Genomic DNA, 144,179 nt, shown 5'->3' on the forward strand with positions numbered 1-144,179 from the left:
CTTAAGGCTTCAGTAAGTGAGTCTGCATCCATCCCTGTGCAAATCACTGATTTTATTCATGCAGGAAACTGAACACCACAGATTAGATTTCATAATTTGAGTTGTGAAATTGCACCTGGGGAGTAGCGATGAGAATTTTAAAAGTGTCCGTAAATTTAAATAGAAAGGTAATAACAACATAACATAATATAATATTATATAATATTATATTATATTAATTATATTATATTATAATATAATATATAATATATTATATTATATTATATTATATTATATTATATTATATTATATTATATTATATTATATTATATTATATTATATTATATTCCTCCAGAGAGGCGCGTGGTATGAGATTAGTTCTTGATATGTATGAACCGGTTCAAATGTACGATTCACTTGCGAAGGATCGATTCACTAGGACCGATTCAATCACACCAATTTGAATCATTCATTTACAAGATCCGACTCAAAATAACTAGCAGCTATTTGGGGATTCAAGCTTCAGCAACAAATCCAACGGTGGAAAGTTATTCTGCGGTCTGAAACGAGTGGAGGGTAAATATAAAGTAACTTACATGTAGAAAATTTATTCAGTCTTCGAATCAGAATAATAACGAGGCCTTTATTTTGGAGCCTCTAGTAACGTTAACTAAGTTAACGTTAGAAGTTTTTAAGTTAGCTAGCGCGAGATTTACGTTAGGTCACATTAGTGAGGACAGGTAAATATTTGTAACATACAGCCCTTGTAAATGAGTAAATATACATATATTTAAATTAAAAATAGTTATTTGTTACTTCACAGTGCTTAACAAACGAAGCCCTATTGAAACGAAGCCGACCGAAAGAGAGCGCGAGTGCCCGTATCACTGATTCTTGCCAGTGACGTTAACGTTACTTTTAGTGAACCGTACATGAATACTGAAGTAACACCTGCTTTGCTCTTTCGTCAGCTTTCTCATCAGCACTATCTGCTGCTCATCTCAGGGCAGTGAGTCTTTGGAGCTGTTTTTAGAGCAGACAAAGTGCCTTTTGTCGCCTGTGTCGTGCTTAAGCGGCGGGAAAGGCCCGAGGCTCAGCATTAGTGCGCTCAAAGAACTCTCTTGTCAAGTGGGATAGCATTGATGAGTTCTTAGATTGCAGAGAGCTGCTGCCTTATTTAACCAATTTGCCCCATCTGCCCTGCTATGGTTAACAATATCACTCTTTGTGTTTTACTGCTTTGGAAAAAAAAAACTTATAAGGAGTCTCTTTTTTTACAGTCTTTCTTCTTTTCTCAGAAGAACATTAATGAACGTGATTAAGCCTAATGTTCCCTCTTAAGTTATTGCGGTGACATTACCGGACATTTTGTTCTGTTGAAGTAGACTATTCATTTTGTGTTCCAGCATGAAATGTGACTTTGTATTAGACGAGGTATCAGTCACTTTTTTCCCACATTGAGAAATTAAAGGGATAGTTCACTCAAAAAATAAAATTGTCATAATTTCCTTACCCTAATATGTTCTGAAACCTGTATGGGTTTCTTCTGTTGAGCAAAACAATATTTTGAAGAATGTTGGTAATCAAGCAGTTGACGGTAGCCATTGACTTATGACTTAAAAAAATACTACGGAAGTCAATATCTACTGTCAACTACTGGTTACCTAGATTTTGCTAAATATATTCGTTTGTGTTCAACGGAAGAAAGTAACTCATACAGGCTTGGAACAACATGAGACTGAGAGTGAGCAAATGATGACAATATTTAGATTTTTTTGGGTGAAGTGTCCCTTTAATGAAAGATTTCCTAACACTTCCTTAATTACATTTTTAGATCTCAGGTGTTACAAGTGGAAGTGGGTTTTGATTAACAAAGTTAGTCTGCTCTTATTTAGGTTTCTACCTATGCATGTGGGGAAAGATGAATCACCCAAATAAAGCAAAACACCCACATTCATCACTGACAATTGACATGGAAAACTTGTAAATTAGGCAATCAGTATAATACATGCCTATTTCATTTTTTTTGTGATATTTCTAGATTTGATTTCAGTTCAGTATAATTACATCAATATTCATGTTCCTGTGTAGGAGAACCATGAGTGCCAGAAACAGATCCTGCTCTTCCTCTAACCTCCAAGCATGCAGTTCATCATCCTTTACCAGACAGCCTTCTCGTGTGTTGATCGTAGATGCATCGCCGCCCTGGTGGTCAGAGACATGCACTGTTCTGTGTCAGGCCCTGGAAGATTTCTTTTTTCTGGCCAGTAGTCTTGCAGGACCTGTTCGTGTGCCACTGCTTAGCGTGTTTGCCATCAGTATACAGCTGGAGTGCCTTCTACCCTTTGTGGTGAGGATGAGTATGTGTGTATTTGTATCCATGTTTGACTAGGTGCGATACAGTAGGTACTATGTGTTTAATAGACAAATAAAAGTATCTGTGTTCTAATGTCTTCCAACCTGTTCATTCTTTCATCTCATTCTTTTCTCCAGCAAGTTAAGGGAAATTTGACACGTCTGCTGTCCTGTGTAGAGGAGCTGCGTTCTCTGCCTCAGGAGGGCTGTGTTCGGCAACGGGGGGCACTCCTTAAACAGGCAGTGCTGGACAGTCTGCAGCAGTTTAAACAATACATGTGCCATACAGCTCATGGGGACATCAATAGCAACTGTGTGGAGGTGAGAACTTCCACCGCTAAAACTTAAATTGCTTTCAATTGGAAAGCAATTTTTTTTATTTCTTATTAAATATGGGGGGATCTCATGAAGAGGTCAATTTGGTCACATTTAACCCAAAAATCAGTAGATAAAAATAAATGTTTAAAGATAATAAAATCTACAAATAGGACCTCTACATTTTTGCATTGTAAGAGAGATTTTAAGGATAGTTAAGCTATTGTTATCTCATAGTTTTTAGCACTGTAATGTAACATTGAAAAGACCCAATTTTAAGTAAAAGTATTTAAAAATATATATATTGCAATCATTGAATTTATTTAATACACAAATATACATATTCCGAAGGGCCCTGTGTATTACAGTAATGAAACCCATTAAAAAATTATACAATACTAATGCATGACAGACACTAATGAAAGTTGGGGGGTGAAATGTGCTTAAAATAATCTCACAATAATGAGTTCTTCTGATTTTCACCCATAAATGCGTTAGGGTGTATTCACACCGGACGCGAATAGCGTGTCAAATTCGCACCTGCCGCGTCTAGTTATACACTTGAACATTTTCAATGCATTCGCATTGAAAGCGGAATGGACACGTGTCCGAGTTACTACTGTTATAGTGTCACGAAATGTAGTTTTAAGAGTTGTTCAGTCGAGAATGTAGTTGTTTAAAGCTCAAATCTTTGGTTTATTTATAAAGATAGCGCCCATTTAAAAATTTGTATCTGACGTTATGTGAGTTATGTGATCCATAGTTCATAGTTAACATCTGAACAATGTCATTCCTTCTTTCACGCGGGCATTTAGTCATTACAAAATAATTTATTGAGGCCAAACATTTAAAATTACATTATAATCTGAAAAGCGGGCCTGCCCCCGTTTATCACGTCACTTCACCACGTGACAGCAGCAAGCAGGCTCCGATTGGTTAACGCGGCGCGAATTGACGCAGAAGTTCAGATTTTTCATCTCAGGCGGCAGACGCAAATTCGCGTCAAACGCGTGAATGCACAAAAAGCACTATCTAAAATCATTTGCATGTAACACGCGTAACGCGCCAGACGCACAATTCGCGTCTACCGCGCCGCAGGAATTTTTTACGCACGTAACGGGTCTTTGCATTGACTTAACATTGAAATCATTCGTGCCTGACGCACTATTCGCGTCCGGTGTGAACGCACCATTAGGGTGTATTCACACCAGGATAGTCCAGTTCACTTGCTTTGGTCCAGACCAAATACAATGTTGATTTTGTTTTGTTTGGTGTGGTTCGCTTTCACACTGCCCTTTTTGCATAAAAACAAAACCACATGTGTGCTAAAGTCATTAATTCATTGTACAGACATTCTCAAGCAGGGAAAAGCAGGAGGTGCAAAAACAGGCAATTTATGGAGATCTTTCGTAGTGCAATTTTTATTCTTTTACTGATTTGGTGTTATCAGCTAGCTACTAACGCAATATGAAGAAACTTATGAGCATTATATGATACAATGTCATCTATACGATGTTGTAATTAGGTTTTTGCGAAGACAAAGATGTGCTGAAAGACGGTTGCAGCGGAGAAAACATGCTCTTCACTGATAAGCGCTCAAACGTGCGGCTTCTGTCACAGATATCGTGCGAGTCACAATTTTCGCCTGGTTAAATTTAGTCGTTAATCCGCGAATTACATGCATGACTACCACTAATGCCACTAATGTATAGGCATTTCATCACCCCAAATTACATAGTAAAAATCTGACCCTGTCAAAAAAGGTGCAGTGCTTTCTGCAATTGGGTTGGGTCATGTTCACACCTTAAACGAACTGTACCAGAGTTCGTTTGGAACCGGACCGAGACCACCTCTTCAGCTGGGTCTCGTTACGGTTGTTTGGTCCGCACCCGAGTGCGATTGCTGTATTCATACCTGCCCAAAAGATCCGCACCAAGGGGGGAAATGAACTTGAGTTCAATTCAATCGAACCAAACAAGTCAGGTGTGAATACACCCTTAATCCCCTATATAGTAATCAGTCTTGCTGCCCTGGTTACTTAAAAAATCAACATTCACTGCCCTTCGATCTATGGATCTGCTTCTTGGCTTTATTTTAGAGTAATTCACCCCGCTGCTTTGTTTAAACCTCATATAACAAGTAAAACAATTGTCTCGTCTGTATTGGGCCTCTTCAAAGCACAGGCATTCACATTCAGATTTCCTACCAATGAATCCAAAGCTCATTTACCCTCTACTATTAGCCTTGAATGAAGATGTTGGCGCACTGACACAGACCACATGGCCCTCAGCAGCCACTCTCCTCTCAGCAGGCTCCATTAAAACCCAGCACTAATGCCCCACCACAGGAAGCACAGCAGAGGACAAGTGCATTTAATCAGATTATACAGAATATTTTTTGTGCCCTAAATGGGATTATATGGTGTATATGGATTTGGTCTCACTTTGCTGTGACACAAAAGAGCTATTTATAATTATGCTAGAGATGTTTATCATAAGATGAGAGAAATGACAGTAGCTTTGATGTATGCGATTGTAGCAGTCTCTTTGCGACTCTCTCTGTTCAAATATGCAACAGATCATGTAGCAATGATTTGTACAAGTTATTTATGTGGCACAGGGCACAGCTTTGATGATGGATTTACTTGTATCCTAAAATATGTTCTATGGTCTCATATTCTACACACAATTAAACCTCAGGGAAGATGTTTTGTGCTGTGTAGTTTGTGAGTTATTTCCCTCACATTCTGAGTTGGAATGTATATCAACAAGAGAGACAGCTAATGACCACAATCAGCTTTCATCCGTGCAATCATAAAAACAGGGCCATTGGCTTCGTAGCCTTTTGGGTACACTGTGTGAGTATTGTTTGGAAATGTCAGCAAAAATTTGGCATTACTTACGATTTACAGGGAAACAAATGTAGCATATTTTCTCAAAATTGCTTTCTGTTGGCTATTTAAATCTTGAATCCATTTACCAAAAATTGGGTTGATAAAGTGAATTATTACAAACAGACATACCTGATTATTTGATGCTGAGTTTTGACTTATCAACTGCATTCTAACTGCAGAATTTACATTTTTCTAGGTGACTGTATTAACCTGTCAGTCAGGACAGATAGTCCTCAAACAGCTGGAGCAGGGTTTGAAAAACTCTGATCTGATGAGTCTGCGCAGGCTTCTGGTGGTCCACATCACATTACAGCAGAGTCTCTCAGACAGATCTCTAGCCTGTAGCCTTGAGACACCATCTTCAGAAGATGACCAGGAAGGTAGGAGGACATATTTAGTCATAACATATTCTTAGTCAGTGAGAAAGTAGGTGAGCATTGGCCATAATACTCATCAAATATGGTCATTGTGTTCTACAACATCTGCCAACCATTGGATTAACGAAGAGGTCAACAGGCAAACAGACATTTTAATACTTTCAGTATTAAGAAGAAAAAAAAAGCAGTTACATAAAACAACAAATCTCAATTCAAAAGGGGTTATGGGTGATGCTTTGTACTGTGTGCACATTTCTGCCAAATCTCTGAGCCCTCTCTTGTTTTCTGCATAATTACTTTAATTAAGGTTTTGCGGTTGACGGTCTCAGGATTTCATACCACAGACTGCGTTAAATGAGATTCCCAGGGTGAAAGAGCAAACCATACATCAATTCAAAAAACAGTGCCAAACATTCAAATCTCTGTGTGATCTGATAGGTAGTAATTTAGAAATCAAGGGAGGGCCTGGTAAGATGATTCAAATATAGGGCAAGTTTATGTCTGCACATTTATAAACAACATGGAATTATATCTTTGCTTAAAATTAAGGAATCTCTCCTCTCCTCTTCTTTAAAGTAAATCGACTAGTACGGTAAGTGAGTTGCCTGAACGACTTGTTGACCAGTTGGTTTTAAAGAACGATTGTGTCCTTATCCGCAATCTCATTTACATTTAGTTTTTCCAAATAGTACTTTATAATGTATTGGTTTCATTTAATGACTTCTAAAATCTGGGTGGCACATACTTAACACAATAATTTATAGACTGCCGTCATAGTGAGGCATAGTGAGGAATGTAAGATAGTTAATTTAAATTCTAGTTGGTGTGTGGCAGCTTTGGAATTCAGAAGGCCTGTTTAGTTTAAATGTATCAGTTTTCCTCTTCTCTAAGCTGGATACTTAAAGGACAATTCCGGCGCAAAATGAACCTAGGGGTAATTAACACATGGTTACCGAGTCGACCGTTCTCTGGGATGTGTATTCATGATAATCGAATGTAAAGAGTTTTATCTCTAAAAACAGATTAGCTTATAACGCTAGTATATGGGTCATAGAATAAGTAAAAATAAATCGCTAGTTAATACCACTAACAAGGCTGAAAATAGCCTCACACTAACACGGTAGCATAATGAGGGTCCCTACATGCAAACCGAAGCATTGAGAACTGTTACACTTAACATTGAAATGAAATAAAAATGAACAGGAATGCTTTATCACAGCTTAATCCATCTGAATCTCATCTCATTTTAAGCTCTTATTTTAGCCTTCTGACAAATTTTTTGCTGTATGGTAATAGCCCTACCAGTTCATTTGTGTGTGTATAATTGTAAATGTGCGTGAGTGGGTGTGTCTGTTTTGCACTCTTGATGTTTTAAAGTTTCATCTCTTCACACCTGTGCACTTTTTTTCTGCATTGTGGATCCATCCTGCAATTGTAGATTGTACACACAAACATTTTCTGTGTTTTCATATTTTTGGCCATTTCCCATTAATTTCCTATGGCGGTGATTTTTTTTGAAAAGGCTATTAGACTATTTATTTTGTGTTCATATACCAAGTGCCATAAAAGTGTCATAAAAATCCATGCTTACAAATGTATCCTCTTGTGCAGTTTATCACTGTGCCATAACCCCACCCCAATATGTATAAATACACATACACATATTTTAAATATTCACAATGGCTAACAGTAATAGTGAACAGAAGTTCCAGCGTGCCAGTGTTGGCTAGCGTGCCATAGGTTGCTGACCCCTGCTCTAGTGCATTTCCTAATCGACATCAGCTGAGTCGGACGACGTCTTGCCCCCTATGAACACTATCACTTGGGAATAAGGTCTCTAGTGTTCCACTAACCTGTGTTAAACAGACAACAAAACAATGCATTTGAAATGCTTTAATCACGGCAAGGAGGACCTCATGTCAATCACATAGAATCCCCACAACAAAAAGAGTACAACATGGTGCATAGCAAAGGTCACATTATTCATTGCATCATTTTTTTCTAATATGATTCTTCATATGTAATTCGGCAAACCCTTCTCTGTTACTAGGTTAAAGCAAATATGGATATCTTAATTACTTCAGCTTGTTACTCAAGTCATGAGGTTATATATTTAGACAGACATCTAGTCTTGTCCATCTGCATCCGTTATTTTAACACACTCTAACTAATTGTTTTAGTTTTCAAAAGCATATAAATGTTAATCCTGCAAGAAAAAGGAATGTTAGTTCATTAAATGATCAGCTGTTTTCCACACAAAAGCAGTTTATTCAGTGTAGTGAAGCCTCTCCTCCATTGACATCCATAAAAAAAAAAAAAAAAAAAAAAAAAACGGCCTCTGGTCTCCTTCCCTGCGTACTACAGATTTATGTTTTTTTTTTTTTTGCTAACCTTGGAGATGTCAGGGATCAGCCAGGCTCCACCACCACACAATCACTGAGATCACTATCACCTGAGTATTAATCACCAGCACCTGCACGCCATCTGCTCATCACCACAAACACTTATAAGCACACACCTCACTATGGCACGTTGTCTGGTCTCGTAAATGAGTAAAGACTTCCTATGCATCCTTGCTTACATTCAACACTTCGTTGGCAAAGTATCTTCGTCTCCCAGAGTGTGTCTTTTAGTCTCCAGTTTCTCCCAGTTCGTTGTTGTCTTCCGCTTCTTCGTCATGCCTACAAATACTCACCTCTCTTCCAACTCCGGTTTGTGCTTCATCATCCACGGTCTCATTTACCATCTTTACAGAAAGGACAGTCAATATCTCCGGTTATTCATCCTTCATAGACATTCATTCACAACAGTTCCCACCACTGCTATTCACTTTATATTTAATAAACCTGTTTCTCACCTCAACCATCTTGTTTGGAGTATCTGTTTTGTTACAGAAGACCAGACCAACACCGTTGAGAATTAGTTCTCCCGATCCATTCCAGGATCTTGTGGATGCGCTCAAACGAGCACTCACTGTACCCACTTCCGCATCGCCCGTCACCGCCTCTCCTTCACCACCAGTGGCCTCCAGTCCCGTGGCCAACCCGGCGCCCTACTCTGGTTTGGCGGGGGATTGCGACGGATTTCTCCTTCAGTTTTTGCTGGCCATGGAGATCCAGTCGTCCCGCTTCCCCACCGAGAGATCTAAGGTGGCGTTTATTATTTCCCTGCTGACGGGGCGAGCGCTCAATTGGGCCCGGACCCTCTGGAATCAAAATATCCACCGAAACCCACTACCAGGTACACTCTATAATTGGTAAACCTCTCAATAAAAAGAAGGCCCGTTTCTCTGTAGGACCTCTCCATCTGTAAGTTGGACTTCTACATTCTGAATCCATCACTCTACTGGTTCTGGAGAATTCCACCGCTGGTATTATCCTAGGGCGTCTTTGTTAGTTTCCTGAAGTGGGCCGATAGCTGCTTTCCCGAATGCTTCCCACATCTTCCTCAACCGGTGATTCCCCTTCCGATCAACTTCACTTCCATCGAGAGCCCCCTAGAACAGCAGTCTATCGACATTCCAACCTGCTACGCCCCCTTCAGTGATGTCTTCTGTCCCAAACGGACTTCATCGTTGCCACCACACCGGCCATGGGACTGTGCCATCGACCTCCTTCCGGATGCGCCAGTGCCCCATGGTAAAATTTATCCACTGTCTCTTCCTGAACAGAAGGCCATGGAGGAGTACGTGGAAGTGGCTCTACAGCAAGGTTACATATGCCCTTCCACCTCCCCTGCTGCTTCGAGTTTTTTCTTCGTGGCGAAGAAGGACGGAGGTTTGCAGTCCTGCATCGATTATCGAGCAAGTTCTGATACCCACTTCTTCTCGTCCCAGCAGCCCTGGAACAACTTCGTGGAGCAGCCGTGTTCACTAAGTTGGACCTCTGCAGCACGTATAGCCTCATCCGGATATGTGAGGGGGACGAGTGGAAGACAGCCTTTGTGACCCCAACTGGACACTATGAATACTTGGTCATGCCGTACGGCCTGGTAAATGCCCCCTCCATATTCCAGGACTTTATGCATAAGGTGCTCTGGGAATTCCTCCATCGTAGGTGATCATCTACATCGATGACATTCTGATATATTCCCGGAGCTTGGCTGAACATCGCCACCACGTTGTGGAGGTACTCCAACGCCTCCGTGAACATCAGCTCTTCCTTAAAGCCGAGAAATGCTCGTTCCATCAGTCCACCATCCAATTTCTCGGCTACAACATTAGTGAACAAGGCATCCAGATGGACGAGAGGAAGGTGCAAGCTGTTTAAAACTGGCCAAACCCTTCTACCATCAAATAACCAGCGTTTAAAGTTTAAAAAACCTAGGATTTTTAAACTTCTACCGCCGTTTCATTCACAACTACTGCTCCATCACTTCTTCACTCACCAATCTCTTCAAGAATAAGCCCAAGTCTCTGTCCTGGACACCTGTCGCCAGTCAAGCTTTCCAGAGTCTCAAGGATTAATTCACTAATGCTGCGCTCCTAGTCCAACCAGATCCCAATAAAGCGTTCATCGTTGAAGTTGACGCCTCGACCACCGGAGAAGGAGCGGTGCTATCTCAGCAACAGGGGAATCCATCTCGTCTCCATCCATGCGCCGCCTTCTCCAAGAAGTTATCCCCGGCGGAGATTAATTATGACATCGGTAACCGAGAGCTACTGGCAATAAAGCTTGCATTAGAGGAGTGAAGACACTGCTTGGAGAGTGTGTCGGAAAGATTCACGGTACTCACCAACCACAAGAATCTCCAATACCTCCGCGAAGCCAAATGACTCAACCCCAGACAGGCAAGATAGGCTTTATTTTTCACCCGGTTCCACTTCACAATCTCATATCGTCCTGGTACAAATAATTGTAAAGCAGATGCTCTATCCCGTATCCATACTCCTGAAGAGAGACCCGGAGAACCTGAGACCAGACCTACCTCCATCTGAAGGTAATACCTGCATACTTGTAATTATTGACAGATTCTCTAAATCCTACCGTTTGATCCCTCTAAAAGGTTTACCAACGGCCATGATTGACCACTGCGGAGCTCCTCTTCAACCATGTATTTTGGTACTATGGAATTCCAGAAGAAATAGTATCTGATCGAGGTCCCCAGTTTATCTCAAATGGAGAGGATGATCCAAGAGTTTGGTCGCTTTCTACAAACCTTCTGCCACTGCCAACAGATCTCTTTGAACCAATTCTTAGGCTGGGCCGAGTACGCGCAAAACTCCCTCCGTCAGCCTGCCACTGGAATCACTCCCTTCCAGTGCGTGCTCGGCTACCAGCCTCCATTGTTCCCGTGGTCCGGGGAACCCTCCGGTGGCCTCAAGTCTAAATGAGTAAAGACTTCCTATGCATCCTCGCTTACCTTCCACTCCTCGTTGGCAAAGTATCTTCGTCTTCAAGAGAGTGTGTCTCCTAGTCTCCAGTGTCTCCCAATTCGTCCTTGTCCTTGTCTTCGTCTTCTTCGTTGTACCTACAAAGACTTACCTCTCTTCCAACTCCGGTGTGTGCTTCATCATCCACGGTCTCATCTACCATCTTTACAGAAAGGACAGTCAGTATTTCCGGTTCTTCATCCTTCATAGACATTCATCCACAACAGTTCCCGCCACTGCTATTCACTTTATATTTAATAAACCTGTTTCTCACCTCAACCATCTTCTTTCGAGTATCTGTTTCGTTACAGGAGGCTTGTCTTAAGGCGGGCATACACTGTGCGATGTCTGTGTGATTTCAGCAAGGTTACCTACTCACACTGAACGAGTAGATTGCATGCGATGTAAAGCCAAAGCTCAGGATTTATGTGCTCGCACTATACGGTCCGAATGTTGAGGTGTGACTTGACTGCTCACACTATACGTGTGAAATATGCACGATAAACCCCTGTGCCGGGTTGCGCCTATAGACGATATCATGTATCCGGAGATATTGTCAAAACAAGCATCAGCTATCAATATGAAGATGCTTTAGCATTTCCAATTTATGTATTAATCTATTATTATTTTATTATTATTATTATTACTAGGGAAGGCCTAGGCTACTTTTATTATTAAATTGATAGGCTATTATAATTAATTTGCCACGCAATAATTTCATAGCGCATCACCGCATAACCAATGTGCTGTATTAAATATTACATACTGTAGAAGCTTAGGCTATGTTCACACTTAGCGTCTTTTTTGACAAAAAAAAGTTAACAACGGCGTTTTTTTTAGCAAAAAAATAAAAAACGCTGCGCGTTCGGTTACAAATAGCAGCCGAGCGCGTCTTTTGTTGCTATAACAACAGCTGCAACAGTAGTGTGCCCACACAGCCTCTTTGTGATGTATGTTATGATAGAGTTGTGTACTCATATCAAACAGCTCCTTGTGCTCCGAAACAAGGACGATTAGTTTTTCTACCGGCACCGTGTCCATTTTTGTTGTTGTTATGGAAACGACAGGTCTCGCTACTCGCTTGTCATTGGTCAGCTGTCAAAAAGGCGCTTGACGTAGGGCGTTCTTTTCAGAAAAGTTTAACTTTTTTCAACTTTAAAAGACGCTCTGAGCTGCAGAAAAAGACGCCGGCGGTGGCGTTTAAAAAAGCGCTCAGGACTTTTTTGAAAAAACGGTTTACTCCATAGGGTTCTAATGTAGAACAGACGCTGGCAGTTTGAAAAAAGACGCTAAGTGTGAACATAGCCTTACTCCTCCTCATTGAAAATTGTCTAAAACATTTAGGTCGATTACAATGAATTATAGGCATATAATTAATTATTAACAATCTATAATATGCCCGAACACTGCAATAATTAGTCATCAATGAAAATTAAAAACAGCTTTATTTCAAAAACATTGTTTAACAAATTAATAAATGAGGCACGGTGTAGATACATTGCAGGTGGCTTGGAAGACATGGGTAATGGATAATCCATTTTGCAACTGATAATAAAAATCATTTTGAAAATAATAAAGAACTGGAGGTAAGCAACAGTAATTTGTAGCTAGTTTGAACTACAGAACTCAAAGGGCCCCTATTACATTTATAGAGTGCACTCATTATATCCCACATTGCACTGCAATAACAAGTCTACAGCCGATATACACTCAACGGCTGTTCGAACGGCTCGTTTTCATTCACTCCTTCAAGTGAACCATATTAGTGGACTAACATAGGGAATAGTGATTGCGGGTTTAGGAGGCGATTTCGGGATTCAGCCTGGATCTCGAGGGCCAGAGTTGCCCACCCCTGTTCTATATAGTCACAGACGGTTCAGTAATCTGACTGGGCTGTTGTAGTCTGACAGATATGTCTAGTAAAGGGAAGTTCATGTAGTCCATTGTGTTTTGTTGGATCAAGTCCATACCAGCTTTATTATTGATTGAGAGCAGCTAATGGGATAATAACCTTATGTCAGTTCAGCCATACACACACATGCTGAAACACTGACTCTGTTTTGATATAGCTGCCCCACAAAATTAGGTGTGAGCAGCTAGACCGACACTGAGGTCTAGCGTCCCTCCCTGTCTGACATCCTGTTTTTAACTATCAACAGACAAACTCCAGTGTGAGGAGGAGCTCAGAATTAACATTTTGACACTGTGTGCCTGCGGAAGGAAATAAGACTGTGTTTTTGTGTGTGAGAGAGAAAGATAATGTACAGTTGGCTGAGATTGTTTCTGTTTGTATCTTGGTCATGTTCTGTATAAAGTGAACTTATTCAGACTAATTTATTGGAATTTATTTGATTGCTTGGAATTAAATTGATTTGCCATTTTTTTGTCAATGTTGACAGGAAAGGGGCATTTGAACTCAAATAGATTTTCGGTCCTGTTTAATCGCTGTCAGTGTGAACACTTGCGATCATCTTTTCTTCCCTATTGTGAATTTGTGACACATCAAAGTAAAATATTGTTTGATTGGATCGTTGGATCATTGTCTTTTTCTAATTTCTGTGTCTCGTGAGCAGTGTTGTGGGTAACGCGTTATAAAGTAACGCGTTAGAGTACTCTAATTACCTTTTTCGTGAAATGTGTAGCTTAACGCGTTAGTTTTGTGCGTTAAGTAATCAGTAACTTCGTTATTTTTTAAAAAAAGTAATCCGTTATTTTAAGGAAAGAAAAATCCCGAATAAAAAAAATTCCCCAGGATCAAGACAGTGTTTCTGCGCTTCAATACCCCACCACCCTCCAGCTTCATTAAGGCACACGCGCGCAGTCTCTTGCTCTCTCTCTCTCCCGCTCTGCCATGCACGCGCTGCGCGGTTTGGAGCACTGTCTCTGTCTCGCGGGCGCGCTCGCTCTAGATTCCGGGAGATTTTAACTAATTCGCGGGCATCAGTGAGCCGCTATCAATATGCGGGAGACTCCCGGAACTTCCGATAGACTTGGGATGTCTGCATTTCTATACTGAAATAATATCGCCATTATAATTATTGATTTTTTTATTGAAATAATAGCCCATCCGCGCATCTCTACTACCCGGGCTGGGAAGGTGTGGATTTTGATTAATATGTTCTGTGATAATAAATAAATAAAACGCTATGTGGAATAGCCTATGACTGTCTTTCCTGTTATTGTTATCCTGCAGTGTTAATTTAGTCGGATGACTGACGTTATTCATTGCCAGGAGTCACGACTTCTAGGTGCATTTTAAAGGGGGCCGTGTCTGTCAATTAAGCTGCAGTATGTGTGAGGCGCTGCAAACGGCTTTTAATTTTTGGTAACGCATGAGTACTCTAACGCGTTACTTTTATGAATAGATAACGCAGTAACGTTACTGATTACTTTTAATTGATGGTAACGTTGTAACCTAATTAACTACTTTTCAAAGTAACTATACCCAACACTGCTCGTGAGTGACTGACAGGTTTCTGGAGGGGATGGATTATTGCCCAGTTTTTATGATAGTGTTATCAAGAAAGAGATGTCATTGCGAGGGGGAGGGGAAGTCAATGTTTTTGATTCTCCTGCCCATTTAGTTTTAATAGTTAATGGTAAACAAACTTGACTTGCTGTCATTGAAGGAGGCTCAAACCCAAGTTTCGGCTTGAGATCCGAGCCAAACCCCCCATAACAGTACTGTGCAGAGGAAGAATAATAGAAATAGAGAGATGCCTGAAGAATTGTTGCTGGGACAATGCAGTGACTGCTGCTTACTCGTACTGCTTACGCTCATAATGATGATTGACAGGACTGAATGTTTAGGCGAGTTCAGACACTTATTAGACACTGAGACGCTTTGGATGTGACGCATAAAGATCTTTGTTTCACTCAAGCATATATTAATTTTGTCTTATATATTTGTGCCTGTTTTTCTTTATTGTGACAGAATAACCTCTCAGGTTCATGGTTGTTTGTCATGTTTGATTTATGTGTTCATACTTTATAATTATTCAATTTAGAAGCCTAAACTCCTCTGCACCATTTCCATATTGAATTATGGTTAAAGGAATAGATAAAAATGAGAGCAGTTTCTTTCTCAATTCACTCTCACTGCATGGACAAGAATTTCATGAACATTCTGCCCAGCATGTCTTTACGGGTTTGGAACATCAGGTTGAATAAATTATGACAGGATTTTTCATTTCCAATATATAGATGGAAAAATTTGAGGGATGAAAAACCATCTGTGCAGCACTCCATCAAATAAATCTCAGTAGCTAAATGGAGGCCACTCCTGTGTAAAATTCATATGAAAACCCTTTTCTTTTGATAGAAAAAAAAACAGCTACTGTACCTCTCATCACCAGGCTAACACATAAAGTAGGACACCATAATAACCATACTTATAGTAAAGCATCATCATATATTATTATTTATTTAGGTAAAACTTACCGTATGCATATATTACTTGTATGCATACACTCCTTAAAGGGATAGTTCACTCAAAAATTTAAATTCTGTAATAATTTACTTACCCGTATGTTGTTCCAAAACTGAATGAATTTCTTTCTTCCGTTGAACACAAATTAATATATTTTAAAGAATCTAGGCAACCAGATAGTTGACGGTAGTCATTGACTTCCATAGTATTTTTTTCCTACTATGGAAGTCGATGGCTACCGTCAACTGTTTGATTACTAACATTTTTCAAAATATCCTCTTTTTAGTTCAACAGAAGAAAAAAAGGTTTGGAACAAAATAAGGGTGAGTAAATTGCAGAATTAAAATTTTTGGGTGAACTAACCTTTTAAGACCCCATTAAATATTTTGACGAGCATAGTGTTGACATTACCTAGAAGTTAGGGTGGGCCATGCCAAAGGACTTGGAAGAGAATTACTCTGGAAGTTTGGATAACAATACTTGCATTTTTCCCATGACAGATGCTGCATATAAATCTCAGTTCATCAACCCTGAGTAAATCAACCCTGTTTTTTTTAAACCCTGTGCCGGAGAACTGTAGCTATTGTTGCTGTTATCATGACGAATGCTCTCGTAACCACAATCTGGAGTCTTTTTGCAGTATGTGGTTAAACTCTTGAGCTGAAGAGATTTCAATTGCTCTCTCAAGTGACTACATTACCATAACATTAAAGTTTATGTATATTCAATGAACACACTCTGTGACTGTTGGAGCCACTGGATACTTGACCTCTGATTTTATGGTACAGTAGTTTAAGTGAATAATCTGCAAAAAGAGGAATGCATCTTTAATGCATAACAGATATGCTACAGTATGGCTATTGCATTGCTTTATCTTCTTCCAATTTTAAAAAGAAACAAAATAGATAAGGGAGTCTTAGAAATGCCCTTTCTGTTACATCACTACAAAGCACGTCTTTCAGAGCTGTGGTGCAGTGGACTCAGATTTATCTTGTGCAAATATTTTCTGATGGTCTTTTTCCCAGCTGCCATATTAATCTTTAGCAGGCCAGGTAGGCATTTATTTCTGTGGTATATTCTCCCGATATAACCAGAAAATGCAGGATTATTATCAGAATATATATTATTATCAACTTCTCACTAGGTAAAAATAGGTTCAGTGCAGCATTGCAGGATTTCTCGTTTGTAAGTATGTATGGTTTGATTGATACCAATATTTAATTTTTGGTAGGCTATGTTACTAAGCTCTAGTACTGTACCTTTTATTGTAGGCAACAAATAAACCGCCTTAGATGACTGTTGACATTAAACTGAAAATTGTATTAAAGGTCCCATGACATGAAATTTTCACTTTCTGAGTTTTTTTAACATTAATATGAGTTCCCCTAGCCTGTATATGGTCCCCAAGTTTCTAGAAATTTTAATCGGTGTAAATCAAGCTTTTGCTATCTTTCTCTGCCTTTGAGAAAGTGGAAGCTCAATCGGGCTGATCTTGAATCTCCTCCTTATGATGTCATAAGGAGGAAATGTTACCTCCCCTTTCTCTGCTTTGCCCGCCAAGAGAATATTTCCCGTCCATGAGAAAATGAGCTAGGGAGTAGGAACGCGTGCGCGCGATTTTAGTTTGTCCACGAGAGATATCATGGCTTTTGAGCGAGCGAAGCATAATAATTGCTCAATAATTGGATGTACAAATGAACACCAAAGCCTTTTTTTAGTTCCTTCATCCAAGCCCCAGGTGAACCAGTGGATTAATTTCATTTTCTCTGGAAATGCGCCGACACAACTCCCCAAAGTTTTACATGTCTGCGGCAAACATTTCACCGACGACTGTTTCCTCAACTTGGGTCAATACAGAGCTGGCCTCGACGAACGTCTGAAAATAAATCGATCGAGCTAACGTTACCAAGCAACACTTTCTGATGTGTAATTGTTCAAGTTCAGACAGGTAATCTTTCTCTCAAATTGTTCAATACTGTTTATGCATCAGTAAATCAAGCCAGTGACTAAAATATCAACTTCACATTGTATCTTTTAGTAGGATGAAAATAATCTTATTTAAATTGTGAATAAATTATATACAGAAAGTGATCAAAGAACAATCTTTCCACACAGCGCGATCAAGTTTATCTGGACACTTGCCAAACTCGTTATGAAATCAATGGCGCACGTTACACTGCACATGAAGCTCTTACTGTATCCATCATCGTGTTTGCATTGGTGAAAGCATTAGAGAGAGTGCAGAAACTGCGTTGCCATGATAAGATCTTCATTCTCGCGATCAACAACAGACTCATCTGCTTGCGCAATGCTCATCACGGCAACATTTTATGTGATGGGAATAGATCTAAATACTTCATAAACTTCTGACGATTCGTTAATCTCGATAGCTGTAATAGTAAAACGTATAATAGCTGTAGTAAAAGTATTCGAGAGAGTTTCACATGTAATACGTAGCTATTTCATATGCAAGCATGTCAGCCAATAACAGCAGTGGCCGGTTACACTGAAGTTTCACACAGACACGCCCCTTCAAACAGAGCTTTCAAATCATAGGCTAAAAATAGGCTAGGAAAAATGCCTTTTATTTCTTAAATTATGACTATTTTTGATCTAAAAAACATACTAACATTATAAGGGCAACACAGGAAACATTATAAAATAATATGAATAATATAATAAAATAATATACAGTGAGTTGAAGGCAAGATATTGTTTATGTTTTCTGCCATTTCTATCACTTACTTGGCTTGTTGCATGTCATACTGGCTAAATGCTGAACTGTCATCCGATACCAAAATGTGTTCAGTTCCGGTATTAAACTGTTTACTTATTGTGCAAACCTAGTTAAAAAAAAATAAGATTGTATATTTCTTTTACATATGGAAAAGACAATGTCTTTCACTTTGTTGAAGTCATGGTTTCACCACTGGCTAGCTAGAAGACACAACATGTCTAGACTGTCTCGGTGTCTGTCTCTGTCTCCCCATAAACTTTTTCATCTCATCTACTCTTTTTCTCATATATTCCATGCCTTTTTTTCTCCCCCTCTCAGTCTGCAACCCTGTTTTTATTCATTTCAGAAGTGACAGATTTAGCTATGTGGTTTGGGAGAGTCATGGGAGGCAGAAGGGTCCTGCCGTACCACCCATGCCCATCTCTCTTTCTCCAACTCACCCCTCCTTTGGGTCTGTAGTGTTGCCATGGTAATTTCATGGCGTGATTAGGGTAACATGCTGATGTGAAAAGCAGGACTTATGTTAATGTCACTCGGGCTGTTGTTTGGTAAGATAAAGTGTGAGTGGGTGTGAGTGTGTGGAATTTTGGGATATATTGCCAGTTGTTAGGAAGCTCACAGCAAAATAGGTCTGTAGATTAGCCCCATGTGGCTGGACTGGCCTCGACAACAGACATAATTTTTTTTCCATATATTTGTGAATAGTGCTGAGAGGCTTAGCTCTCTGTGTGTGCACCAACCATCTGTTGCCATTGCACATTTTCTCATTTTCAGTTTCAACTTGTACATTTTCAATTATGCTAACTCATTCATCACACCGCAGCTAAATATTCATAGCCTAGCAATTCATAATCTCTTTTCTTACACTTACATTTATTCATTTAGGAGATACTTTTATCCAAAGTGACTGCAAATGAGCAATACAACAAAGCGATTCATCCTAAGGAGGCAGTAACTTGAGAGGTACATCAGGATTCATAAGTTCCTCTTGGAAAAAATAGGTAGGAAAAATCTGTATCGTTTATTGAAATTGCAAGTGATTTAGGGAAGATAATTCCACCAGCACAGAACAGTGAAAGTGAAATTCCCCTTAACTGATTGTGTGCCCCTCTCTGATCGTACCACTAGGTTCTAAAACACACAAGAAAGTAGTATATTCAGCATGGATGCATTAAATTGATCAAAAGTGACAGTAAAGACATTCATATTAAACAATGTGTCTATTTAAAAAAAAAAAGATTCCTGAAAAAAATGTATCATGGTTTCCACAAAAATATTAAGCAGCACAATTGTTTCAACATTGATTATAATCAGAGATGTTTCTTTGTCCTTCATGTGACACTGAATACTGGAGTAATGCCTGCTGAAAATGTATCTTTGCCATCACAGGAATATATTACATTTCAATATATATATATAAAAAAATATATATTTTTTTTAAAGGTGCAATGTGTTAGCCTGGGAAAACCCAGACCACTTCCGGCAAATTTAGATTTGCTCTGCAAGTGGGTCTGGCAAAGAGCCCATTGAAACCCATTTCCAATCCGTCGAAATCGTGGCACCAATCAGAAACGTTGGGGCGGGCTTTACACGATGACGACAGAGACAAAGATACATTACAAAGATGGATGTCGCCGTGGATCATCACAACATCACTCGTTCGAATCAGCTATCGCGTCTGTTTCAAGCGATTTAAAATGGTCATTTTCGTTAACACAAACAGAGAATTGCTGAGAGTCTCGAGATGTTTCTCCGTCGCTCTGCATACGTCATGTCATTCATCGCTCTGATTGGTTTTAGATCTATCCGACGTCCGTTGGTGACGCCCCTGTGGAAATGAATTGTCTATGGAGCTTTGCCAGACCCTTACTCAGTTACAACTGAGAGTGGTCTGGGTTTTCCCAGGCTAGCAATGTGTATTATTTCTGTGGATCTATTGACAGAAATGCAATATAAGATCCATAACTATGTTTTAAGTGGTGTATAAATACCTTACTTAATAAACCGTTATGTTTTTATTACCTTAGAATAAGTCATTTATATCTCAGTGTTTCCGCTACATTCATTCAGCCGTGGTGGGCCGCCACACCAAAAATCCTCCCGCCACGGCTGCAGCTTCTCAGTGAGGTCCGATAATTGTGCATACTATTGTGTTATTGTTAAGCCCCACTAAAAGCATAAAAAACATTGTAAAGCTCCAAAAAGTTTTCCTGCACTATATTCCAACACTTCGATAGCATAATGTAAGGTACAAATGAATATTTAAGTCGTTAAGTTAAAGTTAATGAAAACTCATCTCTCCTCAGTCATTCTCCATTCACAATTCAAACAGAGCGTCGCGTTCGGTAACAAGTAACACGATGGCACTCTCCAAGATCAATGTTCACATTATTATACTTTATTTGTAGATAAAGGTCTACTATGGTTTGCATAAAATTACTTTATCTGGCTGGAGTTTATTGCGTTAGTTCTGTTAGATTACAGCACTGGAGTAGAGAGCACTATGAATTGTTCTTCATGCGCACTGTAACTGAAATTTTAAACTGTTAAAAGAAAAGGCTCAATAAACTGTTGCATAGATATAATACAGTAAGCATCAAATATCTCTTCGCTTTGTGCTTTTTCTTTTTCAATGCGAAGCGCTGGCTGCGCTGCACGCTGTGACTTAGAGTTGCTTCAAGTGCATCATTCGGCGCACGGGATGCGCATAATCGCTTTGCCGCTGTAAATTTGGAACCTTTCATATTGTAACTAGAAAAACTATTTTTCGATTAATCGTTTTTTAAAATGTAGTCAATTCAACATCGATTCTCAAAGGCTATGAATCGATTTTTTCCCCATATTTATGTATATATCACCCAAAAGCCAGTATTAGTTTTCCTACACTAAAACTTCATAGGCTTGCAGCCTCCATGTTACTCTAATGCAGTGATATTTTATGTTTGTTTTATCTTAAACATAAAATAACCTGATCCTGTTTGATCAAGGCATGAGACTGTTCTGACTTTTTCAAGAATCGATTTTTCATCTTGCATCAAAATCCCGTCTATTCATTGTATGCTTTTGATATATATGGTTGGGTTCTGTTTTAATGTACCCAAGTGTACCTAAAATAATAAGAGTTTAATATACTGTTTTGTGGCTCTTAATTTCTTTTTATTAATTAACCACTCGTAAACTTATGTTCACTGTTCTTTTTTATAAATATAGGTTTTGTGTTAAATCTATATTCATTGAGTCGAATCAAGAATTGAGAGCTTGCGAACTGAAATCGAATTGGAACATCTGAATCGATACCCATCCCTAATTATAATACTTAGGGGAGGTTTAAACACCTGGGGCAAGGGGGCTTGGCCCATGGGAATATCACTCATGGGCGGCGCCCCCTCCCCCTGGGGAAATGGGCCTGCCACCACAGCTGGAAAAAATCCTAGAGGAAACACTGTATCTACATAAGCGCGGGCACCCCCTTAAATGAAGGTCGACATATTGTTACGTCATGTTTCTACCGTAGCCGACAGCGAACAAACAGCGCTACAGAGTTTGCTATGTGGGGAGAAATGTGCTGCTGGTTATGTCGCCCACCATAGCTTCTCAATCGAGTTTGAAAAGGGAGGGATAGGCCGCAAGTGACTTTCTGTTTGCAATTCGCAAAACTCACCACTAGATGCCGCTAAAAATCACACACTGCACCTTTAAATGGTAATACTATTTCACAATATTATAATATTTATTTTTGATCAAATAAATGCAGCGTTAATGAGTATAAGGGACTTCTTTCAAAAACATTACCAACAGTAGTGAAATTAAGGCTGCCTACATTTTCTTAGTGTGCATGTACACCTAACATCTCTAGATCTTGTGTATACTACATGCTACATATTTTACTATCTGGCTGTTTGTAGCGGTTAGTGAGTTTTGTGAGTCATCACTATGGAGTGTTTGGTGTCACTTTTGAGTCTAAATACGAGTGGCTTAAGTTATGTCAGGTGAAACAGTCTTTCCCATACACATTTTCTCTAACGCACACATGCACACTGAATCCTGACAGAACTTGCCATCAGTGCAGAGCAATGAAGACAGCCTTGTAATCTTTTAGAGGCCATGTAAACACTTTATCCAAGTTCTGGAAACACACCATGTTGTTTCATCAATCAAATATAATTTCATCAATCCATAGGGATTCGATGTTGTTTTCATTGCTCAGTCAGGGCTGGTCTCAGATATACTTCTTAGAGATATCCTCATCTGACTTCATTAGTGGTTAGTTTCATGTTGTAGAAACAAGTTCTCAGTAAGGTCTGATTTGCTTGTTTGAATCCGCAGCATTTTGCTTACTTAACTGGTCCATAGTTTCTCAATCTGAGCCTTTCCTTATCTACCTTATTTTGAAAGCTTTTTTCTGTGAATGTGTGAGACTTCTGATTCATTAGAGGCACTATAGCTAAATTACTAGAAGAATAACAAAGTGCAGTATATGGTAAAACTGTTTGCACGAAAAAAAAAAATACTGTGTGTTCATGAATATGATAATACATGAAAATAACAAATACCAGTTTGCAATATTAAGCAGCATAATGGACTGTTTTGGTAAATAACTGGAAGCGGACGACACTGGAAGCATTGCACATTCAAGTTACAAATGGCTGCACCTGCTCTTAAGTTCAAAATAAGGTGGATAAGCCCAGGTTTCAGACGGCTAGTTAATTCATGTATTATTCAGTTTCGCAAACCTGAATATGTTCCTTTGTTCCTAGAGCTCAAAAGCCAAGGTCAAGGGTTTGATTCACAGAGAATACACATACAGTAATTTGTGTGAATGCACTATATATAAGCCGGTTTGAATAATGTAAATGTTCATGCGGGATTAATAGGTAAGACAAATTAGATTATTAGAGGTCAAAATCCATAGAGCAGAAACACTTTAAGGTGAGAAAGAAACAATGGAGGCAGTGGAGACAAAGGAGAGATGAAACTGGGAAAAGGGGAACTTGAGGAAAAATTGGGGATTAAAGATGTAGGGCTGAAAAACAATAAGGTCCACAATAAAATAATTAAAAAATCGGAGAAAGGAAGATGTCAGACACAGAAAAACAAGATTCTAAGTGTGAGCATGAAGGATGGTGCTCTAAGTTAAGCCTGCGATATAAGGAAACATAATGTGGTAAGGAGGATGATGTCCAAAACAATCTTTGCCTGCAGCGAATGTGCAGAACAAAGAATATCCATAAATTCCCATTCATCCATGACAGATTAACTGTGACTCATCAGTAGGAGTCTTTTTCTGTCTCTTCTCTTAAGTCATGTAGAATCGGTGTCCTCTGCCCACATGCCAAAACATCAGAAGGACATTTCATATGAAACTTACTACAAGCATGTCTGTAAATCATTTGTAGTCAAAGGATGGAGGTTTTGTTCTTGCATTGCCCTGAGAGACAGATTAAAAAGACACATGCCCTTGAAACTAATTGGGGTTTTCTCTTGCATGTTGTTTATGTGCTAGTATAACATTTGAAGAGAATTTCTCATATTGTCCTTGTATGATTCAAGGCTCTCATTTTAGTTTTTTGAAAAGCAACAGAACCATTTCTAACATTTAGATTTGCCTCCCTCTCTGTTTTGTAATGTAGCTCATTGAAATGAGATGATGGATGTGTGTAGGAGTGTGTGGGTGTGTGTGTGTGTACGGGAGTGTCTGGCTGGCACGGTGGTCTGTCCTCACACTCAGTTTCATCACTTAGTGTGCATTTCCCATGAGAATGTGACTATGGTGATGATTCTGTTTGTAGATGATTTAAAAGTAAAATGTTCTCTCCCTTTCTGTGCTTTTGATCTTGGTCTGTCTTTGACTCTCTCTCTTCTTATAAACTGGAGAGCTATTTTGAGTTTGCAGTCTTTCATTTTGCGTCTTACCTGTTTAATGCAGCGATGAAAGAGCGAGGGGCTTTATGCTTGGCTCCGTTTGTTGACTTTCATTTGTTTGATGTGTCTGTACCTGTAATGTAAATGACAATTGATGAAATTGTTACACAACAAAGAGACATCTTTGTTAAATTTGGTACAGTAAATGCCATGCTTCCCCCGAGCAGGCATTTTATGCCAGTTACTGATTTGACTCAAATTTCTGATTTCTGAGTACGGTATCTGTCAGTATTGTCATATATTTTATACAAACTGTACACTATCGTTCAGAAGTTTGGGGTCAGTACGATTTTAAATGTTTTAATAGAAGTCTTTTATGCTCACCAAAGCTGCATTTATTTCTATCAAAAATAAAGTAAAAACAGTAATATTGTGACGTTTTATTAGAATTTGAAGTAACCAGTTTCTTTAATATATTTTAAAATGTAATTTATTTCTGTGATGTAAAAGCTGAATTTTCAGCAGCCATTACTCCCTTCTTTATTGTTAAATGATCCTTTAGAAATGATTTGTGATAAAAAAAAAAACTGGATTTTAAGTTAAAAAGTAGAGCATTTATTTCAAAATTAAATCTACATTCTAAATGTACTGTCACTTTTGATCAATATAATGAATCCATGCTGCATAAAAGTATTAAATTCTTAAAAATAAGATCTTACTAAAGCTTACCAGGGCTTGAATTTAGGAGCGAGATTGTGGGTATTGCGCATCATTTTACTAATTCCTGCAGTCATTTTTGGTTATTTTACATATGCCAAGACTGTGAGCAACAGAAATCTGGCTATTAATCACCCGGCTGATAGTCCTTAGAGGGTTAGTTCACCTAAAAGATTCTGTCATCATTTACTCACCTTCATGACTTTCAAAACCCTTATAACTTTGGAACATTGAGAAGATGTTCTAAAAATGCACACACACACACACACACACACACACACACACGCACACGCGCACGCACGCTCGCATGCACGCACGCACGCACGCACGCACACACACACACACACACACACACACACACACACACACACACACACACACACACACACACACACACACACACACACAGGGGGGGTTTTATACTGTACAAACTGTTATATTCTGTCTTCTTACACTAACCAGACCCAGCCTCTAGGTACTTAGCCCCCTCAGGGGCCAGGTCCAAATTTCCCACAGGCCTGGTCTAGGGTGAATATTGAGCCTGCGGCCTGTGGAAGCAGGTCCCTCCTTAGAGGGATCTGCCAAGACTGGCCTGCCAGGAGTGCTATGATGTCTGAAAACCATACTCAGGCCAGCCAGTACGGGGCTACTAGAAGTAGGCTGATCCCATCTCGACGGACCCTCTCCAGAACTCTTGAAATGTCTTTGTACAGACGTGGCCGAGGCGTCTGTACCATGGCATCCAACCCCAATGGGGCTGGATGGGTGAGAGAAAACCACAGTGGACAGTGGGACGTCCCTTGAGATGCAAACAAATCCACTTCCACTGGGCCGAACCTCTCGCATAGCGGCCTCACCACCTTGGTGGGAAGTCTCCATTCCCCAGGCCTCAGCCCCTGCCTCAACAGGATGTCTGCTTTCTGATTCTGGTCCCCTGGGACGTGCATTGCTCTGAGAGATAACAGTTTTCTAAGGGACCACAGGAGGATCTGATGCACCAATCTGGATAGAGGGCGCGATCTCAGAACCCCCTGATGAATCAAGTAAGAGACCACTGACACATTGTCTGTGTGGTGACCCCTGAGGTCTGGGAGGAAGCTCCTCAGAGCTCTGCCATCCATGACCGCGCCCCAGCCCGTGAAGGAGGCGTCTGTCGAAGTGGCTTTCCGACGACATGACGCTCCGAGCATGGGGCCTTGGGACAGAAACCAAGCTTTTTTCCACATAGATAGGGAACGAAGGCATCTGCGCATGACCCTGATAATTAGGGATGGGAACCGAGAACCAATTCTTCTTCAGAACCGGTGCCCAGTGAATCAATTCCTTGGAACCGTTAGCATGCCGTATCGATTCCGCGTATCGGTTCCGCTCGTTGCAAATGTGTCATGACGTCACACACGCGCTGCGTTGTTTTGATTAAGAACGCAGCAAACATGGCAGAGGCAGAAGTTCGACGCAGAAGTATAATGAGGCCTTTAACGGGACGCCATGTTGCTTTCCGACCAACCATCGCGTGCCGTCTCACACACATACATACACACTCACTGCACACACACACACACTCGCGCTCACTCACTCACACAAACGCACACATGTTCACTCACACACACGTGCGCGCACATATACACTCACACGCATTCTCTCACACACACACGCGCGTGCACACTCTCGATCACTCACTAGCGCACACACACACTCTCTCGCGCTCACACACGCACTCTCTCGCGCTCACTCACTCACACACACAAACGCACACATGCTCACTCACACACTATCTCGCGCTCACTCACACACACACACGCGCGCACACACACTCGCGCACACACACTCTCGCTCACTCACTAGCGCACACACGTTTTGTTTCAGGTTGAATCCAAATGAGCACTGTTAATATTCCAAAAGGCACAAGCACTTCCTTGACTGTTTTCAGTCTGTGTTTTTAGTTTTTATGGCACATAAATGCCAGTTTTTTGTTGTTGTTTTTTTTGGACCAATGAATGTGAAGGCACTTTTCTTAATAATCTTTCAAGGCACACACTAGCGTGCCATGGCATACTGGTTGAGAAACATAGGTCTATAGGCTATAGGTCCCTGGACTTTCTTTTGAGAAGTAGCTCACCTACTTTTAGGTTTGTTCTGAGGTTGCTACACATAATTTGTGTATATGTGCTCTGTGCTGTGTCTTCTGATCAGATATTAAAGCGAGTTAATACAAACAAACAAAGTTGTACTTATTCCCTCACCCAATGAGAATCGATAAGGAATCGGATCGATAAGCAATATCGATAATGGAATCGGAATCGTTAAATTCTTATCAATTCCCATCTCTACTGTTAATGCAGAACGAGGGAAAACCCCTTGGTTTTCAACCACCACTGCAGAACCCTGATGTGCAGTAGGCCAAATGAAATGACGTTGGATGCTGCTGCCATGAGCCCTAACACTCTCTGAAAATGTTTTACAGTGATGGCTTGGCCTAGCTTTATACTGGTCAAAGTGGGCAGGATGGACTTGATCCATGCAGGAGACAATTGTGCCCACATCGTGACCAAGTCCCACACCACTCTCAGGAACGTGGTTCTCTGGGCTGGTGTCAACACGCTTTTTTTTTCGTGTTGAGTCTCAACCCCAGGCTCTGGATGTGGGCAAGGACGACATCTCGATGCCGAACTGCCAGCTCTTGTGACTGGGCCATAATAAGCCAGTCGTCGATATAGTTTAGCACCCTGATACCTAAAGCCTCAGCGGAGCTAGAGCTGCATCCATGCATTTGGTAAACGTGCAAGGGGAGAGAGTTAGGCCGAACAGAAGAACCCAATATTGGAACGCTTCGCCCCCAAAAGCGAACCTCAGGAACTTCCTGTGAGATGGAAGGATGGATATGTGGAAGTATGCGTCCCTTAGATCTATCGTGACAAACCAATCCTCAGATTTGATCTGACTCACGATGATGGGAATAGTGAGTATTTTAAACCTGAATCTCCTCAGAGACCGATTAAAATGCCTTAGATAAAATATTCATTTTAATTTCTTAGAATTAAATGCAGCCATAATCACTAGACAATACTGTTTTAATATTTATTTATACGGTCTCATAAACTACACGATGCCTCGGCAAACTCGAGATTCGAGCCACTGTAGATTCTGTATTGCAATACAGACCTTAAATCTGCCCCGGGCAACGCGGGATCGCCAGCCACAGAATCTTTATTGCAGAGTAGACTCGTAATCTACACGCTGCCTCGGCAGACGCGAGATCCGAGCCACTATAGCAAAAAGAGCAAAAAGCTAACTCTGTTGTGTGCCAGCATCCCTTTGTGGCAATGAAAATTACCTATTAATTGTCATTAAAGTGAAATCACTGAACTTAAATATATGAGCTTGATAAAAATGCTAATTTTAAAAGAAAATGGCACTTAGAGGCTTTTGCATCTGAAGTCTTCATATATATATATATATATATATATATATATATATATATATATATATATATATATATATATATTGTGTGTGTGTGTGTGTGATTATATCTGTGTTTATATTTATACTAATATATATTTATATATATATATATAGTTTTTCTCCTCAATGGAGTGTCAAATGTCTGAGGTGTTACTTTTCTTGATAAGAGTAGCTTCAACTGAAATCTTCCATATTGTTGTTTTTCCATGCGTGCTAAGCTGGAAGAGTATCCATCCTGTACAGAGGCTGAACTCAGCAGTCTATATTTCAGGAAATTACCCTCAGTGCTGACAGTGGAAAAGGTCACAGCGAGTCATAACTGGTATGGCAATGATTCCATCAAAATATTAACAGGTGTGTGTACAGGTGAAGGCTACTCATCACCCTTTAATAATAATTTTGTACATTGTCATCATTTATTGTGATAATGGACACACAGAGAAATAATCTTTTCAGAAAGAAAGCCAACACTTTAATTGTTTTCACATCATAGAATAAGGTTATTTGTTCAATTATCACAAAGACTAATTAACTCTGTTCTTAGTTAGGGCATGTTGCATGTTAAGTCACAACTTGCCTGATCTCACTTAGCTTTAAAATGATAAATTACCTCCCATTAGTATTTACCAATGAATGAGGTGTGCAGTCCATGGTCTGACAGATTGTTATCTTCACTGAAAGCTATTATTTAAATTGATTAAAATATATATATATATATATATATATATATATATATATATATATACGGTACCGGTATATATATAAAAAAAAGACTGTCTGAATTACATTGATGATTTTTTAAATCATGTTTCTACTTTACAGAGCAAAATATACTTTGTAAAGCCTTCAAGCTTGTTTTTTAAACTTGTGATCCTAACACGTCTGTCAAAATAATTAAAGGGATACCTCATCGATTAGCATTAAGCGTTGTATCAGTAGAAACCCGGTAGTATTTTCCAATGACCGTGCCTCCCTCCCTCATGTCCTCCTGACGAGAGATTTATGTATTTTTTGTCTGGAAAAAATCCTCAGATGACGCAAAAATCGCCATTTTGCGTCATCTGAGGCTTTCCTGGCCAGAGGCTCCTGACCTCGCTAGTTCCTCATGTTTTCAACCCGCCCATAGTGGGTGGGATCTCACTCACAGAATGTAGAAATAGTGTCAGGCATCTTTTTTTTAAGCTAAGCTAACAGGCTCTTGCTCTGTGGAGAAAGCTGAGTAGTAGGGGTGACCATACATCCTCTTTTTCCCGGACATGTCCTGCAGGGACTCTTCCTCCTGACCGCCAAGCAGGTCTCGCTGCTCCGGCCGCCTCCCGCTCCCCCACCATCCGCAACTGCTCCCCGCTGCACTGATAAGTCCGGGACAAAATGTCCGGGACTCGGCTCCTGCTTTCCACAGTCACCATTCACTACGCCTACATTATTTGATGCTCGTGGCCACCTGCACGAGCCGCAACACAGCGAGGAACAGCCGCAAACGATGGAGGAACAAGAGGCGGCCGGAGCAGACGCTGCAGAGGAGCGAGACCCGCCCGGTGGTCAGGAGGAAGAGCCCGGGCAAACTCGAGCTGGAGCGGACTAACTCGTCACAGAGATTTACGATAAAACGTTGTCTTTTCAGTTTTGAGTCAATTAGTAGCCTAGTTGTATAATTTCTTCAGATACTGCCCTCTGTAACCGGTAGGCGTGGCTTGGGAGTGGCCTCGTAGGGCAGCGAAGCAAGTGCATTCTGGGAGTTGTTGTCTTTCATCCAAATGAGCCAAAAATAAATTTTCTGGCTTTTCTCAGTCTAGAAGGCACCAACTTCTAAAATAATTTCACATTTATACTACATACATGACCCAATTTAAATAGCTACACATTCATCTTTCCAGCGGTGAAGTATCCATTTAAGTAAACTAAGCCTCTAAAATGTAATGAGGCTGTAGTTTCAGATTTTCATTTCAGATTTTATTTCCAAAGCTGCAAACTGGTTTTATTGTACCATTATTTTGCCTCATTTATACAGATGGCAAGGGTTTGTCGGGCCATATACACTAAGCTATCAGTACAACAGCACCCCCTAGAACAGAACTGGTAAAGGCATAGCTTATAGGCACAGCAGCACTTCTCAAAAACATTGATTTAAGCTGAGCTCTTTCAACCACATGAATCAGTTTATAAACTTGTGAATGAAAGGATCTGAAAAGAGGAACAGTAAAGCAGCAATCACATTTGAATAGGACTGTAATGAAATTGAAAAAGGCATAGTTGTATATGAAGAAAAAAAAAGGATTTTGACAAGTGGCATCAGGAGATCCAATCCAATCGTATGTGTCAAAAGGAAGTGATACGGGGGATGTGTGTCATTTGCCTTTTACTCTAGGCCTTTTACACTCTCCATTCACACTTGTGTTTTTCTCACCCTCTCCATCTGGCCCACATCTACTGCATATGAGCACTGAGATGCACAGTAATAGGATGTATTTATTCAGTACTTCAATTTAAGGACTGCTGACCTAAACTGTTCTGCACCTCATTAGTGCACATTTAACTCAATGATACATAGAAGATGATTCCAATGTAGGCTGACAGTTTGTTTGGAGGCATAGGAATGAGCAATTACTTTTTATAGACTGTATCTAATTGATTTAAATGGTGCTATTTGACCCAGAGAGTTTAAGTTTAACCTGCTGTGCAGATTGTATGTTCACCAGAACTGTACAATTGTGCTCCATTGATTGTCACGGTTGATATGGATTTAATTTTCTCCTTCTCTTACTCCAGCTATCAGGGTTTGCTCCCAGTTGAGTTTGTTTGGGAATGAAAGATTAAAAATGTACTGTGAAACCCCATTACCCTCTTAAGACCCTATAGCACTCTAGAGAACACATAAATAATTTAGATAGACACGGAGTCCAGAGAGAGTGGTCATGATTGTTCACATACATTTCAGTTTCCACTTTAACGGTTGCAGCGCATTACATGTAAAGTCAGCATGAAATAAAATGTCTTTCTCAATGCATGTTATAGATTTTGTTGTGAACAATTCATCTATGCATATGTTTAATAATACTATATATATATTATTATTATTATTATTATTATTTTACCTTGTAATGTTTACCTTGGAAACATTAAGTGGAACATGTAAGTGGAACTTCCAGTGAAAAAGACAGACTTCTCTTCTCTCACGTCCATCTGCCTCTGCTTTGGAGTGCAATGCCCACATTTCAAAATCCAATTAATAACCAATGCATAGAACCAAGTCACAACCACAATACAGAAGAAAAGATCTGTCGCTACTTCAATTTCATTGCAACTATGGACATACAGCACAGACATGATCGTTTTACAATATCACTAGTGCAGTGCCCGTGCTAAATCAGTTTTTGTGTGTGTTTTAGTAATTGTTGGTTTGGTGTGTTTGAGTGCTCATTGTTACAATTAAGGCCATTGCACACTGAGTCCGAAATTCGCATCCGAAATTTTCGCACGTTAAAAAATAAATACGACCGCACGTTATGTCAATCACACTTGCACACTGCCTCCGAAACTTTCGTCCGTCATAAAAAAAATCGAAACGGGTTCGATTTTCTGCGTTTTTCGCATCCGTAACAAGCAGTTTGAATGGTGTTTGAATGGTGCTATGACAATTCAGAGCCACCGAATCACGAATACGAAAAAACGCATACGAAAATTTCGGACTCAGTTGTGCAATGGCCTTTACACTGCAAAGGCTCAGTGACATTTTTATTTGTGCATGGTAGAAAGCAAATACTGATACTGACATAATGACATACAATACATATGGAAAATTACCTACATGGTTGCATAACAATTTATAATGGTGGTATTAGGTGACATATATTTGGGTATCTGTGTACAGGTAGCAGGAGTTTAGATTAGATTAGATTAGATTAGATTAGATTTATTTTTTGTTTTAACTTTGTTGTCATTGTGCAGATTACAATTATAGAGACAATTTAGCGTCTAACCAGAAGTGCAAAAATGCAGAAAAGTGCAATGTTGTGAACAGTATATACAGGTAGTGCAGTAAACAATATACGACATACAGTATAGTGCATTGTAGACAGTAGTATACAGTTAATGAAGTGGTATGGTGTACAGTAAGGATATGTGCAGTGACATTAACAGTAACATTATAAGAGCAGAATAAATATGGATATAGAGTATGAACAATATACTTTTACTTACTTTATTTTATTTATAAACCACTTTACAACTGCACCTGCAGAGCAAAGTATAATCAGCAGCATAAAAACAAACAACACATAAAACAACAAAAACAAAAAACAACACATAAAAACAACATTCTACTAATTAATACAGTACAGATACTAGCCCAACCTCTCAAAAGCAAAAGACAAGAAATAATTTTTAACACAAGCTTTAAATACATTTAAAGAAGTGATCTCTCTTTGTTCAAGAGGCAGACTATTCCAAAGCATCGGACCCGCAACAGCAAAGCCCTGATTAACTTTTAACTTTAAATGAGATCGAGGGACAGAAAGCCATGACTTATTTGATCTTAAAGACCTAGGTGCCTGATGAAGAGCAAAAAGCTCAGATACATAAGCAGGAGCTATCCCATGCACTGCTTTAAAAACATACAGCAGAGTTTGATTATTTTATCCTGAAATCTACTGGTGCCACCGCATTCTGAACTAATTGCAAGCGTGATATAGTGGTCTGACAAGACCCCACATACAAAACATTGCAAAAATCAAGGCGGGACAGAACAAAGGATATCCTAGGAAAGAATAACCTTTTCTAAATATTTTCTCAACAGAATAGGCTTTAAACATGCAATAGTCCTAATCTGGAAAAAGCAACTCTTAACCACGGCATAAATCTGCTTATCAAATTTCAGCTCTGGGTCCAACACAACACCTACATTTTTTACTTGGTCATGGCAATACTCTGAACATGTGCCAAAATATGTTGTAATATCGAAGCATCCTCTGGCAGGGCCAAAAAGCATAATCTCATTTTTACTTTGGTTTAACTGAACCAAATTATGGGTCACCCTGCTCTGAACCTCCTCCAGACATGCCACCAGTGAGTTAGAACCACAATTCTCTCCTCATTTCAAAGGGAGATAAATTTGTGTATCGTCGGCGTACAAATGGTAAGACATGTCATATTTTTTAAAAAATCTAACCCAGGGGCCACAATGTACAAAGAAAATTAAATTGGGCCAATAACAGAACCCTGCAGGAACCCCACAAGTGACAGGCACTGTTGTTGAAACAAAGTTACCATACTTCACTGAGAATGCTCTATCCGCAAGATAAGACTTGAACCACTTTAAAACTGTCCCACATATTCCAACCAATTGGGATAACCGCTTTATGAGAATCATATGGTCTATTGTATCAAAAGCCGCACTCAAGTCCAATAAAATCAGAGCTGCAGCACTACCTGCATCTCGGATTAAATGAAGGTCATTAACAACTCTCAAGAGTGCATATTCTGTACTATAACCTGTCCTAAAACTGGACTGAAATTTATCTAAAATCTCATGTTTACTTAAAAATGACATCAGCTGTGCATAAACCACCTTCTCTAAAACCTTTGATAGGCATGGAAGTTTAGAGATGGGCCGATAATTCTTTAATTCAAATGGGTCTAAGTTATGCTTTCTTAAGAAGCGGCTGAATAACCGCTTACTTAAGGGGATGTTGGAACAATCCCATTATGAAGACTGCTGTTAATAATAGAGGCAATACTTGGCCCCACAACATCCACCAATTCCTTGAGACATTACAATCATCAGATGTAGGCTTCAAACGAATAATGATGTCCTTAACTTGCTCAAAAGAGGTCAAAACTCTTGACACTAGCTGTCAACAACACAGTCTCAACCGGCAATATACGTAGGAAGACTAGATCTAATCCTCTCCACTTTTTCCATAAAAAATATCTGAAACATTTCTCATGTTTCCAACAAGGGAGTCAAAGCAGAACAGCCAATTGGTTTTAGAAGTCTATTAATCGTTGCGAAAAGGGCTGTAGGGGCATTACATTTCTGTGCAATAACACTGGATAAATAACTTTGCCTCGCAGTTCTCACAGCAGCCTGATAGTCTGAAAAACTCTGCCTATAGAATATAGACAGATATGTGCAGTGTAGTAACAATAACATTTTAAGAGTAGGAAAAATAAGCGTATGTGCAGTATGAACAGTATAAAGAGCAGTAGAAATATGGGTATGCATAAATCATTTTGTGAATAGGCTACTACAAATGATGGCCGTGAAAGAGACGGTGAACTCATTGAATAGGATATGTTTAGTTGCTGAAACAGGCTAGCGCGCATTGAATAGGAATAGCATAGGCTACTATTTCACAGTAGCGATAGCGTTAAGCGCACCATAAAAAAATATAATATTCAGAATTAAACAGTGTAGCTGACTTACAGATTCAGTTAACATCCACAAATGAATAAGCGTGACGATTCAGGCAGCAGGCTACACAGTGAACTCCAAGAAAACGCTACTTAAGCTCCGCTGCTTTCTTTTAGAAAACGCCACTTAAGCTCCGCTGCTCTCTTTTAGAAAACACTACTTAAGCTCCGCTGCTTTCTTTGAGAAAACGCTACTTAAGCTCCACTGCTTTCTTTTAGAAAACACTACTTAAGCTCCGCTGCTTTCTTTGAGAAAACGCTACTTAAGCTCCGCTGCTTTCTTTGAGAAAACAATACTTAAGCTCCGCTGCTTTCTTCGACCCTCTCTGTCTCTGGTCCTGCACTGTGCTCACTCAGGGCCAGATGTATGTACATTTGCGAATGCAGCGTTAATAGCGCCAAGGCGCAGAAAGCGCTTGATGTGAAACCGCAGTGTGCGTGTTATGTACCAAACCTGCAGTTCATCAGGTAATTACCACCTGTCCCCACCCACTATACCGTAAATTGCCCGCATTTAAACACACAATTGAATGGGCCTCCTATGCTATGACTGTTTGAAATGATCCTGATGCCAATAATTGTAATGTAGTTAGGAGTTTAACAACTGCAGGAATGCAATCTGAACGCTGAGTTGGAGATTCGATATCATCTTTTTTTCTTCCAGTAACTGTAATATTGCGTAGCTGCTTAATCTGTAAAGCTTAATGATTTTGTTTTCACTCAACTGAAAAAGTGTGATTCTTGTGGCAAAAATCTTTTCAGCTCGTCTCCTTAGCCTATGTCTTCGTCTTACTCGGATTACTGCAGACACCAGGAGGCATATGCCAGGAAACCCGCTTCCCAAGTTACACCTCCTTTTAAGGGGCGGAGAATTTTCAGCGCAAAATAGAGGCACGCTTTCACCGGCTTTTTCTGTACGTAACGCGGAATACATAATTAGGTGCAGTTTACGCTTCTCCTCCCATCTCTTTATGTGACACTCCCACTTTCCCCTTGACCATCCCATGAATGCATATGCGTGACACGAAAAGCGTATTTTGCCATTTTCAGTTTCCGCGACAGGCAGTCTGCGCTTTCATCTCGGTGTGTCCCATTCGTACATACCTCGCTATGGTTTTATGCGCACTTTGCGAAACAAATACGCCTGAAGTAGGCGCAAAAGCGTTAGTACATCTGGCCCTCAGTGTTGAGTGTGAGACAATGTTGTTTTCGTCAACGATGACGATAACGCAATTATTCCGTTGACGCACCTTTTTTATGACGATAATGTTACGATGACTAGCTAAAAATGGCTCTAAGGTGACTAAAATATGACGAGACGTTTTCGAGTTTTCGTTGACGAGACGAGATGGAACGAAAATGATTATAAGTCTGACGTTCACAATGCATGTCATTTCTGCCTATTTTGCTTGAAATCGGTGTGTTTTGAGCTAAAAAAAGTATCAGCAATGCCGCATTCTAATCGTTGTTTTGGGTACGCCCACCACCTGGCTGCCGCGCACCAGATTCCACACAACAACAACCAGTGTTGCCAGACGTACGATATGTATCGTATTTGTACGATAATTTTGACCTCTGTACGATCAATAATGAAAAAAGTCCCATAATGTATGATAATTTCAGAATTGCCCGCAAATTAGTTAAAATCTCCCGGAATCTAGATAGAGCGAGCAAGAGCGCGCATGTGTAGCGCGCGCACAGCAGAGAAAGGGAGCGAGAGACCTTGCGTGTGTGCTAGTGTGCGTGTGTGCCTCACGAAGCGCATGTAAGGACCCAACCAATCGAATTATTCAGAAAGTCTAGTTTATTATGCAAAGGTTTTAAGGTTAACTGTTGTTTTATGAATTGCAACACTTGCTGCAACCTGTCAAACCTAAGCCCATCTCCAATACTTTTTAACCTAAATTAATTTGTTAAAGACTACTTACTTTTTTTTTCTTTTACTTTTACTAAAATTTACTAAAACCTTTTTGTGTTTTCGTAGGCAAGGCAAGGCAAGGCAAGTTTATTTATATAGCACATTTCATACACAATGGTAATTCAAAGTGCTTTACATAGAAGAAATTAAAATAATCAAAAGAAATAAGAATAATTAAAACAGTTTAGAGTAAAAAAATAAAAATAAAATAAAATAAAATACAGTGCAAACAGTCGGACGAACAGTGGCACAGTGCTCATTCAGTAAATGCAATGTTAAACAGAAGTGTTTTGAGTCTGGATTTGAATGTGGCTACTGTAGGAGCACACCTGATCTCTTCTGGAAGCTGGTTCCAGCTGCGGCTGGCATAATAGCTAAAAGCGGACTCTCCTTGCTTTGAGTGAACCCTTGGTATTTCTAGTTGATGTGATCCTAATGATCTCAGTGATCTGTTGGGTTTATATTCAGTGAGCATATCTGCAATGTATTGAGGTCCTAGGCCATTAAATGATTTATATACCAGTAATAATACTTTAAAATCAATCCTAAATGTGACTGGGAGCCAGTGTAAAGACCTGAGGACTGGTGTGATATGTTCATATTTTCTGGTTCTGCTCAGGATCCTGGCGGCAGCGTTCTGTACGAGCTGCAACTGTCTTATGGTCTTTTTGGGAAGGCCAGTGAGGAGTCCATTACAATAATCCACCCTGCTGGTGATGAAAGCATGCACAATTTTGCACAAATGCACAAAAGTCTTGACTGGAAACAAAGCATCTAATTCTTGCAATATTTTTTAGATGATAGTATGCTGATTTAGTTATTGCTTTGACATGACTACTGAAGCTAAGGTCTGACTCTAGAGACACCCCAAGATTCCTGACTTGATTTTTAGTTGTTTGACCTCTAGAGTGAAGGTATGCGTTCACCTTGAGAACTTCATCTTTGTTTCCAAACGCAATGACTTCAGTTTTGTCTTTGTTTAACTGAAGAAAGTTTTGGCACATCCAGCTGTTTACTTCATCAATGCATTGGAACAGGGAGTCAATGGGGCTGTAATCGTTTGGCGATAGGGCTAAATAGATCTGTGTGTCGTCTGCATAGCTGTGGTAAGAGATTTGGTTCTTTCTCATTATTTGGCTCATTGGAAGCATGTACAGGTTGAATAGGAGTGGCGCAAGAATTGAGCCTTGAGGAACTCCGCATGTCATGGATGTCCACTCAGACTTATGGTCTCCTATACTCACATAATAACCTCTCGCTTCTAAGTATGACCTGAACACTTTTAGGACTATCCCAGAAAGACCCACCCAGTTTTCCAGCCTGTCAAGAAGTATGTTGTGATCAACAGTGTCAAATGCAGCACTGAGGTCGAGCAGTACCAACACTGATAATTTGCCTGTATCAGTATTTAAGCGAATATCGTTAATTATCTTTATGAGCGCTGTCTCTGTGCTGTGATGCGATCGGAAACCAGATTGAAAATTGTCAAAGTATCCATTCGAGCTTAAGAATTTGTTCAGCTGATTGAAAACAACTTTTTCAATGATCTTGCCAATGAAAGGAAGATTTGAGATCGGTCTATAATTGCTTAATATAGTCTTATCAAGATTACTCTTTTTTAGGAGGGGTTTGACAACTGCAGTTTTCAGGGAGTTTGGAAAACTTCCAGAGAGAAGTGAGGCATTTACCACTTCTAGGAGATCTGCTTCTAAGCTGTTTAACACACTTTTGAAGAAAGATGTGGGAAGAGCGTCAAGGGCGCAGGTTGATGTTTTAAGGTGCTGTACAGTTTCTTCCAAAATTTTGCCATCAATTTCTTTGAAATCAGACATAGTAACTACTTTCTCAGGTTGTGGTCTGATCTGTCTGACCCCAGTGCAACTCAGGGATGTGCTGATCACCTTTCTGATATTATTGATTTTCTCAGAGAAGAAAGAAGCGAACTCACTGCACTTGCTGTCTGAGAGCATTTCACTGGGAATCTGGCTCGGGGGGTTCGTTAATCTTTCTACAGTAGCAAAAAGAGTGCGTGTGTTGTTTAAGTTGCTGTTAATAATATTTGAGAAGAAAGTCTGTCTAGCTTTGCCTAGTTCCATATTGAAAGCATGGATGGTGTCTTTGTAGATGTTATAATGGACTACAAGTTTTGTCTTCCGCCACATGCGCTCTGCTTTTCTGCATTGTCTTTTCATATTTTGCACTGCTGTTGAGTTTCTCCATGGTGCCTTTTGTCTACCACTCTTCCTGACCTTCACAGGAGCAATATCATCAATTACACTTTTAACTTTTGAGTTAAAAGAATCAAGGAGAAAATCAACAGAGTCAGCAGATATGCTTGGTGTTAAAGATATAGCCTTCATAAATAGTACACTAGTGTTCTCATTTAAGCATCTCTTCTTGACAGACACAGATCTAGCTTCAATGGCAGGAGAGATCAATATATCAAAGAAAATACAGAAATGATCAGACAGTGCTACATCCTTAATAACAATCGATGAAATGTTTAGACCCTTACTGATAAGTAAATCTAGAGTGTGTCCACGATTGTGTGTCGGTCCATGTACATGCTGAGTCAGATCAAAAGTTTTTAAAACAGTTTTGATTTCTTTTGCCATATTGTTTTCTGCATTGTCTATGTGGATGTTGAAATCTCCGGCAATAGCAAAACAGTCAAACTCTGAGGAAATGGTTGATAACAGTTCTGTAAAATCCTCAGCAAAGGCTGAAGAGTATTTTGGAGGCCTGTAAACAATGATTAGTAAAATGCGTGGAGCACCTTTTAACACAATACCCAGATATTCAAAAGACGGGTAATTACCAAATGATATTTGCTTACATTGATAGACATCTTTAAAAAGAGCAGCTACTCCCCCACCTCTCCTACCCGTTCTGCAGACACTCATAAAAGTGAAGTTAGGAGGGGATGTTTCATTGAGGACAGTTGCACTGCAGTTGTCTTCTAGCCAAGTTTCATTTAGAAACATAAAATCCAGGTTGTATGTGGTTATTAAGTCATTGACTAGAAGTGATTTATTTTTAAGTGAGCAGATGTTTAAGAGTGCTAACTTTACAGTCTTACTTTTTGTCCGCACAGCAGTCTTAGTTTGGCGTGTAATAGGCACCAGATTAGATGGGTTTGCTGTACGGCTTTTGAAGGCCTTAGACTTTCTATCATGTAATCGAACAGCAATAGAGAAAGATACAGGCACACAGGGTTCCCGCTTGTTCTGTAAACATTTGAGAAAGTTACTGTTATCATAGCGGGGACCCGGCACATATCAATGAGAGCTGGTATCAGTTGTTTTTGGTTCACCTCGAGCAGAAGGAGGAGGGTGTGACCCCTGTCGTTGTGGCAGAGCCCGAAGAACTCTTGCAGGAGGAGGGGGAGGGCGAGCGGGGCCCGCAGGCTTTGGTGGTTTTGGGGCCTGCCGTTTTTTGGTTGATATCTGAGGGCTTGCAAAAGAGTGGGATAGTTTGGTTCCAGCATAGACTTCCAGCGTAGACTAAAACTTGACTAAAACTATCAAGTTTATAAGTGACTAAAACTAAAAAGCATTTTCGTCAAAAAGACTAAGACTAAAAGGGCTGCCAAAAACAACACTGGTGTGAGAGGGGGAGTGGCCAGCAGGCTAGAGCGGCAAAAGGCAATGTGTGCTTCTTTTACCGATACATATTTAACGATATATTTTGCATTTCTAATCCAAACAACGTCAAACTTGGCACTGCACTTACTCGTGCCTGTAGCAAGACACCTGTCAAGTTTGAAATCCATCGGACTTACGGTTCAAGAGATATACGAATAACAGACACACAGACAGACAGAAAGACATTTATCTAATTTATAGATAGATAGATGTGGCTTCAGAGGACTTGCAATATAGTGCCCAAGTCACTTGGATCATTTTTATGATACACCTAACTTTTACGGAGTGTCTATTTACACTAAGTGCAAATAGTCAGCTTTGTTTGCAGATTATATTTACCATAACTCCGCCCACAATTGTTTAATTGATCCAGACAATATTGCTAAATAAATTCTGTTGATAACAGGATCAGTTGCTGCTTTTCTAACGCCGGGCCGAATGGTTCTAAGAACGGTAATGAACGGTTCCAGTTAAATTTCCACTTGAGCCTGGTACAGAATGGCATGATTACAAACTGTTTTTGGCCCGAAATTCTCAGCACGGTTGGCTTGACCGTCGCAACTCAGGATTGGTCACTTGTCTGTTGCCTGGCTTCCAGTTTTTCTGTATGGCTAAGTGCACTATGTAAGCGACGTAAACTTAATAAAAATAAAAATTACAAGAAATATCTGATCATCCTCCATAATGCGGTTGCATATCGTCTCTAAACTCTTGCGTTACCAGGGTATTGTAACATTGTATTTGTATTTGTTCCATATATTTGTTGCCCCACAGTGGAAAATAAAACCATATACGTACTGGCTGCGCCGGATCGGCACCCAAATAGAACGGTTAAGCAGAGAGAACTGTTTTGCCCGATGGTGAAAAAGTGGCGAGTGGCGTAGAGAATAAGGTGGTGGCATTAGCTTGTTTACTGTATGATTATTGACATTGTAAAAAAAGTTGTTAATTTATCTATAAAGCCGCTCAGGAAAAAACAGTGATGTCATCGTCCAGCTCAGTTCAGTTTTCATATAATGGTGTCAATGCAGGCAGATCAATAAAATAGTTGAATATTAAGTGTCCCCAACTAAGCAAGCCAAAAAGCCAAAGGTCGACAGTGGCAAGGAACAAAAACTCCATCAGGTGACAGAATGGAGAAAGAAAGAAAAACCTTGGGAGAAACCAGTCTCAGTCGGGAGGCCAGTTCTCCTCTGGCTATCTAACGAACAGTGTATGATTATGATGCAGGCAGCATTACAGGTCAGAAGTCAAATTAGATCGGAACATTCGGATTATTATCCAGTTCCATCTGGTTGAAGATCGGAGTCATCACGCGGTATAAAGACAAGTTTGTTGAGAATCAGTGCCACTGGCTTTGGTGTCGATTAAGCCTTCACAGGGGAGAGTCTAGTTGACCAATCTCTGCTGACACTTTAGGTATGTGTTGTGGTCGTGTCTAGGCGCAGGTCCTTCATCTGGTCTAGATACCTCCCGGATACGGCTGACTACAGCAAACCTCAGGATAAACAGAGAGACTATTAGCCTAGATGCCATTCTTCTTATGATGTAACGAGAACATCGGATGTTATAGGAAGTGTTTTCAGTTCCGGCTGACCCAGTTTATGCAGCCTAACAATCCTTTAACTGATTTGAATTATAGAAATTGATAATGTTCAATGTTTATGCCAGGTTTAAGTTTAAGTGCTAAATGAGAAAAGGATCTACTGCTTGGAGTTGATTTTGATATTCTAGGTATTATCAACTGGCCAGAATTTTGAGATTGCAATAGACGTGAAGTGCTATAATGCGTTAAGAGCTTGTTTAAGTACTGAGGAGCTAAACCATTTAGTGCCAGCAACCAGCAAGATTTTAAAGGTGACCTATAGGGGTGTCACCAGCTAAGGATTTTCAGTCGAATCAGAATATAGTCAACTAATAGTCGAATCATGTGTGTGGGGTTGGGGAAGGGGGAGTGGCTTTAACATTTTAAAGCCGCTATGTACAGAACATCACACAAAGATATAGAAGAAAATGTATGAGCGAAACGCAATAATTGACGCTTTTAATAAAATAAAAGAGTAAAGTCAATAATGTGTGGTACAGTGTTCTTATTTTTGTCATTTAAATTCGTCCCTGCTATCTACCTGCACCTACCAGGCTGTGCATGGACCTTGGGTTGAATTGGAATAAATGTCAAAGACTTTAAATACTATATATACAATAATTTTAACTAGAAATGAGAGTTTTAGCTAGGGGAAACTGGATTCTGGTTTACATCACAAATGTACTCAGCATAAAACAGCTAACATAGCAAGAATGTATTATGTAAATATTTTCAAGATTAAATATCACACAGCACATGCACATTTTGAGACATTTCAAGCTGTCTTTGGAATGTTTATTCTTGATGAGATACAGAATTGGCTTAACAGCATCCTCTACTGGTTGTATTGAATACTCCAACATTTGTCTCACAGGACATAGGGTGCTTCTCAAATGGAAGGCTGTGTCCTAGTAAGGATGCATTTCTCGGCTACTACATCATCAAGTGCAGCCGAAGGCCGTCTCAATTTGAAGGTTCCTTGGAAGGCAGTCTTTGTTTCACATTCTTTATTCGGCTCATTTTCAAGAATGCATTCTTTGCGACCGTCCTTCATTCACCCACAATCTTTTGAACAAATTCTAATTCACGAAAAAAGACTGATGGTCAAGTCAGCACTGAGCTTGTCTGTAAGACATAAATAATGATTTATGAGATGATGGCATACATGTTATTTTATGTTTTGGTGTAAATTAATCACTTAACACTAAACTGCCAATATAACCCCTTAAGCAGCACCCCCCTTTTTTTAATAGACATGAAAATGCACATTCTGGACTTAAATGGTTGTAATTCAAGAATGCTTTGGAAAATAGATGTAAGATTGGTCTTGTTTTAAAGAAGACATTTGGTAGATTTTTGTAGAAGTGAAATACATTAAAAAAGTTAAACAGAAATTTTTTTTTATAGAAGTTTGAGTTTATGAAAATGTACAATCTTAAAAATTGTATTATTCATATTTTATATAAAATATATTTTTTCAATACCTGGTGGACTCTAAAAATGCAAAGCCAAAAATCTGAACAAGTTGTTTTTCGAATTTTAGGTTGATATCTCTTAAAATAAGCTTTCAATAAGATTTTGTTTGGGCGCAGTACCAAACTTTTTCACTAGTTGACATTTCTGCCCATATAAGGGCGCCTCCATTTCCATATGTTGTTTGAGTGATCTGAACCATTATTTGTACAATTTTCATACAATTTATATAAGTAGACTCCTATTCAGGAGTAGTATTGGACGTTTGGCAGATTTTGAAATGAATTCAACCTCTAAGAAACAAAAAGAACATGTATGTGCATTATAGCTCGCTGTAGCTCGCTGCCACATCACAAATGGTGAATCTATTATTTTTTTCTTTATATTCAAAATTTTTTAGACCTTTTTTCTAAAAGAATTGAATGGATGCTATCTTTTGAACTCTTGGCATGAAAACAAACTGAGGTTTCTACCATTCTTTCATGATTTTTCATGTTCATCACTATTTCAAAATAAAGGTCTGAACACGCCTTAGGAGTATGAAAACATTCTTGTTGCAAATTGATAAATTACGGCTCCTCTGTAATTTATTTTGGAAATCAGTCACCAAATATGTAAACTAGAGATTGTAAGCTTTCAAATGATATAGTTTGTCAATATTAGTTTAGGTATATTACTGTTTTAAATATGTAATGGCTGTGCCAATATAAGGGGATATATATATATATATATATATATATATATATATATATATATATATATATATACAGGGTGCTTAGTTAAGGGGATAACTAAGCCATTGGGAGACCTCAGGCAGTTGTCATTCACCGTATTACATTAATAGAAAGCCAGTGAATACAAAGATTTTCAATACAAAGTATTTTTCCAAAAGTAAACCTGTTCCAGAAACATGTGACGTAGCCATGCGCAATTACTACACATTTAGTTGAGGAAGACTCTAGCCTACAAGTCTCCGAAGGACTGGATTAGGAAGGACACAACCTCATGAGGCAGACTTCCATTTGAGAATCCCCCATATTTGCTATTTGCCAGATGTTGTTTTATCTAAAGAATAAAGTTCAGGGGTCAAACGTCATAACAGGGCCCTGACAATTAAGAAAAAGGAGAAAGGTCATGAATTAACACTGGTTTGATTCGAACAGCCTTTTTATTACGAACCCCTGAACAAATATTGCAAACTGATATTTGTTATTATATTATTTTAATTTATTATTGTAATCATAAACAAATAGTTTCACTGTTTACTGCACTACCAATAGAGGCTACTGAATCAGAAGTCTTGCACATTCACAGGAAATAGATTCATTCTGTTTTGAAAACGAAGGTGGATTACTTGATCTTAGTTCTTTTTTTCTCATAAATTCAATGGTGTGTAATGTATTTCTCTTCCTTCTGTAGAAAGTCTGATGCTGGGGACAGAGATGGATCTCCAGCTGGTGGAGGGTACAGTTGTGGCCTTGGAGAGTGCTCTGAAAATGTGGCTTCATGACCAGGGCGGAGACAGAGAACAACTGCACTTGTTGTTACCCGCTTCTCTCACAGCACAGGGTTCTACACCACATCCTGCCAACAACAGGCCAAGCCCAGGTATACAGTTTATAAACACATTTTTATCATTTATTTCAGACTTATATGTAGGTTTATCTGCTAAAATATTTCTTGCTGTACGCATCTCCAAAATGAATATTTTTGCAAAGCTTGTGTTGTGTATTGTATGTCTGCTTGTTATGTAGGTGTATGTGATGTTGCTTTTGCTCATGTCCCCCTCTGCAGTCTGTTTGAAGTGCGACATGCAGGAGAGATTTCTCAGTCCAGCCCTGCTTCCCAGCAATCCTGACCTTGGAGTGAAGACTGAGAGCACGCAAGATTTCAAGCACCCAAACAAGAGTCTGGCCAACCCCTCGCCACACCGCCTGCGAGTTGTCAAGTACAGTCTCATCTGTTGTTAGATTTTGTTTTAGGAGCTAAACTGTAAGCAGATGACAATAGATTAGCCATTAGCGTGACTTGTAAGATTTTATTTAATTTTTATGAATAGGGTTTTGCCACAGAGATTTATATCATAATATAAAACATCACATACCTGGGAAAGTCCATAATAGTCGTTTTGATGGCTATTAATGTTCAGATATATTCAATAGGAACACAAAAACTCAGTATGTATGTGGCCTCTGAAACATAGTTAATGTACAAGTATGACTGTGTGAGGGAGAAGAGGATAAAAAAATCTATGCAAAAGTCAGTGTGACGGAGACTGCTCTGTTTGAGTCCTCTGTTTCCAACACACAGTCACACATTGTGTTCCACTTGAGTGTTTTGCATATGATTTTCATGCACATGAGGTCATTCTTCCGGGCACTGTGATACAATCATACCACTTGTCCCCACCTAGCCATTATGGGCCAATTTGACGTACACTTGCATAATTCCCTTTCCGCTTACACTTTTGAAGAAATGGATACTTTTTATCAGCAAGGATCCATTAAATTGGTCAAAAGTGACAGTAAAACATTTATAATGTTATAAGATTTGTTTCAAATAATTGCTGTTCTTTTCTGAACTTTATATTCATCAAATAATCTTAAAAAAAATGTTTTTAACATTGACAATAAAACGTTTAGCACCAGATCAGCACATTAGAATGATTTCTGAAGGATCATGTGACACTAGAGAGATGGCTGCTGAAAAGTCTCAAATTAAATTTCAAAATAAATTAAAATATAAAATATTTATTTTAAATTGTAATATGATTACTGTTTAACTGTATTTCTGATAAAATAAATATGTAATTTCTGTAATTCTGATAAAAAAATTTGATATATATACATTTTTAAAAATAAGAGGAATCATAAATATTGCATTTTTATTTAAATGTTTAAATGTTACTCTGATTAACTATTTCACACAACATAACAGGTGTTTACATATATTCCACAAGATAAACGAATAATAACTGAATTTATACCAATAACATACAGCAATATCTTTAATAATTATCAATAATTAAGAATTAATTTTAAAATATACACCTTTAGATCTAGCTGTTGTGTGGGTGTGTGTGACAGAGTTCTTCATGCCGATGGAGTTTGTCAGTCTGTGCTGTATGGACTACCGCTCGTCATCAGACCAACCTCATGCTGGCAGCTGGACTGGGATGAAATGGAAACAAACCACCAGACATTTCATGCTCTCTGCCACATCCTTAAAGTCAGTGCTTGCAGTGTGTGTGTGTGTGTGTGTGTGTTTGCAGAGCACAGCTGTGTGATAATCTGTTATGTAGCCTAAGGATGTAAAAATGTTGTAAAAGAAAAGAAAAGCTACACTATATATAAATCTGTTTGTCAGACCCGGGACTGGTTCCTGTTGGTACGCTCAGAGCCAGGGTCAGGATCAGGATCAGGTTCTGGTGTGTTCTCCTACTATGTACTTCAGTCCTCTGGTTCTCTCTCTCTGCTGTTGAAACCTGTGCTGACACGAGAACTGATGCTCCCCTGCTGTCTGCCTGTCTCAATGGAGGACCCACCACTTCCTGCACTCGCCACTGTGGAGGTGCCGTTACATAAAGACAGACATCTAAAGCATAGCCCTGACATAATGAACAATCATTGTTTGAAAAACACATCTCACATTCAACTTGAGTCATTTAGAATCAACAACTGGTTATGTGAATTATGTTATTCAGAATTATGAGTGCAATTACTAGTATTAAAGGGATAGTTAATCCAAAAATTACAATTCTGTCATCATTTACTCAAAATATCTGTGAATTGTTTTTCTTTAAAAGAAGAAATTTTGAAGAATGTTGGGGTCCAAACAACATTGGACACCACTGACTTTTATTGTATACAATGTCCAAAAGACAAACAAAATATCTTATTTTGTGCTCCACAAAAGGTTTGAAATAAATTGAAGAGTAAATGATAATAGAATTGTTTCCCTTTAAGAGAGTTTACTAACCCTTTACAAAATAATCATGTTACACCTCCATGATGATCATGTGATCACTGTGTCCAGAGCTCCCTAGAGCAGCTTGAAAAGGACCCTGTTTTTAACCCTCTCTGCCTGGACTCCAACCTTTACCTGCACCTGAGAATTAGAGGTTTGCTCACCCGCACATCACAACCATTTGGAGCACAAGGCCAGGGCCGAGGCCATCGCAGGGGCGCCAGTCGACCACCAGAGGGCTCCACACAGCGTCAGGTTAGATGAGTAGAATGGGACAAAATGTCTGAGATACAGTATGTGCAACACAGAAACAAGTAGAAAATAAATAAATGTTGTTTAGAATTTGAATGATTTGCAGTTTGCCATAACTAATCAGTTTTGGACAGTAAGTTAGAGTTGATAGCTGTATAATTATTGGTATTATAATTATAAGTATTGAGTAACATGTTAATGTTCTAGGGAAATAGAGGAAATAGTCTTGTCATACCTCCATTATAAAACCATGACAAAATATGGCATAAAACCTGATATTGTGCCAGTAGTGTTGGCTTAAAGGGATAGTTCACCCAAAAATGAAAATTCTGTCATCATTTACTCACCCTCAAGTTGTTTCAAACCTGTATGAGTTTCTTTCTTCTGTTGAACACAAAAGAAGATATTTTGAAGAATGTTGGTGACCAGACAGTTAGTGGACCCCATTGACTTCCATAGTATCTTTTTTTCCTACTATGGAAGTCAATGGGGTCCAGCAACTGTCTGGTCACCAACATTCTTCAAAATATCTTCTTTTGTGTTCAACAGAAGAAAGAAACTCATACAGGTTTGAAACAACTTGAGGGTGAGTAAATGATGACAGAATTTTCATTTTTGGGTGAACTATCCCTTTAAGTTGACCTAAATAGATTAGATGTAATCAGGTTAAAGTGAAGAAGAGGCGTGTGTCGAACTTCAGCAACTTTTAAACTAAAATGTCAAGCTCTAAATCTGACATTTAAAAAAATATATATATAATGCAAATAAATGGAGAGGAAATATTCTATTCTAATTATATTAACCATCTATCAACAAAGACACCAACTATGGCAAATGGTTGAATTGAGAAATTCTTTGCGTGTGTGTGATGTTAGAAGGGGAAATTTATTGCCCCAGAGAGCAAAAACGAAACCAAGCCCTGGCCTAATATTGAAACACCCACACAAAAGGGGAAATAAAAAAAAGAGTAAAGGGAGAATGAGATATAAAGAGCAATACAAATAAATGGGTTCCTATTTTGAATCTGGCCACAATTCGACTCAACATGACCAATTTTCCAACCTCAAGCCCTTGGTGATGTAACACATTATAAATAGAAGAAAGATATTTAGCAAATTCCAAACAAAAATATAGTCATTCTTCTAGTGCACCGAAAAACAGATGTAACAAGCGGATCTTATACTCTTAATAAAGCATGTTAGTTCCATCAGTTGATAGGGAGTTTTGTGTCAAGCTTGATGAATTATATTCTGCAGCATGATTTGAGATGAGCATGCAAGAGCATTTTGAGCTTCAGTGGAAAAGGAACATCCGACTGTTAGTACAAAGTCACATGATCAATGTCGCAAATTTTACTTATTTGATTAGTGACTTAGAAACATTTCCTATGCATTTCTTAATCATTTTTACATCATACTGTTCTTTGTTTCAAAATAATTTCAATTAGATTTGAACCAATCTTCTGTGCAATACAGGACATTTTTTGCCTAAAAGGGCTAAAGCAGTGTATACAGAGAAGTGTTAGAAGTCACAATGACACTTAAAGCTCGGCTTGGAGGAGGTGAATTACATTTTCCATTCTTCCAGTCTTAGCTAACAGTTTTTTGTTTTTTTTTGTTTTTTATGTGCAGCCAAATTTTAATTCTGTGGTAGAGTTTGACATGATCTGGCACTATGCTTGCTCTTGCTCACTCTCTCATTTTTCCTGTTCTGTCATTTTTGGTCGCAGGGTCGGCAGTCTCAGAGCCGTGCGCGAGCCACTGTGGCCCCTCTGCCGTCCATTCCTTTAAACAAGATGCCTCGCCCTTCACTGAACCTCAGCCACTCTCGACCCTGTGCCCCTGCCCTCTCTTTCCAGGACAGCTATGAGGAGGAAGATCCTCTGATCATTCAGTAAGGAGAGAGAAAGAAAGCAGAATACTTTCACTGTGAGAGGAAATCACACATTAACTCTCACACTGACTAACATTAACTGCTGTGCGCAGCCAGAAATTTAGAGCAGTCGTTTCTAAACTCCCACAGACAGGATGTTACATACTTGCACATGACCAGATATATACTATTACATGTACCGCTAATTTGAAATATATATGTGCTGTGCAAACTTGGTTTACTATTTAGAGTACTAACACAGTACTGTTCTGTGCATCCCTGCTTCTCTCATTTAACACAAAGCACATTTTAAAAACGCAATATACACCTTCAGCTAGCTATACAGACAAAAATACAGAAGAAAAAAACACTTGATGGCATCTCATTATTCTTTAGATAAAGGTAAATATGTTTTAAGATGATTCAATATAATTAAAATTATTCCTTAGTTAATTCCTTGGTGTTCAGAATAGAATTGAATAGTGCAACATCACAGCTTCATTTATCTACTTGCTTTACACCTCAAATTAATTAACCTCATTACTTCTCCAAATAAAAATGTCACTGACACTGAGACTGACACTGCAAAATCAGTCCTCATATCTCAGATGCCCAGTATGCTACAAACAAGCTGTTTTGTTACCCAAATGTTTGCGATTAAAACAGTCCTCATAGTAACAGCATGATTTCGCTCTTTTGGAGGAGTAATTAAACTAACCGTCATGCCGTACCGTTTAACAAAGGCTGCACCACAACTGGGAAAATAGTTGTGAGCTGCTGAAAAGGAATAAAACACAAAACCACAGAATTGTAAAATGACAAGAAGAAAGGCTGTTTAAAGAGTGAACTGCCTTCTCAGTGTACATGCTGTGGCTAGAAGGCTCTGTAGAGAGTTGAGGAGGAAGAGGGCCAGAGTAGTGGAAAAGTAGAGCCATTGTCTTCCTTTATGGAAGCTGCCAGTACAGCCCCAAGGGAAACACACTGTACTCAGCTGAGCAGGAATTCAAGGCCTTCAATGAGTTACAGTGAGGGGGAAAGACAGAAAGAGGTCACTGTGTGAAGCTCCGAGACCTCGCGGAACAAGGTTCAGCGTTGGAGGCGCTGGTTTAGAGTTGTGAGAGCTGAGGGATGCGATTCTGAAAGCAGACTGAGGTCAGAGCTCTACTGTTACTCAATGGGCCTCTCTTACTACAGCCCATTAAGTTTTGCCTCATTAAGCTTTCCGCCATTCCACCCACCTGGCACCGCCTACGCCTCGTCTTTATGACATCGTGGTGAGGTTTGGCATTGCGCAAACGAAACGGCAGAAAAAGCAGACATAGAGAGATGATCTTACGTCATTCTCCTTTTTTCATATTTTACGTTCACAATTTCCTAACTTGTTCAGTAGTTACGAAAGAGATCCAGGGTTTTTTTTTTTTTTTCAATTGTTTTCCAAATGACTCTTTACTTTTGATTGTCAGCACATGTTGTCTTAGGGACCAGTGCCCAAATCACTAAAGTTAAGAAAAAAAACATTTAAATAATTTTTGAGCTATCACTGCTAAGGGTTATCTTAATGTAAGGTGTTTATAATTTTTTCACAGTATTGTTTAAAATCTTTAAAAAATTATATTAAGTAGTTCTCTGTTTATTTACTTTTAATTAAAACTATTTTGTTTACTTAATGTTGTACATTCTTTATAAACCAATACACTATACTAATACAATGTTTATAAACAATATATATATATATATATATATATATATATTACATTCTATATATCTATTAACTCTTTGTATATTATTGGATAAATGTTTTTAAAGATATTCTTTGCTGCTGTTTAATGTTTTGCTTTTTCCCTTTTAAGAATAAAATATCTTGTAAATAAAGATTTATTTTGAATAAATAAAAAATCACACACACAATCTTGAATAAATAAATAAAATTCTATTTTACATGAATAATCAAACCTAATAAAATTTTGGTTTCAGAATAAGGTATGAGGTATCCATTCAAAATAACTGTTAAAATTTGACTATACTGTATCTATGTTTTTACAGAAAAATCAGCATTCTCAGTTTTCAAAAATTAACATAATTTTGGTTATAAATCAATGTATTATTGATTATTTAACAATATAATTCATATTTACTATATATTAATGCTGCTTCAACATACTGTATATTGATTATATTATTAATTACAGTAAGAATCAGTAATAAGGTTTTTCAAAAAAATAAAAATAATTGCCAATGTGCACGCATTCCACCTGGAGTATATTTTATGTATCAATTTTATGTAATGGACAAATTTAGTTATTTTATACAGAAATCATGTTCATTGATGTGTATTTAAAGTACAGTATAGATTTTATTTCAAATAGTGAGGTTTTTTTGTTGAATTTTGATTGAAAGACAGCATTTTCAAGAAATGGATGCACTTCCCCATCATTTGCTTCACACTTGAGAGAACAACAGCTCAGTTCTGTTTTCCATTCGGTTATCCAAGCATCAAGTGGCGGAACGAAAACATAAACGGAACATTCAAGAAAACAGGAACTAGTACAACATAACAAGAGCATCCAAACTAACACAGAGTGCACCTTTTTTTATCCATATGATGCCAAAACTGAAACTGATAACTTGACCTCTTTAACACGTATGCACTATTTAAAGTTTTGGTGGTAACGTGGGTCTTTAAATAGAAAGCATCTGTGTGTAGAATGATGAACCAAGTTTACACCAAATTTAGCTTGTCTCAAATATTTAATATTTATATTTGTCTATTGAATTATTGTTGGATATAATACAAACATACTGTCAAAGTCAAACTTAATTAACAAATGATAACGATTACAAATGACAATTATAAAAAGAGAGAAAATTTGTAGTTGTCAGTCCACTTCCTTTTTTAATACCTATGAGTAATCTGCTGTTAAAATGTATGCCTGCAACCCTGTATGATGGTAAACTATGCTTAGCCAGACCTTGGACCAAATGAATGCATTTTTTTAAAAATTTTTATGAAAGACTGCTCTCTCGACACTGTTTTTTTTTCTGCTTAAGAGCACTAAACATTGAAAAAATACAGCAGAATGTGATGAATAGGTCAGATTTTGGCTGTCCACTAAAAAGAAAAAAAACTTTAGCAGTGGAAGAAAAGACTAGGGGAGACTGGAGAGAGGACAAAAGGAAACGAGTGAGAGGGTGAACGAGAAAGAAAACAGGACAGAGAACAGTCTGTACCTTCACACTCTGCCAGGCAGACACATATTAACTCGGCCAACTCCCATCTGAAGTAAGGCCACTTTTTTTACACAGATGGTTAATATTCACTTTGCATCAGGATTATCCCTTAGATGTCAGTTGCTTTTCAGGACGACAGAGGACTAGATGAATAAGGGACTGAGAGTGAAAGATAGAGCATTCAGGGTAATTTTCATGCCCCCTTAAACCAAGTCCAGATTTTTCCTAGGATGAGCGGTTGTGCACATACTTGTACATTTTCGGAAATGGTTAAGTATTCTTGTACTATCATTTTTATTATTACGATCATTGTCATGTTGAACAACAGCACAGCTGCTGACTCATCCACATACACTCATACTGTACATATAACACACACACACACACACACACACACACACACACACACACACACACACACACACACGGCAGTGGATTAGTATCCTTTTGCTACAATCTCCATGCAAAACGATGCAAGATTTGTATGTGCAATAACTGACCTGCCAGTGCAGTCTCTGCACTTCTTCAACCATTAAATTGAACCTGTCAGATAATGTTCAGACAACAACACTAATTCCCTATGCAAGAGAACCAAGTGTTATATGCCAAGTGCTTCATAATCTCTTTAGATACGTAAGTCACAGACTCAGATTTACAAAATAGGACTACTTTGCCCAAGAAGTGCAAAACTCTGGCATATGCCAGTACAAGCCCTTTCAGAGGGCATTATCCACACAAAAGTTTTGTATAGTCTTAGCTCTCAGCCACTTTGACAGTCAGTGACTACATGACTAAGGTTTCAATCTGTGCCCCGACACTGAGCACTCCCTTCTTAACGTGGACACATTTCCTTTATCCATGACTGCCTAAATGTCGACAAAGGTTAAGTCAAATGTCTCCTAAGTTGTCGTAGATAATATCTGGAGACTGCATGGTTGGATGCCACGCATTTGGAGGTGGCTGATGTCTAGATACTTTGTTATAAAGGTCCATGTTGTTTCCAGCACCTGCACCTCTTCTACCAACTTTTGTGCTGTCATGGCTGTTGCTACTGTTATTGTTATTCAGGTTAGCACTGCCTTTATTTTGAGGCAGTGGATTAAGGTCTTTCTTGGGCAGTGCTACTTTGCTTGGTTTTGGTGCTGTGACAGGTTTGGGGCCTTTTGGTCTGGGCAGTGGTAGCGGTTGTTGAGCCACCTCGTAACCTTGAGGCTCCTCCATTCCCCTGGTTTTCCGGGGATGCATTTCCAACCGTGCCTCATCATAAAGCGTGATGATAGGAAGTGTAGATCCGGCTCGTCCCTCTGGCTCATCATAGATGTGCTCTGTTGGACCTCCATCTGCAGGGTGTCTGCTTCGGCCATCGAGTCCCAATGCCATTGTCCTTTGCACCAAGTCCAGACTGATATGATCATATATGTCTGAGTAGAACGGCTCAGGCTTGATTCCTGAGTGGCGGCTACCCGCCTCTTCGCCAGTCGGCCTAAGGCGTGGGTTAGGAGTGGGAATGACTTTGATACTGTCCACCGGGTCTGAGTACAAACAGTCTCCTAGACTGGGCGGCGCACGGACAGAGTCAGCAGGCTCTGAGTACAGACTCCCTTGGTCCTCTAACAGATTTTTGGACCCACGAGGCATGGGAGATCGTGGAGGGGTCCCAATAACTGGAGGTGGCGGCTCTGGAAGGCTTCGGCTCTTTATGTTTTTCCCATCATTGTCCTTTCGACCAAAGACACCATCCGCAGACCCAGGCTTGCTACCACCAGAATCTCCATCTGGTTCACGACTGTTTGCTTCTGAGATGGCAGCACGGATCTGCTGGAGAGCTGGGCAGTCAGAATCTAATGATGGAAAGCTTTGGTGTCGTTCTTCGGCTTGGGCTTTCTGCTCTCGAATGGATCCCTCAACCATGAGAAATATCTCATTCCCCTGCTTTGTCTCAAAGGTGAAGTTCCCCGGCCCAGATTCACAGCGTCGCCCAGCTTCAAAAGAGAACATGACCTGCAGAGCATGTCAGAAATGTGACAACATGTTTGTGACATTTCTTCACTTTTATTCTAATTCTCTTATACAGAACATACTTGCTATTTGAATGAACCTTCTTTAAATTAACATTTCAGCATCTTACTTGAAAAAAAAAAACGAATATGGACCCAACACACTGGGCTTATTAATTTTCTTGGACCCACTTTTTATTAGGTGTCTTTAACTACTATGTAATACCATTAAAATTAATCATTTGATATGATGCACTTTTTGCATGTTTTTACATTTGCTTAAATGTAAAAATACTTGGCCCATGGCATGAAAATGTCACTTTATAAGGGTTTTTAACATTAATATGAGTTCCCCTACCCTGCCTATGGTCCCCCAGTGGCTAGAAATTGTAATGGGTGTAAACCAAGCCCTGGGTATCCTGCTCCGCCTTTGAAAAAACGAAAGCTCAGATGGGCGAATGTTGTCATACGGGGAAAGGTTACCTCCCCTTTCTCTGCTTTGCCCACACAGAGAATTGACCCTACGCAGGGAGTTTGACTGACAGGCGATCTGACCAATCATAATCCGCCATTTTTGTCCGACAAAGCAGCCAGGAGAGTTAGTTGATTAACGTTGGAGGATTTGAACTTGAAAAACGAGTGTATACACTATACTGACATTTTTCCGTTGTTAAAACAACATTCCTTCTTATGTTCATTCATGTTTATTTGATGCTATAAATTAACTAGAAGGAAGAGATGATCGGTTCACGAGCAGATTTAACTGAGGCTCTACAGCAATCTGTTAGACACATTAAAGAGCCACAAAAAGCTATTTATTGTTTAGATTTCTTTAAAAAACATTTCACATATGACTGTTTCCTCAACTTGGGCCAATACAGAGCTGGCCTTGCTGAATGTCTGAAAATAAATCGATCAAGCTACCAAGCAACACTTTCTGATGTGTAATTGTTCAAGTTCAGACAGGTAATCTTTCTCTCAAAATCGTTCAATACTGTTTATGCATCAGTAAATCAAGCCAGTGACTAAAAGATCAACTTCACATCGTTTCTCTTAGTAGGATGAAAATAATCTTATTTAAACTGTGGTTAAAATATATACAGAAGGCGATGAAAGAACAATCCCTTTCCAATCGCCCAAGCTGTCAATCCCACAGCGCAAGTTTATCTTGCCAAAACTCGTTATGAAATCAATGACCCTGTTACACTGCACAACGAAGCTCTTACTGTATTTATATCGTGTTTGCATTGGTGAAAATATTAGTGAGAGTGCAGAAACTGTGTTGCAATGATAAGATATTCATTCACGCGATCAATAGACTGTCATCTGCTCAATGCTCATCACTGCAATCTTTCATGTGATGGGAATATATCTTAATACTTTAAAAACGATTTCACGATTTGTTAATCTCGATAGCTGTAATAGTAAAAACGTATGATAGCTGTAATACTAAAAGTTTTCGAGCGAGTTCCACATGCAATACGTAGCTATTTCATATGCAAGCATGTCAGCCAATCACAGCAGTGGGCGTTTACACTGAAGTCTCACAGCCTTCAAACAGAGTGTTCAAATCAGAGGCTAAAATCAGGGTATGAAAAATGCCTTGTCTATTATATTAATATTAGATTATGCCATAATTTCTAAATTATGACAACTTTTTATCTAAAAACATACTAACATTATAAGGGCACCCCAGGAAACATTATAAAATAATAAAATAAGCCATGCCATGGGACATTTAAACCTTCACATCCCAGAGTAAATCAGTCCCTAATCTTACCCATATCCTTGATAGCAGCAAACGTGTTTTACAATACAACATAATCACAATAAGTGAATTGTACCCAACACATTTTTTTGGCATGAGTATATAGTAGTTAAAAACATCTAATATAAATTGAGACCATCTTTTCAAACTATCATGACCTGCATTCAATAGTCATTCACCGCATTAGCTCTGCCTTCCGCCCACTCATAAGGGATAGAGGAAGGCCAGCTTCCTGTACCAAGGCAGTTTCTATAGTAAAGACAGGAAGCAGAGTTGGAAACAACAGTGGCTTAAGTTCCTGCTTTATATGTCATCTGTAGTATGAGGCCAGCTGTCTGCAACAAAGTTGGGTTAACGCTAACAGCCGTTAGATTATTTTAGACATGATGCGTGCTGTCTACATGCTAATGTGTGGGTGTCTATTGACTATGTATATACAAAGTCAAGGCTAAGTCAATTTTGAAGGTCTTTTATCAACTGTTACCCTCCTACAGAAGATATTCAGTGCCATTGAATTGACAATTTTTAGCACTTTACACTGATTTTGAATTGGTTTGAAACTTTGTATACTTAAATTGAGGACAGTTCAAAATCAGAAAATAATACTCACCCGGTCTCTTCCATAGCGACGGAGAAGTTTGTAAGGCCATATGAATAAATCCTTTTTAGTCTTGGGGTCCTTCAGAATAAGGTTGTCCACATTAGCCCTGAGCCAGTAATTACCAGAGAGACCACAGCGCTCTGATGCTTCTGTCCTCTGGACACTCACCCAAAATTCATTAACTGCAAAATGGAAAATGGAATGTTATGAGTTCACTTCAGATATAATATTCCAAGACAGGTATAATTTGTATGTGGGTCAATGGAAAAAAGATAAATCCATGATAAAGAAAAAGAAACCTCTTTTTAAAATCACATGCCAAGTTTTTAGAAATGTACTCTTTTAATTCATGTTGGTTCTGAAAAACGTTTATGCCATTTTCAAGAACAGGTTCAATTGAATAATTCTAAAAATGTGATATGATTATGATGTAAAAGTAAATGTATATTTTCCTTAGATCTTAAATACAAATGAGTATACATACTGTATCTTAAAATGTTTTCACAATTAGTTTTAAGGTAAAACGTTTTATTTATTTATTATTATTACTGTATGTTTTTTGGGAATTGCATAACATTTTTACTAACTTTGTGTTTTATAAAAAGGCCAAATCTGATATTTTATTGAGGGTCTGCAGGGGTCCTCTCTCTATGAAATCATTTCCTGTTATGTTTGTTGTCCATGTTTCTGCACTTTGGTTACACCATGTGTGTCTGTGTCATAGATCGCTCATCAATGTCTCTCTCTGGTCATCAAAGAACATCTTCACCTGAATATTGAACTACTTTACCCATCAGCCCTGTTCTCACTCCTAATCATCTGCACAGGTGCAACCACTTCTCCTCTCTATTTAAACTGTCATCTCTCATTGCGAAGTCTTGTACCAGCTACGGCCTACATCTCTGAGCGTTTACATTCAACTGTCTTTCCTGGTTTTCCGTCCACTGTCTGCTATACTGATCTCCGTGTTATCGTCTGCTGCCTGCCCCGACCCCTGCCTGGTATCGTCTATTAGTATTGGATCTTCCCAGTTCTTCACTAATTCTACTGCATTCTCTCTGCCTGCTTTCTATTAATAAAGTGTTTGCAAATGGATCCGCACGACTCTGACTCTGCATCACAGAAGACTTCGCCACAACAGGATCCAGCAGCCCTGCATCGATTAACCTCAGAAGTCACCAATCAAGGAATTGGTGAGATCCATGCAGCTCCTCTCGACTCAGTCAGCCGCTGCTGCTCAAACTGCCGCACCGCCCGTTCAATCACCTCCAAGTGTGAGTACATCTCCCAATAATCCTCGTTTATCCCTTCCTGATAAATACGATGGCTCTTCAACAACATGTAAGAGGTTTCTTCTCCAATGCACCTTGTATATCAATCAACAACCCAACCTCTTTTCTAACGACGACAGCCGTGTGTCTTTCATGTTCACTGCTGACTGGAAGGGCTCTAGAGTGGGCAACAGCGCTTTGGGCAGGAGGACACCTTGCTTTTCCCTTTTATGCTAACTTTCTCGCCCAATTCAGAGAGGTGTTTGAGCATCCCGCTGGTGGAAAGGAGCCGGGCGAGCTCCTACTGTCCTTACGTCAAGGAGGATCTTCTGCACTCTCGCTGCACAGACGGGCTGGGAGGAGGATCCGCTGAAATTACTCTACCGCAAGGATCTTAATTCAGATCTGCAAGGAGAGCTGGGATGAGGGCAGAACTCTCAGCCAGTTGATGGATCTAACCATTCGCCTGGATAATTTGATGCGAGCTCGACGAACACCCCTCAAGCACAGAGTCGTCGAATATCCCTCCGCGAGTCAGGAATCTGAACCCATGCAGATCGGCTTCACTCGTCTCACATCCGAAGAGAGGGAGAGAAGAAGGCGTAATCATCTATGCCTGTACTGCGCCCAATCCGGCCACATGAGGCCGACATGCCCCGTCAGACCCACTTCCCGAGATTCTGCTGCCCAGTCCTCTGAGTTCCAGTCCTCAAGTTTCTAAATCCTTAGAATTGAACGTCACCATCCACTTTGACAAAGAGATCATTAAAACGTGTGCTTTGGTTGATTTAGGAGCTGCAGGGAATTTTATTGATTTGACTTTCTCTAGATCTCACAATCTCTCTCTCATTCCATGTGAATCCCGGGTGGCAGTGGCAGCATTAGATGGATGCCCCCTGGGTACCGGCAAGATTCAAGAAATCACCCTAAGCACTGACACACAACACACTGAGACTATTCAACTTTTCACCATTGATTCACCACATCACCCTCTTATACTGGGACTTCCCTGGCTGGAACAACATAATCCTTCCATCTTATGGTCCGATAAGCAGATTATCCAGTGTTCGGACACCTGTCAAAATCATTTTTTACGCACTCTCACCAGTATCACTCCGAGTCCGTGCACCAGCCGCTCCGACAATCCTGATCTCCAAGGGGTACCCACTGTGTATTACGATCTCGCTCTGGCCTTCAGTGAAAACAAGGCTTCTCATCTTCCTCCGTACAGATCCAGTGACTGCGTTATTGATTTAATCCCAGGTGCCATTCTCCCGCGAGGAAGAGTCTATCCACTATCTCAGCCAGAGTCCGATTCCATGAAAGCTTATATTGAAGAACAGCTCTCTAAAGGCTTTATCACTTCCTCCACTTCTCCTGCTTCAACCGGTTTCTTCTTCGTCAAAAAGAAGGATGGAGGGCTCCGACCCTGTATTGACTATCGCAGTCTCAACGAAATTACAGTCAAATTCCGCTATCCACTGCCACTGGTCCCTGCCGCTCTGGAGCAGCTCCGCACCACCAAATACTTCACAAAGCTGGATTTGCGCAACGCGTATAACCTGATTCGTATCAGAAGAGGTGATGAGTGGAAGACCGCTTTCTCGACTACTACCGGGCACTACGAATATCGTGTTATGCCGTTAGGGCTGTCCAACAGTCCCTCAGTGTTCCAAGCTATTGTCAACGAGATCTTTCGTGACATGCTCAACCAGAAGCTCATAGTGTAGATTGATGACATCCTAATTTTCTCTGAGTCTCTTGAGTCACATGTCCGGGATGTGCGAGCGGTACTTCAACGCCTCATTGATAACCAACTGTACGCCACTCATTGATAACCAACTGTACTCATTGATTAGCCACAGCCCTTCAGACAGCAGAGGCGCTACTGCAACACGTATTTCGCTTATATGGTTTGCTGGAGGATGTTGTATCTGACGGGACCTCAGTTTACCTCTCTGTCTAGCAGGCATTATGTAGACAACTTAACATAAACGTCAGTTTGACTTCTGGCTATCATCCACAGGCCAACGGACAAGTGGAGAGGCTGAATCAGGAGCTCACATGTTTCCTGTGCACATACTGCCATCAAAATCAGCAGGACTGGATTCGCTTCCTCGTCTGCGCTGAGTACGCTCAGAATTCCCTGCGCAAGCCCTCTACTGGCCTCACGCCTTTCTAGTGTGTGCTAGGATTTCAGCCCCCTTTATTTCCTTGGTCAGGAGAGCCTACGGATCTTCCAGCTGTTGACGCCTGGTTACGGAGGAGCGAGGAGACTTGGGATCGCTCTCACGTCCATCTACAGCGAGCTGTGCGCAGAGTCAGAGAGCAGGCTGATCATCATAGGAGAAGGGGTCCCACGTATACGCCTGGTCAGTAGGTTTGGCTGTCCACAAGAGATCTACGCCTTCGACTCCCCAGCAGGAAGTTAAATCCCAGATACGTGGGTCCTTTCAAGATCTTGAGACAGATAACTCATGTTTCTTTCTGGCTAGAATTACCACCCTCTTACCGCATCTCTCCTACTTTTCACATGTCTCTGCTTAAACCTGCTGTCGCTCCGGGAAGAGAGGGGAACCAGGAGGAGGTCGCGGTGGAGAACGCTTCTCGCATCATCATCGGGGGCGAGGAGGCTTACCGTGTAAGAGAAGTACTCGATTCCAGACGCCGAGGTGGGGTTTTGAAGTATCTCATTGACTGGGAGGGGTATGGACCCGAGGAGAGATCCTGGGTGAGATCTCAGGACATTCTGGATCCCGCTCTCATCACTGTCTTTCACCAGAACCATCCTGAGAGACCTGCTCCTAGACCCCGTGGGAGACCTCGACGGCGCGCTGGTCCTCACTTCAGGAGCCGCTCGCAGGAGGGGAGCTCTGTCATAGATCGCTCATCAATGTCTCTCTCTGGTCATCAAAGAACATCTTCACCTGAATATTGAACTACTTATCCCATCAGCCCTGTTCTCACTCCTAATCATCTGCACAGGTGCAAACGCTTCTCCTCTCTATTTAAACTGCCATCTCTCAGTGCTCATTGTGAAGTCTTGTACCAGCTACGGCCTACATCTCTGAGCGTTTACATTCAACTGTCTTTCCAGGTTTTCCGTCCACTCTCTGCTATACTGATCTCCGTGTTATCGTCTGCTGCCTGCCCCGACCCCTGCCTGGTATCGTCTATGAGTATTGGATCTTCCCAGTTCTTCACTAATTCTACTGCATTCTCTCTGCCTGCTTTCTATTAATAAAGTGTTTGCAAATGGATCCGCACGACTCTGACTCTGCATCAGTCTGATTTGGCATTCATTTTGTTAAAATATTTTTTGTTATGAATAATTACAAAGATGAAAGAAAGAATGGTGAACTACTTTATAAGCTTTATCTTTTTGTTATTCTTCTCATTATGACACCAGAACAGCTGTAATACATTCTGCTAATCATAGTTTTATTATTTATTGGAGAGTCTGTGAGCGCACGGCTTGTCTGTGTAAGCGATCAAACGAATACCTGCACTAAAGCTTGAGTACTGCGTGAGGAAAAAATTAAAACTACATTTAAACTACTGTATTTAATATTGAATATAATGTATAATAATGCAATGGGGGAATATTTGTGGGTCCTGATAATGCCAAATGTCTGATTTGACCAGTAAAAAAGGGTGTACATAAATTGACTATGTAGTCGGTGATAGAATGCAAGTGTGTCTAACATAATTCTGTATTTTCAAGACTAGGACCATCAACAGTACATTTTAAGTCTTAAAAGTGGTAATAATAATAATAAAAACCTCTACTTTATATTGGCTTAAAGTATCGCGATAGTAATGTATCATGAGTTCAGTATCATAGACTGTAAAAAAAGATGGACGACGCCCCTTCACTCTCTTCCATTGGTGAAAAGTGAAGCTGCCAAAGTCCTAATATGGCGCTGACATCTTGCACCGATTTGGGACCTGATTCTGCACAGTAGTGAACGCGGGAACCGAGTCTGCACACTAATGAGCGGGAAGTGGAGCCGCGATATCAAGGTCCCGCTCTCACTCCCGCAGAAACGGTTAGTACAAAGTTTACTGTTAGGACATAACTATAAACAGTTATGGACATGTAGAAATGAAAGTTGAAGCTCCAATCTCCTCCCAAAAATTCCCTCAAAAATACGGTGTCTCTGTGACTTTTTTGTTTAGAGAAGTTGTCAATCATGACGTCACATTCCCGTTTTATAGCATCAAATAACAAATGATAAAAACTACCTAAAATGGTGAAGATATCTTTGGAAAAAATATTATTTGAAGTGTAATTTGATTTAGTTTCCATCGCATCCCATTAGCCTTCACGGGTAAGGCGGGGTTTATGACCTTTACTGGGACCAACCACCTGAGGGCGATCGAGCCGCTTTGGCTTTACTTTTCAGCACTTGTGCGGCACGCTTGTTCAGTAGCGTGAATTGTATTGACTTGAGTTGTGACAGAGTGTAACGTTGCACCCCTAAATTTGTGTACTGACAAGACTAACAGAAGTAAGTTCTGTGGCTTTACAAGTAAAACTGAAAATTCTTTGAATCTCAGGAAATTAGCCAACACTGGTCTTTTTCAAATCACTAAAATCACTAAATTCAGCACAGATACGCTTCTGCTTATCAGACACTAAAGGCCATAACCGATTACCCGACTTTCCTCTGCTTCTCTAAACGCTCCACTGTAACCTACGTTTATTGTCTGGTCTAGCTCTGTATTGGCTTTTAACCAAAATACCCCTGGACAGGGCACCAACAATCATTATTCAATACACATTACACTCTGATGCCCACTGTCATGGCAGAAAAGGTCTATATAAATGAGAGATAGTCAGAGTGCCAAGACTGTATTGTAGCAAAGCCTTTTAAATGTCAGCTCACACTCTTTGAGGAAGTCAGTGCTGCCCTTACTAAAAACAGAAGTGATCACAAACTATTTCCCTAGAAACACTCGAGAATGCACAGCAGGAGAAGAGGTAGTTTGTGCATTAAGTGTACTTAATAGTGGCTCCTTGACTGTTTACCTTGCATAGCACTGGATGAAGTGAGTGCCAGCAATGAAGGAGGGGGTCGGGGAAATGCCTGAGATTCTGCTCTACTTTCTGTCCTCCTCCATTTCGCTTGTTAGCCCTTTGCGCCTTTCAATTTGACTATTAAAATAAAATGAGTGACACAACCAACTATGTCTTTCTGGAAACAGCTCTTGAATGTGTAACTACTGGACGTTCAAGAGCCTTTGCAGCATGCAGCAAATAACCAAGCTGTTCAGATTCAGACAGAAATGTTCTGTTAGATACATTTCTGTCTATTCAGTGATTTTATATCAGTTTTGCTGGTCTAGATGATATACAAATAACTTCAATCTAGCAACTAAAAAGTAACTGAATTGAGAGTGGAGATGAAGTCCTATGTTTTGAGAAACTCACTGCACATTATGGAAATAGCACTTGGAGTTGTATAGCTCAAATGAAAAACCAACAAACTGCTGGCTTACACCCTGTAGCAACATTGAAAATGACAGATGCTTATTCAAATTAATAAATTGTGATTCTCTAGAATACTTCATTAAATGGTCTGAAAAGACAAGACATTTTGGTGGCTCCCCGTAGAACCCAGCCCCCGACATTCCAACACACACACACACACACACACACACACACAGAGACATGTAATGTGACACCCCCACCTCAGACAGAGGAAAGGACTGTGACCATAGTCACTCTTAAATGTAATAAATATATCCCCTTTTGTGTTAAGATGTGTTTATAAACCATAGGAAAGCATATATATGTCCTAGTGTAACATTAATCGAACTTTAAATGTCTATACTAATGCATAATAATATACCTTTGTATTCCTATTAATGTTAATATGATGTGTTTCGTATCTTTGTAATTCTCTAAATCTAACGGAGTCGAATTCCGATAGCAGAATGCAGTAACGTACATTGTTTTACACATTTCATATTTCTGGGGCCGAAAGTTTTAAGTCAAACACTTTGGTAATCCGAGCAAGAGGGATGTTCCCAGCGGACAAAGGAACATTCTCCCGCTTTTGAATCACTGAAGGTGATTGGACAATCCACCAGAAGGCGGCGTTACCCATACATTCCTTAAAACCCAAACGCTCTCCCTTCTGCTCTCTCTCTCGCGTCCTGCCTTCGTCTACTCATCATGTGAAATCTTCGGACCTGAACTCCTTCAGGAGTTCCCTCCTTTTATTTGCTTTATCTCAGTCTTTTGTTTAATTTTCAAATTCCACTGTGTTCGTTTCCACCTACGAGTCAAACGAACGAAGCCTGAATTCCTTCAGCAACTTCCCTTCCAAAGAGGCGCCTTCTTCAAACTCCCGCGAACAGCTTGCTCTGGCAACAAGCACGCGCGCCTCAGCACGAGCGCGCGCACTCTGCTCCGAGAACACGTGCAGGCTGGACACAGCTCGTGCACACAAACGAACCTTTGCAAGTATATCAAACTCTAACGGGTTTTAATGTTTTAAGGTGTTTCGATTGATGGCTCTCTCAATGGTCTGTGATGTTTGCTGTTCTATGGTCACACGTGACCATTTTCTCTCTCTCTCTCATCCTCTCTTTATCTCTCTCTCTCTGTCCCGCAATCAAATCGAGCGCGGGCCCCAGAGCACTCTCTCCCTCGCTCCCTCTCTCTCTGTTCCGCATTCAAATCGAGCGCGCCCCGGCCCTCGATCTCATTCTCTCCCTCTTATTCTCTCTCTCAAACGCACGACCAAAAACCTCTGTAAATCGCTCCCCGCGCGTGCGAGGTGTGCGTTACTACTGCTAAAGAGCACCAGCTTAAAGCAGAATAATCTCTCTCTCTCTCTTTATCTCTCTACAATCTCAGCGCGTGCTACGGCGCGCGCCCCTCCCCAACTCTCTATAACTCTCCTTCTCTCATCAGCTGTTACCCGTTTTTGTCTTGTCTGTTTAATGTAAGTAACTGTACATAGACGTATAAAACCTATAATCACTATGTGTAATCCGTTATACTCTGTAGTTTGCATTTATTAAAACAATATATTCAACTGTTTCTGTGAAAGGCTCGTAAAAATACAAACGTCAATGAGATCAGATCAGCGCTACCGCGCTCCCTGTGTACTACATTAGGTAGTTTTAATTTTATGAACACCAGAAATATTAATGTTCACGGCCAGAAGGTTGGTGTTTCTTGGAGTTTATGAGAAAGGATAACTTTGTTGAGAAATTAATCACTTAATCTAACGGTTGGTCGCGGGACGAACAACGATTTGATAATTACATTAATTTCCGTTAAAGATTATCTCATAATCGAAGTTAAGTAAGATTATTGATATATGAATGAGGAATTATAATTCGTTGTGATTGATTATTCATATATTCATATAATCCACTTTCACTTTCGACAATTTAATGTATCTGTACTATGCAAAATATTGATCATATTCATGATTAGTTATTAAAATTCCCTATGGATCATTTGAGCTAATTCATCCGGACCCAGAGTCCGAAGCATAAGGCAATATAGTCTACATGTTTTGGTGGAGAAAATTACGCGCAATCTCAAACTTTGTGTTTTACGAGCAAATCAGTTTCGTCTATATTGTGTATTAATGTAATGCGCGCGCTCCAGCGAGACGCGAGAGCCCACGCGCTCCCATTGAGGAAACAAGCGCGCCCTAGTAAGGCAAAAACCACGCGCGCTCACTGAAGGACTGTTAGAAGGCACGAAGCCGACCTCAGTCAAAGCAAATTGACCCCTGCTAAGATATGTTTAACATTTTCAGCCCCTGTTAATTGCTAAAATAAACTTCGATGTATTATATTAATATTGTTTCGGTAAAGAGAACAGAATCTCTGTACATGTCTCGGACTGTACATTCTTAATAATGTGTTACCCACGCGCGCGCTCCAGCGAGAGTCCACGCGGTTCAGTGAGGAAACGCGCGCGCCCAAATGCGAACCCACGCGCGCTCACTGAAGAACTGACTGGCGCCGAACCAGCTCAGCTCAAGCATATTAACAGACGCTGGAAGTGACAATACCGGTAAATGTCCTAGAGAAAAGAATCTCTGTTCAGCCTGTAATTAATATTGCTTTAGCCCGCTTGAAATCAAACGAGTTTCTTTGTTCACGCGGTAGATTGAAACAGAGCGAGTCTCCTCCGTTTCGATAATAGGCCTAATAATAATATTAGATCGTTAAAATAACGATAACTCCTGGTCGAAAATTGGATTAGCTACCCATTTTGTAAACCTAAGACATTTTTAAATCATAAGTGCTATTGTGGTTAAATGTTTACGGGAACCCAACAACAGATGATAATTCCTGTTTTCCACATTTGAGTAATAAAGTGCAGTGAAGAAGTCCTGACACGTTCTCTCTTGTGCAGTATAGCACCCGAAGATCTGTAGAGATCTTGTTTCCTTTGTGATTTTATTGCAGAAAATCAGCACGTGACTGAGCTGAACGCTCTGAGCTCTTTAGAGTCACATTTAAAATTGGTTGTAATTCCGCGGACTAAACACCAGAGGTCCTTTTAGGTGTTCAAGTCTCAAAATACGCGCCCAACGACGTCACCCTGCGTGAGCACCGCCTCCCACTGACGTCAGCCTGCATGAGCGCGACTACGCCATCTCGTGGCCGTTTCAGATAATGCTCTCGTACTGCTAAATTCAAGTGTTCTATGATGAATAGTGAATTAGCTTATGTCTAAATTCTCAATAATTATTGGCATTTCCAGCTTTGCTCGTGCGAATATTATTTTGTGTTAGACAATTTTCCTGCTTGTGACTGGTACATTTACTTTGAGTTTGGTTCAAACAAGAGGTGAATTAAAACTTAAATTAAATCCCAGCCCAGCCATTGAGAGCCCATAGAGGGAAGTCCGCCACCCAGTGGCCGCCTCCCGCTAAAGCGGTTCATTCAACTCGCTTCTCTGTTTCCAATTCTGTGTGAATTGCTTTATTTCTGTTTTCTCGTCTGATTATTTTATAATAATTACTGATACTTTAATGCATCTAAGTTATTATTCGATATCATTCTGAGTTCTCAATTCCCTTACACGCTTATCTAAATTCGAGTTAAATCAGATTTAAATTTTGGATTTAAATCTTGTTTGGCTGGCAGCCACTGTCATCCACTAGAAGGAAACAGCGCCACCGCGTGGCCTTGTGGATACTAAGTCGGTGCCACTCTTTTTCCCCTTTCACTCTTTTGAAGTGTGTACTTATTTCATCTTTCCCTTCTGATTATTTCATAGTAATTACTGATGCCTTAACGTCATCTGGATTATTATAAAATATCACTCTGATTTTTACATTTCTGCACAGGCTTATTTAAATTCGAATTTAAACCAGTTGAATTTAATTTGAATGAGTTTGTCTGTTCAAACAGGGTGACCGCTGAGAGGAGGTACGCCCCTTTGTGGGACAGACCCACTACTGCGGCCTGTCTCTTCTTCTGGGGTCATCCTGTCTTTTCATTATTTTATTTTATTTAAAAAAAAAATTTTTATTATTAAATTTTTTTTTCACAAAAAAAATTTATTATTACTTTTTATTCCTAATTTTCTTATCTCTCTTTTAGGTTAGGTTATTCTGATAATCACCAACATTATCATAATTCCCTTTTTGTTTTACCATTATTTCAAAGCCTTTGCCTTTATTTCTACATACATAATTACTAAACTTGGTTAAACAAGAAAGCCTTAATTGACTTTAACTTTCACCTGTTTACCCCTTTTTGTGTGTTTATGTGTAGTTCTCCCTAGGGCGCTGTGGTGATTTGACAGTCATCTCTGGTTGGTTTCCAGCGAGCGGGGTCACCTGGTCGTCACGACCGACACCGGCCGTGCGTGAGTCTCGGACTCCTCTGTCTCTTACCATTGGGGTGGCACGCAACTGCTACATCAGCAATTTAGCACTCCAAGGGTAAAGTCAACCACGCCAGCTGACACACAAGGCAATTTCGGGACAAGTACCTGAACCAGGGCCTGCTGCAGGGGCCGGGTTCCGGGGAAAACCCCATTTTTGTCGTGCTGTCTGGCAGTTGACACCTTGGCGTTGCCAGGTTGTGTTTAAGGTCGCAAGTTGTTTGAGAAGGTCGCACCGTGGTACACAGAGTAACAGAGGGCCCGGGTCCACTGCGGTCGAGTGTTTGGGACCGTCAAGAAGGTTGACCGCGCCGCCGGCTCCCACCTGAGTGACCTCATTTCACCCCAGGCAAACTAAATGAGGTAAAACCCATACACTTAGTATAAGCCACAGAATACTAGATATTCCCCGGTCATTTAAGTGTTTGGCCTATATCCCTTTTATCCAAGCCTCACCATCTTCCTAGGTTTTCTACCCCGATAGCCCCCACTCACCTGTAGGCCCTATCGTAAACTCTGGCAGTGGTAATAGGCTTAGGCCTCCTTATTCTCTCTGACACATACCGTGTTACTATTGTTTGATTTTATTTCACTTTGATCTGTTCTATCCTTTGTTCTGTTGTGATTTGTTTCTTTCATTTCACCTAGAAACAGTAACCTGAGAGAGCCATCAAGGAAACTAAGTAGTGGAGTGACCACCAGCAGCCGGGGCCACCACGTGACCCGCCAGGCTACTGCTCGTCACAACCCCTAGTGCAGGTCCTCAGACGACCCAAGTTAATTGGCTCCGTGAACTGTCTAACTGTTGGCATCAGTTAGCCCCAAAATTCTCATAAACGGCATAACCGTATGATCATAGCTCGTTAACCTTAAAACGAACTTGCATTGGTCTCTTTGTGTGTGTGTTCTGTGTTCTCTCTCGCCTACAGTGTGCCGAGGTCACGGCCGTCCAGTATGGCTGCCCAGTGGGACGAACTCGAGTTGTGGTTGAGAGCCATGACGACCGACTTCCTGCCCGGAGACGCCGCTGACACAGAGCCCCGGAGCCGAGAACAGCTGGACACCGACCTGGTCGAAATGATGACCCACGATCCGACACAGAGCTACAGCTACAAGGACTGGGCCAAAATCGTCGGAAGCCTCGCACACAAACTCGTCGCCCAGGCACGGCTCAGCGAAAGGAGCCACATCAACCTGGAGCAGGAAGCAGCAGCGCTAAAGCTTCAAGCAGAGGAGGCCCGGAGGAACCAGGCCCACACCCAAAGTCATCTAGACCAGCTTCTTCTCCAGACCGAGAAAGAGGACGCCACAGATCCAGAGCTACAGAAAGAAGTAGAAAGACTTCGAAAGGCCCTGCAAGATCTTCGCCTCGACACAGACCAAAGAGAACAGTCGGAGAAAGAAACCTGTAAAGAACTCGACGAAAGACTCCAACAAAGTGACGCTCTCCTCGAGAGAGCAAAGACTGAACTAAGAGACAAAAACGCTAAAGCCACAGCCTGTGAAAAACACTTACAGGTGGCCAGAGCTGAAATCCATGAGCTTACTCTGCAGAGACATGATCTCAGAGACGAACTTGACATTGTTCACAGAGAACTGAGCCATTCTTACAGACTTAACAGTGACCGGGTAGGGGAAACACACACCACAAAGTTTCCCCTGACCAGCCGGTACACACCAGCCAGCCAACAGAAACCCCTGTCAGCAGAAAGGGGGGAGCCCTCACAGAGAACACTTACTGCTCAACGCGGCACGGCTCCCAAAGCTGAACGGGGCGGAGCTGAAAAGGGTCAGAATCCCCCCCAGACGGATTGGGCCCCCAGCAACAGCTCCTCCCCCACAGACTTCGACAAGTTGGCCAGAAACATCCCCACGTTCACTCCAAACCTTGCAGGAGGCCATGATGTACATGCTTACCTTCAAGACATTGACTTTCACCTGCAAACTGTCGCCAACGTGACAGCTCGGGACAAGTTTTGCCTGCTCAGAATTACTTCTAGCCGTGACGTGCGCAGCTTCCTAGACCGTCAACCAGAGACTGTCAAAAGGGACTACCAGCAGCTGCGACAAGCTTTGATCCGTGAATTCTCTGATCCAGAATCAGAACAAGGGGTCTTCACCGCCATGGACGTCAAACAGGCCCGACCTGAACACCCACAGACCTACTACGGCCGACTCCGACACGCCTACTTCGGAGCACGAAACGAGCCCGGTATGGAAGAAGATGTCAACTTCAGGACGCTGTTCCTCCGAAATCTGCATCCCACAGTGAGTCACCACTTAGGCGTTCTGGCCTGTCCACGTAGCATGTCCACCCAACAGCTACGTGACTTGGTCCACAAAGCTTACACCAAGCAAAAGACTATTTCCAAAAAGACTGTAAAAGACCCCACAACCTACTCTGTCTCTGAGCACTGCTCAGAGCTAGACACAGAAGGCGCCCAACAGCACCACAGTCACAGACTGTACCACAGAGAGTCAAGACCGTTCCAAGCCAGCAGAGGGCAGCACAACCGTGACGGTGCTCATCCAAAGCATCGGAGCGAGCGCTCTAAGAGGTTCTGGGACCTGCATCACCCGCCGTCCAGAACTCCAAGCCCAGAAAGCCAGCCCTGGAACCCCTCTCGACATGCTACTGGTAAGCCCAAGCCTCATCGCACACCAGAAAAACACAGTGCAGCCACGTCGGAGACAGCAGAGATCGTGAGGATGCTGAAAGAGTTTCTTCACAAGAAACATCGCAAGAGAGACAAGGACGAACCAGACATCTTATGTCTAAGCATAAGAACTGAAACCAACACCCTGTCTGACTGCCATCTGCCTGAGCCAAGCACCACGAACACTGCTCGTCCCCCACAGACTACAGAGCTAGCTGTCACACCACAAAGTGACAGCTCTGCTCCAGCACCACAGCTGACAGCTGCACACACTACACGAAACAGCACAACACATCACACCTGGGACCAACATCACAAAGTCCCAGGAAGTGCTGTTCCGGCTAGCTGCCCCCGCAGCAAGCCACACGTCCCTCCCGGGGACAACCCACCAGACATTGTTATCAAATCGCAACCCATGAACTTTGCTGTTACATCACCAAATAGCAGCTCCACTCACTCACTCATTGTTGCATCACAAACTGACAACACCTACCATTCACTCCGGCTGACAACAACAGCCCCGGTGCCACAGTTTCTGGGAAACCTTCTTGAAAGGGGGGTGACCAGGAAACCCTACCTAGCCTGCACTTTGGAGAAGGAAGTGAAACTTGAAGCCTTGATAGACACAGGAGCAGACCTCACTGTGATCTCATCTCAACTTTTCAAAAGACTCAAAGTCGAAGCTAAGAGACAGAATCGAACTTTTGAATCCCACACTTGTGAGCTAAATGTGCATTCATACAGCCAAAATAGCATCCGGCTCGAACAGCTAACTCTAATCCACCTGTCAATAGGTTTTATGTCGCTGACTCACCCTGTGTACGTTTCACCAATGAACACTCATCCACTCATCATTGGCAAAGACCTGCTGGATCGTTTCGAGCCCTTACTGGACTTCAAAAAGCGAACTCTTTGGGCTCAAGTGCCAGAACCTCTCCCCATCCAGTCACACAGGCCACCCGAGCCAGACTGTCAGATCACAGAGGTCACGAGACTTTCCACAGAGCCAGACTGCCAGGTCACACAGTTCATGGGAACTCCCACAGCCAGTCACAACGACACAGACTTAGCAACAGGTCAAGTTTCAAGTTCGCTACCCTGCACCTTCCAGCCCACAAAAGACTTTAACAAATGCTGCGCCAAGGTCAAGACTGACCTGCAGCCACATGAACAAACTCATGCCCGCGCCAAGCCTGGCGCACCAAACGGAAAGCGGTGGTCACACCCGACCCACCCACCCGCCCTCAACGTTGCAGCGACTACACACTGCACAAGACTTTTACAGGCTACACTGCCTAACCCTGTGCCTCTTACGCAGGCTCCGCTGTCTGCAACACCAAACATAGCGGACATGCGGGCTTTTGACACCACAACAACGACTTGGCATTGCCTCCACTTATACCCCTCCTGCCTCCCTTGCACGCCGTCTGAGCTCACTGACAGCCAGTGCCTCAAACCGCTGCATAACATGCACACGCTGCATACACACAACATTACGGGTTCTGCACCTGTTGACATCACAGCGCAAAAGCTTGTGCTGAACAGTTGCAAAAGGGGGGTCATGCCAATGTTTATCTATGACGCATCATGTGCGGCACAACACAGCACCAGAGTCACTGACGAGACATTGAAGCAAGCGACAGGCTGGCAGAAAGATGTGACAAAACATGGGCCAAGGCGAGCTAAACCTAGCTGCCACCCACAAAGCAAAAGAACTGCCCTGTCCAACCAAAGACAACCCTCGTTTGCCTCTTCCTTCCCTTTCTCTCTCTCTCTCCCTGTCATCTGTACCAGGTTGCTGCTGTGGGTCGTCATGCTGTGCTGTCAGCCATCCAGAGGACAGCTGCCACCGAGAGAACAACTGAGACTCCTGATCACCGACTGCGGAACCTACACTCAGCCAGTGTATGGTCGACTCACCCAGTCCCGCCCGGTCTACAGAGCACACTACCCCAGCACCGCAGCCCCATACATCTGGGCAAGTGCCCAACGGACAGAGGACTCCCTCCCTCACGCCAAAGCCAAGGTCGAACATCTGCTCAACCAACTGGAGAAAGTGACTGCCACGCAATCAGGACTCCTAAGCACCAACCACCGATCCGAACGGTTCCTGGGAGCGTTGCTCGGAGCCGTAGCTGCCGCCAGAACTCTTTTTAACATTGGTATGTCCAGTGTCAACGCAGCGAACCAGACTGTGAACTCAATGAAACCGCTGTTTAATATCTTCCAGAAAGACTTTGCCCAGACTCCGCTGTTTACAGCACTAACGACAGACATGCTGTGGGAGGTTAGCTCCTCCACTGACAGCCTAGCCACAGGTGCAATCCCACCGTACCTGAAACTCTTAAGCCTTGTGCGAACTGTGCTGGCTTCCAGCATCACCACGCCAGCTGACCCTTTTCAAACACACCTTGCTTACTCGCTGGGTTGCGCCACCCCACTTCACGTCAACCCCGAGCAGAGAGAAGTGGGTTTTCTCCTAAACCTACCCATCATCGAGTCAAACCAAACCTACAGGCTCAAAGACATTGTCAACAGCGGGTCCTGGAAAAGCAGGACCCAGTTCAAGATATGCACTCCAGACGCGGTGGCCTACCCCGACAGCGACACCCTGCTGTACCCGGCCCCAAACCTGCACGGGTGCACCTTGACCAAAGACTTTCATTATCTCTGCCCTAGCAAGCCCTTCCTCAGAGACAACACTGAAGGAATCTGCGAGTTGCAACCCCTGGTCAGCCACACACGCTGCCCTGCTGAAGCTAAGCCTCGCACACAAGTCACAGAAACACAAGCAAAGATTGTAGGTGAACGATGGCTGGCTAACACACCTGCGCACCCAGCCACTGTCACTCACGAACAGCATGATACAACCAGCCGTGTCAACCTGCTCAACCCGAGTATGCCGACTCAAGTACTGACAGGTGCCATCTCACACCTCGGTAACCTGTCAGGGTACCATCTTCCGAGCAAAGAGTACCAGACAGCACTGGAACTCCCATCCTTTAAGAACTACAACGTCACCCTAGATCCAGAAGGAGATCTCTGGTTTGAGAAAAGGGGGTCCCAACTCACGAACATTGCTCCTGGCAACACAGCCCTCCAAGCATGGGCAACCGCCAAGCCTGAATACCTCACCTGTGTCCAAACCTGGACCGCAGCTGCTACTGTTGGATCTTTCCAAGGTCAGCGACCACGCACCGACACTCGTCTTGGCCTTCACCCTGTGCCAGACTCAACGAGATGTGAACATCCACAGCCAAGCTCACAAAGCCGCGTCGGCGGTTTCTTACAGAACCCCACACCATCGACCACCTCAACCCCATGTGAGCTGAGCCAACAGCCTTGAAACCACCTGTCATCCATTGTGCTAAGTTGTTGTTCGATGAAGTCCATCCCCTGACTTAATCGAACAAAAAGGGGGAATATGTAGCAACATTGAAAATGACAGATGCTTATTCAAATTAATAAATTGTGATTCTCTAGAATACTTCATTAAATGGTCTGAAAAGACAAGACATTTTGGTGGCTCCCCGTAGAACCCAGCCCCCGACATTCCAACACACACACACACACACACACACACAGAGACATGTAATGTGACACCCCCACCTCAGACAGAGGAAAGGACTGTGACCATAGTCACTCTTAAATGTAATAAATATATCCCCTTTTGTGTTAAGATGTGTTTATAAACCATAGGAAAGCATATATATGTCCTAGTGTAACATTAATCGAACTTTAAATGTCTATACTAATGCATAATAATATACCTTTGTATTCCTATTAATGTTAATATGATGTGTTTCGTATCTTTGTAATTCTCTAAATCTAACGGAGTCGAATTCCGATAGCAGAATGCAGTAACGTACATTGTTTTACACATTTCATATTTCTGGGGCCGAAAGTTTTAAGTCAAACACTTTGGTAATCCGAGCAAGAGGGATGTTCCCAGCGGACAAAGGAACATTCTCCCGCTTTTGAATCACTGAAGGTGATTGGACAATCCACCAGAAGGCGGCGTTACCCATACATTCCTTAAAACCCAAACGCTCTCCCTTCTGCTCTCTCTCTCGCGTCCTGCCTTCGTCTACTCATCATGTGAAATCTTCGGACCTGAACTCCTTCAGGAGTTCCCTCCTTTTATTTGCTTTATCTCAGTCTTTTGTTTAATTTTCAAATTCCACTGTGTTCGTTTCCACCTACGAGTCAAACGAACGAAGCCTGAATTCCTTCAGCAACTTCCCTTCCAAAGAGGCGCCTTCTTCAAACTCCCGCGAACAGCTTGCTCTGGCAACAAGCACGCGCGCCTCAGCACGAGCGCGCGCACTCTGCTCCGAGAACACGTGCAGGCTGGACACAGCTCGTGCACACAAACGAACCTTTGCAAGTATATCAAACTCTAACGGGTTTTAATGTTTTAAGGTGTTTCGATTGATGGCTCTCTCAATGGTCTGTGATGTTTGCTGTTCTATGGTCACACGTGACCATTTTCTCTCTCTCTCTCATCCTCTCTTTATCTCTCTCTCTCTGTCCCGCAATCAAATCGAGCGCGGGCCCCAGAGCACTCTCTCCCTCGCTCCCTCTCTCTCTGTTCCGCATTCAAATCGAGCGCGCCCCGGCCCTCGATCTCATTCTCTCCCTCTTATTCTCTCTCTCAAACGCACGACCAAAAACCTCTGTAAATCGCTCCCCGCGCGTGCGAGGTGTGCGTTACTACTGCTAAAGAGCACCAGCTTAAAGCAGAATAATCTCTCTCTCTCTCTTTATCTCTCTACAATCTCAGCGCGTGCTACGGCGCGCGCCCCTCCCCAACTCTCTATAACTCTCCTTCTCTCATCAGCTGTTACCCGTTTTTGTCTTGTCTGTTTAATGTAAGTAACTGTACATAGACGTATAAAACCTATAATCACTATGTGTAATCCGTTATACTCTGTAGTTTGCATTTATTAAAACAATATATTCAACTGTTTCTGTGAAAGGCTCGTAAAAATACAAACGTCAATGAGATCAGATCAGCGCTACCGCGCTCCCTGTGTACTACATTAGGTAGTTTTAATTTTATGAACACCAGAAATATTAATGTTCACGGCCAGAAGGTTGGTGTTTCTTGGAGTTTATGAGAAAGGATAACTTTGTTGAGAAATTAATCACTTAATCTAACGGTTGGTCGCGGGACGAACAACGATTTGATAATTACATTAATTTCCGTTAAAGATTATCTCATAATCGAAGTTAAGTAAGATTATTGATATATGAATGAGGAATTATAATTCGTTGTGATTGATTATTCATATATTCATATAATCCACTTTCACTTTCGACAATTTAATGTATCTGTACTATGCAAAATATTGATCATATTCATGATTAGTTATTAAAATTCCCTATGGATCATTTGAGCTAATTCATCCGGACCCAGAGTCCGAAGCATAAGGCAATATAGTCTACAACCCAGTTTGTTAAAACACACGAGTAAATTCATACTGTGTCTATATCTCTTCTTACCTTCCTCTCTGGAGTAATAAATGAGATTTTCTGCCATTTGAAGCTCTTGCTGTCCATTTGAGTCAAAACTACCAAGAGAACCACTTCCTCCCTTAGAGTGATAGAGACCGAGAGAGAGAGAGAGAGAAAGTGAGACAGAAAGAGAGATGCTGAGTTAGTATAGGGACAGCTGTGATATTCCCTTTGGAAATTCCCAACATGTCTGGAATGGATTTTAATGTTCCAAATACATCCATAACCTCGTTATAATATGGTTTAAAGGTTATCATATCACACGTGTCAAACAGCTGAACAGAATTCATTCATTTTCAAACCGGCAAAATCCACCCATTTTATAAATTGAATCAGTTATTGTAAAGCTGTTAAAAAAAAAGGGGGGTCAGGGGCCTCATTCTTAAAACTCAGGGGCAAAGACACAAGCGTTAACCACATAGAACCTTTAACCATTAAAAAGTCTCCATGATGTCATCTCACCTGAAAAGCAATCTCACACATCTTCTCCACCCACTCATTGGTAATATATTTCTCAGCTGCAAAGACGTGCGTCTTGTCATTGGTCTCCACACAGAAGGCAGCCATGTTTTCTTTGGGGCAGGTTTCAGTGACAGCAGGGAGTATGCTGATGCATTCTGACAGACGGATTATCTTCTTGTCCATTTTCTTAGTGCTGGGTTTATCACTGGCGCTGCCTGAGCAATCATAAAACTCGAGCCTTGCGATGCCGTTTTGACTGGCTGGGAACAGTACGAACCAGTTCTTCTTCCATTTCTAAAAAGGAGAGAGGGAGAAGAGGAAGTTTGTACTCTTCTTATACATACACACAAAACTATTTCTGTTAGTTTGAATCTAGACAGAATATAGGCGCTATCCATTGAAAGGGAATTCACTCTATCTATTTTATAAATGTGTGTACAATTCATCCATGCATTTATTAAAAACAAAACAAAAAAATATCAAAATGTCTTAATTGGACAATGGCAGACTTTTCTTTGGTGATGTACACTGGAATCCTCCAATAATTTAGTCGAGTTAAATGTCACCCTGTTGTTAAAATAAATCAACCTCAAGATCATGTTCAAATCTGCCCTACATTTTTTCAATAATTAGTTTTACTCAGATATACGTCACAATACGGAAGAAAATATCTGTCGCTACTTCCGTAACATTGCACCTGTAGAAATGAACTTCCTTGTAGCTGCAAATCATTGTTAAATTACAACTGGCCTTAAATCAAGGCCATAACATCTGGAATTTTGTATGATTTTTGATGAGTGTCAAACGTTCTTTATTTAGCATGTAGGGTCATAATGCTGCTGAGGTCAACAAATGGAACTTGACAATGATGACTTTAAAGCCTCTTCCTCCAGATGGACATTGAAATGCAGACTGCAGCAAACAAAAGACATCTATGTGTGTGTGTGAGAAGAGGAGTGTGGGTCAGTTCCTCATATTGTGTGTAACGTAACAAGAAAAGACAATGATCTTCAAACAAAGGCACAAGTGTTTCAAGCTGATTCAATATTGTGATGCAGATGTGTTGTTGCTAATACAGTGTACACAAAAGCCAGTCTATTATAGATGAAACCTGTAGCGAAGAAACTGCTTCTGAAAATAACAGTATACAAGTACATATACTGTATGAAACTAATAAAATAAGCCTATATGAGAAATAGGTTTCACTTAAACAATTAACATTAACTAAACGAAAGAAAAAAACGGTGCAACAAGTAGTAGGCCTATATATTGAGTTTCCATAAATGCTAGAGTAGTACTTTAAAAACAGAAAATCACTCACTGCTTGATTGAATAACGTTAGTAGTTTTAATATGAATACATTTCGTACTTGAATGCTGCTGTTAAATGCTCTGGCAGGGAGATAAACATGGCGTTCTGTCTACAGCTCACTCAGGGGAGGAGCTAAGCTAACAGTCACCAGTCGGGGACGGGGCCTGTTCCAATGTGACGTGGAGTATTTCCCTGAATTTATGGGGAAAATAACAAACCGAGTTGTAGGGTGGTTGTGTACACGCATAATTTTGTTCAAAAACAATATAAAAGTGAATTTTGTATAATAGGCCCCATTTAACTGGTAGTATTTAATCTGTCAAAATACTGCAGGTTTACGGTTAACCACATAATTATGAGCATATTATATTATTATAATTACAGATTATAAAAGAGAGCGATTCGTGATCACTTTCTGTATATAATTTCACAATTTGAATAACAGTTGTTATGGTGGCACTAAAAAGAACAATGTGAAGTTGACATTTCAGTTAATGGCTGACTATAGCTGTGGGCAATATGGCCAAGTTCTGATTTATTTCACGATAACGATATACTGTATGTCATGATACAGTTAATTTTGTGTTTTATCTTTTTTCTGTTATTAAAAATAAGAAAAAATATGCAAATTACAAACAATAGGACAAATACAATATAACAAAAATATGACTTAAATTAAGTTTTTCAGATACAATAGGTTTATTTAACATGTAGTTAGAATTAGTCCCGAAATGTGATAATCAAATGTAAAAAATAAGATATTGCACATTCTTCACTGTAAGAATTAAATATAAATGTATTCTTATTGAAGCTAAAAAGTTAACCAGTCAAGCAGTGAGTTGGAACTGACCTCAGGGGAACAATGACACTATTTTCTTTTAGAGCTGCTGTACAGACTAAATTAACTCTGTTTGCACCATTGAATCATTTTCCTGTTATCACTGGAAAGCTGCTTTAAAACAGTTTGAATTGTATAAAGCGCTATATAAATAAAGGTGACTTAACTTGACAACTAAGGACTGCACAGCATTTGGAAAACGTACCAGGAATCAAAATAATTTTTATTCCAAGTGATCCTGTTGTAATATCTCTCACTTCAATAAGATTAGAGAAGAACCAGCCATCACATTTTTTTTTTTGACTGATTTGTACACAAACTGCTGTAATAATTTCCCAAAATGTCATTTGTGTGGAAATATTACAAAGTCTGTAAACAGGACGTTAACGCAGGTCAGAGGATAGGACACAAAGAGGACGCAAAAAGGAGAGAGCACAGATGCACTGTTCGCGATTCTTGAAATATTGGAAGAAAAATATAAATATTGAATTGGGGATGAGGGTTTATATGAATCTCTGAATGGAACTGAATGTCTTCAGAAAAGTTTAGTCTTTTCTTTTCCTCTACCTCCGTATAATGCCTATTGAAGTAGTGTTTATAAGCACAGCGCTGCTTTTACAGTTTTAATTTAGTCCGTCTGCTGTTTTTGTTTTGTGCAGGTATGTTTTATAGCATAAGAACAAAATGAGTTTACTAGTCATTGCAACGAAACTGTGAAATGTTATGCTTTCAAACTAATGGCAACTTCCCTCATAACAAGTTCTACTCACAAGTCCCCATTCCTCAATAGTAACTCTCAGCGCACTGAACGGAGTCTTGTTGGGTCATTCAAGCATCTATCTGCCTTAATCAACCTCTTTTACACATCAAGACAGTCACAAGAGTTCACAGCACACACCCATCAAGGGAAGTGTACATTTTCTGCCCAATTACCACAATGCCACATGCTTTAAAATACAGCACACCTGAACGCATGGTGAATTGACTACCATCTCTCATAAAAATAAAACAAAAGCAAGAAGCTGATTTCCTCCACCACTCAGCAGGTGTTTGTGTAGCAATGTTCCTTTTAAAAACTACCCTTTTCTTTTTGACTGACTGATGCATTCAATGAAGACTATACCAATGCCAGTGGATAAAAATACAAACCTTGGTTTACTGTAACTGAACACTTGGTGTGGCATTGTTTTATTTATATAGACCTTGTATAGCCATATAAGGCAACGCTTGAGGAATATACTGTACAGGATAGAAATTATGCAAATGATCAGAAAGAAAGAGAGTGACTGGTAACTTCCTTAAATCCTCATCCAAAACTAACTGATGAAATGTCTGCCTCTGCATGTACATGTGCTGCACTTTCTATAGGCTAAATAAGAACATATTATACAGCTTTATATGAAAATACTTTCACAGTAAAAATATACATACAGGCTTTAACCTGAAAATATGAACAATTAGGCCTAATAAAATAAAACAATAAGCCCCACGATGCCGTGTTTTACAGTGAATTTAGAACAGCTAATGGGCGTTGTTAGGCACGACGCGGAGCGGAGTGTAAAACACGGCTTAAGGGGCTTATTGCTTTTATAAAACGATTACTCCATAAAAATATTCATTGTAATATTTATTTTATTCATAAAATAAACACCAGCAACAAAAAAACACATAACGTTATATTTATTCCTCCGCCAAGCAATGTAGTTCGAAAGAGGGTTGTCAAGCTCAACCAATCAGAATCAAGGACCGGAACTATCCGTTTTATAAATATACATTTCCTGTTGGTAACAACCTGTTGCTTGCAAGGCATAAACATGTAAAACAGTAAAAGTTAACAGATATGCTGATAGACACAGATACAGACACTGCACACAGTGATTCCATCTTGTTAATATGTTGCCAATGTCACATTAAGATGGGAATGATACAGTACCTTTAAAGTTCAAACTTTTATATATATTTTCATAAATAAAACATTAACTTGATACCCAACACTGCGCACCAAAATGAATGACTCCTTCAGAAAATATTCACCTGTTACCAAAAATATATTCTGGCATTGGGGTGGGCGATATACCGATAGACACGATTAACGGGTAGAAATGTATCAACCGGTAGAGGTTTTGGACTATAGGTGCATTCACACCATGTCATGACAGATTTCAACTGGTAAAAAGCATTCACGTCCTCAAAGAGCTCGTAATTACAGCTTTTAAGATGGTCATTTTCTGAGAGCTCCTACTTGTACTACGTGATAGAAACGCATAATTCCCAGTCCGAGAACAGCTCAGAATAGAGTAAGCTCGAGACTACGGTAATTACGACATGCGTGAACGCAGTATACTGTGTCTATCGCGGTTACGTTCACGTGCCGTTGCTGTGCTGGTCACGAAAGCTTATCGTTAGCATGCGTTTTTAAGCATTGCGATTTAAAAACAAGTGATTTTATACCGTTGAAGTGCAATAAGCAATGAAATATAACTAATTTCGCTATATGCGCACGCTGTCTGAGAGATGGTTTCCCTATTCTGCCATATGCATTTCCATTCATGAAATTGGAAATGAACATGAACATTTCAAAACATTTGGATTTGATTCATATTTTGCTCCCATCGTGGTCCACATACTAATATAAAAGTAAAGTGCAGTTCAATAATTACATTTTAACTCAAATAATTCACAAAGCTCTTTTAAAACAGTATGACTGATGCTCACAGTGACTTGGTTAGAGATGTATTTGAGTATAAAAAAAGAAGAAGAAAGAAAGCTAAAGGACTGACATTGCTATCACACCAGGGGTTTCCAAACTTTTGGAAAAGTTATTGTAATATTGTATCGATACCTGGGTGGCAATTATTGATCTTTTCAGGGCCTGAATTTCGGCTCATGATAGCAAGTATTGTGCATCATTTTACATAAGCTCCATACTTTTAATGCAGAAAATAGTAATACGTTTAAATCTTTCTTTCAGACTGTAATTTCTCAAACAGTGTGAGTGAATAAGCGCTTCTCTCTCTCTCTTTCTCTCTCTGACATGCACAGTGAGCTGTGTATGAAAGCAAATTTTGAAAGGTTTTCTGTCAAATGAGTCCATGCACTTGATAAACCTTTTTATTTTTAGATTTATAAGCCATTACTTTTAAGTATGCCACTTGAAATCACATGAAATCGTTAAAAAATGCCATAAGTGTGTAAGGGGTTAATAGTGACAGTCAACAGAGAGCTTACATACAATATAAATATTTATGTCTTAAATTCCAACCCTCAAGCTTTTAACATGACAAATACTCAAGCTTTTATTTATGTGACATTCTGTAAACTTAGAGTTTGTGCATTTACTGTGAACTTCGTTGTTCTGAAAACACTGTAATATAAGTGTTTTAATCTGCATGTGGAAATTAACACAGTGCTGCTCTTCATTCTGAAGCTGACTATATACTTATGTCATTAAAACATGCCTTATATACATGCAAGACAATTTGCAAAGAACAAAGCCCAGAAGAGCATACAGATCGTACTGTTTAGGAAAGATAAGAAATGTGTTAACTACCATCGATGTGTTCATTAGTGTTTTCCATTTATTGTGTACAGTATGTATTTGGTTTGGCTCTAACGTTCCTTGAGCTGTAGTAAAAGTAAGAGCAAAGGCCAATGTGGGCCAGGCAAAAGATATCACTCCTCCATACACAAACAAGTCTAAGGATTGTAAACTGTTTGGCCTGTCACAATATATGTCTCATTCCAGATCAAATGTGATATGAAATTGCAACAATCGCAATTGAAAGGGTTTAGTACTTTGTGTATTTACTATGGTGATTTTACACCTTGACTGAGGTGTATATGAAACAATGCAGTGTTAGAATGTTGAAGCAAGTTGTTTAGCAACACCAATCGTAAGCCGCCTCGGTGCTCAATGTGCATGTGCTTCGTTCAGTAGCACAAATATTTAAATGATGCTTAGTCTCTCTGTCTGAAACAAACAGTTTGAAAATGTCAAACAGAAATGTGTCAGTTAGAGTGACAAAGAGACACTATTAAGTTGTAAAAGAGATCTACATCCATATAAGGACTAGCATTAAAACAGGTTTGGTGGTTGTTGCATGCCGTATTTGGCAATGTTATTGACCTCAAATATGAAAATAAAAACCTTTATGCCTGTCTTACAAATGTAGTGTGTGAAATATTGAAACCTGACTACAATGGATAAAACTCAAGTTCAGAAAATAGAGAAAATCTTCAATCATGCCTGTGCTCGTGCTAATGCTAATAAAAACAGCCCTCTAATAACAGGGTAAGAAAAACAAATTGATAGTACTAAAAAAGAAAAAAGCAATGGATTTGGTCTTGCAGTGACACTATTGTATGAGAACTGAGCTGGTCGACAACACTGTTTTTTATGCAGAACTGACTTATAGATATTAACTCATTTAATAATTGATTCTTTATCTTTTACAACAGAACTGAATTAACTCTGAACTAACTTCGGCTGAACAATGACACTTTTCTTTAAGATAATTGAAATGAACTGAATCATTTGAAACAATCTGTATATAGAAAGTGGTAAAGTAGGTGACTTGACTTGTCTCATTTTTTACTGTGCACACCTTCCACAGTTGTCAAACACGGTACATGCACTTTAATACATTTTCATATATATTTTTCTTGTCCTTGTGTTTCCAAATCTTGGTGACAGTGTGATTCGCAAGCCTACAGTCACGTGTTACGTTGATTCCAGCCTCTAGCAAAACTATTTAAACCTTCATTACCAAAAAAACCTTACATCAATGAAGGGAATCACGTTTTAGGTCCCCCAAAAGTGCAACCATGTGTTCACGATGCCGGGGAAAGACTGTCGGATCGCATGCTTGTGCAGAATATAAATTTTTCAGCACAATGCACGATCCTGTGATTCAACCATCACACTATGAGTTTATCATCAGCCGCTAAAGAGGCGTCACCAAGCACACAAGATTATTTTTAGTCATGGAAATCTAGTGTTATTGTTGTCTAGATACTTTGCATTTTGCTATTTAGTTGTAGAAACTAAGCTATAACTTATTTCTTACAGCATTCATGTGCAAAACCTGCATGAATGGCAGCATTAAAGTTTTATCCTCGATTTGAATTGCTGTTGCCTGAGGCTAAAAACATATAGCTGTGCTGTGTGCTCATTATTTGCCTACTTCCATATCACAAAGAAGTTCCAGACAGAGGAAGTGAATAATTGAATTAATGACAAGCCATTGCTCCAGCAAGATGTTTTTGATCCAACACAGGTCTGACTGAAGGCATATGACTCATATTAATATCTAAAGAATGACAAAAATACATGCCTAACACATTCAATAAGAGAGAAAGCAAACAGAACCTTTTGTGGTCATGTGTCTGTGATGTAGCATTTTCCACTGCACGTGGACAGACGAGAGTGGAAATTATCTAGAGACAGCTGGCCGCGTAACGCATATGTAGGCTATAACCTACTCTTGTTTGGTGGTTAGATATCATTAATGAAAAAGAAAAGGAAACCATGTTTATGCAATTACTGATCTAACAACACAGAATATGCATGAAGACCGTTTAAAGTTATAGAGATGTTGTAGCACAGGATCTGATGTACTCATTCATGTGACTATCTCATGACGCAGGAGAGGAATAGAGATAAAAGCCATTCCTTCTTACTCTTAAATAAACTATTTAAGTTGTCTTTAATGTTGATTTTTTTTTTTTTTTTTTTTAAGGTGACATTTAAAACATTTTGGTTGAATTTTGTAGGTCCTCTTTCGACTGTCACTCTATATGATTGGATAAATTTGAAATTGTAAAAATGTTAAAACATTGGTTTTAGGGTGACTTGATGCTCTTTTTTTTCAGACCTATAAAGTTAAAATACATACTATAAATGCATGCATTTCATTTATATTTCAGACTCAAAGTCTCTCAGCGATCAAAGTTGTATGGTTACGCATACTTTTTCATTATTATTTCTTTAAACAAAAAGCAGTTATCCAATTTTGTTTTAAAATATTGGAAAGATATATTTTAAAAAAAACTTTTGTCCACCAAAATCAAAGTCAGTGTTGCACAAAATCATGCAGGAATTATTCCCCCCCCCTTCAATATCATATTTAGAAATTTAATAGAAAAGACTAATCATTAAAAAATAGATATCTTGATATTATTTGACTCAAAAATGTGTTACATTTGTTAAAAAACAAAAACTTGTCTAATGTTTGACAATTTTGCCTTGCAAAATAAGTTGTGCTCACTAAAGTGTATTGAAGGTGCAGATTTATATTTATTTATTTTACATTATGGTTATAATGTATAGAATGCATATAATGTATGTATTAAAATGCATATAACGTTTTTCAACCAAGAATAGAAAGATGGCATATCTGAGAAGTTGGCACATGTGTTTAAACTGGTGTTTTGTAAGATAGGCTAATGTTACTCCTGTTTATCATGTCAGACATGTCGTTGTCATTGCCTGAAAAAATCAAACTCTATATGAGACAAGCTCTTACCTTTCCAAACTTCTGATGCTGGACGTACAGTTGTCCCTCCTTAACGTGAGTGTCCATTTTTTAAATACTTTACCGCTGCACAGCAAGATAAAGGATAAATATTTCTCAATCTTAGCTTTTTTCCGATTTCCTACCGCGCGAACTTCCGCTTGTCAAACTTTTGCTTCAGGGGCGTATCGACGGGAAATCATTAAGATTAACCTAACTGTTAAATGAATGTTTGGAGGGGAAAAGCGAAACGTTATAACAGAGTGTTTTCATGCTACTGGTCCTGAGTTTTGAGACGCTGCTCTCTCTCTCTCTCTCTCTCTCTCTCTCTCTCTCTCTCTCTCTCTCTCTCTCTCTCTCTCTCTCTCTCTCGCGCGCGCAGAGGAAGCGCGCCCACAGCCTTTTTCCTCCCACCTACTCCTCAACCCAAACATAGGCAAAGCATGACGCCTAAAACCAACTCTTTTCAGTTGCAATTATTGTATATATGTTACAATACCTGTTATAATGTTTTCTGTGAAAAATCGTAAGACAGGTGCAGCAACCGTCTTGTGATTTTTCACTGACAACATTAAGGTGCTGTTGCTAATTTATGGCTGTCAGTTATTATGCTGAGGTACTGCTAATTTATTATCCATTGATTAGATTTCTCAACCGTTAACAGCACTCATTTAGCACTGAAATAATTAAGGTTATATTATTGTCAAATCCTGGGTGTCATATTGACTTACATGATTAGTCTTTTTTATTTTTTAGAGAGGAATGCACTGTTTGGTCTAAGCATTTGATCCATGTCCTTCATTGGGCTGCCTCATGGTTTGCTCACACATGCGTTTTCATATTGTAGATCAACTGATTTTCTTTTATCCCTTCTTGTAGCCTATACTGTGCATGTCTTGCAAACATTTAACATTTGGTTTTCTGTTCTAAATTAAATATTGGTGCAAATTGTCTTCAATGTCATGGGTTCATGTCAGATGATTGCAGGAAGCAGGTGTAATGGGATGAAAAAGCAATAATGAGTTCAACATTTACAAACAAATCAGTATTTTGCACCTTATGCCATAATTTTGCAGCAATGGTATTTTTATGAATTTAAAGTTACTGTATAGATGCATATTTTACAGCTTTTATAGCAAACATTAAAAGCCTACAAATCTATAAGCTGTGAGAACTGGATCAGCATTCAGCATCTTTGGTATTGTGATTCAAATGTTTCACACATATGCATTTCATCAACTTAGTTGCATCGTTTAACTTGGTAGTAAGTGCACAACTGCACATTTATGATGAAATTGTATTTTCTCTCCATTAGTCAGTGAATCACAAATGCAGTGGGGAATAACACAATCACTGCTCAACACTCATAAAAGGACATTTGCAATATTTTAATTAGCCTACCAAAAATGTTTCATTATATTCTGTTTATTATTCTGTAGTTTGCTGTTTTCTTGTATCAACATTTTGAAGAATGCATTTGTAAGTCAATAATGTAAATAATAATAATAATCAAATAAAATGAGGCTTGGAACATTCATTCAATGATGCTGCCACCTATTGGTCAGAGTGCGTGATGCATGATGTTTTTTTTTCCTATATATTTATATTATTAATATATATATTTATATATATTTTTTTATTTATGTTTATTGTTTAAATAGGTTTATGATTGTTTTACTACAAACAAACATTTACTGAAATAATTCTGGAGAAAATCTAAAACTAAAATATGGGGAAAAACGAATTATATTATCTTATCCTCACTTAAATATAGACAGATGATAAAAATGGGTGTGAATCGAGATTTTATGTTGATTTAGGTAATAAAAATAGCTATCTGTCAAAGTCCGTGTGTTATTCACTGGAAGTCGTTAAGCAGCTGAGCTGACTGTGACTGCGACTGTGAGCGGTCATGTGACTAAAGAGGAAGCGGGCGAGATGAACGCAGTGTACGGAGGAGTGGAGGGGTAAGTTTATAAAAATAATACAAAAACATGATTATGAAAAGGAATATAATCCATTTAAATTACTTTTTATCATACAAACGCTTGTATTAAAAAGCAACACTGTGCTCTAAGCGTGTTCCAGCCAGTCGTTTGGGAATGAATAAGCGAAGTAGTAGCTTCAGAGTATGAATGAGAGACTTTTCTTGACAGTGGTGGGACACACTCTAAAGCAGTGCTGGTCTCTGCTGATGGACATATCCTAGCTGAGACAGATGGACCATGTACTAACCACTGGGTGAGATGGGATAACATCCTTCAATATGGACTGAAGTCTTGTGTACTTGAGTCTGTCTACATCATTTTCTGTTCTTTTGTAGTTGGTTGGTGTTGACAAATGTATCAGTGGTATCCACGACATGGTCCAGAGGGCTAAAATCAAGGCAGGGCTGGACCCGGACACACCAGTTTGTTCATTGGTAAGGCGATGCATCGGTCAGTCATCCTCAACGCATTCCACTTCATCGGGTCGCTTTGACGTTGTCTACATTGTGTGTTGACAGGGCATGTCTTTGAGTGGTGGAGAGCAGAAGGCTGCTATCCAGAAGCTGATTGACGACATGAGGGAGAGATACCCTAAACTGAGTCACAGTTATTTCATTACCACAGATGCCATTGGTGCTATGGCAACTGCCAGTGACTATGGTATTATATGCAGTGTATTTGCAACCAGAAGGAGTAAAGAATCTCAGGACACAACTGTCACCCATTCCTAACTTTTTCTCTCTGTCTTTTTGTCATAGGAGGAATAGTAGTGATATCAGGCACTGGTTCGAATTGCAAGCTGGTGAATCCAGATGGCACACAGGTTGGCTGTGGGGGCTGGGGTCACATGATGGGAGACGAGGGCTCAGGTAACCATGTGAGAAGAGAAACTGATTGACATTACAGCACTGATATCACACAAACACCATCTCTTATCTTAGAAAGGTGTTATCTTATCTTACAAATGAATCTGATTTTAACATCCACCTCAATGAACTTATCGTAGGTGGACAGCTTGGATTCAGTGTGTCCCTGAAACGTGTTGTCATCTGATCATTTAAACCAAATTCAGGAGAAATACATCAGGTTGCTTCATGCTTTTTTACTGATCAGATAGCTGTCTGTGGAAGTTTGGGAGCCCTGCAGTCCACATACTGTAAAGGTGCACACCTTTTAGGATAGTAGTGTAAATAAGCTCAGAGACACAAATTCGTCCTGTTCAATAGCTAAGCATTAACTACTCACGTAATGGGTAATCGTACTAAAACAAGGGTTTGCCAGCTTGGTAAGACTTGATCATTTGTCAAACAAGGAAAAAGTTATCCGTATACTACTGTTCAAAAGTTCAACACTTTTGTTGTCCTTCTCTCTGAAACCTATTTAATTAGATCACTGCCTTTGACATTTTATATAGAGTGCAATAAAGCATCATACTAAATCCATTTAAAAAAGGCTATTATTCTTCTGTATGTGCTTGAAGACTTTAACACAGGCAGTGTTTTAATCTTTGGTTTGCTGAAACTCCATACAAAAGTGCAACCTTTACTAGCTGATTCATGTGAAATAGCAACCCACTCCTGTATATCCTTTAAATAATCATCAGATGATCTCTTCTCAGTGAACAGTAAAGCTATGCGATATGTGACCCTGGACCACAAAACCAGTCACATGTAGCATGGGTATATTTGTGGCAATAGCCAACAATACATTGTATGGGTCAAAAGGATCGATTTTTCTTTTATGCCAAAAATCATTAGATATTAAAGGAGAACTCCGGTCAATTTTAACATTGAGCTCAATTTTTAGTAAATTTGGAGTGCTATCAATACAGAGAACAACGACAAAAATCGGTGTTGCCTACACCGTGTTATCCTCTTTTTAAAATGTACACCCTATTGATTTCAATGGGGCAAGTTTTAAACTTAACCAGTTCTTAGTCTTATCATCCTTGATGTGTCATTACAAGTGCCCAGCCATGTTGAGTGATTCCTTAAGAGTGAACACGAGTGAATCTGACTGCAGTAGATGTGAAAGATATGAATAAAAATGATGTTATATCAGCCAGCGCAAATACCTGTATTTAGTTCCTGTTTTCGGTGGAAGTCCAAAGTAGTCGATTGTCGAGTTCACGCGCATAGGTTTAGTGACTATGATCACGCGCGTGAACTCGACAATCGACTACTTTGGACTTCCACCGAAAACAGGAACTAAATACAGGTATTTGCGCTGGCTGATATAACATCATTTTTATTCATATCTTTCACATCTACTGCAGTCAGATTCACTCGTGTTCACTCTTAAGGAAGCACTCAACATGGCTGGGCACTTGTAATGACACATCAAATATGTTAAGAGGATAAAAGCAGGTTTAAAACTTGCCCCATTCAAGTCAATAGGGTGCAAATTTTAAAAATAGGATAACACAGTGTAGGCAACACCGATTTTTGTCGTTGTTCTCTGTATTGACAGCACTCCAAATTTACAAAAAATTGAGCTCAATGTTAAAATTGACCGGAGTTCTCCTTTAAGTAAAGAAGATCATGTTCCATGAAGATATTTAGTAAATTTCCTACCGTAAATATAGAAAACATTTATTTTTGTGAGTGAATGCAGCACAATCGTGAACATGAATGGACAACTTTAAAGGAGATTTTCTCAATGTTTATATTTTTTTGCACCCTCAGATTCCAGATTTTCAATAGTTGTATCTCCGCCAAATATTGTCCTATCCTAACAAAACCTACATCAATGGAAAGTTTATTCATTCAGCTTTCATATGATGTATACATCTCAATTTCAAAATTGTGACCCTTGTGACTAGTTTTGTGGTCCAGGGTCACATATAACATTATCAGTTTATAACAAAAACAGTTTGTCATCTAAAAAGAAGACGACGCTGTGCTACTTCAGAACATTGCAGGTTTGTCAAAACTCAAAACGTGATGTAGCTTTTGGTCACGCTACACTGATACTTGATGGAAAAAGTAGTTAGCTACTGGAAAGGCTACACTGTTTTAAAATCAACTGAGCTACTGAAAAATTTAGTTAAAGGATTGGTTTAGAGCTGTGAAACGATTAATCACATCCAAAATAAAAGTTTGTGTTTACATAATATATGTGTGTGTACTGTGTATAATTATTTTGTATATAGAAATACACACACAGGCATGTGTATATTTAAGAAAAATGTGTTATTTATATATAAAATATTTCTATTCATATGTACTATAAATAATATAAAAATATATATGCAGTATATAAATGCAAATATTTCTACAATTTCTATAATTATACACAGTACACACATATATTATGTAAACACAAACTTTTATTTTGGATGCGATTAATCGTTTCACAGCTCTAGATTGGTTCACTTCATAATTTACTCACCCCCACGTCATCACAGACGTTCATGTCTGTCTGTCTTTCTTTCTTTTGGAAAGACATTAAAGTTTTTGAGGAAAACATTCCATTATTTTTCTCCATATAGTTGACTTCAACGGGAACCAACGGTTTGAAGGTCCAAATGCAGTTTCAGTGCAGCTTCAAAGGGCTCTACACGATCCCAGCCGATGAATAAGGTTATTATCCAGCGAAACGATCTGTCATTTTCTAAAAATATATATACTTTTTAACCACAAATGCTCACTAGCACTGCGATGCGCCTCACATTACGTAATCACGTTGAAAGGTCACACGTGACATAGGCTGAAGTACCGACCTAGTGTTTACAAAGCGAACGTGCAAAGACCAAGTCAAACATCATTAAAAAAAAAACATAAATAAAAGGTAAAACAACGATGTTGGACGATTTTGAAGTTGGAGGAGAAAATGAGATTTTCACCCTACCTTTTTGAACTGGAATAAACGTGATTACGTAATGCGTGGCGCAGTGCTAGTGCAAGACGAGCATTTGTGGTTAAAAAGTATATATATTTTTAATTCAATCGTTTCGCTGGACAAGACCCTTATTCCTCGGCTGGGATCATGTAAAGCAGGGTTCCTCAAACTGGAGGGCCACTGTCCTGCAGAGTTTAGCTCCAACACTGATCAAACACACCTGAACAAGCTAATCAATGTCTTCAGGATCAGAAACTCACAGCTAGGTGTGTTTGATCAGGGTTGGAGCTAAACTGTGCAGGACAGTGGCCCTCCAGGACCGAGTTTGAGGAACCCTGGCCCTTTGAAGCTGCATTGAAACTTAAATTTGGACCTTCAAACCGTTGCTTCCTGCTGAAGTCCACTATATGGAGAAAAATCCTGGAAATGTTTTCCTCAAAAACCTTAATTTCTTTTCGACTAAAGAAAGAAAGACATGAACATCTTGGATGACATTTTGACGATGGATGACGAAAACAATTGTGCTGCTTAATATTTTTGTGGAAACCATGATACATTTTTTTCCAGGATTCTTTGATGAATAGAACAGCATTTTTGCAAATATCTTTTCTGTTACTTTTAATTAAATTAATGTATCATTGCTGAATAAAAAGTATTAATTTCATTCTTTTTTTAAACTGACATTCACATGGCATGTCAAACTACCAGGTCCAAACAACAACCTGTATCTGCCCTTTCTGATCTGCTAAGATGTTAACAGGACCTAAGCATTTTCTTATTCTCTGTCCTTATCCTCCTTTAGCATACTGGATTTCTCACTTGGCTGTTAAAACGGTTTTTGATGCCAGAGATAACCTTGTCACATCCCCTCATGATATCACCTATGTTAAGAAGGCCATGGAAGAATATTTCCAGGTTAGGACTTGTTGTTCATTTCATTTAATCTTGTGCTTAAATTGATACTTGAATAGAAATGATGGTGTTCCCTTGTCATGTTCATCTCCAGGTGTCGGATTTGATGGGAATGCTTCCTCATTTGTACAGAAACTTTCAGAAGTCACACTTCGCAGGCTTCTGTAGGAAACTAGCTGAAGGTATGTTACTGATGTATGCAGTGAGGTTGTGTGTGCATCACGCCACACATTATAACTCTTTGTGTTTGTGTGTGCATCAGGTGGCAGTGCTGGTGATGCTTTGTGCCAACACGTGTTCTTGGAAGCTGGAAAAGCCCTCGCGCAACACATTGTAGCTGTCCTGCCCAAAGTACACCAGGTTAAAAAAACAAAACAAAACACCCACAGTAATACAGCCATTCTCACTCAGTTTATTAATCTTACCATTTGTCACTGTGGTCTCTCATTCAGGATCTGTTTTCTGGGGAGCCTGGCTTGCCTGTTCTGTGTGTCGGGTCTGTGTGGTGCAGCTGGGAACTGATGAAATCAGGTGCGTAATGTGTATATACTGTATAGAGCTTTTCAGCTTCCCTGCAGAGACATCATTAATCCCACATCTGAGAATGTTCAAATTAGTCATGTAGAAATTATGTAGTGATACAGAAATTGTGGCTGGTCATTTCTTTTTTATGGTCTTTAACCAGTATGATTTTTAAAAATATTATATTGTAAATTTAAGGTGTTTTGCCTGCATAAAAAGTGGAGAAAGATCCAATCTTTTTTACAGGGCTTCAAGGTTTGATCAGGAATCAAAACATTTTAATGTACAGTAGAAAGGATGGATAACTTTGAAATGTATACCATTTGAAAAAGTTATTTAAAATAGTACTCTCTTTTTTTTATAATAATGGCAAAAAAAATGCAAAGGGATGAGCTTGGAAGAACCTAACAATCCTGGATCTTGTCAAATCGTCAACAATGAAATTGAGTAATCCATTTACGAAGAATGAGAAAAAGTAATGCAAAAGTAAACATAAAAGTTATTAAAACAGTATTTTCCATAAAAAGTAAACTAACGGAATTATAATATTTAATAACACAATATTTGAATGCATTACTTTTAAAAGCATCTTTCCCCAACACTGGTCATCGGTATATTGTGCATCCTTATTTTAAATAAAATCTTTTTCAAAGGGGCTATGTGGAGTTTTCAGCGGCATCTAGTAGTAGTAGCCTTTATTGTCACTTAGTCACAAGTACCAGCGAAATTACCAATCAACCTGTCCATGCACAAACATACATACAATATGAAAATGGGGTAGACAGGACAGGAAGACAGAGGATTGAGGAAAATAATGCGACATGAGCATGACATGAGGATAGGTGAGGGGAAAAAAGGCAACTCCCAGACTATGCTCCTGTGAGGAGTACAGTCTGGGAACAGGAAGAAAAAAAAAAAGGTGTGTCTAGCGGTGATGTTTCAGATTGCAACCAATACGTTTACGTTGTTTATACGTTGTTATTTATTATTATGTGGAGTTTGTTTTGGAGTCTGTGTTCGGCTGGTCGTTTCTTAGTATTAGCAGACTCATAAAGAGTCATAAAGTTGCAGTGTCGTCGCTGTTGAGTGCAAAGTCAGTAGACGCTCGGGAGCGCGCATGCAGGTCTCAGTCACGTCACTGGATCTCGCGGCAAATCCGACCCGGAGACTTCACATAGAAATAGCAGGGTTCCCGCGGGGTCTTAAAAATTCTAAAATTCTGAACTTTAAATTTAAGGCCTTAAAACGTCTTAAAAACGGCCAGATTTTCACCCGAGGTCTTAAATTTAATTTTGTCAGGTCTTAAAAAGGTTTTATCCTCGTTCATTTCCTGAAATGCTGGCCACACAAAGTAATTACAAAGTAGCAAAAAAAGTATCGAGTCGTAGCCTACAAAGCGGAGCTGTAGCAGGGGTCTCCAACACGTCGCTCGCGAGCTCCAGTAGCTCGTGCCCTGATTGGCGGTAGCTACCAAAGAGGCCGTTCACATATTGCATCTTTTGCTCGCTCAAGTTCGTTATTTCAAATTTAGGCACGCGGCAAAGCGCACTCATATTAGAAGCAATGCGGGCGTTTTTTCCAGGCGGAGCGAGATAAAAAAAAAAGCTCAACTTTTCAGAATTCTGCAAGCGCACCGCAGGTCGTGTGACAAGAACCAACCAATCCGCTTCACCCTTTCCGTAACAACATTGAAAGCTCAGTCAACATGAAGGATGGGGGTGCACCGTGCACCCAAACACTACAGGTGTTTTTCTCTTCTCCGTCAATAAATAATGGCTACAGCAAGCGTTTATCAGTGGTGGAAATCCATTAGCTAGCTACTGTCGTTGTAGAGAGCGCAGTGCATGGTTGCATAGCAACGACAGACGCAACGGGAAAATTGGACCAAATCTTACTATTAATAATAAAAGATAAGCTAATCTGCATTGTAAATGTCAGTAATTAATCTTTTTTTTGACACATTAATTCTATAAAAAAATATTTCAAGGCTGAAATACGTGAGGTTTATCTTTTTATAAAACCTCTTTTGTCAAAACTTTATTTGAACTTGTACATGTTAGTAGATAACATGTTGCAAGACACTCTTTTAAAATCTAGCCATCATTTTTTTCTGTTATTATTTTAATGTTTATGTAAACAAAAAGTGCATATTGATGCTAATTGTATTTGTTATTTGCTGGTTTAATCTTTATGGTCTTAAAATGTCTTAAAAAGGTCTTAAATTTGACTTACTGAAACCTGCAAGAACCCTGAAATAGGAATACTTGCTTTCAGAGGTAATAGCAAAACCCGCCAAGTGGATCATTTTATTGTGAGATTACCCCTTCACACACAGGCAATAAAAAATGGATTCATTTAGGTAGAAAAACTCCACATAGCACCTTTAAGTCAAGTCATCTTCATTTATATAGCGCTTTTAACAATGTAGATTGTTTCAAAGCGGCTTTACAGAGATAAACGGATATTTTAAGGTAACAGAGATAATTTTGTTATCAACGTTTTCATTTAAATAAAATGTAAATAAAATTTGTTTAATCGCCCAGCCCTTTCACAAGAATTAAACATTGTGTTGTGGATGTGGTGTTTTTGTGCTGCAGGTTTCACTCAGGTCCTCTCACAGGCTCAGGCTCAAGGTTTTAGTCACTTCCGTAAGTACAGCCTGCTCACTTTACGTCAGTCGTCCGCTCTGGGTGGCGCTAAAATGGGGGCACAGAATGCAGGAGCCACCCTCCCGCTGGACTACTCAGCCAACGCCAATGTGTTTTTCAGCCACACCTTCAATCAGTGATAGGGAACAAACAGACCTGAGATTACAGATGCCACTACAGTCTTATGTTGATGATCTGAAATGAGAACTTCCTGTTTTTGATATATAAAACTGATATAGAAATGTTTCCAGACTTTCGTCTTGGTGGTGCTGTTTCTAAAACTAGTCTTATCAATCAACAAACATTTTGAATGCATCCTGTTAAATGCACATATATACATTTCTGAACATTTCTAACACTATAATCTTTGGTAACATTTTGGTAAATAAAAAAATATAAACATAATAAACATTTGCAAACATTTCATTTGAAAATAAAACTATCATTTTTATTTAAATATAAACTCTAAATATGTAAATATTTAGTGTAGCAATGACGTGTTTCTTGTCTTGGCTGAAGTAAAAAATATATACCGTATATATATTTACCGGGAATAGTAGAGTTGGGGTTCTTGGACTCGGACGTGGACATTAATTGAATGAACTGGGACGCACTCGGGTGGACTTGTACTCAAACTTGACACAGACTCTGATATTTTGAAAAAAATAAGGCCAAAAAGATTTGATGTAAATGTAATGTTCAGGGTCAAATGACTGTCAGCATCAGTTCCTAACCCCACACATCTTTTCCTTATCACCACATCCTGTGTGTGACCATACATACATACAGATGTAGAAGACCCGCCTCTATTTGTCCTTGTTACAGGATGTACTGAAACTAATATCTTGCTGATCGTCATGAGACTTGTTTGGAGACGTACGGTATTTTAGGCAATCTGGTCTTCTAAGAACTTAAGCAATAAATGTTGAAAACCGGATCAAAACATCCATGATTTACGCATCAGTGAACCATTCAGCATTGACTATGGCTATGAAAAGGAACATGTGCTGTAAGATCATGGAACAAAATGTGTCAGCAACAGTGTTATTTTGTTATCATAGTTTTTGTCAATATTTTGTATTAGATAAGAATCTGGTCTCACAGTGACAGTGTGGATTGGCATGATGGTACACAGTACTTTGCATTGATATGATGGTACACAGTACTTTGCATTGATAAGACAAAAGATGGATTTTTTTTAAGGACATTAGATTCGAAACAAAATGTTCTTTTTCTTTTTGTAAACTGCCTTTCTATTTTTGGTGCTTATCAGAGGTTTGCATTTTGCTGTGTATCCTTTGTAAATCCTGCCATCAGTCTCCTGTGAACTTTCAAAAATATATAAAAATATTCGAGCTTGATAACAACTACAACAATAAACTGGATTTAGTAATAAAACAAATTGTCTTTGCTTATGCAGTGAAAACCAGAGTATGAGCACACAGAGACAGTACATGGACACACAACCTGAGCTTGACAGCTTTTCAATATGATTTACATGATCTTCACACTGTCTTCTGTGTCCTCTTGTCCTCGTTCAGCTGTTGTCCATCAATATCGCTGCACACACACTGAGATCCCATCAAGTTTGCAGACATCTATGCTGATGAAGCTGCCTGGCGTAAAGCGCACATGCCAATAAAATGTAACCTGTTATCTGAACAGTGTACATAATCAATAGGGCGATCTCACGGTTTGGGACCTTGTTTGTCTCAAAAAATGAAATCTATTGTTCACCATTTTAAACCATTGAATAATTTGATTATAAATTATTACAATATATATTTAGAGTTTTGAAGCCAAATGCACTATTTTATCAGTACGAGTATGTAGTGATGTGCTGTTACTAGGCCTGAACTGAAACTTCTCTGTTGATCAAATTATTCTTCTTAACTTGCAATTAAAATCACGTCAGACCTTCATGGTCAACTACGTCAGCATTTCCATACATTGTTTTATCAGATGTCTTTTTGCTATGGCAAAAAAAGAATACATAAGTAAAATAAAATTGATGGTAGATAAATCTTGACACTTGTTCAAAGTGTAGATGTTGTAATTGCTGTAATATATAATGCTGCTAACAAGAATTTCTCAATACCATTCATTATAGCTGAAAATTACTGTCTTATAATTGCCAGGATTTGATAGTTTGAATATCACCCAAAAAAGAATAAAATCAAATAAATAAAGTAGGGTTAAAGGGATTTCAGTAGTATGAGACTTGAATTTGTGATGAATGCCACGCTGTTTCTAGGCCTACTTAGATGTACTACATAAAAATACAAATAAATCACTTTCATGAACCTTAGAATGCAATTACATATTCTCCATTCCATAAAGCAGTTTAAATAAAAACAGTTATTCTGATGAGAAACCAGATGTTTCCAAGCCATCTCCTGGAAATTGATAAATGGATGATCGATTTCATGCATATGCATACGTTCAATGGATAGTATTTAATGGTAATGCTATATTAAATGTGAGAATTAATACCAAGTTTCAGTACACATTTTACTGGTAGATTTAAGATGCATCCAGACACAAGAAATAATCCAACTGAGTACGAACCTTTCTTCTTTATTTGCCTTTTTTCCCTTCCATTTTTTAAATGAAATTCAGTCCTGCGTGTAACGATTTAAATTCAAAATCAAAAGTTGAATTCATGTGAATTCCCCAACATCCTTTCCTCAGCATCCAACCAGGGGCTCCGCCCACCACAAGCCACACCCCCAGTCATTTATGGCCACACCCCTTAAAACTCAGGAATGTGAACAGATGCATCAAAACTTCCCGCGACAAAATATCAATTAAAAAACAAAAAAACAGGGGAGGGAAAGCAAAGACCTGATCAGGCACAAACTGTGAAACAATGACAAGAACAGCCCTTTCGGCAAGGGTAGAACAACATAAAACAGCCTGGTAATGAGTATGATATTAGCTAGTTACAGCACCTCCTAGAGGTCGTGTTTCAACTTAATACCCTTGGTTTGTACATAACAGAAATATAAAGCTATAGACAATCATCTCCCACCCCCCCAAAAAAAATACATTTGTATTCCTGCCCCTTCGAAAATGTGTAGAAGAGTGCATTTATGTGACCATCCAAAAACATGGGCACAACAGTCTTTGAGTATATGATCCGATGTTTGCATGAGAGAGGAGGAACGATGATCTTAGTATTTCACCCCAGGCACAAACTCCTTGGCTTCAGGGTTTAAGATGCTCTTTCGCTGGAGACAAAGAGAATAATCAATTACAATATATCTAACAAATTAGTGCTTTATTTTTAAATATTATTTACTGCTGAATGTAAAAATATATTTTTTGTCCATTCAATGAAAGTCAATGGTTTCCAGTGTTGTTTTGGACTCCAATAGAGTGCAACAATGCCAGACCACTTTTTTCAGCGGCTTGGTATCGGAAATAAAACAATATTACTGGTTTTTACTGTATTTTTTTTTTTTTTTTACAAATCAAAGCAACCTTGATGAGATAAAGAGACTACTTTCAAAAACATTTACGTGTGCAAACTTTTGACTGGTATAGACAGACACACACACACACACGGAGATCATTTCATTTATTAATAAGCTTATAGACCTTATGCGCCAGAGAACCTTTGAACTTCTAATTTTGCAGTCGTTCTGTAGTGGATTTACTTATTGTAAAGTTAACAAAAGTTATCATGAGGATTGTAATGTTTAAAGCGGACGTCTTAACAAATGTCAGTAGACCGGGAAGATTTTAAACGAGCCGTTCATTCAGAAATACGCAAGATCACTGTGAAAATACAGACCGGAAGACAAAAGACAACGAGCGCAGCGCTGAAAAGGGGCGGGGCTACATAAGGTCTATAGCAAATTATGCATTTACAAAAATTCAGCACAATGATTCAGAAGACTGACTACATAGTCATTTGAAGTGCTTCATGGGAGTGGACGGGGCCTACAGAACTCTTGTGGCATGAATTGCTGATTGTGATTCTCTGATTAATGGAGATTTATTTGCAGAATCATCTGTAATTTATCCATTTATTTATTTTTACCAGGAATTCCACTGTTAAATATAATCATTTAAAAAATACAGTGGCCTTAACATAAGCATTTACCATCATTATAACAACCTTGTGGCTTACAGTAGGTCAGTTTATAACTTATTGTTCAAAATCAGTTGAATGGCCTTTTACTTCAGGAACTCCACTGTTGCACTCTATGACTTTCATTGTATAAACAAAGAAACAGTCGAAACATATCTTTGTGTTTCATAGAACAAGAATTGACGTGAGGGTGAGTAAATGATGACAATTTTAGGTGTACTAACTAGCCTATATTTCTAAGATTATTTGACTATTTTATAAACTTATGTCCATGAGCTCACCAAGATTTCCTCTGCGTTGCCGTTGCTGACAGAAAGTCCGTTGAGCTGTTGCTGAATCTGTCCGACTGATGGGAGGTCTCTCTCAGGAATGAACCAATCCTGATCCTCCTCATCCAACATCTCTTGGAAACAGCGCTCCAAAAACTCTTGCTCAAGCAATTCCTCCTCTACCTGAGATATAAACAGATTGACAATAAGGTAAAAGGTAACTTCCAAGCTGATTTAAAAATATGATAATATGTAAAGCCTTTTTACATTTGGCAATTCAAGAGCCACAGAACTCCAAATGCTCCTAAAAATGTAAAACTATAAACTGAACTGTACTGAACGCTAACACACACCTCAGTCATACTGAAAAACCCAACCTGATCGGAGTTTGTGTGTTTTTAACTAAGTCTACAGACCTGCCGATTATATTCCTCCTCGTTCTCCATCCACATGTACTCTGCAAAAGGGTTGGACTCATTCTCTGCATGCCCATTGGCTACTGGATCCTTTCCCTCACTTCCTGAAACCCCACTGCCCGACATCTTTCCTACGTCAGCCCCGTTCATTTCTGCTGGCTCTGAAAAAGATAAACATACATACATGTTATGGATACATCAACACCAAAATCATGTCTTATTTTGACAGCAATAACATTATAAAATATAGCTGCAAGCAGCGATTACGGGCCCAAGCCGGTGGCACCGCCACCCTGGTGCCTTTAGTTGCACAGACAGACGGACACTAGGGCTGCACGATATGAGGAAAAGCTGCGATGTGCGATAACATTGTTTAATATTGCGATGACGATATGACTTGCGATAAATGTGATTGTTAACTATACTGTTCCCATGTCTTAGTGCTTTAATAGGTTCTTTGCGTGATAGGTCAAACGTTTATTACCTGCCTGGTTCAGAATACACGATTTTAGCGCGATTTTGGCACGATCCGTTGTATGGGTGTCGTGGAGATTCGTAATAACGACAACGGGCGTCGTGACGCAAGATTCGATCGTTTCATCTCGTATAGTGTGTCATAGTGGGCGACAACCTACGTCGCGTCTGCGATGCTTCACGACAGAAAGACTATAGCATGTTTAATTCTTTAACGGTCCTCCACGACGGGTTGAATATGTGAGCGAGGCGAGACGTGAGTGAGTGCAACAGTGAGTGTGTGAGCGTATGTGTGTGCGTGCGTGCGTGAGTGAGTGAGCGAGGGACAGTGAGTGTGTGTGTTTGTGTGTCTGTGCGTGCGAGTGAATGTTTGCAAGTGAATGTGTGTGTGTGACGGCACGCGATGACTGGTCGGAGAGCAACGTGTAGTCTGACATGTTTCTTGTCCACGACAAGATTTTAGGAGTCAAAAACGTGTAAGTTAGTGCTAATCTGAACCAGGCATTATTCATCGTGTCAGGCTGTCTGTTGCGATGTGTTCATCGCGGGAGTTCATATCGCGATGACGATGAAAATTCGATGTATCGTTCAGCCCTAACGGACACACACACACGCACGCACACACACACACACACACACGCACGCACACACACACACACACACACACACACACAGAATGGCAGGGGGAACTCTGTCAGAGAGAGACAAAACCACATTCAAACCAAAATATCTGACTTCCTGTTGGTCGGAGCTAATGACTGTAAATGAGAAAGTTGTCCGGCTCGATGTGCACAAAATACATACCGAGTTTTGTGACTGTAGGTAAAAATACCCCCCCCCCACTTTAGTCAAAAGCATCTTGAAAGTAACACACTTCCTGCTGCCAGTTGGTGGCGCTATAACTTTGACTCACATTAGTTACATCCATGTGATCGGCCTCTTACAACAAACACGCTACTGAAGTTTCATCAAGATCAGTTAATGTATGAAGACGTTATAACACATCGTGTTTCTCTTTTCTCGCCATAAATTCTTTTCCTCGCCACGGCCAAACCGTTCGAGATATCAAAAATCCGTCTGCAATTTAGCATCCTCAATGTCTTGACTTCATGCTGACAGAGTTTGGTGGCGATCAAAATAATTTTCTAGGAGGAGTATATAAAATTCCAGGGGGATTCGTTTTTAAACAACCCATAATAGCCGACTTCCTGTTGGACTGGCGTAAAACTTAGAGCACGAAAGTTGTTCGGCCCGATTAAATCTATATGTGTACCGAGTTTCATATTATTACATGCAAACGTGTTTGATATATGGACCAAGTTTTCGGACCACGTTCAAGGGGGCGCTGTTGAGCTCCCCTGCCACGCCCGGGTACCAGCTTCAGTCCGGCCCTAATGGCCGCAGGTTCTGACCTGTGTGCAAAGTTTCAAGAGTTTTCGAGCACGTTAAGGGCCCCAAAAGTGCCCGAGAAGTCCCACACAGCAGAGAAAGGGTTAACATAAAGCCCCCCTCCTCTCTCACACACACAGACACTGAGAGAGACTGGCAAAATTCCCATCAAATCACATTCAAACCAAAATATCTGACTTCCTGTTGGTCGGAGCTAATGACTGTAAATTAGAAAGTTGTCCGGCTCGGGGAGATAAATATAAATACCGATTTTTGTTACTGTAGGTAAAACTAATACCCCATTTTTGACTAAAGGTGGCGCTACTGAGCCCCTTACCACGCCCGTTTCTGAAACTTTGCACAAGTGTACTAGGCAATAAATGTAAAGTGTCTGTCGAGTTTCATGCAATTTCAAGCATGTTAAGAGTCTCAAAAACTTTAAAAAAGAATATTAAAGTTTGATGCGTTGCCATGGCAACAGTATTTAAGATATCAATAATCCTTTCACAGGTCTACATCTGCCGTGTGTTTACATTATACAGATGAAGTTTGAAGCAAATCGGTAAAAATAAGAGGGTGACTTCAAAGCATTTTGAAAGTGACACACTTCCTGCTGCCAGTTGGTGGCGCTATAACTTTGACTCACAATAGTCACATCCATGTGCTCTAAGTTTTACGCCAGTCCAACAGAAAGTCGGCTATTATGGGTTGTATGGAAACGCATGTTCTGGCATTTGAAACACTTCTCCTAGAGAATTACTCCGATGACCACGAAACTCGGTCAGCATGAAGTCAAGACATTGAGGATGATAAATTGCGGACGGATTTTTGATATCTCGAACGGTTTGGCCGTGGCGAGGAAACAAATTTATGATTAAAAAAGGATGCATAAAGTGTGTTATAACTTAGTTATAGTTTTACCTACAGTTACAAAACTCAGCGTGTATATTGATATTATCAAGCCGAACAACTTTCTAATTTACAGTCATTAGCTCCGACCAACAGAAAGTCAGATATTGTGGTTTGAATGTGGATTGTGTCTCTCTCTGTCTCTCTGCCATTCTGTGTGTGTGTGTGCCTGTCTGTGTGGGGTGGGGAGGGGAGGGGAGGATCTGTCTGTGTGTGTGTGTGTGTGTGTGTGTGTGTGTGTGTGTGTGTGTGTGTGTGTGTGTGTGTGTGTGTGTGTGTGTGTGGGAGGGCACACACACAGACAGCCCCCCCTGTCTCTGTGTGTGGGGGGAGGGGGGCAGAAAGACTATTAAAAATAGGTATATTGTGCCATCTAGTGTTTTATACTATGTATACATGTGTTTTTTTCTTTTAAACAAGTGTTTTAAAGTACAGTAATTTCAATGAATATATATACCACACTTCATAGGAATTTTCGGTGTTGTGTACTTATAATGGCTGCTGATTTCATGTGTCCGTTAAGTCCATGAGACTGTAGGGTGTCTAATTTTTAATTTTAGGTTTCAGAAGGGTGCTCACGCATACTTTGTGGTTGATATGTGCCCTCGATGCGCACTTTTGCAGAACCCACACTGATGCAAGCTCTAAAGCAGACTTCTTCTGGACAGTCAAAGCGGAGTTACGTTATTGCCCGTCGTGCACAGGAACCCTAAAGGCACCGGGGTGGCGGTTTTTATATATATATATATAAATAAATATAGCTGCAAGCAGCGATGGAGGGCCCAAGCCGGTGGCACCGCCACCTCGGTGCCTTTAGTGCAACTAAAGGCACCGGGGTGGCGGTGCCACCGGCTTGGGCCCGTAATCGCTGCTTGCAGCTATATTTATTTATATATATATATATATATTTAATATTTTGTTTTGTCAAACAATATGAGCGGCTATTTTAAATGTATACTTCTTTCTTTGTTTCAAGAAAGCAAACTGAAACTGCCACCTGGAATGTAACATTCTACAAATAATTTCAGACATCAAAATAATATACAAAAATACAGCAAAAAATCTGGCGTGTACTAAGAGAGCAAACTGTTTGAACTGACCACAAAAAGCACACACATACAATATATATATATATATATATATATATATAATGCATTCCAAATACATATTCAGTATTATTAAACACACAAACTACCATTCAAAGGTTTGGGTTCAGTAAGATATTTTTGAAAGTATCTTATGCTCAACAAGGCTTGAATTTATTTGATAAAAAATACAGTGTTTTTATTTTTACAATTACAGTATATTGTGAAATATTACAATTTGAAAACTTTTCTATATTAAAATATTTTAAACTTAATTTATTATTTAAAATTATTCTGTGATGTTCAAATTCAAAGCTGAATTTTCAGCAGCCATTACTCCCAGCTTCAGTGTCACATAATTCTACTATGAAAGAAACTGTTTGCTTAAGTTTTTTTTATCAATTAAAAGTTCAAAAGAACAGCGTTTATTTGAATTGTTTGTAGTCTGTACTGTCACTTTTGCTCCTTTTAATCAGTCCTTCCAGGATAAAAAAATATTTTTTTAATCCATCTAAACGTTTGAATGGCAAATATAACAATGAAGAATTAGAGAAATATTTTACAATAATTTTAAGAGTTGGGCAAGTGCAGGGCTGCTGAAAGGAGACGAGGCGAGTAGCTGTTTATATAGTATAATGCTAAACACTATTGCATAAGGCTTGTCATAATACTTAAACAACCACACCTACTCATTCTGTACATGGACAGGATCACATTCCATAATGATGCAACTTTGCAACATGACTGAACACTCACCATGTTGATCTGTTAAGATCATAAACAGAATTAATTAATAAACAGCACACACTAATAATATATGTAATGTACATTCCCAAATAAATCCTGATAGTTTTTCGATTTGGTTGTTTCTTTTTCAGATTTGTTTGCCAATAGACTGCATTCTTGCACGTCTTAACCCCTGTACAATGCATTAAAAAATCTGCTCAAACAGAAACACCTAAGTTAGTAACTCAAAACATGTGCATGTTTCTTAGCTGCAGGCGTCAACAGTAATGCCTGCTGTAAACACTAGAGGGAACAATGAACCTGATACATAATAAAATGCCTGAAGAATCTTAACAACCCCTTTATTTCACACAGCCTTTAAAGTGTGTGGGCATGAAGCTAGCTATACAAACTCTGAGTTTCAGAGTAGGTTTAGACAGTTGACATAACTATATATAAAACCTGGTTTAGATAAGCGGGCTCACATATAAACGTTCTGTTTTATCCAGTAACTCTGAAGCGCTTGCGCCTGAAAGTGTGACACGTGCGGCAAACAGCCAATCACACGGAACACGATGACGATGGCTCTGGCGCGCAATTCACTACTCTGCTGAAGATTATAAGATCTTTATGAATAAATATCATGAATTTAAACGCATTTACAAAGCATGAACACACCCTGATGATGCAGAGAAAGTTTGAGATGGCAACTGAATTAAATATGTGACTATAATTTGATTCCCTTGCATTTATAATTTAAATTAGGCTATTTATAGAGCTCAAAAGAAAACACATAAGTTTAGTCATTTTAAAAGATTTATATATTAAAGCTTGTATTTCTATTTATATACATATATTTATATTAGTTTCAATGCAAAGTTTAATAATAATTGTAAATGTATAATTATTTAACCAACATATGAATAATTATAATTCCTATAATATAAATAAAGTCTTTATATCTACGTTAAGTTTTTCATTGTACTTGGTAACTTGTAGACATGACAAATTAATTTTTATTCAATTACTTTAAATGTTTATATATTACTTTAAATATTTATGTTTATTTATATATATATATATTACTTTAAATATTTATGTTTATATATATATATATATATATATATGAGAACTGCTTTAATTGGGAGCAAGAGACGGGAATTAGTTTTATTGCATCAGATATGTCACTTTGCTCACAGCTGATATAACCTCCTATAAAATAAAACCTGTCTCCGGAGCAGGTTAGCCGTGTAACATAAGTAACCATGGCGATGAACACCGCAAACAGCGTTTGCAACAGGCCTCGTGGAGGGCCAGTCCTGCAGTTGAGCTCCAACTATGGTTGTAAAGGGGCAAACAATTTCCCAAAACTTTCCATGGGAACTTAATCTGGGGAATCTAAATTGGAAACTTAACAGGAATTTATGGGAATTAATTGGAATTTTGGGGAAATTCATATGAACTGTATCATATACAAAGATAAATATGAACATTTTGCTTGGTCATATGACTCATAAGTGGACGTTAGCTATTTATTTATTTTTGCATATTGATATATTTTCCAATTAATTACTTCTAATTAAGTAAATATGAAAAAATATTTTTATAGCAGCAATTGTTATGCATGTGTTATTTATTTCAGTGTCACATGATCCTTCAAAAATCATTCTAATGCGGATTTGATACTACACTTCCAGCTATATCACTGTTGAAAACAGTTGTGTGCTGCTTACTATTGTTTTGGAACTTGTGATACTTTTTTCAGGATTCAATGATGAATAAAAAGTTTAAAAGAACAGCATTTATTCAAAATAGAAATATTTTCTAACAATTACTATAACTTTTTATTTTACAGTAGTGTGTATTGTTATAAAAGGTTTTTATTTTAAATAAATGCTGTTCTTTATTAACTTTTTGTTCAAAGAGTAACACTTTAGTTTAAGTGTACAGCAAAAAAACTAAAATAAACCCATAACTACGTTTTTATAAGTTGTCGACCCAAAAAAACAAGCATTGAAGGACACAAAAGTGGATACAGGCAATTGAGACAGAGTCGTGTCATATTACTCTGAGAACTATACACTCACTGATGGGGAACGTAATCGGCGACAGGACATGCAAAAAAAAAAAAATCATTATTTTTAACCATGCCAAAGGTTTATTTCACCACCCTATGTGAACCTGAGAGGAGGATATATATTGAGAAACTAAATTGTATTGGTCTATGTCAGTGCCCCTTTTCCTTACCTTCCTTTTGTTGGAGAAATGATCAACCTGAACGGCCCAACGTGAACCCTGACATCTACAACTATTTGATTGAATCACCAGGTAACAGCCTCATTTAGCCTATACCTATACCTAACAAAGATCAATAGATCAACCCTTAACTTATGTAATAATAATCAATAAGCACATAGCCTCAGCTTTATGAAAGTTAGTTGCAGTTGATTACTAAAATGATGGGACAAGTTATTTAGAAGGCTAATTAGCTATGTGTGTTAGCAAGCTGTAGCTTGGGCCAATTGGTATTTTTCCACTTTGATGTTTACTATAATAAATATGAACTATTTGATTAAATGTACCCATTCTTCCAGCTGATGCTTCACGTCTTATTGCCTGTATCCACTTTTGTCTCCTTAAAGGCTAGCTTTTACGGTCCGGTAGCTTATAAAAACTTAGTTCTGGGTTTTTTAGCTTGTTTGCAGTACACCCTGTCACACAGCAGCTTTTAGGCATTGTTCTGTCTTTTATTAGAAGCAAGAAATGTTTAATAAGCTATTAATAAAACCATTAATAAGCAGTAATTAGAAGTTTATTGAAGCATAAGTCGTATTTAATAGTGAGAACCCTAAACTAAAGTGTGACCCATCATCCTGAAAAAGTATCGCAGGTTATAAAAAAATATTAAGCAGCATAACTGTTTCCAACATTGATAATAAATCAGCATATTAGAATGATTTCTGAAGGATCATGTGACACTGAAGGCTGTAGTAATGGCTGATGAATAAACTATTTTAAAGTATATTAAAATAGAAAACCAATATTTTAATTGGTAAGAATATATCACAATATACAGTACTGTTGTTATCACTGCGTATTATGGAGGAATGCACAGTGCATGCAGGGGGTGCGACCCGTGATTGAAGAATGTGCAGGGTGGAAATTCAACAGAAATTTATTTCAATCTTACAAATTCACAGTTTATTCCCATGGACAGTTTCCAGCCTTGAAAATTCATGGAATTTTGCAACTCTAGCTCCAACTTCACTTAAACACGCCTGAACCAGCGCACCATCAAGTTCTTACTAGGCATAGCAACTTCCAGACAGGTTTTCGAGGCGAGATAAACGCTGCAGGACAATTAGGAGCAGGATTGGACACCCCTGGTCTAACCTGTTGCAGCACAGCAAGAAAAAGCAGGTTAGGGAAGAAGAAGAAAAAGATTCCACCGGCTTACAAGCATTGACTGAAATCTGAACCTGAATGCTGCCTCCATAGGCCGTGTATTAAAGGGGTGGTTGAGTATGATTTCACTTTTCTAACTTTAGTTAGTGTGTAATGTTGCTGTTTGAGCATAAACAACATCTGCAAAGTTACAACGCTCAAAGTTCAAAGCAAAGGGAGATATATGCTTTTAAAGAAAAGGACTACAACAAACAGCTGGTATGGACTACACATTCCTCCGGGATTAGTGACATCACCGATCCTAAAATGTACATAAGCCCCGCCCCCGGGAACACACAGTCCATGTTGAGAAGAGGAAAAGTTGTTGTTGAGTACATTTGTGAGTCAGCTCAAACTTTAGCATCCGTCTTTTCACATGCAATAGAAAGTCACTCTGTGTGCATCTCACAACAGTTCTTATACGAGCAATTTATAGATTATCATGACAGAATATGCTAATTGAAGAGAGTTAACTCCACATCAGCAACATAAATTCATCAACTAACCAATCAGAGACGTCCTGTTGCATTCTACATGTTGTCATTCTTCTTGAGTCTCTCCATCTTTGTCTGACTCCGTTTTAACATCAAAGGCAGAACAGTTTCTGTCAGTTTAGTGTGTCTGCGTGAGGTAATCGCAGCTGCTAACACACACAAGCTCTTGAAACTCCGCCCTCTGCAGAAGCTTATTTGCATTTAAAGGGCCAGCCACAAAACCGTGCGTTTTTGCAAACCCTCAAAAAGTGACAACTTTAAAGAGGCTATATGCGTTTTTCTGAAATTTAAACTCGCGACTGACACCTGTGGCCAAAAAACAGAACTCTTCCTTTCTGCTCGCTCGTACGTGCACACTTCACAAGTCATCTGCTGCAAGGAGGTCAGGTCAACATTGTGTTTACAGAGGTAAGAACAGTCAAATACATATATTGTTTGAGATAAGTGTTCTGAGTGATCTGAAACGTTTAACATGAACGCGCTTGACGTCACATCCGCAGACAGCGCGGGAAAAATCCGACCCGACAGAAAATAGGAAAAATAGGATACAGGCTTATAGGTGCACCCACTGTGAGCAGACAAGGTGTCAGTGTGCTCATCAGGAGATGTTTGAGTCATAAATGGTAAAATAAAAAGGCTATTGTTTCGTTTACTTTGGGGAAAAAGTACCATATAGCCCCTTTAACATACTATATAAAAATATCTGTGGGGGTATTTTGTGCTAAAACTTCACACACACACTCTAGGGACATCAGATATTTATTTTACATATTTTACATGTGAAAAGGGCATTTTACCACCCCTTTAATAATAATAAAAAAAAGGCCATGTTTTTTTTTTACATTTCTTGACTCATCATTTGATCAAAAAGTGGTTGCGTCTTGCTGAATTAAGCATACATTAAGTCATGTGACTAATGTATAGTGAGGTGTACAATGTAGAATTCTGTTGTTTGATTTATTGTGACAATGAAGAATAGACAGTAGGCAATATGTCGTACTGTGCAGCATTGAGTTCATAGGAAGGTAGCAGAACCACAGAACATTTGTGGCTGTCTGTCTAATGTGTGTTACGTTGGTGTATGAGAGATCAGAGACTTAAGGCTTAATAATAGCAGTGACATCACTGGAGGAAATAAGCTCATCTGTGAGTGATGACATGAGAGGATGAGCTACTAAGATGAAGGACTGGGGGCTTCAAACACACCTGACAGGTGATAGATAGCAAACAGAGACACACACCTTAAACAAGCAAACGGAGTACGACTTCACTGACACAAGGGTTCTGACAAAACATTCATCTGCAATGCTGAGCCCATGTTATGTTACACTTTTTTTGGTAAATCCATCAAAATGTCACCTCTTCAAGACAGCCATGTCTAAGATAGAGATGTATAGATGCTACATTCGATTGCTCGAGACACGTCAGCGCACGCCATCTTGCAACGGTCAGCCTGTCAGAATCAATGATGCCACAACATTGCAAAGCTTCAGCTAGTTGTGAAACCACCAGGATTTAAATTCCCAAAGAAATGGGATAACCTTTCACAGGTAAGAATGTGTTGGTTTGTGTTTTTAAATTAACTCAATATTACATGTTTGTACGAACAAACCGTTTCAATGCATTACATAAATATTAGGGGTGGGAATAACCAGAGGCCTCACGATACAACACGTTCGATACATATCACAAGGCTATACGTTACATTTAATAAAATAAAAATGAATGAGGAAATCTCACATCCTAGATGAAAACAGGGCCCTTGCTCACATTTCCAATATGAGTACACAAGTGACAAACCTATATGAAACAGTTATGAAGAGGAAAATGGACACTAACTGACTTCAGCTGAACAACAGCTAAACACCATTTTCTTTTTTTAGAGCTGCTTTACAGCAGAATTGAACTCTGTTTGCAGCAGCATCATTGAATTGTTTTACTGTTAACACAGTAAAGCTGCTTTGAAACTATATTGTATAAAGCGCTTTAGTGACTTGACAATGACAAAAAAAATGTATTTAGCTAAAACTTGTTTTTTTCTAAAGCAAATAGTTTAATTTTCCTACAAGGTAATAATAATGTCATTTTAAAAAATTATAATTAAATCTAAATTACTTATTTTACCTAGAATGTGTGTGTATTACTTATTTTAAGTTTTGTGCCACTGCCTTGCCTTCATCAAAAAACTCTATTGAAATCAACTGTAAGTGAAGTTTCTCTTGTGGCGTGCTATTTAGGATGATAATAATATAGATAGATATATGTACAGCATTCAAAATCAATCCATTATTATTTCTGTGTTAGGATGCTACATTGTGGAAACGAACCATTACTCCAAAATCACCTTTACAAACCCCTAGTGAGTTTGACTAAGCCAGCAGTGACAGTTCACAAAGCAACAGAATTTGGTTTATCCAGTATTTGAATCCTTAATATGGTCGCATTCACACAGCTTGGTTAATATTTACAGAACTGAAAACTGCATTCTGCAACTGAACTGGCACCTGTACATTTTCAGGACTCACAACTGCATTTTATGCAAACCCTGTGCCTAGTCCTGTGCTAAGAACTAGCCGTCTTTCATGTCATATAGTGCAAGAGAGACACTCCACATGAGCGTATAGAGGGTTTTTGTGTGTCATTTTGGAGCCATAGGAGCCGTTTCATTTAAAGGCATTTCATTTCATCAATCACACTCTTCTGGATCTTGCTCTTGAGAGTAACAAAAGCTGTTGTCTGTTAATGAAGATTTGACAGATTAACTCACACCTCAACTGAACACTTAAATGTCAAACGTAATAAGACTTTTCAGTTTTATGGACATCGCCATATTTGATCACTGTCACTATAGTAAGTTACAGGCGATAGTTACAACTATAATACATGTTTGACTTCTGTTACTTGTTTATACAGACAGGACTCAAGCAGCTATTGTAAGCAGCTGTGTAAACAGTATGTTTTGAGACTCACGCTTGTAAGTAAATGCAGTTAGTTGTCAATCCCAAACACTGACAATGTAGCTATAGTGACAAGAAAAAAAACTCCCAAATGTATAGGTAGCATCTTCCTCACAGTGCCACATATTCTCACACACACACACACACACACACACACACACACACTAATTAGGCCAGCAAGTGTAATCCAGACGAGAACATTTATAATATTGACAAACTAGGGTAGACCACTTTTTCTTAACACTCAGTCAGCATCACTGCAACAGTGCTACAAAGCTTATGTTCAAAAAATCTGTTTGTACTCTCTTTTGAATCTGTCTGCCCTCATTTTAAATATAAGACAAGGCCAAATCACAAGCATCTATGTATCATAGTCCATTGTCATATAAACATACGTTCACAAAACTAGTCTACAACATCCTACTATAGACTGTTTTATGGCTTTTTTAATGGTCCCAACACAATACAGATCAGGTCAACAAAATAACACCTTGGTCGAGTTCAGAGAGAATATGTTTATCAGCTCACTTGTCAAAGCATCCATTAATCACAGTCACAGATTCAGGATTCCTCTTTCACCCCTACAAGACAAGCAGCTAAGTCAGGACAACTGGGTCGATTTAAGAAGCTAATAATAGCAGTGGTTATACAAGTTGCATTTTGTTCAAACACAAAGTGATGTGTAACGTGTGTGACAGACTGCAGAAAACCTGAAGCTTATGCAACAACACGCCTCTGCATGTGTGTTTATACCATATAGGTTTAGAATACAGACACCAAGCTGAAATCTCAACAACAGCCTGAACACACAGATAACCTTTACTTCTTCAACACAAACTAGACAAGCACTCTGATATTGGGCCACAGGCGAATAAACAGAAAATAGTAAACAAACTCATTAAATATTTGGCAAAAAAAGTCTAAGTTACAATAATAGTTTAAACACGAACGCGCCGAAACACAACCACACAAACGGATTATCCGTTACACCGGTCTCTACACGAGCTTTATAAACACTCTTAAAGCCAATTATGTAATCCACTTTTACAGTATTACACCGAGAAAGGCAGAATAACTTATTTAGAGGACAAACAAGCTCTCAACAACGCGTATATAGCCTAACTCCATGGCATTTCTGAATAGGATATGGCTCATAGCAGCAATGAGAGTAAACTAGCATAGACTGACGGTCGTGCTGAGAAATGCAGTGACAACCCAAGTGTGCCTCAACACCCCTTGAAATGACGTGCGAGTTGTCCGTTTATCTAGAAGAACTTCGTAACAAATACGAGTAGCAAATAACGCAGTGTTAAACGTGTACGAGTAAAGCACTCCAACATGACGTACAATCAAACAAGATTCGGTTTGCACGGCCATATTTGCGCTCGGAACTGCTTTTTAGACATTAGACAGTATCCAGTCAATGACAGAGACAGACAGACGCTGTAAAGTCAGGTCGAGACGCGCAAATACACACACACACACACACACACACACACCGAGAGGAACACAGTGCAAGCTACAGAAAGCTACGAAAACCGTGCAAATATCGTACCTGGCATCGCTGACGCGTAATGTCCGTCAGATCTCTTGGAAATCTTGAGTTAACACTGTACGGAATGATTAATTCTTAATTTGCAAGGTAGTTGGGCTGAGATGAGATGGCTGACTGCCATTAGAGAAACACAACACATTACGAGCAAGACGGTCATGTGGTTCCTGCTTAAACAAACATCAACCCGCCTCCCTGTTTGTGTCTCTCTCAAACACAACTTGAATAAAAATGCAGTTATTGCATATCTGATCGTTTGATCATTTGTCAATGCCATCTTTATATACGAATGTTTAACACAGAAAGAAAAATATTAATATTAAATATACAAACAAACAAGTTGACTGTTTACAAACTTTTTCTGTAAAGCTGCTTTTCAGAGGAATGTGTGAATGAATGTGATAAAGCTGCGCAAAAACAGTAAGGCATGAGCATGCCAAAGTAATAAACCAGAATCGTTTAGGCAAATCGGTTCTTTCGAGTGGATTATTTCAAAGAACTAGTTTTAAAAAGACATCTCTGGTTCAGCTTTTATTGTACGTCCTTACGTAATCTACGTCATAACGTGACTTCTGACATACCATGCAGCGTAAGATAGCCTATTACATGTTCTACATAAGATGTTCTGCAGTTTTTCCTGTTATTCTACGTTGTCAATTGTGTTTCTTTAATAAGAGTTTTTGTAATTTCATTCCCTAGTTGTTTTTTGCATCTAAAAATGTATAGTCACAGTCAATTACACATGCTCAACAGCTAAATGTTTTGCACGATTTAATCAAATAATAGTTTTTTTTTTATTAGACCAACTCCTGTTGATCAAACTGTCATTTCAAATCGTAAACAACACTCAGCTGTCGACTTAATGCGAATCATGAAATAATCGTTTTGAGAAGTTTTGAATTTAAAATATTTTAATCAAAAGAAGATCAATTTAAATGAACATCCTCCCTGCATGTTTCTCTCAGAAACACAAAAATAAAAATACACTTTAATCTAGGCCTCATTTATTCAACTGAGCGTTTGATCATATTCCAGTATATTTTTAAAAAAAGAGCACGACTATAATATAGTTACATATTTAATTGTTTAAAAAGAAACGAGTTGGTTTTGGTGCAGAAAAACAAAATGTTTGTGCATGCAAAAAAATTAATAAAAAAAATTACAAGTTAATTTGTTTTTTCAAAATGTGATATGATCTTAACAAGGAGGATATGGCAGTAGGCTACCCTGTCAGTAGCCGGCTATCATATGCATTCACATTCCCATAAAACCAAGTAATATAACACAACAATCTTATATAATATGGTTCATGCTGGCCCATATTTCTATCTGATGTAATGTTTAATAACTGTCTGTTTTTCGCTACTTACTTTAAATTCCTCCGATGGCAACTAGCTACATCAGACACACCAGAGGAAATATTCTGTAGAGAGAAAGAAAGTCAGGACGCGGGCCAGTCTCTGATCGGATATTGACTTGTGAAAATGAGAGGACACACTGGAAAAGTGCTGACAGAGGAACCGTGTCGCTTTGTCATCTTGATGTTCTATGTGCCGCTGCGTAAATCACCAAATGTGCGTCACGTGACCACAGCTGATCACACTCACATTTCAATTGATTGGTTACTATAAAGAAGATAAAGCTAGTACTTCAATTAATTACATTGTTAATTTTTGTATTTTGTTTGGGAAAAAAAATATTCACAAGCAAAAATTCTCTAAATCGCAAGATACTTTTCCGCATTTCTAAATCGAAATTGATACATTTCTGAAGTCTATAAGGTTGATTAAAAACAAGAAAAGTGACAGATTCTTGAAATATTATGATGATATTTTTAATAATACCACTGATGCATAATGTTTCCTCTGTGTATGTCTTTTATTTTATTTATTTATTATTATTTTTTTATTTTATATAGGCTATGTGAAGCTTTACATATAGCCTAGCCTACTTGATATAATTTATTCATGTAGAAGTTCTATTTGTTCTGTTCTTTATATCTGCTTGTTATTTGATAGCCCACATATAAAAAAATAAAAAAAACATTTAAATTGATTGGAGATGTTTTGAATTTTGTTGAATATTATAAGTAGCCTAACGTTTGCAAATTGCAGACACGCAGTGGACTTTTTGTAACCATCAACAACGATCAGGCACCATTTATCCGCTTTAAGATCATTTTAGCGTAGGCCTAGCTACTGCTTGGCTTTACGTAATTTCTTTTGTAAAGTGTTCATATTTCCTGTAACATTTGTTATAATTTTTTATCGTTGTCTGATGTGTTTTTTAATGTAAAAATGTAAAAACGCAGAATATTTTCTGTAGGCCTAGGTTAAGTTTTATGGTAGGATAAGGGATAGGATAGGCTATAGGCTAAAGTCTGTAGGCCTAGCTTACTGTATAAAAATAATTATGTCTATGAATAGTTCTCATAAAATACAAATATCCAACGTGTGTGTGTGTGTGTGTGTGTGTGTGTGTGTGTGTGTGTGTGTGTGTGTGTGTGTGTGTGTGTGTGTGTGTGTGTGTAAGCAAGGCCTACAATAGGACCAATATTTCGTAGTTTTTAAGGTTTTTATGTCCAGCAGGTGGCGTAATAAAGCCGTTTACAATTACAATCCCTATCCTTCCGATACAACTGTATAAAGATCCCTGATATGGGGGAAAACATCTTAAAATTGCCTAAGCTGTTTTGCTCTATACACTCTAAAAAATGCTGGGTTGTTTTAACCCAATTTTTGGTCAAATATGGACAAACCCAAACGTTGGATCAAAAATGCAATTTAAAAATGTAACCCAATGGCTGGGTTTGTCCATATTTGACCCAAAATTGGGTTAAAACAACCCATCATTTTTTAGAGTGTAAGGTGGTTTAAACATTTCTCACAGTCCTGGTCAGACTGATTTTGGGTGGCTGTTCAGCAGGTCTCCCAGCCTGACTGGCTGAGAAGTGCCTTAAATTCTTCTATCAGCAAACCATTTTAGCATTGTTTAAGATCTTGTTTTTGCTTCTAAAATAAAGCATTCGTTTTCACAAATTCTAAGTTTTCAGTTTACACAGAGACTCAAAAACCTGCAAAGATAGCATTTTCAGGCACCCCAAACGCCATTGTCATGTAGGCCTAAATGGATGCCCAAAACGCATAAAAGGTTTTCCGTTTTTATATCCATTTTTAAACGGTGTCGTGTAAACGCCCCCTAAAAGTGCAAGTTTTATAAGATACAGTTATCATCTCTGTGTAAACAAAAACGTGAATTTGTGAAAACAGGTGGTGTTTATTTACAAATTGACATTGCCAAGCATTGGCCTGGCAGGCATGTTGGTTTCACGTTCCTTGTGAACGGGGATCGTTTTTAACGTTTTTGTTGTGTAAATGTGTCCTGAAACACTTTTCCAAAAGTTAGCTTTTTTAAGCCCCCTAAACGGCGTTGTCATGTAAATGAACATCCAAAATGCATAAAAAGTTCAAAACGGGGTCATGTAAACAGCCCCTAGACTCCTCATGAGCAGTCCTACTGGACTCTCTTGCATGCACAAGTGCATTTTATGTTTGGTTTGTATTAGAAGTGGGACTCGGTGACAACTTAAACATAATTTGATAATGCAGTGAGTTTTCACTATTACATCAGTACTGACATTCCTCCTTGAACCATTAAAGTTCATTCCTATGTGTAATTTGTTTTTGTACAGGTAAGGGAGACGTTTGAAATGCTCCTCTTGTTGAATCATAAAGTGCTACTCCTCAATGCTGATTTGTTGCATGAAGACTACACATTGTAGGCAATTAGTGAGATTTTTAGTTTGAACAAAGAGTCCTTACATCTCATCGCACAAATAATTAACTTATTTTTTGATGTTGTCTAAAACTCTCACCAGTCCATAAAAGAATGCTGCTTCTCTCAGGGACTAGATCCAATTATATACTTCTTTCCTGACAGTATCACAGGATCATTATTTATGAAAACCACCCAAACACTGGGTTCCCAAGGTCCTCCAGCTTGTTCTCATATGGGCCAGGGTTGTGTAGATTTTGATGGTGTGGCTGTAGTCTGCTTGTAATTCCAGCATTACAATAGAGTTAAACTGGGAGTCTCATTGAAAATAGCAATGTGTGTGTCTGTGTGTGTGAGACTGAGGTCAGAGGAGTGGACCCACCTTTTCCTCAAGTACAGACAACAGTCACAGGAAAAGGCAAGGCTGGAAGGCATACATTCATGTGCACTTAGCACTTGCGTATGCATGGAATATACACATAAAATGTGATAATATGACATGTTTGGTGATAAACAAAATTTAGATGAGAGGAAAAACTGATAGGGAGCATATCTATACATTAATTTAAGAGGAGAACAGGTGCAATAAGTTACTAAATGACTATTTGCCATCCTGATTGGTAAAGAAAGGTTGACGATTATGGGCAGCCCTTCTGAAAGCGGAAGGGTGGTGTGTAAAAGAGGAAGCTTTAGGGTGTGTTCGTGATCAGAGCCAAAGCACTTCCTGGTTCAGTGTGCAGCACGAGTAACTTAGTCGGGGGTTGTTCACTTCCTCTTAACTCACTTGGTTGCTTCCTGTCTGACCAAGAAAGCAATGTGTGGTCTGGAGTGTTTATACACAGACTGGCCAGAACATGCTGGAGTGAGTCGGCTGATAGTTGTGAATGGATACGCCATGAATAAACAGTCAAATTTGGAACAGAGAGATGTGAGTGTCTCTGTCAGTAAGCCATATCACCCTGTAGCCCAAGACTGGTTGCCCACTGAAGCTAAGCGGGGCTGAGCCTGGATAGTACCTGGATGGGAGACCTCCTGAGAAAACCAGGTTGCTGCTGGAAGAGGTGTTAGTGAGGCCAGCAGGGGGCGCTCACCCTGTGGTCTGTGTGGGTCCTAACGCCCCAGTGTAGTGACGGGGACACTATACTGACAAAGAGTGCCGTCCTTCGGATGAGACGTTAAACCGAGGTCCTGACTCTCTGTGGTCATTAAAGATCCCAGGATGTCTTTCGAAAGAGTAGGGGTGTAATCCCGGCATCCTGGCCAAATTTGCCCAGTGGCCTCTGTCCATATTGGCATCCTAATCATCCTCCTATATATACTAATTGGCTTCATCACTCTGTCTCTTCTCCACCAGTAAGCTGGTGTGTGGTGGGCGTTCTGGCGCAATATGGCTGCCGCCGCATCATCCAGGTGGATGCTGCACATTGGTGGTGGTTGAGGAGACCCCCCCCCCTCTATGTAAAGCGCTTTGAGTGTCCAGAAAAGCGCTATATAAATGTAATGAATTATTATTATTGTAGAGGCCAAAGTACAATTCATAGCAATGTGAATAAGAATGAATGTTAAACAAGTAAATAATTTATTTTAGTAGTTCATGTAATGGTTACAAAATGTTAAATAATACTTAAAAGGTTAAAAGCTTTCTAGAATTCATGTGTTTATAGGATTTTTCATGTGTTTGTAAGATTTGGTAAAATAGTATACTGCCTCTTTAAGAGTATGCATACTCCGGCTACATTATGTTGATTCTCAGAACGCGATTCAGATCTTGAGAGCTGTGGAAGCAAATGGTTTTCTTACCTGATAACTGATAACTGATAACTTCTAGTTATTTCTTTTTATTTTCAGTAACAATTAGAATAAGTGTATTATTCAGCTCACATTCTTTGTTGTAAACCAGAAACCAAGGAATAAAAACCGGAGATTTTCATCTTTTATTTCAACAACGTTTCTGAGGTGGATTTATTGAACGGCATTGCTGGGCTGGCAATGAACACTGCAAATGGGAATAGCTGCTTGGATTAATGTTATATAGTTATTAGTGTAAGCCATTGCACATATCAAGATTTCAAACCTCTACATTAGTAAGAAAACCCGCTTGACATTGGACATCGAGCCGAGAGGTTTGCGGCAAGTGGAACATTAATGAAAGTTTCGACGAGGGACTGACTGATCATGCGCTGTGCTCGTGGCTGGTGAGTGATAAGTGGATTGCTAACGGACTTAACGAGTTTGTCATTGCTGCTGCGTGACGGAAAAAGTAAAAAAAAAAACGAACTGTATGAATATCAAAGCAATCATGACGGAGACAGGAACAGAAGCCACGGTAAGCCCAATTGAGGAAAAGCGAGTGGTTAAACCAACACTTAAAGCATTGGAATATAGTTTGAAAACTAAAATGAGCTCCAGAAGAGCTATTTTAGGACAACTTACTGCGAGAAAAAACGAATTGCATGCTTTAATGGATGATGATGCAAATGTGGAAATCATAACAAAGGAGTTGTTGACAAAGTATGAAACACAGATAAAGGAATTCAGTAAAATAAATGCTGACGTTAAAGACTTATTCTGCCAGATTGAATGCGTAGAGAATTTGAACACAGATCAAAGGGATTGGTTTGAGCCAAGAAATAATGAGCACAGAGAATTTGTGCAAGAAGTGAATGCATGGCTACAGGATGCAATACTACGCAGAGAAGAGGCTAACAAGGTTAATGAGCAGATACATCCTGAAGATAGTGTGTCAGCCACCAGTAAGTCTAGAAAATCGAAGTCTGTTTCGACTACTTCTGCAACTTCGTCAGCGCGTGCTGAGCGCTTAAAGGTTGAATTAGAGAGAGCTGCTCTGTTAGTCAAATCAGATACATTAAGAAAAAGACAGACTTTGGATGAACAGGAACTACAGCTCAAGGTTGAAAAAGAACAGTTGGAGCTGCAAGCAGAGCTCGCTGCAACGGATGCACGATTAGCCGTGATAAGGAAATATGAATGTTCAGATGTGTCAAGTAGAACCAAGGGCAGTATGGTGGAAATAGCCACGTCTGCGACAAGGAAACGTGATGTCAGCCACAGTAAGAGAAGTGTATCTAGCAGTGGAACTTGGCATAACCACACTAGTGAAAGAGGCGCAGGCGCGATACGAGCTCCTGTCACTTCAGATGATCACACAGATAATCTGGTTACCGTCATGCAACGACAAAATGACATCACTGAAAGCTTAATAAAGCAGCAAAGGCTATCTACATTGCCATCACCGAACATTCCAGTTTTCAAAGGAGATCCATTAGAATATCGTCTATTCATGAGAGCCTTTGAGCACCGCATAGAAAGCAAGACTGAAAACAGCAAAGATCGGCTTTACTATCTAGAACAGCACACAAATGGACAACCTAATGACTTAGTGCGCAGCTGTTTTCATATGGATCCAGATCAAGGATACCCTGAAGCCAAGAGACTGCTAAAGGAACGCTTTGGTGATAAATATAAGATATCCATGGCATACCTGGATAAGGCTTTAAACTGGCCTGCCATTAAAGCAGATGACACCAAGGCACTTGAAGCATACGCCCTCTTTTTGACAAACTGCAATAATGCGATGTCGGATCTGGAGTACTTAGAAGAGATGGAAAATGCTGCTAACATGCGCACGATCATCTCAAAGCTTCCATACAGGCTGAGAGAGAGATTCAGGAGTGTTGCAATCGACATTCAGAAGAAGCAAGATCGGCGGACAAAGTTCAAAGACGTAGTGTCATTTGTCAACACACAGGCTGAAATGGCTTCACACCCTGTGTTTGGTGAAATCTTAGGACAAACTAAGCGCCAGACTGAAAGGTCAAGTGGAAAGAAAAACATTACAACTTTAGCCACTGAATTAAAAGAACAGAAAGCTGAGAAATATGCAGCTGGTGTCGGAAACAAGAAAGCTCAAGAGAAGGGAACAAACATGGACAAAGCCTTCATGAAACCTTGTATCTTCTGTCAGGGAGATCATACCATGGAACAGTGCAAGAAGCTCCAAAGAAAGCTGCACAAAGAAAAGCTTGAATTCCTTAAGAGCAAAGGACTTTGTTTCAGTTGTCTTATAAGAGGACACATGAGTAATGCCTGTGAAGAAAAGAAGAGCTGTCAGATATGTTCAGCGACACACCCTACGCTCTTACACATAAAGCAAAAATTTAAAGACTTATCAAGGGAAGAAGCTTCACATGAGGAGCAAAAAGAGGAGTCTCCAAAGGGAGAGCAAACCGTTGTCAGTGGATTCGTGGATGCAGGGGAAGCATGCTCTCAGACTGGGGTCGGGGGTACAGGTAGTGTCTTCGCCATCGTTCCCGTGAGAGTAAAGGCGAAGAAAGGCAACAAGGTGCTGACTTGTTATGCATTCATGGATCCAGGGAGTAACGCCTCCTTCTGTACTAACAAGCTGGCTAACGACCTTCACTTGCAAGGGAAAAATGTGAACATCCTACTCACTACTATGGGAGACCAAAAGACAGTCTCATGCAAAGCTGTATCAGACCTAGAAGTGAGTAGCCTAGAAGGTGATGACTTTATCGAACTTACAGGTGTTTTCGCACAAAAGGTTATACCCGCAAGTAAAGAGAACATTCCAACCCAAAAAGACGTGGATAGGTGGCCACATCTACGAGGTGTACGAATTCCTTCGATCAATGCTGATATCGGTCTTCTGATTGGGACTGATGTGGCAAAGGCTTTGGAGCCAGAAGAGGTAATCCGCAGTGTCAACGATGGGCCGTATGCAGTACGCACAGCGTTGGGATGGACAGTAAACGGACCGCTGCGTGATAACATCAGAAGCTGGACAAAGAACGGATACCCGCAGATCCAGATGAATCGGATCTCAGTGGCTCGACTCGAAGATTTGTGGACTCAGCAATTCAAGTATGATTTTCCTGAGAATGCTCAAGGAGAGCAGTTGGAGATGTCTAAGGAAGACCAACTGTTTATGGACAGAGTCTCTAAATCGGCAAAGCTGGTCAACGGCCACTACTCTATTGGTCTGCCGTTGAAGAACAAAGATGTGAAAATGCCCAACAACAGAGCAATGATAGAGCAACGAGCGCTCAACATGAAAAAGAAGCTTCAGAGAAAGCAGACGTTCAAAGAGGACTATGTCAGCTTCATGAATGATGTGATAAAGAAGGGCTATGCTGTAAAGGTCCCAGAAGAAGAACTAAAACGGAATGATGGAAAGGTGTGGTTTATTCCGCATCACGGTGTTTACCACCCTAAAAAGCATAAAATGCGAGTGGTATTCGACTGTGGTGCTGCATATCAAGGAACCACACTCAATGAACAATTACTGCAAGGGCCTGACATGACAAGCAGTCTGATTGGTGTCTTGACTAGATTCCGTCAAGAGCGAGTCGCAGTCATGGCGGATGTGGAATCGATGTTTCACCAAGTCAAAGTCCCACCAGAAGATGCTGACCTTCTCAGGTTTTTGTGGTGGCCGGACGGCGACACCTCAAAAGAGCTGCAAGAGTACAGAATGGAGGTACACTTGTTTGGAGCCACTTCCTCACCAAGTTGCGCGAGTTATGCGTTGAGAAGGTGTGCCGAGGACAACAAGAACATGTTTGATGCTGCAGTAGTGGATACAGTCTTAAATAATTTTTATGTAGACGATTGTTTAAGATCAGTTGCCACTGAACAAGAAGCAGTCAGACTATTCCAAGACTTGAAGGCCATCTGTCAAACAGGAGGTTTTAGGCTGACAAAATGGACAACGAACAATCGAAATGTGTTGTTAAACATTCCACTGGAGGACCGGGCAACAGAAGTCAAAGATCTCGATCTTGACCAGGATTCACTCGCCATCAAGAGAGCTTTGGGAGTACAGTGGTGTATACGGTCAGATCAGTTCAAGTTCCATGTGCACATAGAGCAGAAGCCTCTCACCAGGAGAGGTATCTTGTCTACGATGAGTTCAGTTTACGACCCACTGGGAATGTTGTCGCCAGTCATTCTGCCTGCTAGAAACATCTTGCAAGAATTGTGTAGACTAAGAACAGGCTGGGATGACACTGTGCCAGAGCATTTCGCACAACAATGGACAGAGTGGACTGAAGAACTTCAACAGCTCACTGACTTTGGAGTGGATCGGTGCTTTAAGCCACCTGAGTTTGGGAAAGCAGTGCAAGCTCGGCTGCATCATTTTTGTGACGCGTGCGAAACAGGCTACGGTACTGTTACTTACTTAGTCCAGAAAAACAGTAGAAACAAAATACACTGCTCATTTGTCATAGGAAAGGCAAGGGTGGCACCCCTTAAACCACCAACTATCCCACGAATGGAGCTGACGGCAGCTGCCTTAGCTGTGAAGGTGGATGTTATGCTGAAGAAAGAACTACAGTTGCCACTGTCAGATTCCAAGTTTTGGACGGACAGTACTGCTGTACTCAAGTACTTAGCAAATGAGAACATCAGATTTAAGACATTTGTGGCGAACAGGATTGCCATAATCTTGCAAGCATCAAAAGTGCAACAATGGAGCTACATCAACACTCAGTTGAATCCTGCTGATTGCGCCTCCAGGGGACAAAAAGTGAGCGTCTTCATGAAGAATGAAGTTTGGATTGCAGGGCCTGTCTTCCTCAGTAAACCTGAAAGGGAATGGCCAGATAAGCACGATCTCCACGAAGAGCTCATGGCTGAAGATCCTGAGGTCAAGAAGGGCGTACTTGTCAATGCTACAATGGCAAAAGAAAGCACTGATGCAATGCAACAACTAATTCGATACTACTCTTCATGGATACATCTCAAGAAAGCTGTGGCGTGGCTCACGCGACTCAAGAGAACCCTGGTAAACCTGTCAAGGAAGAGAAAGGAGATGAATGGATTGTACAGTGATCAGCAACGGGTGAACAGGGAGATGTTGAACTACAAAAGGAGTCTCAAACAGACTTACCTGACCGTGGACAATCTGCGACAAGCTGAGACGGATATCATCAGTTATTGTCAGCAAAGTATGTTCCAAGAGGAGATATCTGCTCTTCGGAGAAAGGACTCCATCAAGAAGAGTAGTCGAATATTCAGACTGAATCCACGACTTGAAGAGGGAATCCTTCGTGTTGGAGGGAGGCTCAGTCGAGCATCCATGCCAGCCGAAGCCAAGCACCCTATGATCCTGCCTAAAAACCATCGTGTGGCTGATCTGATTCTCCAGGATTCACATGAGCGGCTGGGACACAGTGGACGTAATCATGTCTTGTCTCATGTATGTCAAAGGTACTGGATTATTGGTGCTCACTCGTCAATCAGAAGAATGCTGTCACGGTGTATTATCTGTCGAAGACAACATGGTGCATCAGGCACACAAATGATGGCGGACTTACCAAGAAACAGAGTTGTACCAGACGAACCACCCTTCACCAGAACGGGAGTGGATCTATTTGGGCCATTCAACATTAAACGTGGAAGATCATCTGTAAAAAGATATGGGGTGATATTTACCTGCCTTGCATGTCGTGCGGTCCACATAGAAATGACAACATCATTGGAAACAGACTCTTTTATTCAAGCTCTGCGTCGCTTCATTGCAAGAAGAGGTCAGGTGAAGGAGATGAGATCTGACAATGGGACCAACTTTGTTGGAGCTAATCATGAGCTCAGAAAGGCAATAAAGGAGTGGAATACTTCACAAATTGAGGATAGCTTGCTCCAACGTGACATCAAATGGTTATTCAATCCACCATCCGGATCCCACCATGGAGGGGTGTGGGAGAGAATCATCCGCTCCATCAGGAAAATCATGGGTGCTACGCTGAGAGAACAAAACTTGGATGAGGAAGGTCTTCAGACGTTCTTCTGTGAATGTGAAGCCATTCTGAATAGTAGGCCTATTACTATGCCATCCAATGATATTAATGATCTGGAAGCTCTTACCCCACAACACTTACTTCTGCTCAAGACTAACCCCAACTTACCACCAGGACTCTTCCATAAGGATGATACTTATGCGCGTAAACGATGGAGGCAAGTCCAGTATATGAGCGATCTATTCTGGAAGCGCTGGACCAAGGAATATCTGCCTCACCTCCAAAAAAGACAGAAATGGAACCATCCATCACGGAACTTCATACCGGGCGATGTAGTCTTGATTGTCGACGAATCAGCCCCCAGGGGATCGTGGCTAATGGGAAGAATCGTTAAGACTATGGAGGACGAGCATGGAATGGTCCGCAAGGTTCGAGTCAAGACAAAGACGAACGAACTTGAGAGGCCGATAACTAAACTCTGCTTACTTCAAGAAGCAGTATGAGAAGGACTGTTACTGAGCTTTACTCAAAAGAAAGACATTTAAAGTTATAATTGCTTCTAGGATAGAAGGCAATTAGGGGTCGGGTATGTAGAGGCCAAAGTACAATTCATAGCAATGTGAATAAGAATGAATGTTAAACAAGTAAATAATTTATTTTAGTAGTTCATGTAATGGTTACAAAATGTTAAATAATACTTAAAAGGTTAAAAGCTTTCTAGAATTCATGTGTTTATAGGATTTTTCATGTGTTTGTAAGATTTGGTAAAATAGTATACTGCCTCTTTAAGAGTATGCATACTCCGGCTACATTATGTTGATTCTCAGAACGCGATTCAGATCTTGAGAGCTGTGGAAGCAAATGGTTTTCTTACCTGATAACTGATAACTGATAACTTCTAGTTATTTCTTTTTATTTTCAGTAACAATTAGAATAAGTGTATTATTCAGCTCACATTCTTTGTTGTAAACCAGAAACCAAGGAATAAAAACCGGAGATTTTCATCTTTTATTTCAACAACGTTTCTGAGGTGGATTTATTGAACGGCATTGCTGGGCTGGCAATGAACACTGCAAATGGGAATAGCTGCTTGGATTAATGTTATATAGTTATTAGTGTAAGCCATTGCACATATCAAGATTTCAAACCTCTACAATTATTATTATAAAGGCTAAAAAAGTAGAGGGACTTTCTTTTTTTGGGGTAGCCTTTCCAATGACCTTTGTGAGATTGGCCCAGGTGGCTCAGGGAGGTAAATGTCATTAGTAATTGTAACAAGTTTCGTGGTTATGGGAAGAAGGAGGCGGGAACATTCAAAAACTTTTTTCATAAAATAAAACAAATACAAAATGAAAGTATAAGCCAGCAGCCCCTCGCAGACAGAAACAAAACACAACATAAAATCTCTCGATCTCCACTGTCGTCGCTCCTCCTTTATGCTTCCACTCCTCCGTGAGAGATACGAGACCGGTGGTGTCGCTCATCAGTAATCACGCCACCGGCCTTGTGCTATCCTCCCACGGCCCTCGACCTCGTCCTGCTGGCCACAGTAATGTGTTCTAAACTCACATTAAATATGAGAAAATTGGAAATATACAGATCCATGAAAAGTTTTCTTGTTCAAGAAAAATGTATAGAAGGAAGAGTATTTGTGAGGGCATTTGAACAACCCAAAGACCTTTCAACTACCACCTGAGCGCCAATAAAATTGACTAATTGTCAGCAGACATTGTATAGTTTGCTTAAAGTGTAGTATGTTTGAGAAATTACAGTATAAGGAAGAACTACATGCAGGAACATATGAGTACACACACACACACACACACACACACACACACACACACACACACACACACACACACACACACACACACACACACACACACACACACACTGGATCTACAGGTTCTATTGCAGGTGGGGCATATATACATGGTATTGGTGTTACTGGTATTTATGGGAGTGTTTCTCCTGAGCCTTCTTTGTTGTCTCCTGACTGTCCTTTCCTCCTCCAGTACTTGGGTCCCATCTAGACCTCACTGCCGCCAGATGTTGCGGTCAGCAGCCATGCTTTCCAGGTCCCCAGGTTTTATCTTGCACTTCTTAAGCACTGTCTTCAATTGGTCTTTAAAGCGTTTCTTCTGGCCTCCAGCAAAGCGCTGGCCTTATAGTAGCTGGCCATATAGCACTCTGCAGGGCAGACGGTTGTAGGGCATCCTTATGACATGCCCCAACCAGCGCAGTTGGTGCTGGGTGATTGTGGCCTCAATACTCTTGCAACCTGTTCTCCTGAGGATCTCAGTGTGAGGCCCTATGTCACGCCAAGTGATTCCCAGGATGCGCAGATGTGGAAGTGTTCCAGGGACTTGATGTGGCGGCTGTAAGTAACCCAGGCTTCACAGCTGTAGAGGAGGGTGGTGATGCAGACCGCTTGATAGAGGCAGATTTTTTGTGTTGAGATCAAGGTTAATATTCTGAAAAAAGTCTTCCAAAGGCAGCTGATGCTTATTTAATTCTGTTCTGGACCTCATTGTCAATGCCATTGTCTTCAGATATAACAACTGACAGTTTTTTATCTGCAACAGAGAAGATGGGTGGTGCGGGTGGGATGTTTGGACTCCACTGGCAGATTACCACTGTTTTGGCAGTGTTGATGGTCAACCCCATCCTGCTATATACTCTCACTGCTGCATCTAAGACAGACTTAAGGTCTTGTGAAGAGTGAGATACGAGAGCACAGTCATCAGCATACTTTTGCATACAGCATGCAGTTTGGTGGTTGCCTGCAGTCTCCAGATATTAAAGAGGTTACCATCAAGCCAGTACGCTACTGTCACCTCACTGTTGTCTTCAATCTCCTTGTGGAGAACCTGGGTGACAGATGTTAGAGATGATATGAGAAAGATGTTAAAAAGCACAGGTGCCAGTACACGCCCCTGCCGTACCCCTGTGCGCACAGGGAAAGGGCTAAACTGTTGACCTCCTATTGTCACCCTAGCAGTCATTCCATCAAGAAACTGACAGAGGATGTTTACAAATTTAGTGGAGCATCCAAACCGGAGGAGGACTTCCCACAAGAGATCTCTCTGCACAGTGAAGGCTTTGGAGAGGTCGACAAAAGCCATAAACAGGTCTTTATATTGCTCATTGCACTTTTCCTGGAGTTGCCGGGTTGTGAAGACCATGTCGACTGTGCTTCTGTTTTTTTTAAACCCGCACTGTGGGTAGCATAGACTCTGTGATGTCATTGATCAGTATTTGTAGCATCACCTTGGCCAGGACCTTGCCTGCCACAGCAAAAAGTGATATGCCCCTATGGTTGTCACAAATGGCCCTATCCCCTTTGCTTTTATATATGGTGACAATACTAGCATCCCTCCATTGCTGTGGGATGAATTCATCAGCCCAAACCTTGGTGATGTATTGGTGTAGTGTTCTTGTACAGAGATACCCTCCCTGTTCTAGCAGTTCTGCAGGAATATTGTCAGAGCCAGGAGACTTGTTGTGCTTCAGGGAGCGGACAGCTGACAGAACCTCCAGGAAAATTGGAGGATGGCTAAGGTTGTCAATAGGGGGAAATTCAGGCGGTTCATCCAGGATGGTATAGTCTGCATAAGAGTCCTGATTTAGTAGGGTGTTAAAATGTTCAGCCCACCTCTCCAGGATGCTGTTCTGGTCTTTCAGGACCTTGAGCCCATCTGCTGTTTTTAGGGAAGTGATGCAGTGAATTCTTGGGCCATAAATGGATTTGACTGCATTGTAAAAGTTGTGCATATCATTTCTGTCACTGAATGACTGAATTTGATGAGTCTTCTCTAACCACCACTTGTTCTGCAAGTTCTGCAGAGTTCTCTGCACTTCCCGACGATCTTTTTGCCATTGCTGTCTGGCGGTGCTGGATAAGTAATTTTTTTAGGTTTTCCTGATGTGCTTTGTGCATGTTGCTTTGTAGATTATGGATGGACTCTGAGTTGTTATCAAACCAGTCTTGATGGTTCTTGCTCTTATAGCCGATTGTTTGGGCTGCTGCTTCATGAAGGGCTGTAGTAATAGAGTTTCACTGCTGTTCTGTAGCATTTCTTTCCACCCCTCAGGAGGAGTTCTAACTCCCCTAGTTTCTCAGCCAGGGAGCGGCGAAATTCATTCCTTACAGTGGTGACTTCCAGGCGGACACAATCTAAACACCTCCTAGTCCATGTTTTCGCATGGGGGGGGGGGATGTTTTCGCATTTTCATGAGGACCTTGGTCATAATCATGCGGTGATCTGTCCAGCATTCTGCACCTCTCATGGCCCAGGTTATGAGAACATCTCTGATGTTGCAACGTCTCACGATACAATAATCAATCAGGTGCCAATGTTTGGAACGTGGGTGCATCCATGATGGTTTTTTTTGGTCTTTTGCTGGAAGGTGGTGTTGGTTATGGTCAGGTTGTGCTCAGAGCAGAGGGTAAGTAACCTCATGCCATTTGTGTTGACCTGACCAATCCCGTGCCTACCAAGTACTCCTTTCCATATCCCACTGTTCTGCCCAACATGAGCGTTGAAGTCCCCAAGCAGGAGGATCTTGTAGTTCTTGGGGATCTGGTGGAGCGCCTCATCCAGTGACTGGTAAAATGAGTCTTTAGACTCACTGTCAGATGGTAGAGTTGGAGCATACGCACTTAGGAGTGTGGCATAGCGGTTCTTCACCAGGGGGATACGGAGGGTCATCAGTCTTTCACTGATGCCCACTGGTGTTTCAGTGAGTCTTGGCAGTAGTGTGTTCTTAATGGGCAGTCCCACACCATGCAGATGTTGTCCACCTTGGGGATAGCGTTTCCAGTAGAAAGTGGAGCCCATGCCCTCCTCTGTTAGAGACCCCTCATCAAGAAGCCTGGTTTTACTCAGGGCAGCAATGTCGATATCGTAGAGGCTCAGCTCGGCTGCAACCAGGGCTGTCCTTCTATGGGGTCTTTCAGACCTGCTGTATGATTCCAGGAGGGTTATTATGTTCCATGTTGCCAGTTTAAGATTATAGAATTTATTTATTTTGTTTCAACCGCAGAAATGGAATGACATGACAGGCGTGGTATCCTGTCCAGGTGTGAGATGAGTGGGCATTTTTTAGGCCACCTTTTCTAGGCCCTTCCTCAGCTTGAGGTGAGCAGTGCAGTCCCTGAATAGGACTGCTTAGTCGCACATAAGTAGATCCAGGTAATATTTACCGTTGGTCAGAGGTGGAAACCTGCGCAAATAATTTTTTAAAGTGCTAAAGGGGGTGTGCACTCCCAAGTAGTGCTTACTTCACCATGATGAGGTAGATGTGGTGGCATGGTGGCCCAGGACGACCAGCACAAGGAGGCTGCCGGGACCTAGCTCTGTTTAGGCCCGCCTATTGCACGCCGCCAGCGCATTGCTTTCCTGTTGGGGTGTGCTCCCTTAGCCCTGCCTCAAGAGGCTAACCCATAAGCCAGTGGGGCTATTTGCACATAGCTGAGGCAGTGGTTGACGGGCGTCAGGTCGTGTCCACCGTGTGGTGGGCCTGCACACCATATCTCTGGGGCCCACTGCTGCTCCGAGATCCCCTGCAGTTTAGCCTGGGACTGCGAGGTACCCAGTTACCATGTGTGGCCACGAGGAGGCACTGCAAGAGTCTTGGTGGTGGAGAGGCTGTGTACTTTTCACCCGCTATGATGGGGCTAGCCAGCGGCGGTAGTTGAAAAGCAGAAAGTTGTAAGCAGTGTGCAGCATGCACTAACTACAAGCACCTCCATACTCCACACTACTGCACTAGACACTTCACACACACATACTGTGAGAGCCTCACACTATGGTTTTGTAGTGTTACTATCCCAGGTAGAGCTTACTGGTCGACGCATCAAGGTGGAGTGGTATGCTTCTAATGCTTGGAGCCTCGTGGTGCAGCTAGAGGGTCGACGCATCAGAACAGAGCTGGCGAATTGGAAACCCAAGGCGGATTTTGGAATTTGGAATTTTGTGAATTTGTGAATGACAGTAAAGTGATGTAACTGATGCTGGTAGGTCACATGATAATAACAACATGGCAGATGTAGTATGTCTGGATTACAATCATATATATGACGTATGCCTAGAACACCCTAACCACCACATAGCATCTCAGGCTAAACCACTCATAACACCTAAGCAACTACATAGAGACACCACACAAACCACCCATGCACACCAGAATCATGGCCTCAACTTATGTGTGAGCAAAACTGTAGTTCTGTTTGTGCAGAGGTTAATTTTTAAAAAATGTGACCTCATATGAGAATTCATGAACATTTACAATAAGCAGGTCAAACTAATGCAACATCGATGAGCTAAAATGCATTTGTTTGTAATATTTTTAAACTGTCTTAAACCGATTGTTCTAGTTTAGAGTTTTGTTAGAGAGAGAAAGGAAACAGAGAGTGAAGAGAAGACAGGAAAGACAAGAAAAAAGATCGAGCTGGAAGAGAAGCTGAGAGGAAAGAAAGAGTTGGATGCAGGGGGTGGGCAGAAGGAAAAGAGGGGAAACATTGGGAGGGGAGATCGGATGACTTAATCAGTGCACGCTGCCACTCCAAATACTCTCCACCCTCTCTCTCTCTCTCTCTCTCTCTCTCTCTCTCTCTCTCTCTCTCTCTCTCTCTCTCTCTCTCTCTCTCTCTCTCTCTCTCTCTCTCTTTCTCTCTTTCTCTTCCACTCCAACAAACACACCGGTACACAGTGATTGAATCTGTGTCGGTATGAAGTCAGATCCCCTCCCTTTCCCCCTTCACAACAGAAACCTTCATATCCAGCCCCTGTACATGTGTGTGTGTGTGGCTCTCAACCATTCCTCCCTGACATTCCATTGCAGATGACGGATTGACTGCTGGGATACAGAAACAGAGAAAGTCAGTGGAATATTCTTTGGATCTGATCACTTTTTTCAACTTTAGATCAAACCTTCAGGGCTTTTCTTCTTTCAGACATTTGGCTGAAACTTCTGTTGGGAAACAGCATCATTACATAGACTCCGCTACTGAAACATCCAATTCCTTTTGGGATTTTTTAATCCTTCAGGGACTAAAAAATCCCAGGCAGTGGACACTAGAACATTCTAAACAAAAGGGTGAGTACAAATTTAACATGCTAAAGTGTGAAATGTTTCATGGGACCAGCATCAGGTGCAGTGCTTTGTCTTTTTTGTGTGCTGTGATGACTGACAGGAGTGGGATTGTCGGGTGTTTTCAAGAGAGATGGGTGACTTAATGATGCTCTAGTATAACATAAAAAGACAAATGGGACTCTAGTGGACATGCTGACCATAATTACCTAACAGACATTGAAATATGACTTTGCACATCCTCCAAAATGACTATAATTGTAATGTAGTAGGAAAGGGGTCGGTAATTAATCATGCTTGACCTCAGCTTCTGCAAAGTGTCGCTGTGTCACAAGTAGCTCTTGGGTGGAAAATAATAGGATGATTTTCCTAGAAAACTCTCGGAGGAAACAAGATGTGTGTTTGTGGTTCAAGCTGAATTTTTTTTCAGTGGCAGTCGAAAATATGCCAAGCTGCTTATGGATGGTGAAATATAAAGAGGGACTATTCACAAGTTAAACAACTGAAACTTCTCACTGGAGCACATAGAAGCGTTCATAATGAATCATAATGTTCATAATGAAGGTGAAGGTAAAAACATTGAGTCGGAGGAAGACTAGACATCCAAAAACATTAAATCAAATGACATATTATTATATACTATAAATAAGGGATACACCGTTTTCTTATTGCTGAAGTGCACAACTTTATAAGTGAATGCTGAAAATTATGCTAACAACAACCTGTGCAAAACAGGTAGAAAAAGTATACCATAAAGAAACATTTCTTTGTTCAAACGACTCAGCCTCAGTGCCAGAAAGCCTCTGTGATGTCATTTGTAATCTGTATGAAGTGTGTCTGAAACCATATGGAGAGGATAAATCATATCCAAAGGCAATCAAGTTCAATGGGCTCTTAAAAGTTTTTACTTTTTAAATGTACGAATGTCTTTATGTTTTGCGTTTTCTGCTAAAGGACATTTCTGAAAAAATGTCCTTTGTTGTGGAAAGGTTTGCAAGTTTGATCTATATAAAGTGTTCTATGCCATTCGATTTGAGCATCTGGAGAGTATATTCCAGTCAGATCCATTTACTAAACATGTATTGTGGGAGGCCCTCACCTCTCCCTCTCCACCTTTTCTCTCTCTCTCTCACACACACACACACACACACACACACACACACACACACACGCACACGCACACACACACACACACACACACACACACACACACACACACACACACACACACACACACACACACACACACGCACACACGCTGCTTTCCTCAAACCCTACATCTACAACCATTGAGAGGGGTTGAAACTAACAGTGGAAGAAAGAGAAAACGGGAACGAGTCCAAAGAAAAGATTAAGGCAAGAGGCATGGGGAAAATAGGGGGAAAGGGGAACACTTTGGGGGTAGGGGGACATGAGGTTGAATTTCAGAAAGCACCATATTCATTTTTCATCAGATACAAGAAATGACTGTAAACCCATTGTATTGTGAACTAAACAGAATTATAGTACTTGTGTGATAACAGACTAGCATTTAACAGCATTTGCTTAACACATTTCTGTGTTTATTGTGTTTCTTCTCCGTTTCAGATCATTTAGTCTGAAAACAGAGCCCAACCAAGAGCTTTGGGAAACAGCATGATTAATACACACCCACTGACACACCATGTCATGCTTTTGTTGCTGCAGCTGGGACGTCCTAATAGGTTTCAGAAAGAGAGAGACAAAAAATATAGATTTATAGTTCATATAGAAATGTCTATGAAGGTCAATGACAAAATCTAAAACATGTGCCACATTCTAAAAAATGCATGTTGATTTCTTATGGTTCTTTAAAAAAAAATTATTTTCATTATCTTAATCATAATTTTCATCATCATTTTTATGTTTCCACAATGGATTTTTTAATTTAATGTAATTTAAAATGTAAATGTATCTTGAATCTATATACCATTTTACATCATGAAAGATTGTCAAATCTTACATCAAGAAAATGGCCAAATATTAATAATTAAACTCTGCTTCACCTTTCAGAGTTATTCTTTCCCTGTTATGCTGTAAAAGCCCTGTGACCTCTACAATGACAGACGTCCTGCAGCTCAGTACCAACAGTCTACAAGTGCCAGGTAACATTTCATTCAAGTTATTCTGTGGGATATGATACTTAAAATGAAGACTTGAAAATGAAAAACAAAAATCATATCTGTGTAATATAGGCTAGGGGAACCTAGGTTATAATAGTTGAACAAGTACTTTTGCAGTATACAACCAGAAGTTATATACAGCAGATTTGGAGTCCAAAATGTAAAGCTGAATTGAAACCTGTGATCATCCACACATTTCCACAGGAATTATGCTGTAATTCCTTTCTATGCCATCAACAATACTGGACCGGGGTGTGACCCTCTCTTATCTACGCTCTGCACTCTTGAGAATATCTGTACATGTCGATAACATTCCTGTCATACTCTTGAGTGAATTCCACCCATGTTTGAGTGTGTGCTCGTTTGAAAACATATTAGAGTGACCTTGCTGGAAGAGGTCAATCCATGTTGATAGCACTTGCCATGGAATTAATTTTGACCTGGAAAATGTCATACGCACACTTTTGACCGTGTTAGGAATTATGGAATGTTCGGAATTCTGCTCCTGAAATTCCTTGCTGCCAGTGTTGCCACAGATAGACACCACAAATCAAAGTCTTCATGCTGAGTGCACATGATGACACTGTTGAAGAGAACACATAATGCATATGACTTCTGTGTTAGATAAGGATGGAAAACAGCTTTCAAATGTATTTGAAATAATGAAATAATTGTCCAGGTTTTAAAGTCTATCATCTATTTTCTAAAGGCATGTTAATGATCTGATTTAAATGATTCGTCCCTGTATATGTTTCATTGAAGTTTTTAATCCAAATGTCAACTCGATCTTCCGGTGAAACTTCTCTCTGATGACGTAATGGTGGCATAAGTCCACAATCGACTAGAAGCTGAGATTCAGATCTGCCTCCAGCACATCTTAAAATCCAATCAATTGCTAATATAGAACCAAGTCCCTGCTCTACTTTTTTCAATAAGCCGTTTCACTTCGATGTACAGAGGGAAAGATCAGTTGCACTTTATTTTACAATACAGTGTACTTACCTATGGAAGTACTGGAAATTTAAGGTAATTTCATGGGTTAGGTTTAGAGGTAGATTCAGGGTTTGTACCTTACCCAGTAATTTAATTTAAGTTCTGGACTGGACTGTCACTACTTCTGTTTCATTGCAACTTTAAATACTTCTGAAATTTAAGTTATATGTATTTCTTTTATAAAGGTATTCAGCATATATACGGTGATATGAAATCTAAAATGGCCCACAGAATTTTTCCCAACAAAACCATCCATTGGAAATTCTGATGTCACTAAACACATGCCAGTTGGACTTAAAAGCTCAGGCCACCAATATGGAATTTTCCAGAAATTCCTGAATTCTCTTAATTGCTCAGTGTGTGTTTTTACATGCAGGGAGTCCTGCTCTTGTTTTTCCAGTTCAATCATTTAACTCATTTAAATATTTAATTCCTCCCTTTATCCCTCAATCAATCTTTTCATCTTGTCTTCTTCTTTTTCAGGTGAAGACAGATTAGCCTCCACATCTCCATCTGGTTCTCCATCTCCTTCCAGAAATGAGTGCAGTATCACTCCTCTTACTCCGTCTCCCTCTCCGGTAAGATCATGACAGACACAGTGCTGCACTCTCTTTAGCACTTTATAAGATAAACCTGGATTAAATGCCAAAATCAGATGCTTCAAACTACAGTAATGTTGAAAGAGGATGTGGTCCCACCAGAAGTATGCAATTATGCTTCTTTACTTAGCACTCAGTCAGTTGGTTGAAAACAGCACTATCATTAGCTCATCCTCCAGTTAAAGTGCACTGCAATCTGCGGTCACACAAAAATTTTTCCTTCGAAAGCCGACTTACTCCTGTATCATTTAAAGGTGAAGTGTGTCATTTCAGCACCACTAGAGTCACGAAAGCAAATTGCAAATATAATTTCAAGGTCTCTGTCTGCCGTTGGTTGGACAAACACATAGTCCCGCCTCAAACTCATGCCATTGTTGAGCCAATAGCCCTGCTCCAAATGGCACACTTAATACACTTGTGGTCTTGTGGACTTACAGAATGTGTAACTAGTACATCGGTTTTGCTGTTTTGGGCCATTGCGTTCATGTCTAAAAACATGGCGTCAAAAGAAGGTCAACTTTAAAAAACCTAGACCTTGCATTTTTTTCATGCATTGTTGTGCTTCTCGCAAATTTAAGCGCAAAATCGCATTAGGTGTGAATGTCCCCTTTTTTTCATTTAATTAAATTCACATTTATTTGTATAGGCCTAGTGCTTTTCACAATACACATAGTTTCAAAGCAGCTTTACAGAAAAGGCCATATTACAATTTACAGTGATCTGTTATCAGAGGTAACTGTCTAAGATATATATATATTTTAGAAACGACATATACAAAATCACAGTTAACACATTTAGCTAAAAATTTATTAATTTAAACAATGTAATAATTTAAGGCAACGATGAGCTCATTCCACTGCTCTCCATTGTTTTCCGATGTAAACACGTTGTACTGGCATCTTGTCTTTGCTCATGACACAGATTTCTAAATGCTTCTCAAACCTTGCTTTTTTTTTCGTCCCACTGTCCTGAGTCTTTTCCGCGTTTTTAAACACATACTTAAATCACCTCTAAATGGACTAAAAAATACTGCCATGAACATAAGCTGAAAGTGATACACGATACACTCCCTTCTTCTGATGTGTTTAGTCAATGTAACACTCGGGTCTGATCCAGAGATAAGAGGAGCGAGGGAGAAGGTGGAGTCAGTTACTCTCCGTACCAGGGATACTTGTTTTTTGTAAAGTCGCCCCTCTGAAAAAAATGTTAAGGCAATAGATTTATTTTCTTTCTGTCTACCTTGTTTTTTTCCCCTTCTTTCTCTCTGTAGAGGACAGAATTGAGACCGCATGTGGCTTGTCCATTTTCTGTGGTTGTCGCTATAGATTTTGGCACCACCTCCAGTGGCTATGCCTTCAGTTTCACAGAAGATCCTGAGACCATTCACATGATGAGGTACTTATATCTGTAACCTGAAGTTATTATAAGTTCTTATAACTCCCGCCCATTTCTTACCCTACATTTCTCCCTGTTTTTCTAACAGGCGGTGGGAGGGTGGCGACCCTGGTGTAGCCAATCAGAAGAGTCCAACCTGTCTGCTGTTGACCCCTGACCTCCGGTTCCACAGTTTTGGCTTTGCAGCTCGAGACAGCTACCATGACCTTGACCCAGAGGAGGCCGGGCATTGGCTCTACTTTGACAAATTCAAAATGAAAATCCACAGCACCAGTGTAAACACAAAATCTACTTTTTATTGACTGTGTTTTTTTTATAGTAGAATTTATTCAGGTAGAGTAAGTGCTCAGCTTAGGGGCATCAATCATTGTTGATAAGGTTTCACAACACTGTCTAAACTAGAAGAAGCTAGATCTACTATCTGTCTGAAGCAAAGCGTAAGGGGAGTGTATTATTTATGACACTTCTGTGAGCATTTCTGCAGCAGACTTTCTTGCTTTTCTATAGGATCTATCTATGGAGACTGAGCTGGAGTCAGTGAGTGGAAGAAGAGTTCGGGCCATCGAGGTGTTTTCTCATGCCTTGAGGTTCTTCAGAGAACATGCTTTAAAGGTGAACACACACACACACACACACACACACGAACACACACACACACACACACACACACACACACACACACACACACACACACACACACACACACACACACACACACACACACACACACACACACACACACACACAGAAAATGAGTAGCTACTGTAATAAGGTAACAAGCTTAACTAATCAGTAAGTAATATCAAATTTAGGAGTAAGATAGTTCCTTATTAGGAAATCAATAATTACTGAGTGATATTTGAGTCATTAATAACAATCAAATAACTATGACAAATTATAATGAATGAACAATTAATTACTAATCACAACATTAACGTGTCTGAGAAGTAACCAGTTGTCTGTTTTACTCTGTTTTATAAAATGCATCACTAAGTACTCAAGTGTTACATAGTCACTCTTTAAGAGCTACTAGTGATCTGGACCATTATTTATACATATTAAGTGGATTTTTTTTTTTTTTTTATAATGGTCAGGTTCACTAATATTTCCTGCAGAGTAATTAATAATTAATTGGTTCTTTATAATTTGTCATGTTAGTAAGTTGATAGTTATAAATGAGGCTTATCTCATTCAGCTATTATTGATTACCTAATAAGGAACTATCTCAGTCCTAAATGTGATATTATTAACTGATTAGATAAGCTTGCTTCCTTATTAGTTAACAGTAGTAGCTGAAGTGTTAATGTAGTACTACTCATTTATCCCGCATTACTTCCTGCATAGTTACCTATTAATAATTATTTATTCTTTGGCCCAACATGCTGGTATGAACTCTAGCATACCCATGACCCTACATAGGAGATAACTTTAGAGAATGGATGGATATTTATTATAGAATTTCTGAAAATATATTTTTAAATTTTATTTTATCAACAACAAAAATGTATATATAAATTTGTTGTACTTGACTTTTTGTATTTGACTAATTATTTGAACATTTTAATCTGTGAAACACATTTTTTCCATTGCTGTTGTTGTCTTGGTTATTCTTTCACTTATTTAGGCATTTGTTGTCTATTTTAGTTGTAAAATATAAATCTCCATCTAGGGCCAAATGTAAATCTCCATCTAGGGCCAGACTGAACATGAACCCCCAGTGCAATGTAGAGCAGTAGTGAGCTGTGGCTTTGGTCCAAATCTTTCAGGACGTACTTTTCCTTTACTCAAACAAGAACACATCCAGTCTCTGTGAGACCTCAGTGCAGGTCAGGGGAGGTGGAGGTTCTGGGCTAATCTTAAGTCAGTCTTGGCTGGACCCAAACCTTCTTCCTCCTGCTTCCTGGAGCCCCTGAAGGCTTGTGGGAAAACACTAACATGGAGATTTCTACCAAACCTCCGGCCATGCATCCTGAGTGTCTTGAGTCCGGCACATCACAGTAAATTTTAGAGCGGAACGGAAATAAGGGATGTCAATAACTAATGGAAGCATGAAAATGTTATCTGTGGAATGTAGTTTGGATAAGAGATTGAAAATGTAGTAACGTGTGTGTGTGTGTGTGTGTGTGTGTGTGTGTGTGTGTGTGTGTGTGTGTGTGTGTGTGTGTGTGTGTGTGTGTGTGTGTGTGTGTGTGTGTGTGTGCGCTTTTCAGGAGGTGAAGGACCAGTCCTCATCTGTGCTGGAAAGTACTGAAGTACGATGGGTCATCACTGTTCCTGCGGTGTGGCGGCAGCCAGCCAAGCAGTTCATGCGAGAAGCTGCATATTTGGTATTGTAGCATAAGTGATCTGAGATTAGTTTCCACTACATATATGAAAAATTACACATATTCAAATAGTAACTTCAGTTTAGAGTCCAATTCTTAAAACTAGTTGCTTACTGGCATGCATGTTACTAGGATATTGGCTGTTTATTAGTACTCATAAAGCACATATCAATGGCTTATTCTGCATGACCATATACATCCCTTAATCATACCCAATACCTAAACTTAACAACTACGTCACTAACTATTAATAAGCAATAATTAGGAGTTCATTGAGGCAAAAGTCATAGTTACTGTTAGTTAATAGTGTGAATTGGACCCTAAACTATGAAGTGCGACAATTCAAATACACACACTTTCTCTTCCTTCCTCTTACCTTTTCTTTCTCTTTTTCTTCTCTCATGCACACATACACAAATGCACACTCCCACATTGAATGTGATGTCCTTCAGCCCCCAAGTGCAGTTCAGGAAATGTGCGTTTATGAAAAGGAATGCAATAGTCACTGCACAGTGCACACATACAGTAAATGGGAATGTTGAACGACTTTATGAAAGACTGTATGAGTGGAGAGAAATAGTGTGCCAAGAGGGGACTATAACCTGATATCCATTACATATGTGTGTGTGTTTGCCTGTGTGAAATGTAGAGTATTGCAGACTTGTACATTTCCCTATGAGCAAAACACTAAGAAATCAATCACAGAGATGATTTTTACATATACAACAATCAACAGTGCGGAGATCGCCGTTAAAGAACAAAGACTGTCGATTTGATCACTACCAGCTGCTCAGACTCGAAGAACACTGAAATCCCCCCGCAGTTACAGAAAACCTAAACCAGCCAACAACTCTACATATTAAACAGGCCCATGTCAGACCTGTTCTTTTTCTAGTAGCCCTGGATCTTTCTCTCTCACTACCTTACTAGAGGTAAGGCAGGTTGAGGTTAATTTCCTCTTTGCAATGTCACAGAGGTTAAACAATGCAAGTGACTAGCACACAAACACAGGAAACCACGCCTGTCCCAGCCAAGCAAGAGAGGGGGAACGAGGCAGCCCACCACCTCCTATCATAACTCCATGACCAACTGGGGCAGTGTACTGACACTTTCTCAATATACTGAAATATAATTTCCATGTATTTTGGTTACCATGATACCAGTGCTCATTGTAGATTAAACATAGTGTTTATATTTTGTATAAACATTATGTTTACATTGGTAACATGGGGTGTAGTGGATGGGTGTTGCTATGGAGTTGTTAAGGTGTTGAACTGAGATTTCTTACTGAATTGCGTACTAAATTACCGTTGGCTAGAGTGTTCTGGGTGGTTGCTAGGGCATTGCTATGGTGTTTGACTGTCCCAAGTCAAAATAACTCAATGCACCATACAGTTCAACAGCACTGGTACTTTTCAGTTTGTATCAGTTTAAATGTCTTCATCCCAAGGCCGTCCCAGACTCTGTTGGTACCCTAGGCAAGATTTTACATAGTGCCCCCGCAAGGCAACTCTCCCCAGTTTTGCTAATGTCAAAACTAATATCTATGGTAATTACGCTGTCATGCATAATTAACAGATTATGCTGATGTATTATAATTACGTCATGACGCAGGCAGTGTTTAAATTAGTCCAACATATCGTTGTCAACTATTATGTTTGATTTTTTCATCGATGACAACATTGTTATCGTAAACATAATGTAATCTAAATTACTCGGATATTAATTGGCAGAAGCTCCATTTAAAATCACTAAAAAACTACCACTCATCTCAGTTTAATGCGATGTCACAAAGTTCCATTATAATCAATGAAGCTGTCTACACTGCACAATTAATCTGTTATTTACATTGTGTCTACACTTCGTTTGTTATAACGAGAGGATTTGCGAGCGTGACTCGGAGTCAGCACTGAACAGTTCAGCACTGGATTCTGAGTAACTTAAACACCTCTGATTGGTCATTGCATTTAAGAGATCTTCATTGCTCAACACTGCAAAAACACATAAATAAAAACCCTTTGGCGCTCTCCAAAGTGCAAACACAAATTCGCACTGGAGCCTTTGTCAAATCAGTTTCGCCAATAGGATATTATTTCAGTATCAAATGAGGATGCTCTTGCTTTTGTTTGAGGTTCCTTCGCCCCCTGTCATTTTGCGGCAGGCACCTGCCTATGTCGCCTATGCCACGGGCCGGCCCTGCTCCATACAAGGGATTTTCCAGTCACTTTTTCTGCATGTTACATTGTTACTTATAGCCTGACTACGTCAGACTTCCTACTTCCGCTAATTTCATTTCGCTCCTGTATTCAGTCTGAGATAGCGGCCTATCTTTCAGTTTTCCACCGGCCTTCGGACGGCCGGGCCAATCAACGAACAGAGGGCGGGCTGAGAGCCGTGAAGTAGGCGCTAAGCGCCGAGTTTTACATTGTATGTTAGAGAAATCAAAAACCGAAACGAGACACGGGAGCTCTGTTATGGAGAACCAGTGCCGCCGCTCCCACCACGCGCTGTGCGTAGGGAACCAAGAGCTGAGGAGGCACCCAAAAAATAGCGTTCCGGGAGTCTCCCGCATATTGATAGCGGCTCTCTGATGCCCGCGAATTAGTTAAAATCTCCTGAATCTAGAGCGATCGCGCCCACGAGACAGAGACTGTGCTCCAAACTGCGTAGCGCGTGCACGGCAGAGAGAGAGAGAAAGCAATAGAGGCGTGTACCCTTATGAAGCTTCTCGGGGTAGAGGGCATCATAAAGGAATTATGCTTAGGGCACCGAAATGGCTAGCAGCGGCACTGGCTGTGTTTAAAAGATCTAATCCTAAATTTGAGAGTTGGCTACAAATATTTTCTTGTTTCACTCTGTCAAAAATAAGTTTAGAGGCCGTGATTGTAACGTGGATGCGTAGATTAACGACGCATAATCTGCAAAAGTCGTTTACAGCCATGTTCACTCCGGTATTTCGCTCGCATCATCATGTGTTTACAGTGTAAGTTCGATCATAGATTTGAGTTCGATGCATGATGTCTGTGGTTCGATGCAGCTGTACAGGTACATAACATACGTCCTAACTATCTGATTGGCTTACGGGTAACCAATGATTTTAAACTTCAGACAATCGCCCCCTAGCGAGAGAGAAAACACTTCTCTATTATGCCATTCCAGACTCTGTCTACGAAGCAAAGTGGTATTACCAGGCTATATTACTTATGCCAGTAGTAGGTGGAAACAGGAGTGAATTTTTCAATTATTCATTAATTCAAAATATTAATGAATTCAGGAACAAAACAAATGACTGTCTATTCGAGAGTCATTAGATCATTCACTCAACTGATTTGCTAAAAAACTGATTCATTCAGGAACTAAACAAATTACTGTCTGTATGAGTGAGTCACTGAATTGTTCACTCAACCAGTTCATTTAAAACACTGATTCATTCAGGAATAAAACATGTGGCTGTCCTATACAAGTGAGTCAATGAAATATTAACTTAACTGATTAAAAAAAAATGCTGATTCACTCAGGAACTAAACACCACTCTGTGTGTTGCCTATAAACTGCTGATAAGTGTATATTACTCAATACGAACTCAATCGACTAATTAAGGCTCATGTTGTTTATCTTATTTTAGGCAGGTTTGGTGACTGCAGATTCTCCTGAACAGCTCCTCATAGCTCTTGAACCAGAGGCTGCATCCATCTACTGCAGGAAGCTCCGTCTACACCAGGTCATTGACCTCAGCCAACGGCCAGTAACCAATGGTTTAGATTTGGATGGCTCCCGCCCTTTCGATTCCAGTTTTAGGCAGGGTAACAACGTTTTTTTTCTTCTTCTTCTAAACCAATTAGCATTATACAATATCACTCGCTCTCAGATTGATACTGGGAAGGAGTCCAAACCTTTTGCTTTAGAGTGTATCACATTTCTCTATAAACATTAAATGGGAACCATGCTTAAAGCATGGGGATACAGGGCTGTCTTTCATCCCTTGAAAATAGAGTGCTGTTTTTGTTTTGTGTGGTTATTTGCGGGTGTATCCATTGAGGACAGTTAGATCGGGGTCAGATTGATCCAGAACCAAGTGGGTCTTAGTGACTATGAGAGCATATGGTTTGGATTAAGACAGCAAGAACGAGATGACATTTTCCCGTAGGTTAGAGTGTCCCCTGAGGTCACAGAGCTGAAAAAAACTCTTTGAAAGTTTGACAATGTTTTTGTTATCACTGCTTAAAAAAAGAAAAAGTGGGGTTCTTTTACAAACACTCTTTTCACATTTATATACAACAAAAAAGACAGCACCGTAGACACTATCATTCATTCCTGCTTTTACACTCAAACAAAATATACTTACACTTATACACACACATTTCACATTATAATTGAAACAAGGTGCTGCGAACCATGAGCTCACCCTCTTCTAGACTGCTTACACTAGTTTCCCTGGATAATTCATTTTTTCCTTTCATTCTTTCTTGCATTTTTGCTTGCTTGCTTATTCAAAGGGATGTGAGCGTACGTATGTAAATGTAATCTTCCAAAGCATGTTTTACAATTGGACAATGTTCATGTACACACAGAAATCAATGAACACAAAGCTTTGCCACTTTTATGTTCCAAGGGATTTTGTATTTATTTACACTAACAAGCCTGAACATTGTTAACTGAGACATTAAATAGTGAAACTAGCGGGTGTGAGAAGTCGGTTTTA

The 144,179-nt window shown here is 39.9% G+C and overlaps 5 protein-coding genes across 15 annotated transcripts in view; 3 read left to right on the forward strand and 2 right to left on the reverse strand.

Moving 5' to 3' along the window:
- Positions 1–411: 411 nt before the first annotated feature.
- On the forward strand, positions 412–61,762 carry m1ap (meiosis 1 associated protein). Of its 8 annotated transcripts, none has more exons than XR_013796496.1 (14): positions 412–555; positions 2,071–2,329; positions 2,473–2,655; positions 5,739–5,922; positions 44,948–45,136; positions 45,323–45,476; positions 46,615–46,756; positions 46,895–47,098; positions 47,564–47,749; positions 49,476–49,639; positions 57,937–60,926; positions 61,052–61,155; positions 61,266–61,468; positions 61,581–61,762. XR_013796496.1 is itself a non-coding variant. In XM_079603577.1 (11 exons), the coding sequence occupies exons 2-11, from the start codon at positions 2,078–2,080 to the stop codon at positions 57,983–57,985; spliced, it is 1,707 nt and encodes a 568-aa protein (XP_079459703.1). In that variant the 5' UTR covers positions 412–555; positions 2,071–2,077; the 3' UTR covers positions 57,986–61,762. The 8 variants fall into 8 exon arrangements, 1 of the variants encoding a protein (XP_079459703.1); XR_013796497.1 differs by having other exon boundaries at positions 61,052–61,124; XR_013796494.1 differs by having other exon boundaries at positions 57,937–61,155.
- Positions 51,718–86,784, reverse strand: dok1b (docking protein 1b). Its single transcript, XM_079603565.1, has 5 exons — positions 85,667–86,784; positions 76,994–77,287; positions 76,520–76,610; positions 57,222–57,394; positions 51,718–54,847 (listed from the first exon to the last, which is right to left on the reverse strand). Exons 1-5 carry the CDS (start codon positions 85,721–85,723, stop codon positions 53,735–53,737), a joined length of 1,728 nt encoding a protein of 575 aa, XP_079459691.1. The 5' UTR covers positions 85,724–86,784; the 3' UTR covers positions 51,718–53,734.
- A 745-nt stretch (positions 86,785–87,529) lies between these two features.
- Positions 87,530–96,955, forward strand: nagk (N-acetylglucosamine kinase). Its single transcript, XM_079591455.1, has 10 exons — positions 87,530–87,621; positions 87,811–87,895; positions 87,978–88,076; positions 88,161–88,302; positions 88,401–88,511; positions 92,285–92,397; positions 92,489–92,576; positions 92,657–92,754; positions 92,847–92,925; positions 95,514–96,955. The coding sequence occupies exons 1-10, from the start codon at positions 87,593–87,595 to the stop codon at positions 95,702–95,704; spliced, it is 1,035 nt and encodes a 344-aa protein (XP_079447581.1). The 5' UTR covers positions 87,530–87,592; the 3' UTR covers positions 95,705–96,955.
- Positions 96,805–114,960, reverse strand: LOC306987317 (polyadenylate-binding protein-interacting protein 2B-like). 4 transcript variants are annotated; one of them, XM_079591474.1, is made up of 5 exons: positions 114,874–114,960; positions 114,746–114,798; positions 100,346–100,506; positions 99,942–100,112; positions 98,003–98,794 (listed from the first exon to the last, which is right to left on the reverse strand). In XM_079591474.1, the coding sequence occupies exons 3-5, from the start codon at positions 100,493–100,495 to the stop codon at positions 98,738–98,740; spliced, it is 378 nt and encodes a 125-aa protein (XP_079447600.1). In that variant the 5' UTR covers positions 100,496–100,506; positions 114,746–114,798; positions 114,874–114,960; the 3' UTR covers positions 98,003–98,737. The 4 variants fall into 4 exon arrangements, with proteins under 4 accessions (XP_079447598.1, XP_079447599.1, XP_079447600.1 ...); XM_079591472.1 differs by lacking the exons at positions 114,746–114,798; positions 114,874–114,960 and adding an exon at positions 113,379–113,629 and having other exon boundaries at positions 96,805–98,794; XM_079591473.1 differs by having other exon boundaries at positions 97,800–98,794; positions 114,746–114,960.
- A 16,678-nt stretch (positions 114,961–131,638) lies between these two features.
- The window catches only part of hspa12b (heat shock protein 12B), a 26,569-nt gene continuing 14,028 nt past the window's right edge, over positions 131,639–144,179 (forward strand). The window contains exons 1-8 of the mRNA XM_079605097.1: positions 131,639–132,031; positions 134,057–134,148; positions 135,643–135,737; positions 137,029–137,153; positions 137,242–137,428; positions 137,661–137,765; positions 139,364–139,480; positions 143,103–143,280. Of these exons, the coding sequence (XP_079461223.1) occupies positions 134,103–134,148; positions 135,643–135,737; positions 137,029–137,153; positions 137,242–137,428; positions 137,661–137,765; positions 139,364–139,480; positions 143,103–143,280 (853 nt within the window). The 5' untranslated portion in view covers positions 131,639–132,031; positions 134,057–134,102. The remainder of the gene's footprint in view (positions 132,032–134,056; positions 134,149–135,642; positions 135,738–137,028; positions 137,154–137,241; positions 137,429–137,660; positions 137,766–139,363; positions 139,481–143,102; positions 143,281–144,179) is intronic.

Source organism: Phoxinus phoxinus, assembly GCF_949152265.1.
Source record: "Phoxinus phoxinus genome assembly, chromosome: 2".
NCBI lineage: Eukaryota > Metazoa > Chordata > Actinopteri > Cypriniformes > Leuciscidae > Phoxinus > Phoxinus phoxinus.

What these genes read in the sequence shown, in the direction of transcription:
- m1ap (XM_079603577.1), top strand. Translation starts at nt 2,078, where the DNA reads ATGAGTGCCAGAAACAGATCCTGCTCTTCCTCTAACCTCCAAGCATGC. An exon ending in TTCAGAAGATGACCAGGAAG is followed by an intron (nt 5,923 to 44,947) that starts GTAGGAGGACAT and finishes TTCCTTCTGTAG; the next exon opens with AAAGTCTGATGCTGGGGACA. An exon ending in CTGCACTCGCCACTGTGGAG is followed by an intron (nt 47,099 to 47,563) that starts GTGCCGTTACAT and finishes CACTGTGTCCAG; the next exon opens with AGCTCCCTAGAGCAGCTTGA.
- dok1b (XM_079603565.1), bottom strand. Translation starts at nt 85,723, where the DNA reads ATGGACACTCACGTTAAGGAGGGACAACTGTACGTCCAGCATCAGAAG. An exon ending in AGCATCAGAAGTTTGGAAAG is followed by an intron (nt 77,288 to 85,666) that starts GTAAGAGCTTGT and finishes TCTCCTTTTTAG; the next exon opens with AAATGGAAGAAGAACTGGTT. An exon ending in TGTGTGAGATTGCTTTTCAG is followed by an intron (nt 76,611 to 76,993) that starts GTGAGATGACAT and finishes TATCACTCTAAG; the next exon opens with GGAGGAAGTGGTTCTCTTGG.
- nagk (XM_079591455.1), top strand. Translation starts at nt 87,593, where the DNA reads ATGAACGCAGTGTACGGAGGAGTGGAGGG. An exon ending in GACCATGTACTAACCACTGG is followed by an intron (nt 87,896 to 87,977) that starts GTGAGATGGGAT and finishes GTTCTTTTGTAG; the next exon opens with TTGGTTGGTGTTGACAAATG. An exon ending in CTGGGAACTGATGAAATCAG is followed by an intron (nt 92,926 to 95,513) that starts GTGCGTAATGTG and finishes TTTGTGCTGCAG; the next exon opens with GTTTCACTCAGGTCCTCTCA.
- LOC306987317 (XM_079591471.1), bottom strand. Translation starts at nt 113,810, where the DNA reads ATGCTCATGCCTTACTGTTTTTGCGCAGCTTTATCACATTCATTCACA. An exon ending in AAAGCAGCTTTACAGAAAAA is followed by an intron (nt 100,507 to 113,731) that starts GTTTGTAAACAG and finishes TATCTTTTTCAG; the next exon opens with AGCCAGCAGAAATGAACGGG. An exon ending in AGGAGGAATATAATCGGCAG is followed by an intron (nt 100,113 to 100,345) that starts GTCTGTAGACTT and finishes TTTATATCTCAG; the next exon opens with GTAGAGGAGGAATTGCTTGA.